Consider the following 144,179-nt stretch of genomic DNA (forward strand, 5'->3'; position numbering starts at 1 on the left):
AATGAACCTATAGTAATGGGCCTAAAATATTTTTAAAGTATATAATCATAATAATCTACCTAGGATAACAAAAAATGGCACAAAAATGTTAGAAAGCTGCAACTATGGAAAAAAGTTCAGAGCAGCGAGCAGTATATGGCATATATATACGTGACTGTGGCATGATTTGATTGAAAAAAATTCTAGGGAGTTGTTACGAGTAAGCAAACATAAAAGAGAGAGATTAGACCTTTGTATATTTGTCGCATACGGTAAACTTCTCCTCCTCAATTGAAACATACAAATTTTGGTTTGAGACAACGCGGCCGAGGAGCAGAATTTTTCTATTTATTTATTTATTTTTTTGTGAGAGTCGATGTGTTTCTGGCGCTATGAATCGACAGAAGAATTTTCGAAGAGAACTGTTATGGGCATTGGCGAAGGAAATTTAGAAGACCGAGGTTTTGATTTGAACCGGCGCCCTATTTTGCTGCGCCACGTCTTGGAAAAGGAACCTATTGCAATGCGCTTATTAGGGTAAACAAACGACTTTATTTATTTAATTTAAGTGTTGAAAACGGGGGAAAAAGGAAAAAAAAATCAGGAAAAAGATGAATATGAATGCTAATTAAAAAAAAGCACGGCGTCGGCGCTTTTTGCTCGCTTTATATATATATACATATATATATATGATTGTTTGAATGGACACGGACTTTAAAAAGGAAAGAAAGACTTTTGAAATTTGTGATCTAGGACAGGCCATAGATATTTGTGTGGTTGTAAAGCATTTCATTAAAGGTAAAAGAGAATTTTTAAATTAAATTATTTCTAAATATAGAAATGTATCATTCTTTTTGGAATAGACTAAAAAGAAAAGTGTGTCACATATATTGGGACAGAGGGAGTAGTAATTTTCTTAGATTCTATTGGACGGAAAAATGTCATGATAAATCCTATTTTTTCAACATATATTTTACATATCTACACGGGTATACAATGAGAACGTATAACGATCAGGGGCGGAGCTAGCCCTTGTCTGCGTTGGGTTGGAACCTAATAGCTTTTGGTCGAATCATATATTTGTATTAAATTTTTGTCAAATATGTACAAATTATTAATTTAGAACCTAGTAACTTTAAAAAATTATAACTCCAAACCCACAAGCGTCAAATCATGACTTCACCTCTGATAATGATATTGATGACTTGTAATTGTGGTCCAAGACACTGCGTAACTACAAAGTCTAAATTCATGAAATGTGTTGCATATCGGGAGTGGGTACGTACGGGTGCGATTCTTATGCAAAACCAAAAATCTACAGTATAATTTACTTGAGTGAGATGTTGCATGTTATTACATTGAATTACTCCACGTATAATAATGAGTTGTATGCTCTCGAGAGAACTTTAATATATTAACAACATTATTAACTTTGGCCTAAGTAGTTTATCATTAGAACATTTATGAAAGTCATAGGTTTTTTATGAGCCAAGATAAGTTGCATTATAGGCCGGCATGCTAAGTGAGAAGAGTACATATAAACATTTTGATATATTATCCGCTTCAAATAAGGGGGAAAAAATAACGTTGTTGTTGATGCTTTATTTAGGAAATATGCTTCGATCAGTATCTTAAGTGCTAAGATGGAAGGTTTTGGTCACATAAAGAATTGAATGCTAATGATCGTAATTTAGGCTAATCTAAAAGTGCTAGCTTCTCTGAGTCTAATGTTTTTGACCGATTCGATAGGCTTGATGGATTTTTGTTGGAAGCAGAAAAATGGTGATCCATGAGAGAATTGCTTGTTAGGGAAGCAAATGGTGGGGGAATGATGGGCACCCCACAGTGTGGCCTAATGATTAGTGAAGTCGGCGAAAACTATGAGGTTTCAATTTCAAATTTCAATAGAGGCAAAATACATTAGGTCATTTTTACATATGCCTACGTCTTGATAGACAGAGTTACTCAATCACTTGTCTTTGATAGAAGTAGCAGGTATCTCAAGAAATAATTAAGGTGTGCGCAAGCTGAACCTGACACCACAATCATAAAAATAAAAAAAAATCTTATGGAGGATGATGGCTTGGAATGCAATAAGACTTTAGACGCTTCGGTGAAAAGTTTTATTGACACACATGAGAAATGATGTCAAGAAAATATGCAACCAATGTTTGAAATGTAGACGAGCTAAACTCAAAAGTTTCACCCCAAGGGTTATATATACCCAGAATCAAGAAGGATCATGATTGTATCTTGGTTATTGAAGTTTTTAGGTTTTATATATGTCATCCACAAATAGAATCCTAAGTGATCTATGTGATATGAACCCAAGTTCTTGTATTTTACTTTTTTGTCGTCCACAAACAGAAAAGAAGTAGGATTCCCAATGAATGATTATTGTAATTTTGTTGATTCGATAGCTCAAAGAGACTGTTACAAAGGCTTGGAGGATCAAAAGACTGATTCTCGATCCCCGAAAATTAGGATATCCATCTCTCCTCTAGAAATTGCTCATGATAAAAGAGGAAATCGTAACTGAAGCAACGAGAGACCATCTCAACTCAACTCACATAAAAATGGTAAAAAAATTCATAGATCATGTTCATCCTTGTAGGGAGAAAAAAAAAATCAACATATACAATATGAATATAGGACCAAAAAATAATAATGTATATCAACCACAAAAAAGTTACATTATAAAAAATAAAAAATAAAATAAATAAAAAACTCCATCTTCATTCAAACTAGAAATTTGTTCATCTCAAACTGCTGATTTCTTGATCTTGTGTCTGTAAAACGCCTTCTTCTTCTTGCTAGAAGTATTCTTGATTGTCAGCACAACCTTTCCTGCTTCAGTGTTCTTGAATGTGTTGCGAATTGAAGAGCTCACCTTCTTGTCCTTCTGAATGATAATGGTGTAAGAAGTCTCATCCTCTGGCACAAATTCCTCCTTATAGCTCACTTCCCCGCCCATGATCATAACATCCCAGATAAATGTACTTTCCACCTGACAGAATTTTAACAGAAATATTCAGAATCAACACGTAATAATAAAAAGGGCAAGATCAAAATCTCAATATGTCCAAGGTTCTTACATCTACTGCAGGTATTTCGATGGTTTCAGTTGATCCAGCTTTAAGGAGAATTTCTGAAGCTTCACAGTCAGAGACTGAAAACTCAAAGTCATTCTCCCTCTTAAGTCCACCATACTGAATTGGGATTTCTTGGATTGGAATGTACCTGCTCAAGCCAAACAGTTAAGGATTAGCCCTCAATAGACAATTAGACATTAAAAGTTCAAGGACCAAAAATGCTGAATCAACTGAAATTTATGTTCGATAAAAGGGAAAAGAAACTTACTTGAGCAACGTCTCGGTGACCTTAGCAGGGCGAGCAAATACAAATTTGCTTTTGGTTCTTTGAGTTAGGAAAGGAGAGAGCAACGAATGGACGGCATAATACCAAAATGGTACATTGATGAATATCTGAAACACAAACAAGTAAATGGTCAGATCAACACAGAGAAAAAGTGAATACCAAAGTTGATTGCTTTTTCCAGAACAAGTATTGTACCATCTCTAGTCATGATAAATAAAGATTACAACATTGTATAAACCTCGAAGCATTTTAATGTCATGTAGAACTCCTCAAAGCAAGATCACAGTTATAAACAAGATTTATCTAGCCAAAGTAAGATCACAGTTATGCTAACACTTTATTATATCAAGATAAGGATGGCTCTGCCTAGTATCAATTTCCAAGAACCAACTGAAAGTAAAAACAAGAAAAACGAAATAGAAGTGCTCACATTTTTGGCAACAAATTCAGGATAGTTATCCTGAAGAAGGTCAACAGCTTGTTTTGTTGCAACCCTGACTTCTTTCTTGGATGGTCCAGGAGAGTTCTTCAGATCATTTATCTGAAGCAATGAACTAATACCTCCAGCCTTGAAATCAAGTTGTTGAATACCCTTCTCCATTAATTGGACTCTCCACCTCAAGAACTGGTTCCGTTTCTCCTCCGTCCCGAACGTCTTGTTATACAGCTCTTCATCATCCAAAACTCCAAAAATATTGTAACAAATAGGGTGTCCTTGGTTATCAATTCCACTCATGTAAGCAGCTGGAGCAAGATCTGAGCCCAAATCTTCCTCCAAGATTGATTGGATATTAAATTCCTTCCTCCATTCGAGTGTTTTCTTAAGCATTTCAAAAGATTCATTCACTTTGTAATCCCTTGCTCTCAAGAATTTCAAGAGAACCACATTAGTTTTCTCATCCCCTTTGCTAGGCAAAAGTGGTACTCCCCAAATGGATATCTCTTTATCCACTTCATCAACTTCCAATTCACCCTCCTCCTTCTCCTTCTCTTCTTTCTCCTCTATATTCCCACAATTCGCATCGGGATTTTCCTCATTCTTTCCCTCTTCCTCTTTTTTTTCTTCGCCTTCACTTTTCTCTGGAGATTTTTTGGTATTTGTCTCTTCTTTTTTTAAGAGAGTGTTTCCAAGAATGGCTTCCTCAACTTTAGATTTCAACTCATTCAAGGCCTTTTTCTCATTTTCTTTTAGATCAGTGAGAAAGTTGCTCTCTTCTCTATAAGAAGAACTCTTCTCAATTGTTTTTAGCTTAGCCTCATCTTTTTCTTCTTTTACTTTCTCATTTACCTCAACCTCCTCTACAACCTTCTTAGCAGCCTCTAATTCCTCTTGTGGCACAACTACTTCAGCCACTTGAGTTGCCTCAGATTGCACCTCAACAGTCATCTTGATTGATAGATAACACAACTACACAAGAATCACCTCCTTAAACAGCTGAAAAATTAAGTAAAACAGAATTTGAGACCCCAATTCAATGCCCTAATTAAATATCCAAGAAAAAAATGATTCTTTTATTTGCAATAAGTGAAACTAATTTGAGATTGAGGCGTAGTTCAAAACTGTGCGAAATACTCCTCCTAAAGACCCTAAAAAATCACCTTTTTTTGTTCATGATGATAAAATAATGGGATTTTCAGTGACAAGGTAGTTTAACCTCCTATATCCCCTACTAAAACCTCTACAATATAAAGAAAATGTCACAAATTTTCCTAGCACAAATTATTCTAAGAACCAATAAAAGAAGCTCTTATGATTCATTTTAGAAGCACAAAATTGAAACTTGGATAAAACCATTCAAAAAAAAAAAAACTAATTCAACAAAAAAAAATTGAAGAAACTTCACCTAGAAAACTCTTAAGCATAAAACAACAACAACAACGACAACAACATGTAACAGAATCCAGAAGAATGACGGAGCGTCTGTACACTAAACCTTACCCCTAGCCTAGGATCCTATGCTCTTAATCATAAAAATGAAACAAAACAAAAAAAAAATAGAAGAGTTGTTAGAAATTCACCTTTTGCACTTAAATGAGCTTGCTATGGCAACTGTCACAAATGACTTTGTTGTTTGAGATGAGAAATGAAGAGGGGGTACTTGTAACGGTTATATATTCTTTTTGAAAGTGTGTATAAGGGTGTGTGGGGCCCAAAACGGTCCATTTAATTTTTGGGTATGACACCGCACCGCAGTGCAGCATTGCATGTTAGAGAGCCGTTGGGGGATTCGTTTCCAAGGCTGGATTCCAGCTAACTTCCCTTGTCCTTTAATCATTTTTTTGTGGGGCCCACAAATAACATTTTATTCGTCAAGGGTTAATTATTTGATTTGGACCAAAATCCAAATCTCACTTTTTATAATTACACATGTTTTAAAGTTGTTCCCATTTAAATTCGAGCTTTTAGTTTAAATGGGAATTAGCAAATATTTAGACTGTATTTATGATACATAGCTATAGTTTTAAAAAATTACAACCATGTAGCTACATTTTGGGTTCAGTAGCAGATACATAATACACGCGCATAACAGTGTGTGTTGATATAGCTCTTTCCCCGCTATTTCAACTGATACAGTATGCGCTGATATAAGTGATACATGCTTGATACAGTTAATACCCGCCTGATACAGCTCTTCCTGATACAACAACTGTAGTTTCGTAATCACGCTCTAAACTATAGTTATTTATGAAATTTTCTCTAAATTTTTTACATGATTTTGGCAATTACGTCGGTGTCATAATTAGCTTTCGGGGTTGATATACGAGAATGTAAGGGGAAAGCTTGTAAAGAAAAGTCTTAGATACTTGAAATTTAAAGAGAAAATTGTAAACTTGATAAGGAACAACGTGAATTTAATATGTTTGGTGTTGTATGAATGAAGTCTAACCTATGTACAAAAGAGACTACCCATTTATAGCTAGGGGCCAGTCATCATGTGCCTAAACCGTTCTCTTGTCGTGCTTCAATTTTGTCTTTCAAAGCTGAGCACATCCAGTAAAATGCTCAAGTTGTTACTTGCTCATGCGGCATGTATTGTTTGGTTTGGCCCAACATACTTCACAAATTTGTTCTTTTGAGTTATAGAGTCCAAAAGCATATGCCATGCAAACTTGTGCTTTATGTAGGATTTACCTAACATATATCATGCTCACCCGTTGATTCAAAAGTTTGTTAGCTTAGAAATTTGATAGTCGTTTACCTTGACCCGTCCTCATCAGCCACCTTGGGGGCATCACAGCGGCAATCCCCCTCCATTTGATGCCTAAGGTATTTGGGCTTGTGTAGCCATTATGTAGTCCAATGTGCTCTAATCTTCTGAGGACAACCCATGCTACCCATTAATCTCCTAAGACCCAGTTACAAATTTTACTGTTAATAATCTTGAAATTGGTCAGTTTCATAGTTTCAGAAAACACACAAAGTCGATTGCTTTATAAAAAGGAGATATCAATGAAACGGAGCAAAAGAAATACTAATCTTTGTTTTCACAACGTACAAGGGAAACATCATTTTTGAGTTGGCATTATTACTTGATCTCCTTTAGCTTAAAGTTATAAGTTCACTTTTATCTTGTTCTTTATCAACATTTTTTTATTAACAAAATCTTCGTCCCAAAATTTCTTGAATCGTTTTATAGTAAAATCTCTAGATTATCATGTTACTATAACTTCATGTTTGTTTTTCACCTTAGAACTGGGTTATTTCATTGTCAAAAGGTAACTAAAAAGAACTTTGAGCTACTAAATTTTCTAAAACACCGCCTTTGAGTTGGCAAATTGTTTGACTAAATCTTTTCCCTTTATTATAAGCATCTCACTCTGTTTTTGCTATTTGTTTCTGTTTGGGTTTACGGTCATGTTAATTATCTCTCTCTTTTGTTGTCATGAATAGGGCTTTGGTGAACAACTGATATTCACATGGTGCTCGCCAGCACCTCCTTTAAACAAATAGTCCATAGTCAAAGACGTGATTTTTATTTATTTTACTTCTGTCTTTTTGCCCCCCTTTTTCAACAATTTTTATCTTTAGAATGGCCTCAAAATATGAGCCTGTTTTACTACTGACAAAAGTTCAACTTTATCAGAATATATTATTAGATTTATCTCTGGCTTTAGGTCAAGCTTTATTTTAACATGATAAAGATTGATTTGGCATAATTGAGGTAACGGTAAAGAGTTTATGCCAAATGAACCTTTATCCTGTTAAAATAATTCTGAATAGATACTCTGAAAAGATCAATAATTTATATGTGATCAACCCATTTGAGAATTTAACTTCTGTCAATATTAGGCCATAAAAACGGTTTATGTTTGAACAATCTTTTCTAAGAACATTTTTTAATGTCTAAAACCGAAATTACGGCGATTAGAATTATTTATATGAAATTACTATTGTTGAGTTTTATAAAATTTATTTAACAAAATATAAAAATGAAAATACATGATATTTGTCTCTCTCTTTAAATTTAATCAGTGAAAAAAAAAAAAATATAGTTAAATCAGAATAAATAATGGATTATATAATTACTATACCTTTTTCTATAATATATTATATTGCAAAAATCGAAAAACTATATATCGGTTTTTTCAATAATTTTTTTAAATATTTTTTTATGAAAAAAGCGTCGGTTATTTTTTTTGCAAAAATGCGCGAAAAATATTTTTTTCTAAAATAAACCGATGGAGTCCGTCTTTTTTTATTTTATTTTTTTTTTTTTTTTGCTTCTTTTAGAGCAAAAAAATATATATAAATTAAAAATTAAGTATCCTCCCAACAACTGTTCCTACTGTAAAGCCCTGCCAAAGAACATAGGGTTCGATTACAGTTCCTACATTTTTTTTTTTTTAAAAAAAAAAAATAAGCACTTCTGTTTTTTCAAATTTTTTTTTTTTTTTTACAAAAACCTCTTTTTAACTCTTCTTTTTCTTCATAAAAGTTGAGGTTAAAGAAGAAAAAAAAAAGAGAGAGAGAGAGAGAGAGAGAAAAATATTCTACTAAAAAAATATACATTGTTTTTTAAATAGACACGTGAAATTTTTTTTAATTAAAATAAAACCTAAATGATAGTTTTTTAGACCTACTCCCATAAATAAGGGACTATTTATGGCCTTTTCTCATTTAACTTCTATCAATATTAGGAAAACGGTTTATGTTTGAACAATCTTTTCTTAAGAACATTTTTAATGTCTAAAACCGAAATTACTTAGCGATTAGTATTATTTATATGAAATTACTATTGTGGAGTTCTAAAAGTTATTTAACAAAATATAAAAATGAAAATACATGATATATTTAAATTTAATCAGTATAAATATAGTTAAATCAGAATAAATACAGTTAAATCAGAATAAATAATGGATTATATAATTACTATACCTTTTTCTATAATATATTTATCGTACTATATAAAGGTTATTTTGTCATATTTCTTCCCTATTTTTTTTTTTCTGCTTCTACTTCCAAGAAAAAAATTAGAAAAATTGCTTCCTCCCAACAACTGTTCCTACTGACTACCTCTTCGATACAGCATCTTTTTTTTTTTTTAAAAGAAAAATAAAATAAGCACTTCTGATTCTCAAAAGCTTGGTTAAATAATACCTCTTTTTAACTCTTCCATATATATATATATATATATCTAAAGTATAGTACTCTAAAGCTGGTTCACATTTGGCTGTAACTTCTATAGGAGTTATGGACCAATATTACTTGTAACATAGAATAACTAAATGAATCAAACCAAAAAAAAAAATGAATATATAGACATACATTATAAAAAATTAATCTCCTAAACAGTTTTAAACCTGTACCTAAACAGATTTCGTTCCTCCATCGTTGGAAAGCCTCTGACTCTTATAACAAGGTACGTTGTATGGTGAATATGTTCCAAGAACCTGCATTCCAACTTCCAAGTAGAACATGAAACCTTTCATCTCCAAAACCTGGCACCTATTTAAGCAATTCAGTTTGACAAATCCAAATCAAAGAGTTAAAGGGAAATGCAGAACTTCTGAAAAGGGAAATTTAGGTGTTGACAAAATTGCTTCAAGCCCTCCTCCTGAGTGATGTTACTTACAGAAATAGTAGACTCACATAATGTCTCAGGGAGAGAGTCAAGTACTGTCGAAAATATCTGTGAATCCAAAGAACTTTGGTTGGTTGTTATCTTGATTATTTCAAAAACAAAACAAGAATAGAAAGAAGGAAAAAGAGCAGCAAAAATAATGAAAAGACTTCACGTTGTCGAATTTGGAATCTGTGACACATACCTTTAAGACTATAAGAACTCTGGATTAGTTCAAATTCTGCATTTCATATGGCACAGCACATTCAATCGCTTCTTTCAGGGGTTGTGATCCCAAATTTACAAGTACCTACAACAATTTATAGAAAGATTTAACGCATTAGCAAATGAATAGCAGAAGTCTTGACTTTTGGCAAAGAAGGGTCAAACAACCCTGCTGGTTTCAGTGGATTACCAAATACCATAGTCCATCACAGAAATTTGATAACGTACACCTCTTTCCGTGCAGACCTTTTGTAATTGTGGTTATGGAAACGGGGCGTCTACATGTTTTTGTTGCTCGAAGACATATTTCTTTATACTTGATCAAAAATAAAAATAAAAAATAAAAAAACCAATCTGCTTCTGTATGCTTAAGGTTAGAGAATTTATATACCAGATTCTCTCCCCATGATGGTACTCTAATAAATTATTTACTTATGGAAAAACATGTCAGGCCAGATTGACAACATTAAATGAGTCACAATCCCACAATCTATAAAATCTAAGCTCTTACAACATGCAGACAATTTATACACTAAATCTTCAAATCTTTCATATAGTGTCTTACTTAATGAGGTACATCATTCTTCTTGACCCTAGTTTAAATTTCCGGCAGCACCTCCATAAGCAAGGAAATATATAAATAAACTGGAAGAAATCCATCATTACTACAGAGAAAGAAAGAAATATGACGCCAACCACCTAAAAGAAAAAAAGCAAAAAGAACGAGCTTCACCTCATTTGCATCTTTATAACTGCTAAACTCATCCTTTTTAGGCCAACATACTTGCCAACACCTGCAGATCAAGCAAAGTCAACTTATTGTAATACTTTCTGACCCATAGGTGAAATATAAAGACTTTGGGCTGGATAATGGATTGAACAAATAAGAGTTACAAGTAGAAGCATATGTAAGTTGGAGCCAACTAAATAAATTCCATTTTATCGACAAAGAAAATTATATTAGTCCAAGCATACTGAAAGGCTGTGATTCTCATGCACAGGGAAAAAAAAAAAAAAGGAAAGGACTTTAAAAGACAGAACTCAGACTTTGCACAACATATTTTAACCAACCAGATAACATATAATTCCTTTGATCAGAGTACAAAACTAAAATGGCAGAAGGTTGTCCAATGATAGTACAGGGATAAATTTTCCACCTAAGGACATAGACAACATTTTGGACATAGATTAAAGGAACACATGTTAGTAAGGGGAACAAAACCTTTCTTTCCCCAGACGGCGGGCAAGCTCTTCAGCCAATGCGTGGCCTGGTAAATCACCATCAGTTGCCAGCACAATTCGGGACGCCTGAGCAGAAAAGTTAAAAAGTAGAAAAAACATGAACAAGAACATTAGGAACATATTGTTTGCTTAGCGTTCTCAGTTTAACGCAAGCATCAAGACTGCCAACCTTCTCCAAGCACTCTTTGCAGTTCCACAGGTATGAAAATCTGGTATCCTGTCTTCAGGTGCAAGAAGAAATATTAAGCTGGGAAATATAATCCTAAATGTCAAATAATTTAAGAATAAGTGGTAAACCACAGGAGTTACATTTATGTCAAAGCATTTATGTAACAACACAAACCTCTTCCTTTGGTAGCAGTTCTTTGGATGCGATGGTCTGTGGTGCGCCATTAGGAACACTGACACAGTTGAGAAATCCAGCTTCTTCCACTGAAAGCTTATCTATTTCACCTTCTACCTTTGGTTAGCAATATAGTATCACATCTAGTCAGTAGGCAGAAATACATATCTGAGAAAGAAAAAGTTTTGAAACTTACAATGATGATCTCGTCTGCTTCTCTTACATCATCCAGTCCATAAAGAAACTTATCTGTACCCTTCTCCTGGCAATTGAAAGTATATTAATAAAAGCACAAGAAAATAAGGAAAAGTACCCGCTTATATCCAATTTTCTTCAGATAAATCAATGGTAGTGAAAACAGCAGACTCTGATTGGAAGCATGAAATAACTCTCAACTTGACATCACAAAAAGAACTGTTCAGAAACGTTTGACCAGAGGGTAAGCTAAATTTATACAAAGAGTCCCAAACCAAAAGGAATTGACCAATTTTTGAAATTGTGAAGCATATTACTGCAAAACAATTGCAAAGTGTCATATATATTAGCATGACTAACAATCCCCTTCTTCTCTCAAGATACTACACTCCTTCGTCCGAGGCCTCAAATATCTTTTTTACTAAAAGGGATCTGATGCTAAAGAATTTGCACATCGAAAACTTTTGCAAGACTAACTTTAGCTTAAGAAAGGGAAGCATGCATTGCACATAGTTAATTAGTTATGGCACATTGTATTTTCACATACTTCCCCATTACTCCATCCAGGCAGTTAGGACTATAACTTAATGAACAAATGTACCTGCCAAAACCTTTTCTCAAGAGTCCGATACTTGCAGCCAATGAGCATACCATTCCGCCTATAAGTAAAGGCAATGATGATCTGCAATCACCCAAATATTGGCGCATAATTCATATCTCTACCCATGAGGTTAACGATCACATTCAGCACGTATTAGACAAGAATAGAATTATGGTGGCCTAGAAGTCAGTCATCTGATCTTCATATTTCTTGAGTCTTACTCCTTTCCAAGTTAGCGAACGATATGAACCTTATCATAATGTTTTTGTTCATTTGTTCCTTGACACAGATTTTAGTTATTATTAGCAGCACAGAGATTTGGTTTATCTTCTTTCTCTTCTATATTTTAAGTCAAAGCTTGATCAATCTGTTGCCTTGATATTCTCATGTCAATCTTCTCCTACAAATACATGTGTTTACCTTGAACTCTTAGATGGAAGGAGAATGTGCTAAAAGAGAAATTGAAGATTCTCAAAGTTGTAAAGCTAATGACTTCAGTGCAGTTTTTCAGAAGTTCCATTCTTAACCCATCACTGAGTTTTGTCCCATACAGTGTTGTCAAAGGCGCGCTTAAGCCCTGAAGCGAGGCTCAAAACATGTTGAGCGCTACGCCTCGCTTTATGTGTTCTTCTGTGTCATCATCAAGGCTCTAAGACATACTTTTCCTCTCTTGAAGACGTGACATTAGATAATTGATATTTCACTTTATAGTAACGTTTTTACAATTTCTTTGTCCATATATTTGTTATTCACACTTATTATTATTAGTCTTGGATATATATATATATATATATATATATATATATATATATATATATATGTATTTTTGCACCATTGCGCCTTTTTTCATTAAAGCCCACACTTTATTTGCGCTTTGCACTTAAAGCCCCAGGCAGACCTTAGAGCTTTTTTGCGCTTTTCGCTTTTGATAACACTGGTCCTATACATATTAAGCAACTTAAAAATCTAAAATATGAATTGATGTCATTAATGCCTAGAGGATTTGGACGCACAGAATAATTTTACTTCTTATTACTAATAATCAAGTCGTCTTACCTGATCAAAACAAATTCTTACTAATAATCAACAGCTCTACCAAATAGTAATGAAATAACATTGTCCATTGATATCAGGAGTGCCCGGAGCATTTGGATGCATTGACTTAATTCTAATTCTTATTAACAATCAAATGCTCTACCAAACCATAATGCAATAACATTGTCTGACCTGATCACCAGCCATTTGCATGACATTGTTTCTCTTCAGAGTATCCTTTGATATCATCCTCTTAGCAAAATATGCAGCCAGCTGTAACACACCCAAAAGACATAAGCAATAAACAAAAAAGGATGACTTGTATCATTTTATAGCTAAAGAATAAGTTTCTTTTATTAAAATCATTACAGATTTGATTTGATTGTTCTAATTAGGCCTATATGTAATTATGCCCATAATGATGAATTTATCAAATTGTAACATAAGAACTATAAATTCCGAATCAACTGTTTGAGAGAATCAAGAATTCTGAGATAACCAATGTGCATAACCTGGACAGAGTGGAAGGAACGAACCTAAATTCTGAGGGGGAAAACCGACACTCTTCATTCTATCAAACTTAGATGTTTGCGAAACTTAGCTTTGTGGTGTAATATGCAAAAACAAGGATATAACTGATTCATTATAGCTTATGTAGGAGCTTAGTCCCTTTTAGAAGGTTGTATTTTTGTTAATAAAGTTTACTTACTTTTATAAAAAAAATAAAAAAGGCATCTTGCTCCAAATCAAGCTTAGAGAATGCATTGTTGAAAATCTGTGGCCCAGTGCTAAATATTGCTAGACTATACAATGCTAACCACCAGATTTAGAGTATGCATGGAAAAAGAGAAAGTTTCCCTACCATATCACCTAATGGTTCTAACTTCAAGCTTTCCTCTGTAAGTACCCGAGGAGAATTCATTCTGCCAAGTTGATGGACCCCATCAGATGCCGTGTTGTCGTGTGCAAGGATCTGCTTTCATAATTAACATCCAATGAGGCGATTTAACTTCTAGCTCTTAGAAATTAATGTAATCAAATTTTTAAGACCAAATAAATTAAATTACCTGGCCTGCCCATCCACATTCAAAATTAAAACACCTCCATAATGCATAATTCCTTGATGACCACAAAATCAAGTTTGAAGTAACTCTAGTTGCTTGTAAAAGGGGATCATCACTGAACATGGGAACTATCATACCTTTTCCAGGACATATGAAATGATAAACTCTTCTCCATTTGCCGACCACCTTTGCACTATTTTAGAAAAGACAAATAAATACAAAGATATAGAGAAAGGTAAAAGAAAATGAATGGGGCTGATGCCTAGTTAACAAAACGAGACAAATATATCCAAGTGTTCATGATAAACCTCAACTTGTTTTTCTGTCACGGGAGTTAATTAGTAGAAAATTGAGGTTCCTTAGTAAGATTGGAAAACAAAGAAGCACATGTTAAATGTGTCTATCTCGTCTACAAAAACAGTTTAAGGAATTATGTTAGAATTGAAGCCTATATATTCGTTTTCCCCGTCTATGTTACAAATAGCCAAAAGTTTACGCATAGCTATAGCAACCTTGGAATCTCTATTTCAGTTCATTATTTCTTATTTTCATCTTGCATTTCCACGCCAAATTAGTAGCACAGATGCATGACCGTGAAATTTGCAAGTACTGAAGGAACAATTACCCTACTCTTAGTATTTTCTTTACTAGTCTGAGCTAGCAGGTACAGATTCCAACTAGTTGATGTCTCTACATATGGTTAATGGATAGCTACCACTTGACACTCATCAAAGAAAGAAATAAAAAGGCAAATAAACCAAGACAAACACCAAATAAAATGTCACATACCTTGGGACACATTAATCGTGTGTATTCTCCGGGGTTAATAGAATCGCAGCATATACCCAAATTTTCCACTTTCTCCTTTAGATCAGCAAAATCATCCGCCTCCTTATTTTCATCTCTCTTCAAACTAGCTACAACAGTCGGAGGAAATAAGAAGAATTTGAAAGAAAAAAAAAAGTTAAGAGAAAAAGTAGTAAAAAACAGAAAAAAGCCTAAGTAACAAGATGGATATTCAAGCATTTGAGTAGGAGCTCTATGGGATCGAATTTCTACATTACAGCAAGTTTCATTTGACCCTCTAATTTCAAATATTTGTAAAAAATTGTTTGAACAAAATATTGCCTCAAAATTTTATTCACGGTTTTGGCATTCCTCTTCATGAATTCTGCATCTATAATATACATACTGGTGTGCTTCCTCCCAATGATAATTCAGCAAAAGGAAAAAAGAAACACAGGTTTGAATGTGCAAGACTTCTTTTCATAGAGTTACTAGGCAATGTAGAATTTGAAACAACTCATATCCCTCTAGAATGTCTAAAGTTTTAAGCTTTTAGATACTGATTATTGCATCACTATTGACAGTAATGTTGAGCCTTAATGAATATTGAATGTTAGAGCCAACAAAAAGCATGGAGGAAAAAATAGGAGAACCTGAAGGGAGGAAGAGCCTAGTAGGAGTAATACAAGGAAACCCATTATTGTTTAAAGAAAATCCTGAGATGAATTTGGAGGAGAGAGAGAATTTTGCTCCTCTAGAGTTGCAGCAAAGGAGAGTTGGCGCCAAGAAGAAGATGTGCGAGCCAAGAAGCATTTCAAGATTTAGCAACTCTCCTACGCCAATGTTCGCCTCTTATCCCAAGCACTCTCATTCTATTTCTTCCTTCTTCTTTTTTAAAGTGACGAACGTACCCTTGCTTTTGTTTTTGGACAAGTTGAGCAAAAGAAAAGAAAAGAAAAAAGAGAGGGAAGAACTTAAATTTAGGTGGATTTTTGATTCACATACTAGCTATACATTTTGTTAATGGAAGGGGTGGTCATGCAATAATTAACATTGAAAAGATTGTGCTTAATGCATATGTCGCCGCCTAAATTTGTCCCTTTTTTTCATTTTAGATTTTTAACCAAGTGTTGCTCCTATCAACCCCCGAATTCGTCATCCCAAACGCGTACTATCAAACTCTCTAAATCTAATTTTTATTAGAAGCAAAAATTAAATTGTGGTAATGAAGGTGAAGTAACATTTTAGATGTGTGGTAAGTTATTCTTTAGGTCATGGATGTGTCGGTTTCTGCTAGTTCTGCTCCTCCACTGTCGGCTTAATTAAGAGCTTACTCTTTTCTTTCCCTCTCAATTACTGCTAATCTTAGTTAAAAGATGGCATAATTAAATTAGAATATATATTATTAGCATGTTGCTACATAAGATAGAATACTATGTAAGTCAGATTGTCTTTGATAGACACGCTTGAGGACGAGTTCATGGGTTCAATGGGAACAACACTTAGTTAAGGTGCCAAAATGAAAAAAGGAACAAGTTAAGGGGGCTGCATATGCATTAAGCCAAAAGATTGTTATACATTTTACTACATTAACTAAAAGGCTAATTTGACAAAATTATCATTATTTATTCTCTATTTCAATTTAATAGTACAATCAAACCTCTTTATAACGGCATCGTTTGTTCCAATAGTTTTTGGCCGCTGTAATGTTATAAAGAACATATAATGTAACATAACATGATAGATTCGCTACAGTCCTAACTGCACTCATATTTTCGCCTCATTTATTGAGTAAAAGTAAAGGTAAAAACTAATACTAAATTATATCTTGATTTTTTAAAATGACTATTTTGGACTTATTATTTTTAGTAAGCACGAGTGCACGACAACTAAAATGGACGGACGGAGTATTTTAGAAAGGGATTTTTATCTTTAAATAGTATAATGCGGAAGAAACTCGACACCTATGATTCTGGGGTCTCGACCTTGCCATTAGAGAAACAAATAGATCTAACGGAGCTGGAATATTGAAAAACAAGCATTACTACTCTCATTTTTTCATTGATCAGCAACCAAAATTGGTCGTAGTTAGAAAGTGATTAAATGCATTAACTACTCATCATGTTACAGGACTTCTCATCAACATTTCATGCTTCACTAACAGATGGCAGGACCTTCCCAAAATAATAAAGCCCAGCTCAGGTGTACCTAATCTAACCTGTAACTGTAAATCAGTTATACAATTAGACAGAAGCAAATATGTTCGCAAAATACTGACCATATTACTACACTACTGACAAAAACTCAAGTTTGCTATTTGAACAAGCAAGCAAAAAACTAGTGAAGGCCGGAATGGGATATCTTATGTAGTATACAATCTGAGGACACTACTTGCTAGGTTTCCACTTCAAAACTAGTTATAATAGTTCCCGGTTTCGGGATCTGTCAGACAATTGCATAGGCTGGATGGCTTCTTCAAAGTTTCTAACAAGGTTTACTTTTCTGTGCCAGTTGTAGCATCTCCATCCATGCTATGCTTCTTTTTCTTTCCATCACCATGTCTGGACCTTCTAGGTGCTTCATCCTCGCTCTCGCTTTCATCATTTCTAAAGCTGTTTCCAGTTTGTGGATAACGTGCTCCTTCCTCTGGTCCTCTAACTGAGCCTGCCATCTCTTGACCCCTACCTTGATCTGGCCCTGAACTGAATCTATCGTTCCTTTCATTAACCGGAGTTCTCTGGTCCCTTTTGACCCTAGGATTTTGAGAGGGCTGTGATGGGGGTGGAATAAATGATGGATGCATTCCCATTGGTCGACCACCTCTAGGTGGGCCAGTTGCTCCAGGACCCATTCCACCCATGAAAGGGGGCCTTCCTGGACCCATCATCATCCCAAATCCACCAGCAGCTGGAGGACGGCCGTGAAACATCATATCACCAGAGAATCGAGGGCCAAACGGTCCAAAAGGTCGGCCGCCCATTCCAAAAGGATCGGGCATAGGAAAACCATCAGGTGCCATTGATCCATAAGAAAATCCATCATTCATCATGCCTGGAGGGAAGCCCCGCATCCCAGGAAAAGGCCTGGCTCCACGACCAAAAGGAACTATAGGAGGCCATACGCCTCCCCTACCCCTTCCTCTGCCCAAAGCAGCTGGTCCAAAAGCTTGACTAAAGTTCTCATCCTCCTCCTCCTCCTCCTCACTTTCTTCCTCTTCCTCTTCTTCATTGTCTTCAAAAGGCACGATATCTGGGTTCTCATTCCCATTGTCAGGGTTCACTCCCTTTGCTCTTTCCTCCTCTCGCTTGGATTCTGCAGCAAGTGAGATTGCCTGAAATGCATTTATTGTCGCATTAGAATTCTGTAATAGAAAGTCCAACTACATTAGGAATCAATTTTTTATGTTGCCATAGCCACTATGTCCAGTGAATGTACACATATAGAACATACATACATACATATATAATGTATATGCACACAGTATATGTGTGTGTGTCCACCATGAACTTTCCTCTGTCAGCTGTCCAACTAATAGATGCACCATAAACTACCAAAGAGCATATTAAAGGCGAATGGACCAACTGCAGCCAAATCTTGGAATTTCAACGCAACATATTTGAATGCACATAAGCAGCAAAGCAGTAGAACTCATTCACAATCAAACCAAACTAAATAAGTAGTACTAGACTATATGCGTTTTTTTTTTTTTTCCTCTCTCAGAAAACAAGTACAGAAACCTATCATGAAAAAGAAAAAAAAATAAACAGGTACTTCTCCACGTAAGGATCTTTTTTCAACTACTGCAATAGACATTACAATCCAGAAAAGATTCTTAATTATAGAAATACGTGTCATACAACAATTTACGAATGTATGTATAGTTATAGCACTAGTTGAGACCATTTTGTGAAACCACATTTGGAGGAACAACATTTACACTATGAGTTTAAGAGGGAAAACCAGGTTAGATAGTTACACTGAAAATGGTGGAAAACCAGGTTCGGTAGTTGTACAACAGATCCATAAAAACAGGTTAGTAGCTGTACAACAGATCCATAACTGTGTGCAACGGGTGACTGAATAGCAAGGGATGACTCCTTACAGCCAAACTCAAAACATAAAAGTTCTTTTATATTTCTTTTAACCAACAATTAAGTAAGAGCTGAAGAAAGGTTTTGACATAAAAGATCAAGACCTTAAAACAACTGAACAATCCCAAAAAGATCTACTAATATACCACATCCACAATTGCCACAATTTTTCTTCTGGAAGACCTCAGTTTTCATAAAAAATAAAAAAAATAAAAAAGAATAATAAGCTGAAAACTTGTATCCTATCGGACCTCCCAGCCATAAGGAATTACTACAAGAAGCGAAATGAAACTTTTCAAGACAACTAAATGAGCAGAGATGTACAAAGGACTGATTACCCATTTTTAAGAAGGAAAAAAAACTTACATAGAAACTCAAAAGGCTATTTAAAAACCTATTGTAGAACTATCACAAAGCTAAATAATGACAGCTAACGTGGACTAATTCAAGACACAATGCAAATAATTTGCATGGATATGGAACTAGAAGCACTCTACCCATTCAGACACTACGACCAGATGCCACCATGGCCTACAGAAACTAGCTCATCAACAGATAGAGCAATATCAATAGTAATAAAGCATCTAGGATACAAGATAGAAGCCAATCCATGACAAACAACAGTGTTGTATTTTCTTTTCCCTAAATCTAATGCTGAGTTGAATTTAAGTTACTCAATCTCAACAAGTATTGTTAAAATCATATCTGAAGTTGAATGTACTATACCCAGACAAACACATCGCAGAAACAGAGCCTGAAAGCTCCAGAAATAGAAAATGGATGAATTACCATCTAGTGAATGAAAGCTAAATTAAACTTTGAAAGAAGGAAAAAATACCATAAGTTCACTGTCTGGTTCTAGGTAGAGCAAAGAAGCCAACTGCTCACCAACAGAGATCTCTAATTCTTGACAATCTCTGCTTATCTGCAACAACGGCAGTAAAAGGTGTTTGAAAGTAATGATAGCACGCAACAAAGTTTAACATTAACAAAACAAAACACGGGAAAAGATTTTGAATGTGAAAAGGAAAAGTCAATGTCTCTGGAATCATAAGCAACTTTGCTTGTAACACCAAAAGAGAATGTTCACTTATAAGCAGAGAATTATGTGAAATGATACTTAGCACAGTCACTCAACCAGAAATGCAACTAATATTCTAAGAGAGGCTATTTGGTTGGTTCCTGTTCTTCAGAAAGGTAATTTGTCAATATTAGTTTCAATAATATAATTTGAAAGTTTGTGCTGGCTGCTAAGAGGCTGTGGGTAGAAGGCAAAAGTATCTTACTTGAGATAAATTTTTCCTTTTTTCTTCAGTAAGAAAAGTACCATTGATGAGCATCAACTTTGATTGAAAAAATAAAAATTCTTTTTCACCCTGGAAACCCAAACCTCAAGGTACTAAGGTCTTCCTCATTATTGAAAAGACTGTTTGCAAGTCAAAGAAATTCTGGTGGAGTTGGATAGTCTTGCTGAAACGCAAAAAGTAAGGATGTCACTTGACAAAAGCAACTTGTGGGGATTCTAAATCAATGGTTCTGTCAGGCCCAATAAGGCTTTAAAGTCAAGTCTACAATGCATCTATGAATGAAGAATTTTGCAAGTTAAAACACTGTTCTAGCATAACAGAGAACTACATTCAAATACCTGCCCTGGTCTATAAATGTCCAGTATAAATCAATCTATGACCATCAGCATGCTCAAAGCAGCCATAGAGGAAACTAAAATTGTTGAAATATGTCAAATAATCAACGAGTAAAGGCTTAAATATACCTTCACAGGTAAGTTCTCATTGTATGGATTCCTCAAATGGCGAGTTTTCTGGAAGGACAGTTCACAAAGCTGCACTTCAAGTTTCAGTGTTAGTTCATGTATACAAGCAATTCTGTGATATAAAAATGGGGGGAAGTAAAACAAGAGAACCAAGTAATCATTGAACTTTAAGCCTCAGAGTCACTTCATGCATGCTAGCAATTCTGTGAGGAAATCTTAGAAAAGGGGGAAGAAAAAGAGGAGAAGTAAAGAGCCTCTGCCACTGATTGATATTAGGTAAGTGTTAGAGTAGGGAAAATGATTAAAAGTCCTCAAGTGAAACAGAAGGGGCAACGAAAAGAAAAAGGATTTCTCTCGTAAGATACTTATATGCATAGAGTTTATCAGTTAAAATTGCGCAACAAGGTTAGAGGCATGACCTCCAACTACAGCCGTGAGTTGAACAAAATCATTGATCAAGGTACCAATGTACTTATCAGATTCATCCTACAGTACTAACAGAAATTAGAATAGCAATTCATCCAGTTGATGGCTTGCATAGCTGGAACTGTTTATTGCATAAGTAGTGATGCTAATTAAAGATACATGAAATGGTTCAAGCTTAACCAAAACATCTCTTCCTGGACCAGAATCTAATAAATTATAACGAAATATTTCGCTGACAACCATGCAAGGCACCTGACCGTAAAGGCAAGAATATAGAGAAAGAAAGAAATGCTAATATAGGTGGGGCAGGTAAAGAAATCAAAAGTACCTTTAGCCATTTTACCGAAAAATTCCGCCCATAATGTGCAGTACCATGTTCATGCTTCCAATTTCCTCCTTTAGCAGCACCACCAACTCTAGATGTCATTTTTGCAACACCCTGATAAACATTATACACGTTAAATTATAGGGCAACTAGTCCTAATATGAAACATTCCTGTCATTTTTTCATAAAGATGACACATTCCTTTCATCACAAGTTACAATCAAATTATGCATTGTTAAATCATCAGACGAGTAAAACCTACACTATTCATTGGATAGGTGAAAAACAGACTACCTGAAAATGTCTAGTCCGATTGATTGAAAAAATTAGAATGACATTTTCCACAGAATCGAAAGCTTCATTTAGTTTAGCCTCATTGCTTCGTTGAGTTGCCCAAACTCCTTGTTGTACTGACAATTCAAGATTCTCACGGTTGCAGCTTTTAACTATAAAGTACCTAATCCCATGCAAGGACATTAGATAAGCATAAAGAGAAAAATAGAAATATGGAATATTAACTGTTCCTTCTTCATACATAAATGTCAAGAGGGGCATTGATACTATATGAACAAATTCATGAGTAAGGTAATGAAAATACGATGTTTAGTTCGCATGGCGCGCCCGAACCTGTGACCTAAATCACAAGGCCCTCAACCTTTGCCACTTGAACTAAGCCCTGGGGCCAAAAGTTAAAAGTTTTCACAGCAAATTTTATGTTCTCATTTGCTCAGAATAAATATGACACAGAAAAGACATTGGAAACACAAAAGTTAAAAAAGACAAGAAAGAATTTATCCCTTGTATCAAGCAAAGATACTGGAGTACCCAGGCATAATAATACTAACAATGAGTTTATCCTTTACGACACTGAAAAAGTAGGAGATACCAGGTTAGTAATGATCCTCTTCTATAGCTTTCAAATATTTTTAGTTTATTATTCCTTTTTTTCTTTTGGGTTGGGGGGTGGGAAAACCAGAAACCTGTAAAAGATATAGAGCATTCAGCATATGCGACAAGATCAACTGCTCCTTTTACTTCCTGATCAAGACTGAACTTTCATGTTTTTAAAAATTGTATAACAGAGCAGTTGTTGATTGTATTTGTCAAAAGTCAAGAGAATCATTACAACATAGTGCAACACATCCTTGATAATGGTCGAGGAAAAAATATTCAGGATGAGTATATCATTGTAGAGGACCGTTCTAGGATTTCACTGGGTCTAAGATGGTCTCAACTCCAACTCTCAAGAGTGCCTAACGGATTATACAGCCAGTTTTCACTAATTATATAATTACTAATAACTAAAAGAGACAAATATGTCAATGCACAGACTCTTAAAAGTTAAAACCAAACTATATACTTCTTCACTACGTCTCATCACCAGCTGGGAGGAAAGTATAGTAGGTGCATCACCTGACCCACGCAGAAGAATGATCCGATGTCCTTTAGTCTGGACCCAAGTTTTGGGTTTGGATAACTCTGATAAGATTTCCTTTTATAAGAGTTATTTTTTGGATCACTCTAATAAAGTTACAACAGCTAAATAACGACCATTGAATTAGCTTCGGACTATGAGACAGCTACACAGCAGGGATGAAAGGTTTGCAAAGTAGAATCAATGGCCAATGGTACTGTGACCATCAATTGCCAGTACAAGCAATGGAAAGAAGAAAAAGAAGCTCCCGTTATCACAATTAGGTCCTAAAATTCCTATAGATACACGAGTCAATGGACCAACTTTAGCAGAAAAGGAAACAAGTAAGTGAACACATAACCTATAGTCCCTTTCTCCTGTCGTCTTTTTGAGGGAGGGTGGTTAAAATTTCACCAACATTGTGCATCAGGGATGTAAATTACCAGCCAACAATATATATCCTTTATAGCAGAACTCTCATATAGAATGAGTTCACAATAGTTTGTATCAGTTCCTCAGGAGAATGAAGAATATGACAAAGGAATTTATAAACAACAATACAGAATACGTTACAGCTGACATGGAAAACCCCAAATTATTCACCTATTTTATGTAAACGAACTGACTACATGACCTAAGTAAAGACCTTGAAACTCTGAACACACCTAGATGTTCCTTGAGGCAGGGGTATTGCAGTTCTATCCGCCTGATTTTGCTGGCTGTTGGGAAGAGTTTGTGTTTGAGTTGGGGCACCCTGATGTTGAGGCTGTTGAACTTGCTGTTGATGTGGCTGGTGCTGTTGGCCAATGGGTGGCTCTGCTGCTGTAGATTTCACTGCTTGATTCATTACATTATGTACTTGCGGAGTTTGAGATTTGTCTGCCTGAGTTGAATAATTAGTATTCCGATTTTGGAAAAACCTGTTTGAGTAACCATAGGATGTCAAATTCTGAATTTTCTGAAGAACTTCTTCCACTGGAGGTGGGGGTCCAGGCAGCTTTGCATGCCGATATCGGCAATCAGGACCATTCGGACAAAATCCTAATTTATACCTGTCATTATAGAAATTACATTAAAAGGCAGGTGATAATGTGCTACAAAAAACAACAACAACATACCTAGTCTAATCCCACAAAGTGGGGTCTGGGGAGGGTAGAGTGTACGCAGACCTTACCCCTACCATGGGAGGTAGAGAGGCTGCTTCCGATAGACCCTCGGCTCAAAGAAAAGCAAATGTGCTACAAGAGAGGGGAAAAAAAAAAAAACGCATTTTCTCTAGGAAAAGAAGTGCCTTAAAAATGAGGAAAATGACTTCCCTCATGGAAGTTGGAAGTAGGGAAAACAGGTCATAAGTGACACTTCACATTGATTAGTCTCCACCCCCCACAGGTATCAGGGACCTCACCTCATCCCTATCATTAAGTCAAATTTGCCTAGATTATATAAAAATGTTTTGGTATAATATTTTGCACTTACTTACCAAACACAAGAAAATAAGTAAGAAATCCCCTTTTTTTCTAGAAAACATTCTCCGTGGAAAACATTTTCCTTCATACCAAACACACCCTATATGTCTGTGTTTTCTCTATTAGCATGCTAGCAATGCAACAACAACATACCCAATGCAATCCCACCAAGTGGGGTCTAGGAAGGGTAGAATACATGTCAAGACATATCAAACATTGAAGTACGAGAGAGGTTGTTTCCGATAGACCCTCGACTCGAGGGAAAACAGTTCAAAGCAGTGCGGAAAAGGAAGTAACGGAAATGAAGAAGCCATGGCAAAATACTACAGAAAGCATGACATAACATTTTGAACAGTAACTACAACAAAATAACACGCTAATCGAAGTACAAGAAGCAGCAGATACTAACAGAAATCGAAGGACAAGAAACTACAGGAGTAATGCTACAACAACTAGTATGGAAGGATAAGCAAAACAACACTCTACTATCTGCTAACCTTCTACTAGCATGCTACGAACTACTAGCATACTAGCAACGCAAGTACATAAATATACACCTTGCCCCCTTCCCAATTAACCCCACCCAACAACAACATACCCAGTGTAACCTAACCTCATCCCTGGGATAGTATTTGTACGGAGATTATATAAAATCGTGGAGGTAGAGATTAACCCCACCCAACACACACAAAAACAATTACTCCCTCTGTCCCAATTTAAATGACACACTTTCCTTTTTAGTCAGTCCCAAAAAGGACACATTTCCTTATTTTGGCAACAATTTAACTTTAAACTTTACCTTTTACACAAATATCTTTGGCTTGTTTTGGACCACAAGACTCAAAAGTCTTACATAAATTGGGACGGAGGGAGTAGCTAAAATAGCATGACTTAAAACATTGCAAACATACATAAATTACAAAAGAATAAAAACAAAAAACAGATCACAGGGTGAAATCTCACATGTTACATTCTTTAATATCCTCATTCGTATGCTTATAAACACAATCTTGCTCACGACACTCGCCGTAAAGGCGAAAAAACCTACAAACAGGCATCCTAGACTTATCATACTGATGAAGAAAACCACAAGCATCACCCTTCATACACAATGAACGCAACCAATGCCTACAAACAGTCTGCCTGAAACTTCTACGATTCCCAACAAATGAACCATCCCCTCCTTGATTAGGTACAGGGCCATTTGGGGTGGGGTTGTTGGTGTTGTTGTTGTGGTGGTCTTGGGGTTGTATTACTGGTACAGATGCAGTTGGATGTGTTGGTACTGTGTCTAAACCACCTTCAAAGTCAAAGCTTAATCCTCCTTCTCCACCATCATCCATTGTTGTATAAATGGAATTTCAAGAATGAGTAGTTCTTGTAGGTTTTTTTGATGTGTTGATTTTGATTGATGATTCGAAATTGGGGTTAATTGAAGTTTGTGGAGGTACCAGGGTTTTTCAAGTTTTAACCTCAAGGGATCTTGTTTTGGAATGGAGTTTTATATTGTTTCTAGTGCGAGCGAGGGTAATTGTTGTAGGGCTTTAGGGAAGGTACAACCATCGTAGCAAACATACACCACTTGCAAACAAATTAAATTAGCATACAGTAGGGGTTGCAATACCGATTTACTTGGTTTATCAATATCGGATTATTAGGTTAACATTTTGTGAACGGTTTTGTAATTGGTTATCTGTTCGGTTTTCGATTTTAAGGATTTAGTGAATGGTTAAACGGATAATCAAATAAACTTATATTAAAATTATCTTTTTATCCCCGATTATATATTAGTGCCTTTAAACGTTAATTTTTAAATACAAATCTATTTCTGAATTACTTACCGCAGGCGTGCTTATTATTTCATTTTTTTGCGGTACAGGGCCATTTGGTTTGGGGTTGTTGGTTTTGTTGTTTTGGTTAAAATTTGGGGTTGGACTACTGGTACAGATGCAGTTGGATGTGTTGGAATTTAAAAAAAAAATCAAAGTCAAGTTTAAATTTCTCCACCATCATCCATTGTTTTATAAATGGAATTTCAAGAATGAGTTAGTCGGACTTGAATACTTAGGTTTTTTTGATGTGTTGATTTTGATTGATGATTGGAAATTGGGGTTTATTGGAGGTACCAGGGTTTTGATAAGTTTTAACCCAAAGTTATCTTATCCTACGGATCTTGTTTTGGAAAGGAATTTTATATTGCTCTTGTGCGGGCGAGGGTAATTGGTATCGGGCTTTAGGAAGGTACAACTATCGTAGCAGTCGCGTACACCACTTGCTCGGCACAGATTAAATTAGCATACAGTAGGGGTTGCAAAACCGATTTACATTAAAAGTATGTTTATCGTAACTTGTATATGAAGGAATTATTAAGTTAACAGTTTGTGAACGATTTTGTAAAAAAAATTATTGGGTTATCGATTATAAAATTGTCGATTTTAAGGATTTAGTGAATGGTTAAGCGGATAAACCAAATTTAAGCTTATATTAAAATTATTTTTTTAAAATTATATATTAGTGCCTTTAAACGTTAATTTTTAAATATAAATCTGTTTCTATAATGAAATAACTCCCCAAAACACAATTATTTAAAAACAAAAGAAGGGCTTATTTTGCGAATAAGTCTCAATTCTCAAACTAAAGTCTCAGTTTTCATACAAAACTAGGGCTTGCAATGCCTCTCTGTCTCTACCTCTCTCCCGCGCTTCTCAAATAAACAAATGGGGTTGGCCTTTTTATGAAATGTGAACTGGCCTTATTTTGTTTTTGAAAGATTGCTACAATGCATTTTATAATTTTTTTTGTAATTTGTGTAGACTTTATGCATGAAGGTAGTATATAAATGAACATATGAAAATAAGAGAAAGCAAAATAAAACTAGCGTTGCATTTTCTTATTGGTTAAACCGAAAACCGAACCGTAAGGACCAAAAATCGATAAACCGAAAACCGATTACATATCTTATCAGTTTGGTTTTTATTTAGCATATTTACAAATCAAAAACCGATAAACCGAACAGCTAATTCACAAAACCAAATCGAACCGGACGATAAGCACCCCTACCTGCAGAGTACAGTATCACCATTCGGAGACGTGTGAGTCCTAAAAATAAATTGCAAAAAAGAAGAAAAAGAAGTCCTAAAAAGAAACAGAGACAAAAAGTTAATGAGTTATTACTCTATTGTTTTCAAGATTTTGACTTATTGAGTCCTTAATATTTTTAGTTTAGACAACTCGATTTGGTTAATATCATTTTTTTATGGTTTGCAACTTTGACTTTTAGATGTTGAAGAAAATGCCATTGAATTGATCGAAATAACTATGATGTTGCAATTCTAATAACTAAAATGAAAGGCGGTGCAGTAATAATGAATTTTGCTTATTTTCAATTTAAACAATTTTATCCAAACTAATAATTGTTTATATTAGTAATAAAATCAACTCCAGTATTTAAAGTGTGTTTCAGTAAGGAAGAGTGGAAGGCATTCTTTTTTAACTATCTTAACTTTTAACTGAACAATATTTGCTCCAACTAACAACTAAATGTTATTATCATTTAAGATTCAATTTTTTTTTAATCAAAGCCTCTCCAAATTGCTATTGTTATTAATCATTACTAAATGTACATTTCTGGAGAAAAAATCTTGCCTCAATCCAATGCCGGAAAACATTTTCAATGAAAAATGACTTCCTTCTTATAGAACACATTAAGATCTCATCTTATTTTGCTAACCCTAGGGTAAAGCATATACACTATTTTTGTTATGTTGATCATGCGCTACAAGTTTCATAACTAAAATTTGTTATTCACTCAAGAGCTTTTTTTTTTCTTTGTCAAGCCGTAGCATGCTTTAACTATTTATACATCATCTCTGAAAATATCACATCCCAGCACAAATTAGTAGGGAGAACACCAACATATAAGTTTAATATAATCCAACGCTCCGATGAGATGAACCTGAGACCTCCAGGTTTTATAACATGGCAAAAACTATTGGAATTGGTAAATAAGTTTGTCATTCTATATACTCGGTACATATTTTCGTTTTTTTTCCCTCAAATGATGAGGTCAACCTCAACCTGGAACCGGTTGCTGGCAGATACCCTCGACTCTAGAGCATTTCTTCATTTCCATGTTAGCTATTAAAGACAAGTTAGTTACAGCAAATATTTGGGACCAATGGCAAATGCTTCACATGATTATACATAACATAAATAGTATTTGAGGTGAATTACGATAAACGAATGGATGTTTTGTCATCCAGTTCACGGTCACCAGTCAATACCCAAATCTCTTGAGATGAAGAGTTTGTCAATGTACGTGATGACTGTATCACACGCGGCAACGTAATTTTGCATCTGCGTTCTTGCCGAGTCTTCTGAAATTAAGAGAAAAACAACAAACTCATCAGGAAAAAATGAAAAGAAAGTAACCACTGGAACAGATAGGCTGACCTAGTGGACTAGGGCATTAGATAGGATGTGAGCCCCAGACGAGGATGGTCATGAACTATCTATTAGTGTACCTAGAGATTCTGGCCAATAGAAAGGTAACAATCATCCAGGTTGAGATAGAATGAAATGAACTATTGAGAAGAGCTTGTCTGCATACAAGTACAATCACTATAAGACGCACAATTTGTTCCCTGGACCAAATAGTGCAAGTTCGGTTCTTCTTCTTTTTTCCTTATTAAAGAAGTGCAAATTCAGTTCTGACTCCCTTAGCCAACAATTAGGAAGCTAAACCCAAATAAGAACATAAAGAACAAGCAGGATATAAAATTCAGAGTTGTGTCATGAGGTCCTTCCCAAAGGTGATAGGAGAGGCATACTAAAAAAACTGATATTTGGAGTTTCGTGCCATAGTATAGGAGGAAGCTCCTACAATCAGGATGATGTCCTAGAATTTCAGTCCATAATCCATTTTTTAGCCCAAATCAAATTGTGTCATTAAGAATCTAAACAAATTACTCAATAGATTGGATAAGTCAAATGAAGTTCACTTCAGAACAAAAAAGTTTAGTGTATCAGAACAATGCATTAGCCTTAAAAGTTATATTTCAGGGTGCGGGAGTTTTCAATTGAGTCAGAGGTATAGGAAATAAGCTGAACTGCACACTCACCATCTTCATTAAGCTTGATCATCAGCTGTTGCCGGGTGGGAAGGGCATACATTCCCGCAGACACGGGTGGGAAGGGCATACATTCCCGCAGACACAGCTTTCCTGATTGCCCATGCATGATATGGAGCAAACACTTGTGTATATGCTTTTGATGCTGGATCCCTCAGGGAAGTCACCCTGCCAAAAGACAGTCACCAAATTTGAACATCAAATATAGATGTTAAAGCTAAGAACAAGATACCAGCTAGAAGACGTCTGATAAGACCAATAACTGATAAGATACAAATACTACAAATCTCCTAGTTCTACAATAACATTTCACAATATTTTGCTACTTCCGTGCACCTAAAAAGAATGAACAAGCAAACTAAGAGTTTGAGATTTATCCATCTCATGGGCGGAGCTACCCTTGCCCGAGGTAGCTTTTATACATAATTTTCCGCCGAACCCCACCTGGCTCCGCCCCTGTACGGGCACATTTTTTGCCATTTCTTTGGTGAAACTGATTGGCTTATCAAAAGAAAAATGACCCTCGACCTCTTGCACCCTGAGTTATACATGCTGTCAAATGTAATGCACTTTACAGCTTCCACAATCCAATTAAATATTCCCTGTTTTCTATAGAAACCTCTATTTATTACTACGATGACTTTAACCATTATGTCTATTGAAAATAACACTAGATGTCCAAACAATTTCAAGTAGAGATGGAATGGGTTGACTACATTATTCATTAAGCGATATATCATACTCTACAAGCATTGATTAGAGACTAAGGATATTTTGTACAGCATGGAACACAGAATATTTCCATGTTTTGGTCTAGGGCACCCAAAAAAGATCAAGTAAGGTAATGCACAAGACCATGAGTTGGGTCATGTCTAAAACTCTTGTGGAACAAATACCCAGATGTGTCGGCTCTCAAATTTTCACCTTCATTATGGGACAGAGGTACCAATCATCTGGACATAAACAAGACACCTTATTTTGTATTTTGTAATATCCAAACCTTTCTTTTTAACTCATTATTTTTAGGGTCCAAACACAGAAATTTCCCCATCTAAACACATATAGGACAAAATGTCTTCTGATTTCACTTCTGCCAACTCATTATCCAATGGCCGAAGCTTACTTTTCTGAAGTTATAGAGAAGAAGCCAAATTCCAGGAAGCCATAATGTAACAGCCCGAGACACACATACACTCATTGTTAAGTCCAAAAAGGCATTGCAAGTGTTGATTTCAACTCTTACTCTTGTAGTTGATGACCTTTCCCTTCCTTTCTAATGTGGGACTCTAGACGACCTGTGGGTTAGCCTCCAACAGCTCGCTAGTGAGAAACTTGTCAAACCCTTTGTTCCTGTCCTCTTTGCGCAACATCTCCATCAAGGAATATGTTAGTGATGTTCGAAAACCACTATATTTATGGCATATCTTTTCTGTATCTTTTCTTTAGTTACAAATAATTTTATTTTATTTTTTTTCAGTTTAGGCTATGGAGAAAAAAGAAATAATCTTATATCTGACACAACAATCTCCTCTTCTTTTTTTGTCCTCCTGATTTCAAAAGCTTATGTGTATAGCTCTATACTCCTTGGGAAATAAATGAAACTACCAAAAACTTTTAATTCTTTATTGGATTAGTTAATATTGGAACTTGTGGAGCTCTCACAATGAAATACTACTTACATTCTACTTATTTCTTGGGTCCTCCTTCCTTTTCATGACAAAAACATCAAAAGTTATAACTTTTTCTTCACTTTGTTACAACTGATCTGAGACCATACTTTCATGCTATTGGTACTCTTTGATTCGGTTCTGGTTAACTTCGACTTCCATAAGTATGAAAGCCTGAAGTACAGGGTAAAGCTTACTACATCAGGCAGTAATGTCGACAAAAAGATAGAGACACTGAAGTTGCAGGAACTTGCAACTGAATGATCAAATCCATTACATGTGTGTAAAGGTCAGTGTTATTAAAATCCATCGCTACAAAGCAATGCAGGAGGGATTATCCCATGAAGCAATGAGCTTCACAGAAATGTACGCTTCAAACAATGACGCGCAACGCTATCCTAAAGAGAAGAGTTAATTATATGAATCTATCTTATGAAGAGTTGGATCTATAGCAGCATTTCCGCGCCCCACTTCTGGGATCACCTTTGGGTATGTTGTTGTTGATTTATATCAGCATTACTGCAAAATGGATGCAACAAATTGGTTATATTAATTGTAACTTGATTATTATAGCACTAAATTCATATATGTTTATCATTTTAAATCTTCTGCAACTTGTACTCTTCAGTCTTCAGTCTCACTTTTCGCCTCAAGTCCCATGGAGTTTTCTTGCATTTTTGCTTTTACACACTGGTAAAGATAAGGTTGTGTATCTAACTGATTTCAGAGTTCTACATTTCAAAACAGTTCGTAACAGGAATGTTAATAATAGAGGAAAAAGATAATAGGCATACTCTGTGGCTATAATCTGCTCGAATAAAACCTTAACCATATCCAGCCCTCGCTTAACTCTTAACAAGTTCCTTGTATGACTACCGGCCCTTCTCACACAGTTTGCTTGAACATCTTGCTCCATCATCGTGTGCAACGTTGTAATAGACTTTGATGCCTCTGCTAGATCATCCACCTGCAGTCACCATTAACAATTGTTTAGTTACTCAATCAATCATATTTTTTGTAAAAATTTGCATACACCTACACACATATATTCAAATGCAATATATGCTACCAAAAGAATGCATGATCAAAGTAAAACCTACTATCAGTGGATGCCAAAGGCCCAAGCTTTTTGCTGTAAGAAAAATCCACAATCGGAAAAGCATTGCATATAAGAGGATCAACATACTACTGTATGGTTACCCAAAAATATAGCCAAGATTACCAACAAAGGCACATGAAACAAGTCACCAAATTAATACTAAATTTTATAAGATCACTACATTCGGGATAAGTTAAATTTTTTAATAACTTAATTCAAATATATCAAACATGAACTCTAAAAAACAACACAAAATGTAGGATCCACTTTAATCTTCGAAAAGTGGAAAATGACTAACATTATGGTACAAATGGAGTAGGAGTAATATTTACCAGCTTCCATATAATTATTCCACAGTCAATGTGATCACAACTCAACTTCAATGAAAACCGAATTGGATTGTGAATTATACTGTTGAAAATCAATGAGTTTTATATGATCACTACAATTCCGTTAGTCCTTCCCATAATATCTGTCCCTTATCACTTTTATCGCACATAAGCTTAATCCAAAAAAAAAAAAATTTGAATACTGAACAGCAACACAAAATGTAGGATCCACTTTAATCTTCGAAAAGTGGAAAATGACGAATATTACGGTAGAAATGGAGTAAGAGCAATATTTAACAATTACTGCACAGTCAATGTGATGAAAAAGCGAATTGGAATGTGAAATTATTAAACCTTAGCAACGTAATCGATCTCGGCAAACTTGAAGGCGAAGCCTAGGCATCGAAAGAGAGGGGAAACCAAAGTGCAAGCGCGAGAGAAAGGGGCAACTTCCAGATGAGCAGATTCATTTAGGGTTTGACAATTTAAAGTGTTGGCTAGCTCTTTAAAGGCTTCCGCCATTTTCCTAAGCGGCTTTTCCTCGTTCGCCATTGATGCTTTTCACGGTCCGCCTCCAAATGTATTACTACTACTTATGTATTGCGTGAAGACGTGGGAACGAATTAGATCCTGTTTGGACAAGCAAGAAAATTACGGTATTTCTTTTTAATATAAAAAAAATATTCCTATCATAAATTTATCATTTATCTTTTAAAATAAAAAATACTTTTGCACTGTCTTTTCTTCTTTCTCTTTGAAATAGTTCGTTAATTTATAAATACGAGTTGCTTTTTCCTTTTTTTACTACTGTTCTTTTCCCGTGTTTCTCCTCTCTCTTGGTCGAATAATAAAGTATCGCCAGAAAAAATACGAATTAATATTTTTTAACATAATTTTAAAGGCTTCCATAATAAATTATTCAATTGATTCTCTGTATAAATTGTTCTAACTGTGAAACGTGTCATGATACTTGTCCCTTTTTTCGTAATTTAACACTCGAAAGCGCTTTTTAAAATGATTGGTCAAACACACTTTACTTATCGGTTAACGAAAAAAATACTTCACGAACGAACTAGCCAAACACAAATTGCTTTTCTTCCAATGGCTTATCCAACCATGCCCTTTAATTCCGGGCCTTTGTTATTCTTGAAAATCCCTCTTTCAAGTGGACACCAGAATTTTGATCTGTCTTCTTTTGGAAAGTGTGCAAATAGTCATTTGAAGGATCGTTATTTAAGATATAATGAAAATATATAAATTATTTGAAATTTTAATCATTTCTAAATTAGACTTGAGACCTCGAGTCTGACGGAAATTGGGGCTCACCAAGCAGCTGATACGAAGGAGATCCTAACGAACCTATCCGTCGTCCTGAAAATTAGTACTTGCAACGTGAAATGCAGGCCCCGATAAAAAGGGACATAGTACATTTGAATTATACTTATATGTAAAACCAACTAGAACAAATAAGTAGCTGTGGGGTGCAAATTTACCCCTAATACTTTAAACTTTTCACCCCTACCCCTACCGTTATCAAACTTTGCAAAAATATCCCAAATACTAACGGCATCTTGTAGTAATTTGCGTAGGTGACTTGCCATGTCGACCACGAGCGACGATCGGCATCTTGCCATGTGGAAAATAATTTTTTTAAATAAAAAAATAATTAAAAAAAAAACTGATTTTTTTTTAAAGAAATGAAAAAAAAAAGCATTTTGTATAATTCCTTTTTAAAAAGTATGTTTTGTATAAGGACCTATCATTATGTTTTGTATAAGGACCTATCATCATTTTGTGAGGTACTCACAATCCTTAGCCCAAGGGACCTATCATCATTTTGTCTTCTCTATACCATGATTTTTCTGTACAAATTTAATATGTTTTCTTTATTTTTATAGCAGAATGAATTAAAATGTAGGGAAAAAAAATTAATGCCCAATAACTAAATATTTGATAAATAATTGAATTCCCTATGAGGAGATATTGAATTTTCGGAAGGATAAAGTACGTATATATACATACTAAGGAGAAATATTTACGAAACGTAACGATAGTTTTCTATTTACAAAACATAACATTACAAATTCTATAAAAAACATACTTTTTTAAAAAGAATTATACAAATACTTTTTTTTATTTTTTTATTTCTTTTAAAAAAATAATTTTTTATTTTTTTAAAAAAAAAAATTTGATTTAAAAAATATATTTTTTCCACGTGGCATCTTGTGACGCGCAGGAGTGGGCGACATGGTAAATCACTTAGGCGGCCGATCGACATGTCGTTCGGGTTAGGGCTATTTTTGTAAGTTTGATAACGGTAGGAATAGGAGTGAAAAGTATAAAGTATTAGGGGTAAATTTGCCCCTTAGTTCAAAGTACGGGGTTAAATTTGACCCTTTTTCCTTCTTTTTAAGATAAAAAAAATATTCCTATCGTAAATTTATATTTATCAGAGTATGTATCCCTCTTAATTTAATGCGTATATCTTTTAATTCAATACAAAATAACTTTTTTTAATACTTTTACAATGTTTTTTCTTCTTGTTTTTCTTTTTTTGTCTCTTTTTTTCTTTTTTCTCTTTGAAATAGTTCGTTAATTTATAAATACGAGTTGCTTCTTCCTTTTACTACTGTTCTGTTCCTCTGTTTCCCTCTCTCTTGGTGGAATAATAAAGTATCGCTAGAAAAAATACGAATTAATATTTTTTAACATAATTTTAAAGGCTTCCATAATAAATTATTCAATTGATTCTCTATATAAATTATTCTAACTGTGAAACGTGCCATGATACTTGTCCCTTTTTTCATAATTTAACACTCAAAAACGCTTTTTAAAATATTGGCCAAACACACTCTACTTATCGGTTAACGAAAAAAAATACTTCACGAACGAACTAGCCAAACACAAATTGCTTTTCTTCCAATGGCTTACCCAACAATGCCCTTTAATTCCGGGCCTTAGTTATTCTTGAAAATCCCTCTTTCAAGTGGACACCAGAATTTTAATCTGTCTTATTTTGGAAAGTGTGCAAATAGTTATTTGAAGGATCGTTATTTAAGATATAATGAAAATATATAAATTATTTGATATTTTAATCATTTCTAAATTAGACTTAAGACCTTGAGTCTGACGGAAATTGGGGCTCACCAAGCAGCTAATACGAAGGAGATCCTAACGAACTGATCCGTCGTCTTGAAAATTAGTACCTGCATCGTGAAATGCAAGCCCCTGGCAAAAGCGACGTAAGTACATTTGAATTATACTTGTATGTAAATCCAACTAGAACAAATAAGTAGTTGTGAGGTGCTCGGGGGATTGGACAACCCAAATCAATAACATAATACATAGCTGAATACTGAAAACTGAAACATAAGGATGACTTAACTGAGCATAAGAATCATAATCATAAGTACATAGTGGCCTCGGGCCCATATGTAAGTGCACAATTTTGTGGCCTCGGTCCCAAATACATGTGTTCATTATTTAACAATTTATATCATTGATCTGAGAAACATACTGTTACACCTCAAAAAATTTCGCGTCATTTGCATTGTAAGTAAAGTAACGTAATCCGGAGAGGTCATGTAGCTCTTATAAGGTTAAGCAAGACCTTTAACAAATGTTAAGAGAGTATGTAAGGGTTCCGGGATCAAGCGAAATGAAGGAATTAAGTTTGTCGAAATTTTGAGAAAACTTGGCGGAATTCCGGACAGAATTTTTGGTCCAACTTAAGGGAGGTGTATATCCTAGAATATGAGGAGTTATGGAATGTATAACCTATGTAAATTAAAGTTCATTGAGTCTAGATTCCAATGCAACAAATCGTTCGTCGATACGACATCGAAGTAGAAAGTTACGGGCGTTTCAAGATAGGCTGCCAGAGGCTTCTCCGTCCAAGGCCTCGGGAATGCAAAGGGCAATTATTGAGTCTATGGAAACCAACCTTCTACCCTATAAATACCAACCCCCACTCATTTTTACCTCATTCTTACAGCCAAAAAGGTCTAGAAACATCTAGCACACCTCTCCTAATTTTCTCTATCATTAAAACCAAGAAATCATAAGGAGTTTTCTCTAGCACGTTTAGGTCTCGCTAAACACCTAAGGGGTGTCGGAGTCGGCCTAGTGTGAAATATGTACCCTAATGAGTAATTGGCTCTCTTGGAAGAAAGAGATTGAAAGTAACAAAATGGCTTGAGAAAAGCAAGGACGGGGCTGAAAGGCGGCGGTGACCTTACAAGCGGAGAGAATGAGCAATGTATGTTTAACGAACCGGATTTCACCCCGATAGATCACAAGGAAGTTAGGACAGTGCGAAAAAGGTTAGGAAACCATAAAGCGGAAAGTAAAAGGATGCATAGGTGTGAACGACAGGACTGCGATAAAGGAGAATGGAAGAGAAACAAGAGTTGGGCAATGTGTACTCAAGGTGCTAAGGCCATAAAGGTAAGGATAGTTTAGCACTAATAAGCAAGGTAAAGGAAACCCAAGGTCGATAGTAGACTAAGAAAGACGTAGCTATGAACGAGGAGTTGTGCATGTGTCAAAAAAAAAAAAAGTAAAAGACATCATAAGTGGAGATGAGAACGTACAATGAAGGAGACGTTATGATGATGATACTATATATATATATACACACACACACACACACACTTGCATATGATTTTCAAACTGATGCATTGCATATTGCACGCCCTTAGAGGGTTCTTTTATATGTATGTCTTACTTATGATGTTGTTTCCTGCCTTACATACTCAGTACTTTTATCCGTACTAACGTCCCATCCTACGGGGCCACATTTCGTCTTTGCGGGTCTGACGAGACGGGCGAGAGAACCTCTTGATAGGATTATCGGCTTCGGCGGATGGTCGACAAGTGCCTTACTCGGTTGCTATCTTTCGGTATATTTATATTATCATGATATATGTTCATATGTACACTCTTAGAGGCTCATAGACACAGTGGGGTATGCAGACATTATGTGTGGCCTTATCGGTCATGCTTTGATTTTGGTATTCTCCTGATAGCCTTCTCGGCTTTATGACACTTATTATGTTGTAGCGGCCTTGTCGGCTCACTTATGTGTGTGTGTATGTATATATATATGTTGAATTATTGCATATTTTTGTATTTAGGCCTTTTCTGCGTGCAGGTGTCCTTCGAGTCATGTTTGAGTCATATTATATGATAATCATGGTAATTGTTATGCCAGGTGGTATCCGGCCTATAGGTGGGTGCCCGTCATGTTCCTCGTCGGGGTGTGACACATACCGTAATATTGATATGAGATCTTTGAAACATGAATTCATAATGAGGTTCTGATATGGAACACTGATTACCTTTATACTGAATTGAGACATGGATTCATAAACTATTCATAGAAATTAAAGTAGTACTTATACATAAGCATTTCGTGGTCTGTGTCTGAGACTCATGGGATGTTAAACATGAGTTTATACTAATTACGTACTGAGTTCACAATATTCAAAATGATAATCATGAACAACTACGAAACTATATTCTCAAAGGGTAGAAGTTCTAAACTTTTCATGAACTAGGGCATAATCTTTGTTTCTGATGTAATTCGTAGTAATCATGACGAAAGAGGCGTAGGGAAGATCAATAACATTCCCACACGCATAGAGTTATCCTTAGATAACTTATTAGATTCAAAACCTAAAGAAAGATCCAATTTTTTTATGAATAACTTCAATTCTTTCACTTGAACCTTTCAGAATGATTTTCTTGAAAACCCTAGGTCAGTAACACAGGATTCGCTTAGAATTCATGTATAATCGCTAGAATTACTTAGAAATACATGGAAGAACCTTACCTTGATGTGGGAGGATGAGGATGAGGAGAGAAGAGAAAATTTGTGGTAGGGTTTGAAGAAGTGAAGAATAGAATGAAAAATTAGGAAAACAACGTACTTAAAAAGGTAGCGAGGATCGCACGCCATGAAGGACGCGTTGCGTGCCCAGCGGCTTGCGCTGCCTTTCCTGTGCATGCATGCGCTCGCGCGCAATGGGCCTCACTTCGCTGCCTGGACGCGCGTGACATGGCTCTGGGATGCCAGTCTGCTCGTATAGCGAGCCCGTAGATGAGCACCATTGATCCTTATATCAATGGAAAGGTCTTCAAAGGGCTACAACTTTCATCAAGGAAGCTTTCCCAAATTAGTAACTAATAAGGGGATTATAGTCGCTTGAAGTAAGTCCTTCTGCAAATTCACTTGAAAACATGGTCCGTAGTATAGCTTCCAACTCTAATTTTGCCCAACTACTCTTCTTATACCTTTTATAGGTTTCAAAACACTTCCTTCACCTTCAACATTGGTTTATTATATCCTCATCTTACGAGTCAAATCATAACCCGAAGGCACGAGGTGCTGCATAAGGTTTGAAGTTAGAATGTCATTTTGAACTTCTGACCCAAAAATCTAAAGTTCAATCTATTATAATAAAATTATTTTTTGTGCAAAGTTGAATCTCTTGCAATTACATCAATTTCTCTATAATTTTTGTGGGCCAACTTTTGCTTACTGAGGGCATAACCCTTGATAGGAGGGTGTGGAGATCGGGTATTAGGGTAGAGGGTTAGTAGGTTGCTGCACAATTTATTTTTCTGTACTAGGAGTAGCAGAGGGTGTTTGAATTGGCTAATTTTAAGTGATTTTTGGCTTGTAAGCTTTTTTTCTACTTATTGTGTGTTTGAGAAAGCCAAAAAATGTTTTTACGCACTTACTTTTGGGTTTAAGCTAAAAGCAAAAGTTAGGCATTCCAACTTATGGCTTTTAGCTTTTAGCTTACAAGTTATTTTAAAAAAGTCAATCCAAACACCCTAGTATATTTGTTACGCTTGCTTATCCCCAGTACTACGTGATTGTTTCTTTCACTCTGTTATCTTATTATCTTGTTGGTACTACTGCTTATTTTACTGCTTGTTTTTTCTCTCTCTTGTGCCAGGCCAGGTCTATTGGATACAACCTCTCTACCCGTCACAAACTAGGAGTAATGTGTGCCTACATTCTACCCTTCTCATATCTTACGTGATGACATTATCTTTGAGTATGTTGTCATTGTTGTTGAACATAGAACAACTCCAACACGGGATACCGAAGTTCGAAACTTGGATAAGTGAACTCCAACTCATTTAAAAAAGATATGGAGTTTCAAAAGTGCATTTCAATGTAATAACCCAATTTTTTTAATAAGGGTTTAATTGGTAATTTTAGCTAAAAGGAATTTAAAAGAAAAGAAATTCGTAATTAGTATTAAAAAAAATAGAAAATAAGGAATTTGGTGGGCCAAGCCCAAATAGGAAAAGGAAAAAAAAAACAATTTAAAAAGGAAGGGCTTCCAATTTGAAAGAAAAGAGAAGAATGTTTTTAAAAAGGAAAAGCCGGCCATCGTAACAAGAGCGTAAAAACGCGAGAAGAAAAAAAAAAAAAAAACGCAGTAGAAGAAAGGGAGAAAAAGAAAGGAAGGGAGAGGAGAAAAATAAAGATTTTTCACCCAACTCATCAAGGTAATGACTCTAAACTTTTATTTAAGTTTGTTACATAATTATTAGGTGAATCTTTATGGTGAAAACATGGGAATATTTTGAAGAATGGAGAAAGTTTAGCTCAGGGTTCTCAATCAAAATCATTGATTTGAAAGGGCAAATAGTGTCGGATTTTAGACTTCTATATATCGTTGGAATCCTCTCGTTAAGGCCTTCCCGAAAACATATGTCTTGTCGGGTTTTGAACGCATTGACCAGAGGGCGTTTTCATCTTTTAAAATTTGACTTTCTTAGTTTAAGCCTCCTAAAAATATAAGTGGTTTTACCTAAGGGTTTTGACCATTCTAAATTCATTTTTGTGTAGTTTGAGGCAATACGGAGACTCGAGAAGCCGCAGATTTTGATTTATTGGAAAGTGTGCTTGAATTGTGAATTTGAGGTAAGTGAGACTTTAAGCTTTGGGTACTTGCTTTTCAAAACCCGTTTTAAAAATATATTTTTTCTGCCTGGTTCATGTGTTGGGACGAGCGTGTGCTTAGCAGAATCGGTGGTCCTTCAGGCCAGCCGCATATACCTTATTTTCAAATAATCCAAAACTCTCTTTATAAATTATTTTGTGATGTGATATAGGCATGAGCCGTGATATTGGGGCATTGTGTATACGCTTCCTTAGCATTGTGTACCTTCGATTATAATGGGGCATTGTGTATGCTTCCTTAGCATTGTGTATGTCGATGATATTGGGGCATTGTGTATGCTTAGCATTGTGTACGTTTCTGACATATTTGGCACATTGTGTATGTTGCGGCTGTGATTCATAGTTGTTGACTAATTCTTTAAGCGGCCACTTATGACGGTTCGTAGTGTAAATTGTGTTGAGATATATAATATATTTGATAAACGGTTTGGACCTTGGTTGCTATTATATAATGATATATTCGTGTGCGTAAAATATTTGTGCTTGTTGTGTGTTTGTATTTTTTAACACTTGTTCCAGGGTATTTGAAGTGGCGGGTCGGATCTTCTGGTTATATTTATGTATAACTCACTCCGCACCGCATGTCCACGTAGGCATGCGTCGTTGAGAACGAAATTTTGGTAATTGAAGACTTCGTGAGTGGATTCGGTAGTCGAGGGTGAGCCACCGCATTGTTCGTGCGAGCTGACCATTTTGCTTTATCAGCTGTTATTTAGTTATTTCTTTTATTTTACATGCCGTACACTCAAACTCACGAATAACTGTTAGATGCTCCATGGTCTTAACGTGGGATGTGGGGCGTAGATTCTTTTATCTTAGCGTTGGTTGGTTTTCATAAATCGATTATGGATTTGGTTGGCGACTATTTCACATTTTTATCATTAATAACGTTCACGGGGACCGCACTTATTTTCTTTTAGTGCTTTGTAAATGATTAAGAGTATGATATATGGTTCGCCCGATGGTGGTGTTTGCTGGGTGCCAATCACGTCTAGGGGGTATTTTGGGACGTGACATTCAAGCTCCCAGATTTCAAGTCCAAGAAGAACTTCTAGAGTTTGAACCAGTAATGTTTAAACTCTAATAAAAAAAATTCTGTGTTTTTTTGCTTTTTTAAACTAGAAGTATTTTTGTTCTAATTTCTTTTTGCCTAAAAATAATTAAACATTAAATAATTTTATAACAACCGTTAATTATTAATTAGCCATCCAAAAAAGTCGAATATCTTGAATTTTGGTGACCAAAGTGATTTGACCTTTGTCGTTTTCATACCTCCATTTCACTCTCAATTATTAAGCAAAAAAAACAAGACCAATAAAAGCATGCAGGACAATCCAATAATCATGTGGAGATATGCTAACCCGCAATAATTTCGATACCGCCAATAATTAAACACAATTTATACCACGTAGGTACAAAATTCTCTAACAATAAATTATCATGTGTACTCTACCAAGAATTAATTATTGTACATTGATTTAATAACGGATAAAGTTCAGGTAAGCATGTCAGAGAAATTATAAATTTGGGACATGAAGTTCATCCCTAAAAGTCGAATAGACAAAGTAAAATAAAATGCATTACTAGTACTCTGTCTCATTATAAAAACAATTACTTTGCATAACGAGCTGTGTATTACTTTATCAAAATGGACAAATGCCTTGCCAAAAGGACAAAAAAGGCTGTGTGTGTAATGTTACCAGCCTCCAATCAAAATTTATTATATTCTTTTCGAAAGAAAATATTTCTCTCGTGTTGTACTTAAGACAACTTAAAATTCTTTATTTGAACTTAGCCATTATGATCTATAAGTAGTACTATTATTTACGGCCTTTTAATATCTACAGTGTGCTGAGTTGGCATAAATCTGTTGTTTTTTGTTAAAAATACTTTTTATTTTATTATTCATAATAAATTATACGTGGGACACGTCCTGTGCCACTATTTCTAGTAGGCCATGATAATGTAAAATCCAAAAGTCACAATAAGTTTATAAAAAGTCGGAGTAGTGTGTATGTATAGTGGGTCCTCTTTACCAATGTTTAGATTTTACTCCCAAAAGTGTCAAATTTGAAAAATACTAGTAGTGCTGCTCTCTGAATGAGATAGATAATCTCCATGGCTTAAAGGTCAATGAGCAAAATGAGACAACTTTCATTCAAATTTTCAAAAAAATCCAACTACCACTAAACTATTATGTGAAGCAAACTTTAGGCAAAAACCATGGTATTATAAAAAAATCAATCCGGTCCCAGAATACTTTGAAGCATATCTATAGAGTGGCTAGTAAAATTGCGAGTTAATTTTTTTTATCAAGAATTAAGTTTTTTTGCTTCATCAAATATATAAAAAATTGTATGAAAATTATGTATCCTAGAAAGTCAAGGCACAAATTGTATGAAAATTGCCTTCAGGCATAAGGCAAAATTTTACCTTAAGGTGATGGGGGTTTGGATTAAGGCATTTTTTTTCTAATCAGTTAGAATTTTGCAAAACTCTGCCATAAGGCCTAACTTTTGCTACAAAATTCTGCCTTGCCTTTTTTTATTTTATTTTTACTGAGCCGGAGTTCGAACCCTAAACCTCATGATATTAGGCGAAAGACAAAATTAAAGATCAGCAATTTGAGGGCAAAAATTAAAGACCAGTGCCTTTGAAGGGCAATCCAAAAAATAAAATAAAATAAAAAAATAAAGGAAAAAAGAATAGAGGGAAAATTGAAAATATGAACAAAGTTCTTTTCGCATTTGGTTAGAACCGCCCCTCGTTGGTGGTGGAAAGAAGATCTATGTGCTTATATATAGAAACACATCTTCTAGTTCATAAAGTGTTGGATGAGAACAACCCCTCATTGGTGGTGGAAAGAAGATTTGTATGCTTATTTGTGAAACACATTTTGTAGCTCATAACGAGTTGAGAACAGAGTATTCCTCACGCTGTCGTGCTTCAGATTCAATTCCAAATTTTCAATATCACCATTCAAATGTTCTATTTCACGTATCCCATGTTAAATTCGCAAGTGTTTTATTTCATGTATCCCATGTTAAATTCGAAATAAGTAATATCAAAATTACAATATAAAATTATATCAGTATTATTTATACCAAAATAATATCGAGTCTTGTACAAGATATTTCCTAATATCGGTAACCAACCAACCCCTTGAAAAAGATTAATCAGATTTTACTCCAAAACTTATTATTATAGTTATTAATAAACCAATTCCTTCATGAAAAATTTGAATGTTTCCCCGGGCACAACACACTTCAGCCGCGTGCAGACAACGGTTGCGAATTTCAGGAAGAAAACAATAATAATGTTTATGTCTTTTTCCCTTTTCCCATATACTTCTCACCTGTCACCATTCTCATTGGCTTCACCAAATAATACTACTAATATCTCTCTATCCAGTTACATTTACTCTCTCACTCTCTCTCCCACTTTTACCCACGCTTCGAAAACTCCCATATGGATTCTCTACTACTATAGTGTTACTTCTACTACTACTTTTTCATTTTCTTGCACTAAAACCCTAAAGAAAAAAAGAGCAAATATGGTCTAAGTGTTTGTTCAACTGCCTTTTTTCTACTCTTCTTCACCAGATCTAGGCAAGTACGAAAACCCAACTGCTTTCTTGTTTTTTTTTTTCTTTCTTTCTTGATGTTTAGTTGGGTTGTGTTGGAATGTAGTAAAAAAGGGTCTTTTTTTTGTTCTAAAGAAGCTGCATTCTTGACTTTCTTGTTCATTTTTGAGTGGTGGTTTTTACTTGGGTTTGTTTGGGAGTATGGGAAAAGGTGCTACAGTTTTAGTTAAAAGAAGCTGCATTATTGCCTTCCTTTTTTGGGGTTGTTTGGAAATTTAGCTACATAGAAGCTGCTTTAATGCTATTTTGTTCATTTTGAGTGGTTGGTTTTTGCCGGATTGTTTTTGGCAATTGGAAAAGAAGTGCTTGAGTTTTAGGCAGAAAAGCTGCATTCTTGACTTTTCTTTCTTTATTCTGAGTGGTGATTTACTGTAGGGTTCTGAGGGAATGTGACAAAAAGTTCTTCAATTCCAGCTAAAGAAGCTGCATTTTTGTGTTAGATTTGAGACTGAGACCTTTTGGTACTATAATTTCCCACCGTGCTCTCATTGAATGTCGGTGCTGCTCTGTATTGTGCTTTGCCAGTGCTTCTCTTTTCTACAAAGATGATGTCTTTTGTGCTAATTTAGCTTGCTTTGTTTTGGTTTTGACAATTTTAATTGGTTCACAGATAATTGTTCTTGAAGAAGTGGTTGCAAATGGATGAGCCAGTTTTAAAACCCAATGAAGACTCAGTCGAAGATAGCCACAGTCCAGAGATAATAGAGAAGCAACCTCTGCCGCAGGATTTTGTTGAACAGCCACAAAGTTCAGAGTCACCAAAACAATTATCAGCAGAGAGTGTGAAAAAATCAAGGACAGTGAGACCAACTCAAAATGGGGCAACAAAGGCTGGGACAGTGAAGAGACGAACTGGAATAACTAATGGCACTGATTCTAGCCCGAGAGGTGTCAAACCATCTCTGACAAAATCAACTGTTAGTGGCACTTCACGACTTTCAGGAACAGCTCCAGTCACAAGAAGGAGTAGCACTGGTGGTTTGCCTGAAAAGCAGCCAATAACGGTAACTAAACGACCTAGTGGTAGTGTTGGTTCAGGTACAGCTAAAAAGACTAGTTCTTTGGCTACAGATCCTATGAGGCGATCTCTCCCAGAAATGAGGAAAAGCACATTGCCTTCGACCAACGGTAGAATAACAACTCGATCAAGTATTTCAGAGACTAGAAGATCAGTTCCCATTTCGCCCCTTGCGAAGACTCCAAGATCATCGATTAGTTCTGATGCAAGCAAGCAAGAATCAGTTAAGAAGACCTCAGCTAAATTATCATCACCATCACTTTCCTCTTCAAGGAGGAGTGCCTCTACATCGTTGGACAGTACTGCTAGTAGTGTCTCAACTCGGAAGTTAACTGCGAAGTTGTCTTCTCCAGCTGCACGGTCACCTTCTGTTTCCACCGGATCAAAGGGTGGTTCATTGTCAAAAGTGCTGGACAGAAGTGCTACTTCATCCAGTAGGAAGAAAGGGGGGACTACTGAAAGTCGTGATTCACGCCTTATTATGCTTCCTCAGGTGGAGATCAAAGCTGGCGATGATGTGGTAATAACTTGGCCCGTTATTCTTCATTTTGCCAATATTAATTTTAGTTGGCGTTACATTGAAGATGAATGAAAACATCCGTTCATTTTACCTCTACTGAAGGTGGATAAATTACCTTTTTATATCAACTGCTCCACTAGTACCCTTTTTCTTCTAAGGGTTCTCTTTAAGAACAATGCGTATAGGTTTAAGAATTAAGGTAAGGGTTATGACATGCACAAAACAATATAATAGGAAGGGCTAAAAGGAGAGCTACTCGGTTCTCAAGCATCGTTGTGTTTAGTGCTGATGGTGAGACATACATCTGTATTCCGTTTTTAGATCCTTGTTCAATGGTTGAACTTATCCCCTCCCCCTGGCAACACCCCCCCCCCCCCCCCAAAAAAAAAAAAAAAAAAAGAATCCTTTGTGCAGTGGCTTCCCATGCATTTAGCTAATCCTCATGTTGCATGCTATATCTAAAGAGTTCCATAAAACCCCATTAGTATAGACAAATCTATACTATAGATGTCACATGTTGGAGTTGGTTTGTGATGCAGAATTCATGTTACAGCTTATCGAAGCATTTGTATAGACAATGAGGGTATTTCTGTTCTTTTCTTTATTCTCTTTCTCTTTTTCTGGATGTATTGACGACACTTTCTTTGTGCTAATTTTGACATCTCTGTCACTTACCTCTCTTAAAAAGAAAGGAATTCCATAAAAGCAATTAGTTTGTCCCGTTTTTAATGTTAGAAACCTCCATCTAATTTTAGCTATTGCAATCACTATGTTACAAATTCTCTGTTTCAAAAAAAAAAAAAAAAAAACTATGTTACAAATTCTACTTATCTATAGTGATTGGTTCTTTTCTGAGAATGAGAACCAATCACTATAGATAAGAGGAATTTGTGTGACAAAGTGTTTGCAATAGCTAAAATTAGATGGAGGTTCTTCTACCTATCAGAATAAAAAGAACATAGCTTTGTCATGTTAATTATGCTTTTGAATTATACTTTTTAACTGAAAAGTTTTTCAAGTATACACTATTTTCAATTGTTTTATTTGGAGTATACATTAAATTTCTTTTGCTTTCAAGTATACCACTTCAACTAAAAGCTTCTAAAATATACATTAAACCAATACCATTTATTTTTTAGAGGAGAGAGGGTTTTCTTTGATTGTCTTCTGTTGGTTATTATGATTGTGGGGCTCTGTTCTTGTGACAAGCAGTGCTTGATCTACTTTTCTTTAATCATCTGTAAACTTTGACTAGAACTTAAGTCAGATGCTCTTCTAATGTGTAGTTAGATGCCCTCAAATGTGATGTATCTCATCTTGTGGATAAACAAATGCTGCTCAGGTTATCTATTGATGGCATTTTTCGGCCTATCATTATACCTAGCAATGCAAAGTCAACATTACTGTCACAGTGTAGGAAGTAAACAATATATTCATGCAAGAACATAGACTGTAATTACGGAAAACAACGTTTGTGTAAGAGCACTTAATACGCGCAAAGCGAGATTGTTTGGGTATTTGGTTGGTATTTTATGTTTGTTTCGAACTATCTATCCCTGTGAGATTTTTAAGTTGGTAAGTGTTCTTAATAATACACGAGCATATTTTGCAGATTTACTAACTTCAGTAGTTCAATGCTAATCTCTTACAGCTGTTTTGTGATTTGTCCTGCCTGATGCCTTAATGGTTCTCCATTTTGCTTATAATTTTTTTCTTCTCCATTTTGCTTCAGTTAAAACTCCTTTGTTTTGGTCATATGATATATTCCCTATATGCATTAGAAAAACACGTTCTTTTGTAATCTTACTAACTATTGAACCTTCCTCCCTTCATTTTTCATCAAGCGCTTGGATCTGAGGGGCCACAGAATACGTAGTCTCAACAGCGGTGGGCTGAACTTGTCGCCAAATTTAGAGGTAACTAGCAGTGATCCCACTTTATCTTACTTTTATGAGGTTTCCTTGTTCACAACATGTTTCTTTGCTGACGTGGGAGGAGCGCAAGGATTCTGTTGGACTTGTTACCATTTTGTTTAGCAGATAACATTTTCTGAAAGCATTCTTTACATTCATCTTTGTGGTGAAAATTTCAGGATGTACATGACATTTACAGAATAATAGATTTCATTAGCACTCTACAGGAATAGGACCTACTGAACAGTATAATCCCCTTCTTTTGTTTTTCTAGTGTAGGGGATATCTCACTTTTGTACAGTCCAATCACCTTCTTGGGGTTTGGCTTTATTCCATTTATAATAATATCTTTTTTTTACTGATAAAAAAAACTAAGAATGTACACTCTTGTGCTCCCCAAAAAGGTGCATTAATGCGTTACCATTTCAAAAAAAAAAAAAAGAAGAAGGTGCATTAATGTATATAGATTGCTTTATATTACAAGTTTGAAGCTGTTATTTTATGTATGGTGGAGACTCTAGTATCTGTTGGTACTTGATAGTATGATATTTTAAAACATTTGTATCCCATTCCTTCCTGATCTAGGAAGCTGCAGTTATTATCTCAAGTACTCTGAACAAAGTTACTATATTACCAATTTATTTCGTTTTGCAGTTTGTTTACCTCAGGGACAATCTCTTATCAGTGTTGGATGGTATTGAAATACTGACTAGGGTGAAGGTCAGTTTTCTTTGTATCAATCTCTACATTTAAAAAGTAAACCTCGTCATATTTTGTGCTTTGATGCTACTTCCGAAGATGATGTAATTCTCTAGTTATTTTCACTCATAAAAATCCTGTATGATATTTATCTCTTTAGGTTCTTGATTTGAGCTTCAATGATTTCAAAGGTCCTGGATTTGAACCACTTGAGAATTGCAAAGCCCTTCAGGTGAGACTGCTCTTGATATCTTTTTTATTTCAAAAACTTACATGCCTGATGACGGTTACTCTTTCAGTGGTAAGGCTCTGAAATAATTTGTCATCCTTGTTCAACTTTTTGACCTTTTAGCAACTCTATCTTGCTGGAAATCAAATTACATCACTCATAAGCCTTCCAGAGCTTCCCAATTTAGAAGTAAGTATTTAAACATCTGCCCCTCTGCTTTTTCATACTCACAGCAGTTTTCATGATCCATATTCAATGCCTAATCTAGGTTATTGTTTTTTTGCTTAACTATCAAAGAGAAAACAAACACCAGCTTATTGTTTTTGCCTATGGCTGTTAAATTTCAGTTCCTATCTGTTGCTCAGAATAAGTTAAAATCTCTTTCAATGGCCAGTCAGCCTCGGTTACAGGTTAATCTCTGACTTTCATCTTTTGTTACTTGCTACTTATATGGTTAGAACCTACATCACATTTTTTTTCCCGCAGGTCTTAGCTGCTAGCAAGAACAAGATCTCTACATTGAAAGGATTCCCTTACTTACCTTCTCTTGAGGTTAGTAATTAACATCTAATCAACTTCTGATTGTTGGTAGATGTCTTATGTGTTTGTAAATGATGGACACTGTGTTTCTATTTGGTAAAGGAGTGGATATTTATTGTTGTTTGTAGTAGACAGACTATTCGACTGAGTTACAACATTAGAAAGTTTTAAAGGGTCATGACTGGGTAATCCAATAAAGTCAGTTTAACAGGTCAATTGAGCAGCACATTCATGAAAAGAAACAGAAGGCAACCTGATACACTCTGTCTCCGCTCTTCTCAAATAAATCATGGAGGAGCTTAGTCAATGAGTTTCATTTTGTTTTGTCTATTGTTGCTCTTTTCTCGTAGAATCATGAAACTGCAAGGGTTTTCAGCACAATTTGGTATATTACCAACAGTGTCTTTTGTCCATATGAATTAGTGGTATCCCTCTCCGTTTCCAATTAATTTACTTTAGTGTCTGCGTCTCTTGATGCCTCAAATATTTCTGAAAATAAGCTATCTAGTGTTATGGGCTCTAGATGTTATGACACTACAAGTATGGATAATGTTTGCTTAATTCATTCGTGTAAGACTTGTGATTGGTCGTACGATAAATAAAGATAGATCCTGATAGCTATAATATGCACCAGATCTAGACAAAAGTGTTAAACTAAGCTTATAGTAACATTAACCTTTTAAAAAATTACTCATAAAGAAAAAACCTTAATAAAAAATGCTTGCAGTAGCATCACTTGTTTATTACATGGAATAGCCGAATAGGGATTTTTTTACTTGTCATCTTATAAAGAAAGCTTTTTAGGAATCTTGTTGATTCAGTAAATTTCTGATAATTCTTAAAATGATAAAAGACACTGCACGCTCTCTCTAATTGAGTGCACCTTTGAATTAAAAGTTTTCTATGTTAATGTACATATAAAGTTTTCTATATTAATGTGCATATACTTTCCTATATTAGACTTTTTTTTATGTCGAATGCTGTATTAATAGTATGCTCTAGGATGTTTATTGAGTTGCCTGATTTTTTTTCCCACGACGAGCTGCAGCATTTACGTGTGGAGGAGAATCCTATCCTTAAGATGCCTCACCTAGAGGCAGCCTCTATTTTGCTTGTGGGTCCTACTTTAAAGAAGTTCAATGATAGAGGTACAATACTTTGGTCAATCCTTGCTTTTCTTCCGGTAGCTGCATCCTTTGATTTTCGTTGGATATGATTTCTCATTTCGTAGTATTGCTTGTTGTTTCCTTCCAAAGGGAAGTATATGGGGATTTATAATCTGATTCTGCAGATTCCACTCATATAACTTGTTACCTTCTGATGCAAAATCTGCTTTCAGATCTCTCCCGTGAGGAGGTAGCACTAGCTAAACGTTATCCTTCTCACACTCCTGTGTGCATCAGAGGTGGTTGGGAATTTTGTCGTCCAGAACAAGCTGTCGGTGAGTTTTCAAGGAACTGCTGTTAATGGCTGATTCAGTGATAATCTCTCTATGCATATTTTTTCACTTACAAAAAGTCCCTAACATCCTTAAATAGTGTTAGTCGAAGGGATACAAGATGTGTAAGATTTATTTGTTGAACTGGGTGATATGCTGTATTGTATATTAGATAGGTTGGTACATATCCATGCTTGAGTTATTTGACTAATCTATTGAGATTGGATTAGCATCTGCTGGTAAGAGGCAAGATTAAGGTGTAGAATAGTCTCGAGAGGCGATATAGACAAAACTTAGAGGCTATAGGAGAGAGAATTCAACTTTTCTCTTCAGCAGTAACTTGGAGAGATCTCTGGTGACATTGGAAGATTTTACCATAATGCTGTAAGAAAATCCAGCTGTCAGATTTTTTTGATCAGTAATATAGCTGTAAGATTTTACCATAATGCTATGCTGTAAACTGGATTCACTTGACTGCTTCCATGGAGTTGTTTGTGCCATTTAGATTTTTTTATGCTCCTAATGTTTTGACTTTTGAGGCATTTCCACAATTTTATACCCACTTTTCGATGCTTGCTGCGCCGCCTCCTCTGTCCCAGAATGGTACTTCCTAGCTATCTGCATTATCCAGAAAAAAGTTGTTCTTTTGTGTGTGTTTTATCTCTGTGGATAGCTGCATGGAGCTTGAAGAGAATATATATTGGTGCTGCTGCACTTAGCTTGATGGGTATTAGTTCAATGACACAATTATAGTATTTGATTTCTGTAAAGCAGGGGAATGTTCAGGAACAAGACAAGCAAAACTAGAGCTAGAGGGCAACCTCACGTGATGTCTTCTAGATAATTTTTTTCGTATAACAGAATAGAAGAGCGCTTGAAGGAATTCAATGACACATATCAAGAACGCAGTGTTAAATTTGTATACTCTTGGAGCATAATGCCAATCACTTGTTGCATAGATGATTGGATGGGATTCCGCAGATGTGACCTTTATGTTTTGTGCTCTTGCGATCTAGTTCTTGTATACTGGGGATTTTCCGCTTTTTGTTTATGTATGATAAAATCTAAGTACAAATAAAAAAGTGAAGCATACTTGATGTTTGTTTGGTTTCAAACATACTTCTTTGTTGCATTTCATCTGTGTGCAATTGAGAGTGCGCTATACCTTATGAGGTTATCATCTTATAATTTTGTATAATGGAGCTTAAATTGGTGTCTTCTCTCAGATATAACACAATATATATGCCTGCTGATTTTCTTTCTTTCAGTTTTAGTTTTTCATCTTTGTAATACTTTTTCCTTTTTTGAATAACCATGGTGTCCGGGCCAGATTGCGTGCGCCTCAAATAATTCATCTCTCTAATACTTCTAACTTCCACAGATTCAACTTTTCGCTTTCTGCTTGAGCAATGGAAGGAACAACTTCCGCAAGGATTCCTGCTCAAAGAAGCTGTTATAGACCAGCCATTTGAGGAAGATGCTTGCTATTGCCACTTCAATTTTGTTAAGAATGAAGCTGAGAGTACTGGTTCAGACATAAACTTGAAATACCAATGGTTTATAGGAGAGAGAACTCCATCAAACTTCAGAGAAATACATGGTGCAACGAGGGAGGTAATAGTTTTCTGCTGCTCTATTTAAGGTTCTGTGTTTCTCTATAATGAGACATCATTATATGATTTTAGCTTCTTATGATCAGTTCTATTGGCCAAAGCATGAAGACATCGGTAGAATTTTGAAAGTAGAGTGTACCCCGAAGCTGGGAGAGACAGAATACTCCACTATTTTTGCAATATCTTCTCCAGTTTCACCTGGTATGCTATTTTTTTTTTTGTATATATGAAATAGCAAAATAATAATGAAGTGACTTATCAGAAAAGTAGTTAATGTTGAAATGACACTATAATCATTTTGGAAAGGAAATGGTTTTATCTTTGGGTCTGAGACTGGGAATACTTGAAATGCAAATATATGTTTGAGGAATTTTATTTCAGTTTCTAAATTTGCAAACATATTCGCTTGCTAATTTATGCTATGTCCAATCTGACCTGGGAAGATTGTTGCTTGGGTAATGTTAGTGAGAATCAAACAGGGATTACTGAAAATCCTGCTAGACCACATGCTTTTTATCTACTCTGGTCCAACTAACACGACTAGGGGCTGCTAAGGTGCTACATTTTGCATGTGTCTTTGTAGTTAAACTTAAACCCCAGAAAAGGACGACAAGAGAAGAAACCAAAAACATCCGATTTGATAGATTTTGAAGCACTTGTCAACTGCAACTACTTGTCAGAAGAAAATGTGCGTTTTTCATATCATTAATAACCAAGTCAAGCCTCTCAATGCAAAGGGATAAAGTTCTGAATTCTTTTTGATAATTATAACTAACAGTTCAGAAATAAAGCTGAAATTTTAAAATAGCTAGGGAAAATATATCCAATCCTGTGCTGATGTATTAAGAAAGATGCATGATCTGTTGCCTCTATCATCTTCAATGGCTGGTTTTGTGCTGAAGTCCTTTTACTTGCGTGTTTTACTGTTAGTTAACTGTCCCTTGCTTTTCTATGGGCTGTCAGTTATATCATCTTTTGTTCTCTTTCTTGTTCCTTTTTTCATTTTCTATTTTTTGGTAAAGGAACTGGACATCCGAAAGTATTGAAGATTGAAGTATGTGGGGATTTATTAGAAGGAAATATAATCCGAGGCCACACAGAAATTGCATGGTGCGGTGGAACCCCAGGGAAAAGCATTTCTAGGTGAGATGATCATCGTAAATTGCAGTTATAGCACCTCGTCAGATTTTTAAGCTTCTAAGTTTAACCAAAACTTGTCCACCATTGACATGAAGGAGTAACTATCTGGCTTAACCATTTTCAGTTGGTTAAGGAAAAGATGGAACAGCAGTCCAGTGGTCATTGCTGGTGCTGAAGAAGAGGAATATCAGTTGACCCTTGATGATGTTGATTCCTGTTTGGTATTTATGTATACCCCTATGACAGAGGAAGGTGCCAAAGGAGAACCTCAATATGCTATAACAGATTATGTGAAAGCAGGTATAGAGTTGCAATTCGTTTGTTATTGGGTCATTAGACTCCAAAAAGGCTGCAATATGACTGACAATTGTTTAATATGGACGAACATGCCCATTCCTCGATAAGAAAAAGTTGAAGTTCAGCCATAAAATATAGAATATGCTTTACTTTTATGTCATTGATATTTGAGCTTCTCAATGACATTCTACATAGAGGTTTATGCATGTTAAGATGGTAGCTTGATGGGCGAAATAACTTCCTCTTAATATGGAGATATATCATTATAGCGCAGCTTCTAAATTAAGAGGAAAAAGATGCAGCAGCTTCAGAATTTGACATCACCTATTTTTTTGAGCTCATTTTGAGCCATCTTCCAAAGCAGTCTATCTTGAACTAGTTTCATTGGTAACTACCTGATGGTTGGATGATCACTAAGTTATACTTTTCTGTTAACAGCTCCCCCATCAGTGAGTGATGTACAAATTTCAGGAGATGTCGTGGAAGGCAATACCATAAAAGGAGTTGGGAAATATTTTGGAGGAAGAGAAGGACCCAGCAAGTTCGACTGGTTGCGTGAAGATAAGGATACTGGGTAAGTTGTCTTGTTCTCTTCTCAGATCGTCGAGTGTATCAATTGGTTAAAAATTAGTTTTAGCAAATTTTAGTTCTTCGGAAATAGATTATTGCATTTTGGAACTTTTTGGATTGTTAACGCCTCTTGTCTATTAGGTGGAAATAACTATCTTGCTTTCTTTCTTCTGGGATATGAACACACTAAGATTATTGATTTATATTGGTCATTCCTTGGTATCAATCAAACTTAGCTAAAGATAGGACATTAAGGAAGAAAAATAAGTGATATCTACTCGTTGGGGATAGGTTTAAGACTTGTTAGAGGACTCATGGTATCAAACCAAACTTTATTAGTCCTATTCCCACACAAGTAAGTTCACATTAATCAAACCACAAATCAGGTTTATGCGTGCAGGGTGGTTGAGTTATATATGTCCCGCTCCCGCATAAGTTTTATAGGCGCTTCCAAAGGGGTTTATATAAAAGTTCTTGTGTCACCCAACCATTTCCTTATGGTTTGAGTTAGATGCTCAACATATTTCACAAAGATTAATAGTATTTACTAGCATACCTGCCAGATAATCTTCTAATGAGTCCACAACCTATAATTAAACAACATCCATTTAACTGTGACACACTTGCATGTACCAAGCTTTTAAATTGCTCTAGCCTGCCCAATTGTGAATAGTTAATGGAAGTGATTACAGCCTCTCGGCGACTCACATTGAAGAAGCAATTGCAACGATTCATTCTTTTGAAGCCAAGTAGGCATTACCCTAACTCCCTAAGGTGGTTTGTATATTTTCGGATGTGGCTAGAATGAACAGATCACCAATCTTGACTCAACCTTAAAAACTTTCTGGCTTGTTTTTCGATGTAGTATACTTTCTTTATGATGAATTATTTTTGTCAGAATCTCACATGACTTAAGTGTATGCGCTATAGTCTCCATATCCCGTCTTGGACATCTTACCATTTGAGCTAGCTTTTGGGGTGAGTTAGGCTTAATATCCGTTTTCTTAACATGGTGTCAAAGCAAGCAGAGGTTCAGGGTTCAATTCTCACTGCCAACCTTGATCTTTTCCCTTTAGAAGGCTTTTCGATGCGTTTGACCCATGATCAAGAATCAAGCCTACACATGATGGAGTTTGTTGAAGTCATTAATTAGGAAACAGAAGTCTGTTTGTATCTAGTAGTTTAAGCTTTTAGACGAGGTAATCATACACATACCAAAATACTGCCCATGTGGGTTGATGTCCGCTTTGTTTCCTGACTGATCTTGTTTGACAAGTCTTTTAACTTGCCTTACACCCTTTTCTTTGGCTTGGGGTGTGGAGACAGGGAATTCGTGCTGGTATCATCTGGTACAAATGAATATATGTTGACAAAAGAGGATGTTGGCTGTTGCTTGGCTTTTGCTTATGTACCCGTGAATTTTGAAGGTCTGATATTTTGTAATTTAGTACCTCACTTTTACAGTCCATGAGTGTTGTAACATATGACTGTGCTTTGCAGGACAGGAAGGGAAATCTGTATCGATTGTGTCGCAGAAAGTCAAGCAAGGTTTGTTATTCCAATGTTTCATAAGTTAGCACCCTGAGGTTGTTTCATGGAGTGAATCTTCTGTTATGGGAAGAGATCACATTGAGATAGGATGAGTTGGTGAATTGCTCAATGCTTAATGGGATGTTTAGGTGTATCAGTCATAGTTTTCTTATAAGGTTAATGATTGTATTGTTTAATAATGGAAAAATCTCCTGTATAAGAGAAGTATACCCAAAGTAAGAATATAATAAAGCATGATATGGAGATTTTAAATTATACCTCAGACAACTGACATAAGTTGTGTGAGATAAACTTATTTTCTTGACAAGTGGCCCTTTGTGGGTCCACCTTAAAAGATAACTCTCACTCTCTTTCTACTCTCCTCATCCTGCTGCTCGTGCTACCTCTATTGTCTTGTTCAGGTCTTTCCAGCTCCTACCTCCTCCCACAGCGCCATATGCTGCATAAGTTTGCTGAAGCCTAATAATACAAGTCATACATAATAGAACAAATTGACAAATTGCACATACATGTTATGGCCTGTATTTTTATGTGACTTCTCAAATTGTGATATAATTTCGGCTATAAGTTATCAGTATTCTGCATAGTGAAACAATCTCGGTTTGTGGATCTTATTGCTTTTTTAATCTAAATTTCCCAGCTCCTCCTAAAGTGACAAATGTAAAGATAATTGGTGAACTAAAGGAGGGCAGTAAAATAACGGTAACTGGTATCGTTACCGGAGGAACTGAAGGAGCCAGCAGAGTTCAATGGTTTAAAACAAGTTCATCAACATTCGAGAGTGAGAGCTGTCTTGATGCATTAAGTACATCCAAAATTGCAAAGGTAATAGATGTTTAAGTTAAGCTTTTAAATATCAGTTCCTCCGTGTGATGCATCAAATCAAGAACCATTATTTAATCATAAAAAAGGATGCAAGAAATCAGTAAATGTCTGTTTTCTTCAGGCATTCCGCATACCTTTAGGAGCTGTTGGCTACTATATTGTTGCAAAATTTACTCCAATGACTCCAGATGGCGAAACTGGTGAACCAGTCTATGCCATTGCTGAAAGAGCTGCAGAGAGTAATTATAATGCATTAAAATTTCATTTGTTACTTGAGTTCTTAATTTTGAATAGTCAATGAACATAGATGTTTTTTTGCAGCTCTTCCACCCAGCCTTAACTTTTTATCTCTGACTGGTGATTACACCGAAGGTGGAATGATGACCGCATCTTATGGTTATATTGGGGGTCATGAGGGAAAAAGTATTTACAATTGGTATCTTCACGAGGTAGAGCGCTGTCTTCTTGTCTTCAGCATTACTGTAGGCTGTATTCTCTAGATTCCTTTTCAGAGTTATAGCCAGACTGCAAGAGAAAATAACAGATCATGTTTATACCTACTCACTCGGATTGGTATGTTATAAGGCACCAAATGATGGATGGTGCTGAAATGAGAAGTGAGAATAAGTGAGAATATTCTCAGGAGCAGAGTATCCTGTACTCAGTTCAAATGAACTCCGAATATAGGAGCTTCAGGATTTCATCAAATTCAAGTATCAAATGAGAAAGTAAAATTTGGATGTTTATCTATTACAGTTATCGATTCGCTTTGTCTAAACATGCTATGATTCTCAACTTCCATAAGGAAACAGAATGAAAAGCAAAAAAGAAAAACAACAAACAGAACTACAGAAGGGAAGAAACATTTGCACTAACTTACCATATGAGGGATGCAGAGTGCTGAGAATATAAAGTAAAAGCAAAATGAATTCTATTGTTGCTTTCGTACGCTACTGATACAAAGTCTATTTGAATCATATTCTATGAAAGCATATACTTCATAATTTATGTTGCTGTAATGAAAATATACTTCTTAATGTTTCAACAAAGTGACTATAATGAAGAAAAGATCATTTTTGTTTTCTCTCTTCTTGAAGAACTCTTAATACATAATTTCTTTGTGTGGGTCATCATTAAATTTTAGTTACTGAGTTTGTACGTGTGTCATGGACTAGTTCGTTGGTTTTACACAAATTCAAAGCTGGAGGAAAGAGATTGTCTTTGTGAATACCGGGAGCTCATCCATGCTTATGATAGTTTCTCAGTTTTAAGGTAGTTATGGGGATAACATTGTAACTGGCTAGCTAGCAGTTCCTAGATTGCATGATAGTTTTTATTTTAACATTTTCTTTGAAAACTTAATATGACATTCTTTAAGTGTTGTTTTTAGCTATCAATGATGGGTTCCTTTGCTGCAGGTTGAAAATGACTCAGGTGCTATTATACCCGAGTTTTCAGGTCTTCTTCAATATCGTATTACCAAAGATGCAATTGGTAAATTCATATCTTTCAAATGCACCCCAGTTCGTGATGATGGGACAGTGGGTGAGCCAAGAACTTGTATGGGACAGGAACGTGTTCGCCCAGGTAACGATACATTTTCACATGTTGGGATCGATTTGAAGAATTGTTAAAATTTGTAGACTTCTGTGGATATTCTGGCAGCATACATTATTCTTAGTGCTTACAGATGGTCTCGGAGCTTGCTGCAGACCTGGATTTTAATATATTTTCTTTTTAACAAAATTCCTCGAGTAAGCATAAGCCTAGCTATGTTCCCTATATTTTTTAATCGTTTAGAACTAATGCACATTACTTCCTGGGTGCAAGAAATTTTAATTTACTGTGTTTATCACAAAAAACATACTAGTTTTATAGGTTTTAAGTAAAACAATTTCAGATTGTGATGAAGGGTACTTCTAACCTTCTTGGAAAAGAGGGACCTGAGTTTCTCTTAAAACATGCTAATGAACATGTCCATCTGTCATGCTCGTGGGGTTTATTAATCATTTGTTACTTAACTGGTATCTGATGAAACTCAGGTTCCCCTGTTATCAACTGGTTTCAGGAAGAGGGCTAGAAAGCTTCTGTTGCAAATGCATAGCAAAGTCTGTATCCCCCTTTTTTTTTTTTTTGATGAAGAGCAAAGTCTGTATCCCCTTTTCAAAGCCTTATTGCATTTTTTCATTTCCAACAAGCACGACAAACATTTAATTACTCTGACACTGTTCAAGGTTCACAAGAGCTATATTGTTGCATAAATCTTATGGTGCTTTTTGATGGACTTTGATTTCATTTATTAGTTGTCACCTAATATTTTCTTATTGTGTTGCTCAAAAAAATTTCTTATTGTGTTCTTGCATGGTCTAGGAACCCCAAGATTGCTTTCTCTACGAATTGCCGGAACTGCAGTTGAAGGCACCACACTAAGCGTTGAGAAGAAATACTGGGGTGGTGAAGAGGGAGATTCAGTTTACCGCTGGTTCCGGGTACTTCAATGTGTCTTTAAATGTTTAATTCTCTTTACAAGCAAATAAGCTGAGATCTCTATGCTTCCTCTAAGGCCCAAAAGTGTCCCAAATATTACTTCTGTTGTCTGATAAAGTGATGGATTGAAATTTTGAATTTTTCTTTGCTAACTAGTATGAATATTACTGTACAGACTAGTTCAAATGGAACAAACATAGAAGTCAATGATGCAATGACTCCCTCATACAAGCTCTCCATTGATGATATTGGATTTTTTATATCAGTGTCCTGTGAACCTGTTCGAAATGATTGGGCTCGTGGTCCTATTGTTCTCTCGGAACAAGTTGGACCTATTGTTCCAGGTATTACCAAATGAATCTCTGCATATGAATAGGTTGACGTGAATTATTATTAGTTTCTCAACTTCTGATTTGGTTGATCAAAACTTAATAAGATCACTTTTTTTTCTGTATAACAAGATTATTTTCAGTTTGGGAGTTATCTAGGACAGACACGCTACCATGCTTATTACCTTTTGTTAAGTTCAAAATGATATATGATTTATATCTAAAAACCTTTACTGCAGGGCCACCGACTTGCCATTCACTTGAATTTCAAGGATCTTTGGTTGAAGGAGAACGTGTGAGCTTCATTGCGTCTTATAGTGGAGGGTACAGTTACATATTAAAATTATCCATCTAGAACTTGAGTTTCTAAATTCATTGTAGTTTGGTCTGTAGTTGAACGTGTTCATGTGCAGGGAAAAGGGAGAATGCCTACATGAATGGTTTAGAGTAGATCGTGATGGTCTCAAAGACAAAATAAGCTGTGATGGTAGGACATATATTGTCATATTTTATTATAAGGGTGCAAAAACTTGTCAGAGTAACTCAGTTTTATTGACAGAGTTTCTGGATTTGACTCTTGAGGATGTCGGTAAATGCGTAGAGCTTATTTATACACCTATCCGCAAAGATGCATTAAAAGGAAGCTGTAGGAGCATATTATCTTGCCCAATAGCTCCTGGTATGTTGTTTGCTAATCTTTTGGCAGAAAAGGCACTTTCTGTGCCAATCATGTTTGTATCATAATGAGAAATTGATTAATAGTATCACATTTTTCTATACAACACTTGGGTATGGAAGTGCGTGGAAAAATAATCAAAGACATCAGTCTTGGTGCTAACAAAATGGAAAAGTGTACTCCGTTGTTCAGGTTTTGATGCATGTCTTTGTTCTACTATTTAGATCACAGGTCTACTTCCATGGCCGTTCTGCCACTAAGGACTTAACAATAATTTTAGTCAAGTTCTTTAGACATTTGAATTGTGCTTCTTTTTGTTCTCTGCAACCAATCACATGAATTCTCTTCTGGTAAAGCCCGAGCAGGGTCTTTCTGACCAAATAACATATCCTTGATTAGTCATGATCCCGGAATGATATTAGCAGATTGGCTAGAATATAACCTTTAACTGCCTTTTATTTTCACGAAGTTTTAACAGCTGACCAGACGTTTTTTTGCTGTGTCTTCCATGCGGTTAACCTCCATAAATACAATGTTTGACTTTGCGCCTTTTCTTCTGCTGTTAAATTCATTCATATGAAGTCCTTGTACCTGATATTGACCTTGCATTGAGATAGGGGACCCAATTGGTATTGAACTGTCAATTCCTGAATGCTGCGAGGGCGAGACAATAGTTCCCAAGCAGAGATATTTTGGAGGACAAGAAGGTGATGGTGAATATGTTTGGTATAGAAGTAAGAATAAGCTTCATGAATCTGCTCTGCTGAACTTGCCTAGCGCTATAGAGGATGTACATATTTGTGGAAGGACTTTGTAAGTCTTCTTAAGAGTAATAATTAATAACTTTCCCTACTTGTTGAAAGAAACTGAAAAGGACACATCTCAAGTTTGGTTATCGTGCTAGTAATCCTTTTTGAATATGTATTTACCAGAACATATAAGCCATCACTTGAAGATGTGGGAGCATATTTGTCATTATATTGGCTGCCAATTCGCATTGATGGCAAAACTGGGAACCCTGTAGCATCAGTTTACGAGTCTCCAGTCTCCCCAGGTAGACCTTGGTTTATATGAATGGTATATTGTAGGCTTGACTCCTCATAAGATGTGTCAAGTTCTGAATTAATAACATTTTCCCTTTCTGGAAGGATTGTGCTTGCTATTGGTTTAATGGTGCTTGATACTCTCTCCATTTCATTTAATATGCCTATGGTTTACTAGTCTCGAAATTTAAGAAAGAAAGACTTTTCTGCCACATACCAAAAGTACTCATAGAACTTGTAGTCCTAAACCTACCATTACATTTCTATGCTATAAAAGCATGTCAATAAGGGTAATATATAAGGTGTCATTCTTTTCTAAACAAACTAAAAAGGAAAGAGTGCCATATAAAATGAAACATAGGGAGTATTTGCTTATTTTAAAGTTTTACTGAACATGTCTTGTGAAATATGTGGCAGCTTTTCCATTAGTTTCTAATGTTCGTGCAAAGGAGCTCTCATCCAGTATTTACCTTGGGGAAGGAGAGTATTTCGGTGGTCATGAAGGATCAAGCTTGTTTAGCTGGTACAGAGAAACTGATGAGGGAACAATCACTATCATCAGTGGAGCATGCTCTAAAACTTATGAAGTTGTAGATGAAGATTACAATTGTCGTTTGCTTTTCGGGTAACAACTTCTCTAACTTTTTTTGGCTGGCTTTTGAAGTGTTTTGTTGTGAGATACAAGAGCATAGTAGTTGATGCTTATATACGCATATAATTCCTTGTCATATGCCGGGGTGTTTCTTCTGTTGTTTCTTGAATAATCTTGTTAAAGAAAAAATAAAAATAAATAAATGACAAATGGAAAAACTTTAAAGAAGAGGTGCGTAGTCTTTTTTTTCTTTTTCTTTCTAAAGCATGTTACCGAAATTTGCAGATATATGCCAGTTCGTTCAGATTCAGTCATTGGAGAACTTAGGTTGTCCGAGCCAACTCATTTGATTTTCCCAGGTATTTGTCTGATCATAGCATCTGATATAACGTAGTCGTCTGTTGTGTGCCATCATGCGAAGGTCCTTATGAACGGGTTGGTTTTGTACTTAGATCTTCCTTTTGTCCTTTTCTTCATCCATGGCTGATTCTTTGTCTTTGTTTACTTTTCCTTTCTTTTATTTTTTTTTCCAATTCCTTTTTTCCCCTTCTTTCACTACAGAGTGATGAAACCTGAATTTCCTTTTTCTTTTTCCTTTTTACAAGCACAAAGACACTAGCCACCAAGGGAGGATGTCTAAAGGCTAGAGCCGTAGAGCAAAAAATCCATTTAACTTGCAAAGTCTAGCTGTGCACAAGTTAGTCATATTTGTTGTTTTGGGGAAAATATAAAAAACTCTTCGAAGATAACTGTGAATAGTATGAGGTAACAATTGGCAAGACCATATAAGGAGACACCAATCATTCCCTCAACCAACGTGGGACAATTTAACAGAAAAAACGAGTTTCTCAATCTTCTACTACAATTCCAACAGTCCCAACGTTCTATATCAGTCAAATGATCAGCTCAGCAAAATATCCCTCGGTGGTTCTGCTTCTCTGGAGAGCATGCTTCATTTAGAATGTTTCCATGCACTATATAGACTACTGTCTTTCCAATGCTTGTGAAAGATTTCAAGGTAATCTTCTGACCGTAACACTACATCCACAGATATTCCAAGAATTGAGACGCTGGCTCTTACTGGGAAGGCTGTTGAAGGAGACATACTAACTGCTATTGAAGTCATTCCAAAGAGTGAAATTCAAGAGCGTGTATGGACAAAGTATAAGAAGGACATCAAATATACTTGGTACTTCTCTGTTCTCATCATCTGGATATGCTGGGGTCAACTGTTTTTCGTTAATAGCTGATTATTCTTTACTAGACATTATTTTGTGTCAAGTTAGATCAACAAAGCTAATATGGAGATGATTTCTGTTACCACACTTGCTACTTTTTCTATTTTCAAAACAAAGAAACGAAAAGCTGCTCATATTTCGTGACTGATATTGGTTCAATATCTGGATCTCAGGAAATAGTTTTTGGGCAAGTTGTTAAATATCTTGCTTTAAAACTGAGATATACGGAAGCCCAGATAGTTGGTGTTATCTTGATATGATTTACTTGACACTCTATGTATAATTTACTGCATCCAAGATTGCAAACTGCTATTTCATCTAGCATAATCCAAAAATGCAGTGCTTCTGAAGGTTCTATTGTAGAGTATATTGAGAAACTTCTGATATTTTATTGGCTGCTGCAGGTTCATTTCGACTGAAACAGGAAATAATAAGTCCTTTGAGCCATTACCATCACAACGTTCTTGCTCATACAGGTTACGATTTGAGGACATAGGTCGCTCTCTCAGATGTGAATGCATTGTGTCTGATGTTTTTGGAAGGTCAAGTGATCCAGTGTATGCCGAAACTCCTTCAGTTTCACCAGGTCTTCTTGCTTTAAATTCTAATTTAGTTTCCTCTTGTAGATACTTAAAGACAACCATAAATGTTGGATGGGTAAAACATACTTGATTAATGCCGTGTGTGGAGTGATCCTGTACTGACATACCTCTCTTGACATGAATTTTTAGCAGATTGTATTTTGGTTGTCTGTGTTTGGAACTTCTTCCTTTCTTTCTTTCTTTCTTTTATTCTTAATTTTGGTTGTGGTCGGTGTTTTTATCAGCTGTATGCTCAAAAAAGTTAGGTCACTCATTGTCACAATGTATTGGGTCACTCATTGTCGCAATGTATTGTCTTTGGTTAGTTTTGAGAAGAGGAAAAGTGGGCAAGTAAAAGTGGAAGGTCACCCTTTCAGCCCCCAGTGATTTAGACAGAAAGGAGGAAGTATATGTTCTTCTTTAACTTCCTTCCCGCTCCAAAAAAACAAAAGAAAATGATCTATGCTTTATCCAACAGATGCAAGGAAATCAACTAGTTGCTCTATTTTTTTACCCTTCACCTCCCTTTCTTCTTTCCAGCATTCCATTTGCTACAAGGCTTGAGTGCTTCTCACAGTTAGTTCAATATGCTTGTGAAGATCTTCCTAAAAGATCAGTAATTTATGACTGATCTCTTATTTGTTTAACTCTCTTAGTGGAAATTTGTTAATGCATATGGCAGAGCCTAAAATTGACCTGCCATTTTAGTGATTCTTCTGCAGATTTCTTGTATGCCATTATTAATAATATCATTAGTGCTGACCTCTGCTGGAGTCTATTTAATTATTGTCAGACAGATACTTCAATGACGTTGCACATTGATTTTCTTTAATTCCTTTTGCTGATGTATTCCTGGATAAGTAACAATTAGCCTAATTGGGCCAACATTAAACTTTGCTGTTGTCCTTAGCTTGATGGCGGCCCCCCCCTTCCCTCTCTTCACGTGAAGGATGTTCTTCCTTGTTGACGTCTTAGCTTTAATATATCATGAAATTATTCTAATTTTTACTTTTGACAAATGAATAATCTAGCTTGTTCCCTGGCATCTTAATCATGTGTGTTCTTGGGTGATTTTTAAAGTTTCATATATTTCCATTTTTAATAGTTGATTTATGAATCTGCTTCATTTCAGGTATCCCTAGGATGGATAAGCTGGAAATTGAAGGTAGAGGTTTTCACACCAATCTGTATGCTGTTTGTGGTGTTTATAGTGGAGGAAAGGAGGGTAAAAGTAAAATTCAGTGGCTTAGATCTATGGTTGGAAGTCCTGACCTCATTTCTATTCCTGGTATGCTATATTGTTCCATCTGATTTTGGTTTCTTAACTCTGTTTGTTGAATTAAGAGTTGCTCGACTTAAATATTCAAAGTGATTAGTCACTGAACTATCTGATTCTGATTAAGTTTCTATCTATTTTCCTCACCGACCTATTTGATAAATTTTTCCTCTCAACAGTGATTTCCTCTTGTATCATTGTCTTCCATTTTCTGATTTTGTGGTAACTATATTCTCATGATAGATAGAGTGAGCTTTTCGTTGGTTCAGAATGTTTTACAACATGTCTTCCTTCCACCCAGTTGTGTCCAAACATAAATAATTAAAAAAAAAAATGTTTTACTGTCTTAACAGTAAAGGAAGAAGCAACTTCTTAAGATGCAAATATTTTACTCTTCGACAGCAAGGTTCCTCTGATCCTTACTATGTCTGAAGTGTTAAGGGAACTAAAATTTTAGACCTTCCCAATGTTATACGTCTTGCTGAGCTCTGTAAATTTGAGCTTTTTATAACTCCTAAGGTAGTCTATGGAGATTTATCTTTTGTATCTGTTTGTTTTTAAGTCTAAATCCACATTAATCACCCAATAAGAACAAGAAAAGCATAAAGAAGGGGGTTGATAACAGATTAAATTAAATTTAGTACTTTGCTGTATCATTTACGAGGTCCACTGCATCTGTTTTACTTGCGTCAGAGTTTACTGAGAAAGTAAGCATCAGAAGAGGGAAACAAGCAAATGGCTAATATCTATTAGACAAGATTTAAAGATTCAAATGATCAATCTATTAGACTATTACCTTGTCTCCTTTCAAGTGATTAAACCTTTGGAGTATGAAACCGTTGTTCCAAAACTAAATAATGGGGGAACCAGTTTTTGAACATTTTTATATTTGGTCCTTCACATTTGGAAATCTCATCTATGCATAGCACCGTGAGAAATGATCGGAACTTTCTGAAAGAAGATGGGTTTGTTGCAGGGGAGACAGGAAGAATGTATGAAGCTAATGTTGATGACGTGGGGTATAGGCTGGTTGTGATATATACACCAGTAAGAGAAGATGGAGTTGAGGGGCATCCTGTTTCTGCTTCTACAGATCCAATTGCAGTTGGTAAATCTTCGTGAAAAAGCTACATGCAGTAATTTTATAAGGAATTATTATTTTTAATTGTTAATTTATTAAGAATTCTTTTACTAGTTGACTTCATTTTCTTTGCCTTTTACGAGTGTAGTAATCAGTCCTGTATCTTTCCATCTATCTCTGTTTCTTGAATACAATTCTAATTAGCATAAGTTGTTGATGATGGGTGATAGCTGTAGATACTTGACTTTTTCAATCACATAAGTAACTTTGTTCTTGCTGAACCTGTGCAAGCTTGTTAATGAAATACTCTTTTCCCATTGAAGTACATGAGATCTGGCAGATTCTCTTTGTTCTGTCTGCGCATTCAGTTTAGTATAAGTGTAAGAAACCTTGTTGGTAAAACAGGTCGGATTACATGGTAAACAAGCAATTTTGACTCTATAAGGATCCACTTAGTTCTCCAAGAAGTGAAAATAAATCATCTAAAGTTTATTTGGTATTGGTGCTGCAGTCCTTCTGGATAAGTGAATCATCAGAACCTTTGGAGTATTAGCATGTAAACCACTATACTGACTCTTCCTTTCACCTTTTGCTACATAGAAGTCATCTTGATATTAAGCAGTCCATCATTCGTTCTTGTAATTTAAGTTTCTAAAATAGGCAGTATTCTGGTAAAACCTTGATCATTCTCCTGAAGTTTGACTCTAGTGTTTGGGTGGATCACTACCTATAGAAAAATGGAGGGAAGAAAATATTTCAATGGCAAATGTATTCATTTCTTTGCTCTTATCGTCATTATCTTTATGATTTTGGGCTTCCTCAACATGCGTATGTAAGGTAGATGGCTAACGGGAGTAAAGTTTGACACTAAGATACTTTTTCCTTCACGCTATTTTTCTTTGTTCTTATTCAACTGATCATTCTTGGGGTTTTCTCTTTTTCTTTTCCTCATTGCAGAGCCTGATGTTCTTAAAGAAGTAAAGCAGAAGCTTGAGACTGGATCCGTGAAGTTTGAGGTAAATATTCGCCCGCGAAGACTTTTTTATTGCAAAATTGAGGACAATACAGTAAAGACAAAATGAGGATTTGGTATAATAAAACAATTTTTTTAAATAAAATTTAGAGATATATCTGTTGAAATGATTTCCCAGACCTTGTTGTGTGTGAGGACTCTTTTTTCGCCTTTTGAACTTCCTGCAACACCTTGTTTTGACATAAATCAATAGACATGTTTGAAAGTTTGGGATTTAATTAAATTAAAGTTGTTTGTGGTTCACTAGTTATCACACTATAGTTAAAGTCTTGAAAGAGGCGTTAATCATTCTATAAACTAATAGAAGTAAATGAATGTCTCCTTGCGAATAACTTCAGCCTTTATCCTGTTTACATCTTCTCCGAGCCCTAGCATGACATTATTTCCCTGTGTGGAGTGTGCTGTTATTTTCAGTGTGTTAACATAAATTGCTTGATGTTATTAATGCAGGCCTTGTGTGACAAGGATCAATCTGCAAAGAAAGTTAGTTTCTTTTAATTCATTGTTCTATTTCAGTTTCCAAATCATATTGTAAGACAGATGAGGGATAAACTTTTTATGGTTTCAACTTTGCAGGTTCCAGGAATGGGGAATCTTGAAAGAAGAATTCTGGAAGTCAACAGAAAGAGGGTAAAGGTGGTGAAGCCCGGTTCTAAGACTTCTTTTCCCGCAACTGAGGTTCGGGGAACATATGCCCCTCCATTCCATGTAAGTAAATCTATCTCTGAGACTTCCGATTTCTGTTCTAAATATAGGTTTTGGGCATATACCTCCGCAACCCTTTTTTCCTACCATTTTGTCATGATCGTACATTCGTTTGAGCACCACATACGTTACCTAGCCCAATTATCCTCTTTATAGATGCTAGGTTCAGGCTTAACCCGAAATGTGGCTTGATCATAAGCATGTTATTATTATGTGAAGAAGGCAATGAAGCTGGTAGAGAAGATTTTGGTGTGTGGGAAAACCATTTTGTGTTGATATATGTTCCCATACAATGTTGGAGTGACAAGACACGACAAACTAACTAGACCACACTAGGGTGCTCTCTTGGACACTGTACCTTCACTATTGCTCACGCTAACTTGTCATTACTTGGGTCATGGGCATGGGGTAGTACCCTCTTTATTATGTCCTAAAGTCCATTCTAGAGTGCCAAAATCAGTCAGCCTGTAAGTCGGCGGGCAGTGGAATTTTTTTGGGCAGATCTAGAATGTTCAAGGTGCCTCTGGGTGGTTCCTGGGTGTTCCTCTGAAAAGCCTAGTTGATTGAGAACAAATGCATTTGTAAAAGTTTTTTTCTTTCACTATAGAGAATTACTCTTTCAGATGCTATCCATAGCATTTTATGAGAATCTTATGTATGTAACAAATGTTGCGTTCTACAAAATTTCACAGAAAGCGTAGCCTGGATTTTCTAAGTGGACACTAACATTACTGTTGAGGAGGTTCATGGTTTTCTGTTTTCCCTCAGGATAGATTAGAAAGATGAACAGAGGCTTGTGGCTTGTCCACATTCCTGGATTAAAAGACCTAAGATATATCTTGTTTTCATAAGAATGACTACATCTATAAGAGATTCAGAGGTAAAGTTTCAGACAGCACTCAAGGGTGTGACCTAGCGGTCAATGAAGTGTGCGGGAACATTAGAGAGTAGGGCTCAAATCCCAGCAGAGACGAAAAATACTAGGTTATTTCTTCTCATCTGCCTAACCTTGTTAGGCGGAGTTACCGGTACCTGTGTTGGTGGGCTAGTGGGAGGTAGCCAGCGCTCGTTGGAATAATTCAGGTGTACAAAAGTGGGTAGCAAGTACCTGGTCGAATGATTCAGGTGTACAAAAGCTGGCGCTAAGACCCCAATAATACCAAAAAAAAAAAAAAAAAGAAAAGAGTAAAGGTCTATATACTAGAACATTACAGTAAAGTTAATTTGCAATCTAGAATGTGCTTAATTAGGATGTTGTGTGAAATGTATGACATTATGGTAGATGCTTAAGATTAACTCTTAAAGGTCTATATACTAGAACATTACAGTAAAGTTAATTTGCAATCGAGAATGTGCTTAATTAGGATGTTGTGTGAAATGTATGACATTATGGTAGATGCTTAAGATTAACTCTAGATCCATGCCATTCTACAGGTAGAGCTATTCCGAAATGATCAACACCGGCTAAGGATTGTGGTGGACAGTGATAATGAAGTGGATTTGCTGGTACAGACGCGGCACCTCCGTGATATTGTAGTCCTTGTCGTCCGAGGTCTTGCACAGAGGTTTAACAGTACATCACTCAATTCCCTTCTCAAGATAGAGACCTAGCATCATACCATGTTCTTTTTTGTACATTAATTGGTCTTTTGTGTTCTCTAGCTCCATTATTTTGGTGTTGGTTTTTGTTATTCTTTTTCTATTTTCTGTTTTTTGGTGAGGTTCGAGTTTCTTTTGCTTTGCCTTTTTGCGTCTTCCATTTGTTTCTTTATCATTGTTCTTATGTAGTTAGGACGGTATTGCATGTCTACGTAAATACGACATACCCTTGTGCATGAAAATACAATGAAAACCTCGGTTTGTGTATGTATGATATTTAAATTTTTTATTGTAATTTATTTATATCACGGATTCTACTTCAGCAGTACTAGTAAGATCTGTCTTGTGTGCAAAGTAACTGTAGGGGGTCAAGTCGCATAAGCTTAATCAGCAATTATGGGAAAACTTTTCGAACTGTGGTGAATCAAACAATTTAATCATAAAAGTCACAAATAGAAGTGAAAATACATAGCGTTTAACCATGATTAAGCTATAGAAGTTTATATATGAATTAGACATGTCTTGCACTAACCAAGTCAACTATTTTCACATGAATGATCATGCGACCCCATATTCTTACGAGTACATTTCTTGTGCCCTCTTCATAAGCTTTTTTAATAATTTTTTGGAAAAAAAATAAGAGAACAGATTAGTTAACTTTAACATATTAAACTTTCGATTAAGGTTTCACACTTCTAAAAATTTGCAGGTTTATTCTTCATGTTACTATAACGATGTAAAGGTTAAATTCCAGTAAGATTTTAGGATACAGAAGTAAGCGCATCAATTTCTGCTTTAAAGCTACAGTCTGAATAGTTTGCACTCCAAGCAAGTTACTCCTGTTTGATCTTGACTATTACTTATAATACTTAATTGACCCAAGAGGATTTAAAATAATAAAGAAAAAACATACATATCCTTGAACGAGTCATATTTTCTGAAGGAATAATATTAGACCAAGTCTAATGGAGGTCAAAGTTGTTCAATTTCAGTTAGTAAAAGAATAAAGTCGACCATTTTTCGTTAAGAATGATAATTGTGAGGGTAGTTAAAATGAAACCAAAAACCCCACAACCCTGATGATGCGGAACAAAGGTAAACTCAACCAATTATTAATATTCCTTTTTTGGTAACAAACTTTTATTTTACTGAATCTTAGTGCAATAATTAAGATAATAACAAATTTTCCATAAAAAATGCTTAGTAGATTCGGCAAAATCCCTAACTAATTAACTCTGATTAGGATAAACATGCAAGTCTGATAGCTTCATCCTTTTGTGCCAATTCTATTATTCTAACTTTAATTCCTTAACAGAAAGGGTTTTAACACTAGCTGTTTTCATGAATTGAATCAAGATGAATGTAGTTCAAGCATATAATAAAGTGACAAGCTTCTGCTTGCGGAATATCAGAGGAACACCACATTTCAGATTTCACTATCTATTTTCAAAGATTTAACCAGGTTTTGTTGGTTGTCTCTTCTTCATAAATTCTTCTTGTTTGAATGTATTAATTAGTTTAATAGGATGTACAACATAAGAAGAGATTTTCGCCTTCAAAAGAGTGCATTTTCAAAAAATAAAAATAAAATCTTAGGGCTTGATATACTAAACAATATGTTGTCATTGGCCCTCCGTGATTTCTCGTTTATCAAAAGGAAGGGAAAAGAGGAGGAAAAGTCCGCTCTATGTCTATTTTGGACTATATTTAAGCCAGGTAGCAACATACTTTGAGTTTGTTACCCGATTTAGCTCATATTTGTGTATAAACACCTTTTATACACTTTATACAAGGTTGATACATTATGTATAATGCTCCCTCCCGGTATAATGTGGTATAATATTGTATATTGAGATGCATGGCGTAATAATTTTCAAAAGCTGTATATTTACATTCTTCTTGATTCAATTCATGAAAAAAAAAAAAAAACTGGCAATATGTTGCATTTACTCGAATGAATTTAGGGGACCTTTTAGTTCTAGGGATTATGTGGGTTATCCCAGTATAAATTTTGAGATTAAATTTATTCTGTGTTTGATTGGAGGTATTAGCTAAATCCAGTATTATTTTAGACTGAAATCTTGGTATAGCGTTATCTCATATAAAAAGTGGGATTCATTTTCCAGGTTATATTCCTTAAATATCCTCATTTTGGACCAAACAGACACCTTAGCGTATATTGATGAGCATGTCTTATATATTGTCAATGACAGAATGTAAAAAAATTACTCCTATGAGGTTAATTTTTTCTTTCTTTTAGAAGGGTATCAACAGATGGTTTTCTGAATTTTGGGCATGTAACTGGAATCACTAACTACACATCCAATATAAATGTCATGTAATTACAAAGCAAATAGATAAGGGAATATTAAACATCTATGATGTTACTTTTCCAAGTCACTACATATTTTCTACATCTATATGATCACTCAATAAGTTTCCCTGAAGATTTTATTTTTTGACACAACTTTGAAGGTAAATTAAGTTTGATATCAAATTTGAGGGAAATATTGGTACTTAATATATTAAGTGGTCAGATAACAAGACCTATAAGTCAACCTAATTTTAACTCACGTTATTCTATTCATAATTTGCAGGACGAAATGATTAATAGCAATAATGAAAATGCTGATCAAAGGCATAGTACACTGAAGAAGAGGGGCTGTGGATGCAGCAAAAATGATTTTTTGCCAGAGGAATCATTTACGAGCTGGGGAAGTTATGCACAGGCATTACGTGAGACGAAAACAAGGCTTAAAGACCGCGTATTGTCTCGCTCTACAGACCAATTAGAGCTCCATGAAGTGCGCGATCGCAGCCAGCATCAGATGAAGAAATCGTTGAACTGGTTTGATTTGTTTTGGTTTGGTATCGGTGCAGTAATGGGTGCTGGAGTTTTTGTTCTCACTGGTGAAGCTACTAAAAACTTAGCTGGCCCTGCTGTTTTACTGTCCTATATTATATCAGGCTTTTCTGCTTTGCTTTCAGTCTTGTGCTATACTGAATTCTCAGTTGAACTCCCTGTTGCTGGTGGATCATTTGCATATCTGAGAGTGGAACTCGGCGATTTCATCGCGTTCATTGCTGCAGGGAACATTTTATTCGAGTACGTTGTGAGTGGTGCTAGTGTGGCGCGATCTTGGACTTCATATTTTGCTACTCTGTGCAATCACAAGCCTGACGATTTCCGGATCAATGTCTCGAGTCTTGCTGAGGGTTACAACCACTTAGATCCCATAGCAATTGTTGTGTCAATGGTCATTTGTGTAGGTGCATCGTTCAGCATGAAAGGGTCCTCGCGATTCAACTCTGTTATGACCATACTACATGTTATTGTCATGGTTTTTGTACTTGTTGTTGGCCTAACTCAGGCGAATTTGGCTAACTATTCAACCTTTGCGCCTTATGGTGCTCGCGGCGTCCTGAAAGCAGCAGCTATGCTCTTCTTTGCTTATGTTGGATTTGATGGCGTCGCTACTCTTGGGGAAGAAGTCAAGAATCCAGGTAGGTAGGGGCGGAACTACTGAAAGTTATATAATGTGTGTATAGGTTAAATATTACTTTCGATATATATATATATATATATATTAAATCTTGAAGACCCTTGACAAAATATCTGGCTTCGCCACTGCAGGTAGGGATATTCCTGTGGGACTAATAGGTTCTATGGTGGTGACTATCATAATATATTGCCTCCTAGCGACGACGTTGTGCCTTATGCAACCTTTCAATCAAGTGGATGTTAATGCGCCTTTTACCATTGCCTTCCAAGCTGTAGGGATGAATTGGGCAAAGTACATAGTTGCATTTGGGGCATTGAAAGGGATGACAACAGTTTTGCTGGCCAATATTATTAGCCAAGCTAGGTACTTCACTCACATTGCAAGAACTCATATGGCCCCTCCATTTCTTGCTGCAATTAATGAAAAGACAGGGACCCCTATCGCTGCTACAGTAGTAATGACCATCGCGAATTGCATAATGGCCTTCTTCACAAGTCTTGACATATTGGCAAACCTTGTTTCAATCGCCACATTGTTCGTGTTCTCACTAGTTCCCCTAGCACTTTTAGTGAGACGTTACTACGTGTCAGGAGAGACATCGGACAAAGATAGGAAACAACTCATCCTGTTCTTGGTTTTGATCACACTGTCCTCAATCGGATCAGGTGTTTTCTGGGCAATCAGCGAGAACACTTGGATCGGGTGCATAATTAGCGTTGGAGTTTGGTTTTTAGCGACATTAGGGCTAAATTTAACGCTAAAGGAAGCGCGGAAGCCTAAGACGTGGGGATTACCATTGATGCCGTGGATTCCATCTGCTAGTATAGCTATTAATGTGTTCATCATGAGCTCTATCGATGGTGCATCGTTCATGAGATTTTCAGTTTGGACCGTGATTTTGCTTGTGTACTACTTGCTTGTAGGATTGCATGCTACCTATGATGCAGCCAGGGAAAGTGAGAGCAAAGGTACAAATGCTACTGATATTGAAGCCATTGCAGCAAGGACCAGTGCATTGGAGTAGCTTTAATAGGCACATAATTAGGACTGGAAGATAGTAGTAGTAGTTTATTTTGCAAGTATGATTCTGCCTGAAATGTTTAAGTAACACAGCTTTCTATCCTTTTAGCTTATTGTTAAATTTATCAAGCTTGTACAAGGATGTATTGATAATCAGCTCTGCTTGGTTTAAGGTAAGTGATATGAAATCCCAGATTTTGGAGTTACAAGTGAACATATACAGCTTTACCCGCAAGGGTGGCTCAGTTGGTTGAGCATGGGGCTTTCATAATGAAGGTTTGAGGTTCGAAACCTCCTGCCTACGACAGCAGGGGATTTGCCTTTTGGGTTGAGCTTGTTGCACGGGGCTTGCCTAGTGCGGGTTATCTCTCCTGTGTGGTTTGCGAGCTATTGCACATGAGCTGGTTTTACCTGTGCATACTCGAAGGGTAGCGGCTGCGGGTTCCCATGTCATAAAAAAAAATGCAACTTTTGATGGATGTAATTTATATACACTTTAATTTAATCTACTATAGTAGGTTACGTACCATTTATTCAAAGTACCAATAAATGTTTAATTATGTAGAGTTATACTTACATGCAATAACTTTTTAATTGACTTGATTGTGTAAATATTTCTTATACCTTCAATACGTAAAGTTTAAGCATAGTGAGATGAATTCTTGAATTATAATTGCCTTTAAAATGGCGGCGTTCCCTCTGACTTCTGCATTATTGACCTTTCATTGTCTTCGTCTAACCATATTCTTCATTTAATTTCATCTTAGACTAATAAACTCAAAAACATTTTGTAACAAAAAGAAGTACAATGCATGCTGCTTTTAGACTCTTAGCGTTATTGTACACAGTGCCGGAACCAACATTTTATTGTATGGGAAATTTTATTTAATATATATATATATATATATATATTGTTGAATCTCCTAGACATAAGACAGAACTTTTTAACATCTCCTTCATGTGTGGATCTCTCATCATCAACAGTTATCATATCGAACACGAAACGAAATGTTAAAATCGCCAATATTTTACCATATATGTTTCATTTCACGGACTCATCAATGTCCAATCTTAACATATTTGTTTTGGTCCGAAATCCAATCTTAACAGTGTTGCGTGTGAAACATACAAAGTCATCATATCAAACTTGACACAGTATATTGTAACTTACAAAGTTACACGGTCTCATTATCAGGGAACTCTGTTAGATGTTGGAATAAATTTTCACATGGTAACTAAAAGGGGGCAATTCGCAGAATTGCCTTCTTTTGGGGTGGTCTTTAAATTTTGCCCTTCATATTTGAAATGTTTAAATTTTGCCCTTAATTTGCTACCCATAGGTTCAGGTTTCGAACCCACGCGCGATCAAAATTTTAAAAAAAAAATTCGCAAGGCAGTTTAAATTTCGCTATGCCGCCAACGAGCATACACTTGTTAAGGAATTACACATTTTATGCGGACCGCATACTCATGCCTTATGGGCGGACTTGGCATAAGTATGCGGGTCGCATAACATTGATAATTCCTTCACAAAGTTATGCCGGTGGGGCATACTTTTAATGGGCAAACTTTTATGCCGGACCGCATAACTTTGTGAAGGAATTATCAAAATTATGACCGGACCTGCCCGTAAGGCATAAGTATGCGGGTCGCACTTAACTTTGATAATTCCTTCACAAAGAAAGTTATGCGGTGGGGCATGCTTTAATGGGCAAACTTTTATCGGGACCGGCATAACTTTGTGAAGGAATTATCAAAGTTATGCGGACCCGACATACTTATGTAAATCTGCCCATAAAAGGCATAAGTATCTTGGTCGGCATAACTTTGGTAATTCCTTAACAAAAGTATGTCGAGGTCGGCATGAAATTTAAACTTGCCTTGCGAATTTTTTTTAAAATTTTATTTGCGCGTGGGTTCGAACCTGGAACCTATGGGTGTTAGCCGAAGGGCAAATTTTAAAGATTTCAAATATGAGGGGCAAAATTTAAAGACCACCCCAAACGAAGGGCACTCCGCGCAAAAAAATGACTAAAAGGAAAAAGAAGGGATATTCTTAACGATGTAAGGCTTTTTTGGGAAAAATTGTGCGAATTGGCCTAAAGCAGAGTATTTCATACTATATTAAGAGTGTCTTTGGCTACTGTAGCCCAAAAACAAGCTACCTTTACTGGTAGAATGAAGACACCTACACAAAAAAGACCAGTGGGCTTGGTGACTATAAATACTCGGATGATGTGCGTGGCACACAATTAATCTACAGATAAGCTCATAAGTTGATGGGTCATGTAGAACTACTTAGTTCGTGATGAGTCTTGTGTGGAACTTAGTCAAGAGAGAGATTGTCAGGTGTGCGAACAAACTCCCACATAAATATTTAATATTTGAAAAGAAAAAGAGAGGCGATATATAAGGTAGTATATTCTTAATGGTATAAGGCCTTTGGGAAAAATCGTACGGACATTGACTCAATACGAACAATATCACATCTTTTTTTGCACGGATGGGCCTTCATTTGGGGTGCTCTTTAATTTTCCCCCTTCAAATTGGTGGTCTTTAATTTTTGCCCTTCGCCTAATACCTCGAGGTTCTAGGTTTGAACCCAGCTCAGTAAAAAAAAAAAAAAAAAAAAAAGAAGAAGGAATTTTCGCAAGGCAGACGTTTGGATTCTCAAGGCAGAATTTTGTAAAATTCTGCCCATGAGTTTTGAAGGCAAGGTAGAGTTTTGCATGGGCAGAATTTTGTGTACAAAATTAGCATGATAAATAATGACATTAAATCAAGGGCATGAAATAGAGAAGCAATATGCATGTATGTACCTGGAAGACAGACCAAAAGTTTCCTGCAAACTATGCCTTATCAGGTAAAGTTTGCTAAGGCATAGTTTACATGAAACTCTACCTTAAGCCATAGTTTGCGGGCAAACTGCGCCTTTTCATCGAGGCATAATTTTAGACTATGCCCGATGGGGCAGAGTTTGTAGGCAACCTTTGCCTAGCGAATTTTTTTTTTAACTTTTGCCTGAGCAGGGGTTCGAACCCGGAACCCTGAGGGGCGAAAGGCAAAAGTTAATTATTTTCATTTTGATGGGCAAAAATTAAAGACCACCCCAAAATAAGGGCATAACTGCGAATGGCCCCATATTACATCATATTAAAAATATTTTTTTGGGTTGTTTTAACCCAACAATCTCTTTGTGGGGGTGGCAGTAGAATATCTTGGGCTGCTTCTATTATATACTAGCCATATATGCACGTGCGATGCACGGGCCAAACATGTTTATTCATTTTAATTAGCCGGTCTTTAAGATTTGTATTTTGTAAATAACTTTTAAAAATTTGTCATAGTCATGACAATGAAAGTTGTTCATCAATGAGAAAAAGAAAATTAGTAAGAAGGTGAGGGAAAATTAATATTTTGATTCTAGATTTTTTTCTTTTAAATTGTTTAATATCTTATATGTATACCGACAAGTTGATATCCATCTCAATCAATTAACTGTTCAGAACCAAACATAAGAACCATTGTTGTATATATTGAAATTTTTAAAAGTAAAACTCATAAAATATTTTTATTAAATTAATTAAAAAATATGTTAATAAGGGGTAAATTAGTTATATTATAATTTTTTATATTAACAATTATAGATAAAAAGAATTGTTACAAAGAAATCAAAATTAGAAAGATATATGTTAAATCGTAAATCACCAAATTTTAATTCCAAAATGAAAATATAAAGTAATACATTTTATAAATGTAAAGGAACAATAATCAGATAATGCAAAGGAGAGTAATACAAGTAAAATATTGACAAAGAAGGAAAACGGGGATAAAATTAATTTTCTAAGTTAACATATCAAGAGAAAGGAATTTTCGTCTTATTTTACTCTTTACATTAATTACTTATTTTTAAATCATTTTCTAAGGCTATTGAGACTATACACCAATAAATATGAATATTATGATAAAATATATACTTCATTTATTAATTCTTAAAGAACGTGATAAGAGGGAGTGACTTTTATCCCCATTTTCCTTCTTTCTCAATACTTTAAAAGTGAAAAGAGAACGAACAATAGCAATGCAAATTTGTACAAAAAGTTATGTATATATGCGTGAGAAGAGAATAAATATTCAGCAAAAACATGAAAAGTCAAAAGTGAACAAGTAAAAAAGTGCACGGAGGAAATAAATATGTGTCGGAGAATTAAAATTGAAATGCATACGTGTATACATAAGAAGAGAATAATAAATATTCAGTAAAAGTGCACGAAGAAAATAAACATGTCGGTTAATTAAAATTTAAGTGCATACGTCTATACATGAGAAGAGAATAAATATTAAGTAATATGACATATGTCTACGCGGGATATAAAAATAGTTGGATAAAGTGTACAAGTTATATAGCTTAGGATACAAGCATTCATTACGTGTACAAATTGTGAAGCTCATGGTACAGCTATTGGAAGCTGTGTTCGTACCCCCCATGGTACTCCCTCATTTATTAATTCTTAAATAACATGAAAAGTCAAAAGTGCACAAGTAAAAATACACGGAGGAAATAAATATGTGTCGAAAAATTAAAATTGGAGTGCATCATGTGTACATGAGAAGAGAATAAATATTCAGCAAGAACGTGAAAAGTCAAAAGTGAACAAGTAAAAGTGCACGGAGAAAATAAATGTGTGTACGAGAATTAAAATTGAACTGCATACGTCTAAGTAAAAGTGCACGAAGAAAATAAATGTGTTAGAGAATTAAAATTTAAGTGCATACGTCTATACATGAGAAGGGAATAAATATTAAGTACTATGACATATGTTTACGCGGGATATAAAAATAGTTGGATAAAGTGTACAAGTTATTTAGCTTAGGATACAAGCATTCATTGCGTGTACAAATTGTGAAGCTCATGGTACAGCTATTGAAATAGCTGTGTTCGTACCCCCCATGGCACTTATATATATTGTAAATGTTTGGTGTATTAAGCACGTAGGACGCCAGATTCTTTGGACATCGATTATTTGATTAGGGCAAAGGTGAAAATATACCCCTCAACTTTGCGATTTAGAGCAGATATACCTTTCGTTACGAAAGTGGTGTATGTATACCTCTGTCGTTATAAAATGGTGCAAATATACCCCTGCCGTAACAAAATGGTGCAAATATACCCTTTTCGCTAACGGAATTTTTTTTAAAAAAAATTATTTAGATTATTTTTTAATTAAAAAAAATGTCACATGACTTTAAAAAAAAAATCTAACCATTTTTTTTGAAGTAGACATACTTTTCTAAAGCCACAGAGTAATTTTTTTCTGATGGGTCGGGTCTGATTCGTTTTTAAAAATGAATAGACTTATATTTTAAAAGTCACGGAGATATTTTCCTAAAACGAATCAGACCCGACCCAGAGATATATAAGATTGTGATTTTTGTTGTCTGTTTATGTAGTGGTCCATCCATTATTGGTTTAAGATTTTGTCCTTTTTGTTGTGTGTTATCTCTTATTTGTAGGCTCTCTTCCAGGAGTGGTCCATACCCTATCACTTTTGCTCTCTGCTGTGTAAAATGCGTGAGATACACCTATTATGTGACAAAAGTTGTATGAGGCTCCTCTCATTCTTTGACAAGTAGATTTTGCGGGTCCCACTTCCAGAAAATTGGCCAAAAGTCCCAACACTGCCTTCTCTCTCTCTCTCCTTTTCCAATTTTCATTTCTTTTTATTTTGATTCAACTGCTTTTCCAAATTTTGTTGTTTTCTCACCTTAATATTTTAGATTCAGTGGAACGCAATATTTCTATCATAATTCTAACACTATACATTTTCGTCCTCCAAATCTTGCTTTAAAAATCAAACTCTCCCCTCAACTTTAAACAATAATCATTCTTCCCCTTTTATCTAATGCAATGACTATTTCATCCTTATTTTTTCAATCCTCTATGTAATACATTTTTATATTATAGAATATTTATATTTTCAATCTAGATATTTATAAATTCTTATTTAAGTTCATTAACATTATAAGTAGAATAATACTTTTACGAGTTCATTAACATTATAAGTAGAATAATACTTTTACGAATTTGTGATAAAATCTAATGCTATTTTTATTCAATATTAAATGCATAAGTAGCATAAGTATGTGCGTAAAAACATATGGGTGAAAATGATTTTCACCCCCCCCCCCCCAATTTTGCTTTAAAAATCAAACTACCTCCTCAACTTTGAACAATAGTCATTCTCCCCCTTTATCCTAATTGACTTTTTAAAAGTCCTATTTTACCCTTACATTATGAAATTATCTTTTTGACTTTTTATCTCTTTAATCTATGTAACAAATTTCCTATAAAAAATAAATATTACTTTCGAGACGGAAAAAGAAAAGTGAGAAATACTAATTGAGTATATAAATTAATGTCGTTCTGTAATGAAATAAATGAGAAGAAAAAAGTTTTCTTTTTATTAATAATAATCAAAACTCTGATATCTATTTATACAAGTAAATATAACCGGTAATAATAACTTTATAAATATCTTTCAATGCCGGTAATACAAAATAATTAATAAAAATAGAGGTATATTCTATAACAAATTCCTAAAAGATTATCTATTTATATTATAAATGAATTTTAAATTATAATTTAAAATATTTCATTAATGACAATCAAAATTCATTTATATATTGACAATAGAGAATGAGAGATAAGTGAAACTTAAATATACATATACATATATATGTAAAAATAACAGGTAATATGTGAGTGTGTGTATTAAAATATCAATCATAAAAAATAACATTAGATTTTGCGATAAATTCATAAAGGATTATTCTACTTATAATATGAAATTAAATAAGAATCTATAAATACCTAGGTTAAAAAAATAAATTTTATATAATATAAAAAAGGTATTACATAGATGGAGGATTGAAAATGTCAAGGGTAAAATAGATATTGCATAGGATAAAGGGGGGAAAATGTCTATTGTTCATAGTTGAGGGGAGAGTTTGATTTTTAAAGCAAAGTTGGGGGTAAAATATATATATATATATATATATATATATATATATATATATATATATATATATATACATGCATGTGTGTATATTTAAGTCTCTTATTATCTATTGTTTATATAAATAAACAAGTGGTTTTCACTAATGGAATATTTCTTAAATTATAATAAAATTCATTTACAGTATAAATAAATTATTTTTAAAAATTTGCCTCTATTTTTAAATTATTTTCGCATTACATGCATAGAAATATATTTATAAAGTTATTATGACCTCTAATTTTTCAATTGTATAAATAAATATTAAAGTTTTGGTTATTTTTAATAAAATAATTTTTTGTTTATTCTGTTAATTTAGTTTATTATAGAACATCATTAACTTATATACTCAATTAGTATTTCTCACTTTTTGCTTCGCCCAGAAGATAATATTTATTTTTTATAAGAAATTTGTTACATGAATTAAGAAAATAAAAAATACCATGATTTTAAAGAAGTTAAAAAGAAGATAAAAATTGATAATGTAAGGGTAAAATAGGCATTTAAAAAATTCAATTAGGATAAAGGGGGGAGAATGTCTATTGTTCAAAGTTAAGAGGGGAGTTTGATTTTTAAAGCATAGTTGGAGAGGGGCGGGGTGTAAATGATTTTCTCTCGTATATATATATATATATATATATATATATAGATATATATATATGAATCCTTTGTGTCAGTTCCGCTCTGTTTTTCTAAGTATTTAGAAGATTCAGCATGATTGAGTCTTATGTTGATTGTTTTATCTGTGTTTGGAACCGACTATCTTTAGCAAGGTTCATATTAGTGGTCTAAAATAGCCAAAAGTTAAATAATATTTTAATAAGAGTACTGAAAAGTTAAATATTACTACGATAATATTTTAAATGAATTAATGAATTAGCTTGAATCGTGCTAGACACTATTCTAAGAAACTATTTTGGCAATGTAAAATATTTCCTTACAATTACACGAGCCTACCTCTAATTATAGAGGATACAAGAATCAGAAAAATATTAAATTACAACCCCCTCTCAATTAATATGAAAAAGAAAGTAAGGGAAAGTGAGCAACTAATATATTATCAGGAAGTATTAAAAAGAGGAAGAGGACGTGTGTTGGTTATCTCAAGGCAAAGGAGAGCCTCTATTATAGGCAAAATGAATGGCTTAATCATGAACAAGTGTCTATCTCTATGTCCAAACCTTGCTTTGTAAATGGACATTCATCCATTTATTTTCATGAGTAATTGACAACGTTGCATACATGACACATGGACTAATAATTTGCCAATCAACATTTTAAAATACTACTGCATATGAATCCTTTGTGTTGGTTTTGTTCTATTTTTTCGGAGTATTTAGAGAATTCAGCGTGATTTGAGAATTATGTTGGTTGTCAATCTATCACAAGTTTGCAACTTTGCATTTTTATCTTAGTATGGAACCGATAATGTTTAGCAAAACTCATATGATTAGTCTAAAACAACCTAAAGATCTTTCTTGACATGATGTGATATCGTCTGTTTTAGGCAAAACCTATACTTTATCAGCTTTCATTATTTTTCAACTACAGATATCGTATTTTGTTCGCACATCCAACACATATATTATAAATCTCCAATTAAACATCTACCAACTTCCAACCTAATATGTTGGTGTAGAAGCAATAAATGGAAGGAAGAAACAATATTATTGAAAGGCTAAAAACATGCTAGTAAACGCGGCTAGGGCAATTTTCGCATGGAAAATATGTCTTGGATCATGAAAAGTACACCGACCCACTGGACCTTGGATACCATCTTTTTTAGTGGTAGATAGAATACTAAGGTTATTCTCGAACATTACATAGTCAATTAGCATAACTTATGGTCGTTGTTTAGTCAAATGTTGTTTTCATGCATATTTCACCATTCGTTTCCAAATCCAGGATAATATCAACCTCTACAGGGTTCGATATCTTGCTCACTATATATATATATATCATTTTCACCCCCCCCCCCCCCTTTAATTGAAAAATCAAACTTCCCCTTCAACTTTGAACAATAGACATTCTCCCCCTTTTATCCTATGAAATGACTATTTCACCCTTGCTTTTTTCAATCCTCCATTTATGTAATACATTTTTATATTATATATGATATTTATTTTCTTAATCTAGGTATTTATAAATTCCTAATTAAGTTCATTAACATTATAAGTAGAATAATACTGCTACGAATTTGTAACAAAATCTAATGCTATTTTTTATGATTATTATTTCAATATCATATGCGGTAAGTTTGTATATATGTATGTACATTCATGTGTGTATTTTTAAGTTTCATTTCTCTCTTATTCTCTATTGTCCATACAAAAAAACAAGTTTTGGTTGTCACTAATGGAATATTTCTTAAATTATAATAAAATTCGTTTACAGTATAAATAACTAATATTTAAAATTTGCCTCTATTTTTCACTGGTATAAATAAATATTAAAGTTTTGATTATTTTTAATAAAATTAATTTTTTGTTTATTCTGATAATTTATTTTATTAAGAACATCATTAACTTATATATTCAGTTAGTATTTCTCACTTTTTTCTTCGCCTAGAAGATAATATTTATTTTTTATAAGAAATTTGTTACATAAATTAAGAAAATGAAAAATATTATTTTAAAGAAGTAAAAAAATAAGACAATTTGCAGGATTGCCCTTCGCTGGGGGTGGTCTTTAACTTTTGTCCTTCAGACAGAATTTCGCTACAAGGCAGAATTTGGGCCTTTAAGGTAGAATTTGCATACATGGATAGATTTGCAAAATTCTGCATTGCGGTTTTTTTTTACTAAGCTGGGGTTCGAAACCACAACCTCGGGGTATAGGGCGAAGGGCAAAACTTAAAGACCACCAATTTGAAGGGCAAAAATTAAAGACCACCCCAAATGAAGGGCAATCCACGCAAAAAAAAAAAGTATTAAGCACGTAGGACGCCTGATTCTTTGGACAGCGATTATTTTGATTAGGGAAAAGGTGCAAATATACCTCGTTAAAAAAAGCGTATATATCTTTCAAATATACCCTTTTTTGATTTAATTTAAAAAAAAAAATCATTTAGGTTATTTTTTAATTAAAAAAAATGCCACGTGACTTTTAGAAAAAAGTCTAACCATTTTTTTTAGTAGACATACTTTTCTAAAGCTACGTAGTAATTTTTTTTCTGGTGGATTAGGTCTAGTTCGTTTTAAAAAATGGGTAGACTTATTTTTTTAAAGTCACGGAGATATTTTTTTAAAACGAACCATACCCGACCCGGAAATATATAAGATTGTGATTTTTGTTGTCTGTTTATGTCGTGGTCCATCCATTATTGATTTAAGATTTTGTCATTTTTGTTGTGTGTTACTCCCTCCGTCCCATAATAAGTGTCACCTTAGCTAAATTTTTTTATCCCACAATAAGTGTCACCTTAGGATACCAATGCATATATTGACTAGTTTTTTTTCATTTTTGTCCTTGGACAAAAAATGGCAAATGATGATGGTTGGATTCTCAATGCCAAAAGATGAACTACTTGTGCATGCTCTAATTATCAAGAAGATTTTTTTTTTTCACATAAAGATAATTTGGTAAACTTTATACTTCATCATTGGTTTCTTAATATGCGTATTTTTGACTAAAATGACACTTATTATAGGACGGAGGGAGTATCTCTTTTTTGTGGCTCTCTTTCTTCCACTAGGTTGAGTAGATGGGATGAGATATTTTTTCTCAACTTTAGAGAACTGTGGTCAGGAATTAGACTCACATACCCCATCAGTTGTGCTCTGTGCCTGCGTCTTCTTTTGTTTAGAAGTAGATTGAGATCAAGTACAATCTGGCCTTTTTGTCCTCTTTCTTTACGAGTTTAAGTCATATAGTACATATTATAGAGCGGAAAAGTTTGGATTGGCTGAAAAATAGTTTTTTATAAATGCTTCATTTTCGAGCTTTTTTGAGTGTTTGGTGTCAATTATCATTCACCTCATTCGCACTTAAAGCTCATTTTGTGCTTAAAATAATTTTTCTTCATTAAAAAATACTCAATCCTCAAATTTTTTTCACAAAAATAATACGGACCCATTATTTTTATATTTTTTTTGGAAAAATTATTTTTATATTTTTTTTGAAAAAAAAAAATCGGATTGAGTTATTTTGTGAGTCAAAAAAATTGAGCGTAAAAAATAAGTTGGACTACCAACTTATTTTTTTAACTTATAGCGTATATATGAAATTTTTTAAAGATAAGCCTATAAAGCTATTTTTCAAAATCAAGGGGGGGCATAAAAGTATTTACATAACCAGATTACTTAAAAACTAACTGTATGTAACCTTATTCAATAAGCATCGATTTGTAACACACACGCACGCACCTATATAAACTAGTATTATTTGGCCCGAGTTCACTACATTAAAATTTATATTTACAACCTATTTTGTGTGTACTCTTGCTTTTTGTTTTGTTTTGTTTTGTTTTTGTAACACTACATTGTTGTAAAGGTAGTTCGACAATTTCTCAATCTTTCTAAAATCATATGAAAGTTTTTGTAAGTTAGAAAAGAACATTTTTCTTAGAATATATTTAGACTTCTTTTTTATTTTCAAACAAATGCATGCACCAAAGTTCTTCTCCTTTTTATTATACTGAAATTTTTGGAGTTAAAGTTTTTAATGATTCAATTTGACTTTTACCTTATGTTGGATTAACTTATTTATGTTTTTCTCAATTAAACTTATATTGGCTAACCCATTTTTGGGAAAAAATAAAATATTTACGGTATTCAAGTAATATAAAAAATATTTGATGCTATAAATTGTTGTATGATGACGTCAATAAAGTTAACTTATAAATAAAAATAGTATTTAAAATTAAATAAATAAAATTATTGATATGACGAAATACTTTTTTAGATGTTTCTTCAAATTAAATCATACAAAAGGAACTGAAAATTTAATGAAATTATTTGTTTTGCTTTCTTTAATCTTTCCTTTTCCTTAAAAAAATTGTTAAGAAATGATGTATTTTTTATTTTTTTCTTAATTTAATTTCTTTTTAAAGAAATTTTTACTGTAATTCCATAAACGTGTATGTAATTTTTTTCAAATATTTTTAGCTATATATAAAAATAATTTTTAATTTAATGATTAAGCATGTATTAAGGTAGAAAGAGAATGTCACAATAATTTTTTTTACTTGTCTATAAAATATTTTAGAGGATAAAATAAATTTGAAACAAGTTTAATAATCATTGCCATATAAAAGAAAGACAACAAACTTTATGAACAATTTTGAATTTGGTTGAATAACTAGATTTTTTTGTAGGGTCACTATCATCACTCCTTGTTGCATTAGAAAAACCCATATAGTTATTCATATTTATCAAAAAACTTGCAAGGTAATTAAAGCTTCAATTATGTGAAATGGATTAAAAAAATAGAGTTTTGTAGTGTCACTATCACCTTTTACACATCATCACTCTTTGTAGTATTAAAAAGCCCATATAGTTATTCATATTTACCAAAAGAGGTGATAACTTTTAAGGTAATTAAAGCTTCAATTGAGGGTAAAATGGACAAAAAAATCATGTGAGGACTACAAAAGTTAGGAATACTCCCTTGTATATAGTAGTAATGCAAGTAACCCTGCTATAATATCTTAGAGAAGCTAATGAATGATTTAATTGGTGTAAGTGTGTAACGGTATTGAAATTAATTATATCCTTTCTTTATTGCTTGCAATGTTAGAGAAACTTAAGAAAAGTTAACCAGCTGGTGAATCTACTTACTTGAATATACAATGATGAATATCATAAAGAAATCAAGAAAAAGAAGGAAAATTGAAGGAGGAACATTCTTCTAACACTTGCTTCACCTATTAATACTACTACAAACAAGACATACAATCAGCTTTGCAATGGAGTAACAAGGCACGTAGTGCGACCAGAAATGCATGATAACCAGAATTGTGAGGACTTGAAGTATATGATTTTTAAATTTGTAGTCAAATTCATAGCTTGTTTTAGTTATTGAATTTGCAGTTAAATAGTTTTACATATTTAATTGATTTCATGATACATATACATGATCTAAGCAAAAGTTATTGAATTCGGCCATCACCGTCCACTCTTGTGGCCAATAATGATCATGTAGAAGGAAATTCAGAATTTACATTATATAGGTTTAACTTTTATATTTTTATCATTTGTTAAGACAATGGATTTTGGATCTAATACAACTCAAAAGATTAGCTCATGAGCCGAGGACTGCTCAAAACCATATAAAAAAACAAATTTTCCTCATCTTCACCAATGTGAGACTCAACTATTGAATCTATTATACTTTTGAAATTAAGAACTATTTTTGAAATTTTAGTGATTCACCCACACACATATATTCACACTTTATATCGAAATTGCTGAGTCCGTCAAAACCCGATATTACATGCTATAGCCCCCACTAATCATGGACACGTTTCTTGTTGCAGTTGGCACTAGCTATATATTCCAATCCAAATGCTTATCCATGAATATACATACTTCTATTATTAAGAATATATTACTACACTCGTATGTTACTCTTGTCTTTTTAATTACTATGGCAATTCCACGACCTTTAGAGATCCCAATGAGGAGGCACAAGCCAGAATTGGTAGTTCCAGCAACAACAACACCTCGTGAGAGAAAACATCTATCTGATATAGATGATCAAGGGAGTATTCGTTTCCAACTTCCTTTATTAATGTTTTACAAATATAATCCTTCATTAATGGAAGGGATTAAAGATCCTGCAAAGGTCATTAAAGAAGGATTGTCCAAAACACTAGTGTTTTATTATCCATTAGCTGGCAGGCTTTCTGAGTTAGGGAATAACAAGAAGCTTGTTGTGGATTGCACTGGTGAAGGGATATTGTTTGTAGAAGCTGATGCAGATGTGGAGCTTGACAAGTTAGGAGAGTCCATTAAACCACCATGTCCATACTTCGATCAATTGCTATATAATGTACCTGGTTCTGATGGGATCATTGGCTGCCCTCTTTTGTTAGTTCAGGTAACTACCAATATATTCTAGCTCCTTTATGTTTGGTAATTGATGAAAATACTATTTTCTAGCATCTGGTGTGGCCTGATTGTCAATGAAGTGAGTGAACGCAAACCTTCGATACTTCAAATTCCAACAGAGACAAAAAAAAAAAAATACTAATAGATGGTTTCTTCTCATGTGTCTACAATTTGATAAGCAAAGTAATTTGATGTCTATGCTAGTGGAAAATATAGATACCCGGTGAAATAGTGATCAGGTGCATACGAGCTTGGCCAATTACCACTTTTATCAATGCCAATTTTTTCTTAATTTGATTCTCTTTTCAATTTCACATTTTCCTTAATTTGCTTAAAGTCTCTTTTCAAATTCTTTTATGTTTAAACAATTTAAAGTTACATAAAGATAAGGGTCAAAAATACACCCTAGCTATCACTTTTTTTTGAGTTTCATACCTAAACTATCATAAATTGAGAAAACTACCTAAACTATCACTATCTGGCTTTTTTGTAAAACACACCGAACTAAATAGAACTCATTCTCCAAAAGACAAGTGAGCTAATATTTTCACATAAAAATTGTTCACATGACATAAGTAATGCTATGGTGGTACCTACATGGAAATTAAAAAATAATATTTTTTATAAAAAAATTGTATATTTTTTTTTTTAAAAAAAAAAACTGCATTATTTTTTTTTAAAAAAAATCAGTATTTTTTTAAAAACAAATCTGGATTTTAAAAAAAATCTGAAAAAAATAATTTTTGTAAAAAAATTTAAAAAATCAAAAAAAAAAAAGATTGATTTTTTTAAAAAAAAAAAAATGTGAAAACTAAATAATCAGTTAATTTTCCATTTTTTAAACTATTTTTTTATTTTCTATAGTTTTTTATATTTTTTTACGAAAATTATTATTTTTCAGTTTGTTATTTAAAACAAATAGTTTTTTTTTTTTTTTTTTAATTTCCATGTAGGTGCCATAGTGACATTATTTATCCACGTGGACAACAATTGACAACATTTTTATATAAAATGGAGAGTGTAGATCACATGCCATTTAAGAATAATTTGAAGTGTGTTTTGCAAACTAGATAGTGATAGTTTAGGTAGTTTTCTCAACCTTCTGATAGTTTAGGTATGAAACTCAAAAAATAGTGATAGTTGGGGTGTGTTTTTGACCCTTATCTCTTACATAAACTGATAAGTTAAACAATAAATGTTTCAACTATATATATATATATATATATGGATGGCCAATTACCACTTTTATCAATGCCAATTTTTTCTTAATTTGATTCTCTTTTCAATTTCTCATTTTGCTTAATTTGCTTAAAGTCTCTTTTCAAATTCTTTTTACGTTTAAACAATTTGAAGTTACATAAACTGATAAGTTAAACAATAAACGTTTTAACTATATATATATTAAGAACTTTTTATAAATCTTTAAAAAAGTTTAGTATGCATAACTGAGTGATGGAAAGCGAAAAATGACCATAATATTAGACGAATCCATTAACTTACAATATGACTTAATTGATATACCAAATATATTCGTTTCTTCTTTTTCTATTTATAATATGATTGATGTGTGCTGAGAGTTTGTTGCCATGATTTTGCTTCCCATAATCATAACCTCTTTATGTATTCATAGGTGACGCGTTTTAGTTGTGGTGGATTTGCGGTTGGATTCAGATTTAATCACACTATGACGGATGCATATGGCATGAAATTGTTTTTTAATGCGTTAACTGAAATTATTAAAGGGGCTTCAACACCTACTATATTACCAGTATGGCAAAGGGATATCCTAAGTGCTAGATCATCACCATGCATTACATTTACACACCATGAGTTTGAAGATAATGAGCAAGTGAAATGCTCAAGCAATATTAATGCATGGGACAATTATAAGTTGATACAACACTCATTCTTCTTTGGGAATAAAGAGATAGAAGCCATTCGAGATCAAGTTGCTCCGAATACTCGTGCAATTAGTACAAAATTCGAGTTATTAGTAGCGTTTTTATGGAAGTGTCGTACAATTGCTCTTGGTCTAGACCCCGAAGAGGCAGTTCATTTGACTTACCTTGTTAACGCACGTGGAAAATCACTAAAATACGAAGTCCCCTTAGGATATTATGGGAATGCATGGGTTTCTCCAGCAACAGTATCAAAAGCAGGATTGCTTTGTTCGAGTCCATTAACATATGCAGTTGAATTGGTTAAAAGAGTTAAACATTATATGAATGAAGAGTATATTAGATCGGTGGCGGACTTCATAGCAATTAAAGGGCGACCCGAATTGATTAAATCCTGGAATTTTATTATTTCAGATAATAGATCTGCCGGATTTGATGAAGTTGATTTTGGATGGGGCAAGCCCATTTTCGGAGGAGTTCCAAAAGCTATATCCAATATTAGCTTTCTTGTGCCTACCAAAAATAACATGGGAGAAAAAGGTGTTTTGGTAGCTATAAGTTTGCCCCCACTGGCCATGGAAAAATTTCAAGTTGTCTATAAGATGACTGTCAAAAATGTGGAATAAGGGTCCACGTAGATTCAAGGTTTTTCTTTTCTTTTTTAATTTCTACCTCAATAATAAATGTTTTTATATGTAATATGCTTTCTTCATATATACTAGGATAAGGTATATTAAGATTATGTTAACTTTATCATCACGTATAATGGGAGAAAATAGGTTTAGCTTTCCACACAAGAAGGCTTAATATATTATACTATTGTTATAATCCTACTGTTAAAGTGGATGACTGTGTGTGAGTAGTATGGAGTATCTTTTTTCTCCAAATATTGCTAAGTTTAATTTGTGTTTGGCTAGCCTGTAATTATTCGTTACTTCATCATACTTCATAATAATAATCTGGCTTTGCAAACTTCCACATTGATTGCTTGTTTTTGTAGTAGTAATTATTAGCCTCAATACTCTTCATCCCGCTAGTTGGCATGATCGTATACTCTTGTTAATTACTTTCCTGAAAAAGGAGTTGGAATAACATCCTTCCTTTATTATGGCATTGGCTTTATTCAATCAAACAAGATATTATACTTCTAATTACTGTGGATTTACAGATATGAAAATATTCACAAAAAGAAAATCAAGTTTGAACAGACATGGGGAGTGTCGACTACAAAGATTGACTCGAGTCTAATGTTTGTTCATATATAGCTTAATTTTATAAACAAAATATTAGACTGTCGTCAAACATTTGCCATTAGTTACAAAATTTTAGATCATGGTCTTAACATTTTCTCATAAGATTTTTAATTTGCTCAAAAGTAATCTTTAATCCATGATCTAAAAGGTTCATAAGTTGTTAGAGAAATAAAAAGAGGGTCAAAGTGCGGGAAGGGAATAAATCCATCGCAAGTAAGGGAGCCTCCCAGGTGTTTGATTAACGTACAATGCAGCAATTTTCACTTGTTTACTTTAGAAACAGAGTCTGTACAACGGACTAATTAACATCATATGCATGTATCAAGAGAAATAAATAGGAGCATAACGTAACATTTAGACAAAATTCAATTACCAGTAACAACAGGAGTAATAGGAGCTTCTTTGCTATCAACACCTTTAGAAGTACCATTTCCTTCTTCAATATTACTATTCTTCCACCCTTTGCTCTTTTCGAACTCCTTTGCCGTGTCATAAGAAGCATGCAGCCCGAAAAAGAAGTAATACGCCAAAAGAAAACCTGTCCAGCCAGCAAATCTTATGAATGAATCTTTATCAATTGAGCCTAGTAGGAAAATGTTAATTGCTATTGATGCTGATGGCAACCAAGGCACAAGAGGCACACCCCAAAGCTTTGGATTACGAGCCTGAGGAACAAATATACATATTCCTGCAGTTGCTGCAAACCAAATAGGCAGAGTAATGCAGTATGCAATCCATCCGTTTTCACTAAGTCCCCAATAAGCAGCCGTGGCGATTGACGACCCGAGGATGAGCAATAGGCATACAATTAGCTTGTTGCGGTTTGCGTTAGTGGTAACGCCACTCGCGTAGTAACGACGAACGAGGAGGGCCAGGGCCACGAGCATGAATATGAAAAGTGTGGAGATGGAGAGGAGATTAGAAAGAATGTCGAGCTTTGTGAAAAAGGCGATGATTGCGGTAGCACTCATCATGACGGCCGTGGCATTGACGGGCGTCCCAGTTTTTTCATCAACATAGGAAAACCACGGAGGCATCATGTGTGTTCGCGCTATGTGAGTGAGATAACGAGCCTGACCAACCGCGCCTACAAGCAACACAGATGTCATTCCTTTCAACGCACCTGCAACCAGTGGCAAAATCAGGATTCGTTAAAAGTATTCAAAATTTAATATATATGTATAAAAAGTAAGTACACAGTAAAATTGTAGCTTTGTCCCTACCTGCAGCCACAACATATTGCGCCCAACTCCATCCCACAGCTTTGAACGCCACAGAAAACGGAGCGTTAGGATCAATTTGCTGATAAGGCTGCATTAGACAGAGTGTTATAGCCAATAAACAGTATACAGTGGTTGTAATCACCATAGAACCAACTAGTCCAATGGGGATATCTCGAGCAGGATTCTTAGTCTCCTCAGCCATAGTTGAAACAGCATCAAAACCAACATAAGCAAAGAACAACACCGCAGAAGCTTTGAAAATACCACGAGCACCAAATGGCGTAAAGGGGGTGTAATTCTTGGTATCTGACTTGAGTAGGCCACAGATGATGATGAAAAGGATCACGACGATGTGAATGATTGAGGCAACGTAGTTGAGACGAGAAGAGCCCTTTGTGCTGCGAATTGCAATGATGCAGATGATGAAGCAGACCCCAACCGCAATTGGATCAAGTTGGTTGTAGCCATCAGCTAAACCATGAGCCTTAATGAGGAATCTGTCAGGCTTGAAGTTCAATAGGGTTGCAAAGTATGAGGTCCATGAACGAGCCACTGCAGCACAACTAATAACATATTCAAGAAGAATGTTGCCTGCTGCAATGAAGGCCACGAAATCACCAAGCTCCACCCTCAAGTAGGCAAATGAACCACCTAATTAAAAGGATCATTTCAAAACTTAGTACTAAGTATTTATTCCTTAATAGAAACTCCATGAACATTGTTTGAAGACATGATTAAAGGTGTAGTATTTTCAATTTAGTATATAGTTTAAACTTTTCGATGAGAGGTCACACATACACTTCAACAAACTGCATTAATTTGATTAGACCTATTGCAAACTCAAGTGTTAAGTAAACTTAAAACTTATCGCGGATATTCATCAATGAGTTTATCTGATCAAGGCCCATTTCATCTGATGACATTAATCAACACGTTATCACCATGTAAACAAAAGAAAACGACGACAGAGTAGATGAGATTTTATATAATACTAGTAATAAGTATTAGTGAATGATTGTCCAGTGATAAAATATCGATATGATTGTCCACTGATAAAATATCGAAGGCTTTTATACAAGGGATGAATTTGTTGATCAAAATGCAATTAAATCAATTTATAATTAGTTCAAAATAATTCAGATGATAGCAGACGTTACAAATTAGGGATTAAACTGTATTTTTTAGAAAAGCAAAAGCAAAAATGATAATCGAATGGGCGTAATGCATTCAATTGGTTAGGTGGATATGAATGTCTTGACGGGTAAACGAATTCTAACTCACATCCATGAATAAAATTATCTTCTTTTTATTATTAAAATAAATCCAGATCAGTAATGGACCCGAATCTCTATCCTTCTACACGTAAATATCAAACTTTTTGTATAGGAAAAACTCGAATATAATGTGCAACTCACACGTGACAATCATGTAATGCGGTCTACATGAAAATCCAATCTCATGCTTCACAAAGTAAGCAAAAATAAATAAATTTCCCTTTATGTCACCCACCACCAAAAAACTAAATTATCCTTTAGTGGGCCCCAAAAAAAAAAAATCCAACGGAAAGACCCTAAAAGTCAAATAGTGCAGCAGGAAATGAGAATTGGAAGTGAGCGTCAATTTTGACCCTAATTAAAGCATAAGTTGACCTCGAAAAACAAAAACAAAATGTGAAAGAGGACGTAGTGACGTTGAGGCTTTGTGTTTCCAAATTCCAACCTGGAATGTTGACTCTTCAACACCTCAAATACACAACCCACACGTCTTTCATGTATGTCTTAATTACTGTTAGTATCTTTATTGGAGGTTCCCTCGTGATTGATTTAGTGTATTGTGGAACAGTATCAATATACTTCCTCCGTTTACTTTTACTTATTCACTATATTAAAAATAAATTTACACTTTTACTTATCCACTTTAACATATCAAGAAACATTTTTTTATCTTGTTTACCCTTAACATTAATTAGTCATTTTCAAATTATTTTTCAAGTCTATTGATGAGGGTATACACTAAGGGCTCATTTGGTATGATGGATAAACAAAAATAATCCTGGAATAAAATTTAGTGCGGCTTTATCCCACGTTTGATTGGAACAAAAACTCGAGATAACTAATCCTGGGATTATAGTGTTTTTTTATCCCACCTTGAGGGTGGAATAACTAATCCCGGGATAAGTTGTTTCCAACCAAACGAGCCCTAAGTAACATGAATATTATTGTAAAATATATATCTCATTTATTAATTTTTAAGGGGCGTATAAAGTCAATAGCGGACAAATTATAGTGAACGGAGGGAGTGTATGACAACTATATGCATCTAGCAAGATATTTTATCCAAACAATAGATTCGTGACAGCATACCCCTAATAAGTAATTAATGGCTTTGAAACAATTCAATAAATACCAGCGACAAGATTGCAGGCAGACACTGTGGGTTATTTAACAGATGTAGACTTTTAATTAATTAATTAATTATTCCTATATTTTAGGATCCATTGTTTCAACTCCACTAATAATAAAAGGTTCCGTAAACTTCAAATAAAAATTAAATATGTAGTGCAAATCATTGGGCAAATGCATGTGTACGCTAGCTGTTGATAATAGTATTATTTTCATTTATAGAACAGCGAAAGACTGGTAATACAGACAAAAAGGACAAGAAAAAATAATTCATGCTATAGAAGTATAATCCCCTTAATGGCGTAATCCTCAAATAATTGTCACTATCTGTTAAGTCCCGCTAGTCCAACGGAGTACTTTGGCTAATATTTTTAAAATACATACCATCATCATATCATATTAATATAGGAAAGGTTCAATTCATAAACTCATTGTATAACTTTTTAAAGAAAAATTAACTTTATCTTGACAGTAATTTACCTGTGTCTAATTTAACATAGGGAAGTGATTTTAAGAAAAGTGTTTAATATATATGTACACGTTAAAAAACGTATACTATCAGGTCATTTTAACCTTTTGACGTAGGCAGTCTGCCTTATTTTTCAAATTGTTACTATCCCTACTACCTTCATGGATGAATACATAATCTTGTCTTTTAGGTAACTCGATAATATATATTTTTAAAAAATATCAGTGTATATAGTTAAATAGACACTTAAACAAAAAGAACACCACCAAAGTAGTGATGAAATGGATAGTATCTCTTTACCCTTGCCTAGATATTTCAGGTTCAAGACTTAAGAATAAAAAATTAACTTTATCGTATCAATATCCATTTGTCCCAATGTATGTGATACAGTTCGAATTTCGAGAGTCAAACTTCTTTACTTTGACCGTGAATTCGGACATATAATCTTTAAGTTTTTTCTTAAAAACAATTTACATATTTAGAAACTACATAAAAAGTACTATAATTAAAATAATTAACAATTTAAAATATCTAAAGGACCTATATACGAATAAAGACCGCAGATTTTTCTTGTTTAATTCTCGAAAAACGAAAAGTATCACATAAATTGGGACAGAGGGAGTTCTTCGGATTCGAACTTCTGAAATGGAATAAAAACCACTATAAGACTTTCCGCGGTGCGAAATCGAATTAATCCGAGTCCCAAAATAGGTAATGGAACCAAAAAAGGAAGCAAAATAAATATAAGATGACACAATATAATGTAGTAATCGATGATTTACCTGCAACAGGGATCTCAACAGCAAACTCTGTGTAACAGAAGACTGAAAGCAAGGCTGAGAAACCGGAAACAGCATATGACAGAACAACAGCAGGACCAGCATCCTGGCTAGCTTCAAGCCCTGTCAATACGAAAATCCCGGCACCAATCACTGCTCCCATCCCGAACCATATTAAGTCCCACCATGTCAGTGTCTTCTTCATTTGATGCTGACTGCGTGACTTTGCCTCTAGCTCAGTCGCATCATCTGATCGCGTTAGCACCCTTTCTATAAACCTCGTTGGCGTTTGACACAGCGCGTTCGCGTAATTTCCCCAGCTCTTGAATGATTCTTCAGGTAGAAAATCGTCTTTTGTGCATAAACAGTTTCTTCGCCTGATTCCGCCTCCTGATTCTGTTACTTCACTTTCTGTTCCCATGTTTCAGTTTCTGTATATTGATAATATAACAAAAATTTATTAGTGCATAAAAACCTGAATATATGACAAGCCGTGGCGAATTCAGAATTTTGAGTCTATGAGTCTAGCTTTTAGGAAAAAACTGCTTATAACAGAATTCTGTCTAACCTGTAGCTAGAATTGGAACATAATGTATAGTACAATGAAAAGAAGAAAACTTCAATAGTATGTGCTAGTAAGATTAAATTATGTTTGTTTTGTGAGAAAATTGGAAGGGGATTGAAAAAAAAAAAATTGTGTTGAATGAGCTGATTTCAGGGGATCATATTTGTTCTCATTGATAGAGAAAAATAAAGATGTTTTCACTAGAAAATTAGTTCGAATAAGGAGGACTTTATGGAAAAGGAACGTTGACTCCTGGTAATATTTTAACTCATCATAACTCATAAATGAAAGAATACACATTAAAAGAAAATCTCAGATCCCAATATATTGAACTAAGAAGGCAAACAAAAAGACCCAATTACTTTCTCTGAATAATTGGAGAAAAGAAAATAGAAGAAAGAAAATAGAAGATACATGAAATAAAAACCTGAAAGAATTTATTTCTGACAATAAAAAGTACTATAAAACACATTAAAAAGAAAAAAGAAAAAGGCGAAGTAAAACCATACATACCTAGTATTAAAAGCGGATTTTTGTTCAAACCACCAAGAGAATTCACCGGCAAACAATAATATGCATGTACATATATAGAGGTACACTATATATATAAAGAGCTGTGTGTGTGTGAACCAGATCTTCTTGATTCTTCGTATGACAGAAGGATCCTAAAGAGCAGCCAATGGTATTTGGACTTTTATAGGACTATATTCATACTCCTATAATGTTGGGGAGATTAACATAATTTACTGTTTACAAAATAAATAAATAAACAAATAAATACATAATTGATACAGTATAAAAAACAGGGAAAAACAAAGACAATTATCCTACAGTTAACTCTGGAATCCCTGAAATAAATACATAATTGATACAGTATAAAAAACAGGGAAAAACAAAGACAATTATCCTACAGTTAACTCTGGAATCCCTGAAATAAATACATAATTGATACAGTATAACATCTATCTTCTTTTTTTATCCCTATAATAATTAACCATTTTTATAGAAAAGGAATCTCTAAGATTACTAATCATGAGTCTAGAGATCTTGACCAGATATTTTGACACTTTAATACACTATTTATGACAAATAATATTATATATTTTCATTGTTAAAAGATTTTTCTTTTTTGTACAAAGTGTGATTAAGCTTGAATTTGACATCTTTATTGTTTATAACAGCCAAATAGTATTATTCAAATATCAAATGATATTATAGGTGCATAACAGTCAATTGCCATAAGAGATAAAAAAAAAAAAAAACTTCAGAACCAAACATACTGTTATAGAGAGGTTTAACCGTATAAAAAATCCAAAGAGCAACTATAATTGAGAAACCTATGCTTCCGTAATTGATAACAGCATTGACTTACTTGCGTTTGTTTCATTCAGACGCAAACTGCTAGTCATTTCCTATTATTTTAGGATATATATTTAAAGGAGATATAATTACCTTATCAACTCAACTGTGTTGACCATTTAGTTTTCCTTTTCCTACCAATATTAAAATATGTAACTAACTAAATTAATAAATATTTAAATCAAATGACTACATGCTGTATAAAAGGAACAAATCCATCCTTGTAGCATTTGACCTTGAAGTCAAGCAAGTAGCAGAGATTTCCCATATCTTTCGACGCAAATTTGGACTTCAGCTTGTTGATAAGATCATTGACGATGGAATAGTGGCTGCTGTAAGTAATACTCCATCAAAGAGATTGAAATTTTAAAAGTATCATAGTATTGAGATATTATTATGTCTAACCAAATATGGGAAGGGTAAATAGGGTGATGAGCTCAGAGTTATCATCGTATTCCTCAGGGTAAGAGCTAATCAAGTGCTATCATCGAATTATAATAATTATTCCGACGACAGCACAAACTGGCAGCTAATCTACTTGAGATTTCATCGATAACAGACTTTGGTCCGGATTCCTATCAAAAGAAAAAATTATACAATGATATAGTATACCCCTATAGGTTGTGGAGGGGGCGGTAAAAAAATGTTAAAGCAAATGAATTGGGAGTTTTTAGCTAAAGCAGCAAAATTACAAATATATGAACAAGAACTACGTGAATAAAGTGACAACATCTTTATGATATCCACGAACGATCAAGAGCCTTGGTATATTTTCAACCAGCAGGTCCATGTATTCCATGTAGAAGGTTGCAGGATGATTGAGAGGTGGAGGAGGTAGGCTTACGAGCACAACTGCAGCCATTCTCGAGTATTTCTGTACCATTAGGTTCAGCTTTAGAGTAGTGTAAAGGAATTTCTCTACTTGTTGCTCTTCAACAAACACAGGCTTTCCATCAGCCATCAAAGGGGTCCCCTCTCTCTGCGCTTGCTGTTTCATTACTTCCAAGTAACTAGCAACTCTCTGCTGTGCACCACTGAAAGCTTCAACAGATTCTTGCTGCTCCCCTTCAGCTTCCCATGACTTCATCGTAATGACAATAACTTCAGCTTGCATCCGAAGGTCATAAAGAAATTTCTTTACATCAGCCTTTAATCCCTCAGCATCAGAATCTTCCTCTGCAATACAGAACACCTGTATCTTACAACCCTCGAAGCTATCTTTTGTAAGAAGGAGCTGAGACAGTAGAAGCATAAGACCGCCATCTCTCACAATCCAGTATAAATCGATGGTACCATACTGTCTTTGATACTCATTTGGCCATTCATCTAGACCCTTGACAATGACAACAGCCTTGTTTGCAACAATGCAGTCATTTATTATTCCTACAAAGGTAGCAGGAATATCGGTCAAATTTTCACGACGCCAAATCTCAGGGTACCGCATAACAATTATATTTGGCTTGAGATTTCCGAGACCCATAGTCTGAACAATGCCTCTAAAGCCTTCTGACATGTTGGGGGCAACAACAATCTCGGCTACACCTTCACATTGCTTGTAGTCAATATAGGTACTAAGTTGTTTGCAAGCTTCCTTAGCATCCTCAGCACGTTCATGGTAGTCTCCATCTATAATAGAGACAAAGATGGACATTCCCCTTCCTTTTTTCTTCATGCAGTTGGCGAAGTCGGCAAGCTTTGGATGGCATGGCACATTTTCTGGCAGCTTGCCCCATGGACGACAAAATATAAGTGGGATAGGATACCAGTTTTTCGGATGTACCTGGTTTGCTGCATATACAATTGAAATTAAATTGCAGGCATCACATCTAGAGGGACTAAATAAGATGATACAAATATAAAATCTTACATAATTAAACATATTGAACCAAGAAAAGAAATTCCTAAATGATTAAGTTGCAAAGTCTTCAATTTCTGTTTTGTACAATTACTAACTAATGCATTACAAACACTCGGGTAAAGCATGTGCATTTCTAGTGATGCAGTTCATTCCAATAACCATACAAACAGTGAGTAAAAAGAAGGTTTGCCATTTAAAGTTTATATCCAATATATTCTTTTACTTTTTAATCGAGTAATAGCCAATATATTCTTACACATGCCTTCCATTTTATGACTATTACACTGCACAGAGTTTAAATTGTTAAACCCAACTTATATGCTAAATTATTGATATTAGAGGAACGTACTAGTAATGATTGAAAAGTTAGATTGAATATAGAAAACATCACATCAAATCAAAGGTTAAATTTAGTCTAATGAATTTAAATTCTTGAAAGTTTGAGGTTTGTAACTAAAATGGATCATGTCAACCATTTTTCTATGTCCCAAATGAGAAGATTCAAGTAAATTGAGAAGAAGCAGTATTAAGTAGGAGTAGCAATTAGCTAGAGTTATACAATTTGATGCCTATAAAGAAATTGGAGAAAAATATTATGTAGGTAGTTTCTCTTTGTTTTACGAATTTTCTTGCTTTACTAAAACTTATATTATAATTCTTAGAAGTTCAATTTATGCCCTACATAGCAGTAGGAACGACCATGCAGTGTCTACGTGGAGAACAGAAATTGCTAAAAAATAGCTCAAATTGATCCACTTAAATCTTTTAAAGAATGTGTCAATTCATTAATTTCATAGGAAAGAAATCGTGTGCTGCCAAAAACCATGACTCGAGATTCCACAGGTAGTAACCAACACATAAACCATGCTTGTACCTAAAACATGAAAATCATCCTATCTGCACTCTGCTAGTTAGCTAATTAGAATTTATACAATTGCTCAATGAACAAGAATTAGAGCAGAAACAAATAGGTAAAAAAATGGTCACCATCTCGAAAGAAGATATATCATTGGCGTATAATAGAATAAGTGGTCCCAGTCTCCCAGAGCCAGAATTATGATTCACAAATTTAGCCCTCCAACTCTTCTGTACCTTTTTCTTTATTTTACTTTCCATTTTCAAGAAACTTAAAGCATTTTAAATATGTGAATTCAATGTATAATTGATTTGATAGTGGTAGACCAGCTGACATGGATATATTGTTGGGTAAACTACATGTACTTTCTACTTTAGCAACATTAAATACAATAATACCTCTTCTTGCTCTAACATGCATACATGGGACCTCCCTTTCTTACTTAACAGCCAAAACTATACGAAAAAAGGATAGCTATGTTCTTGACTAATCACTATAGCTTCCTATTCTTTTTCCTGTTGTTTGGCATCACTCATTTTCTTGTTCAAATTATGAGCTGAATTATATCTGAAACCTCTCAAAGTTTTTCTTATTAGAAGGCACACTTTTTCTAGTATTTTGCTTTTGGGTGAAAGGTTATTATAACCACATAAAGAGATTATTATTTTTTTGAGACTGGTAGAGTATTGTAAATAAAAATAAAGAGATGTTAAATGTAGTTTTCACTTATTTGAAAAATACAATTTCCACAATTTAAAATGTTATTCTTTTGATTTTGAGGTGGTGACAAAGGGGATATTTTATTTTTATTTCTTTTTTCTAAGCTTCTGTATCTCCACATAATAGGTAACGATTCAAGTTAATCATAATATGAACTGGGGAAATTGGGATTTTACTTTTATTTTATATTTTTAGATAGAGAGGGATCACCACTCCAAAGCAAGCGAGCCAAGATCTCACAGTTTCACTAATGCATCTTAAGACAAAAAGGGGTATAGATGTAACTTCTAAAGATGGAGGGAGGTCTATACCGATGGTTTACCTAAATGGAGGTAGCAAGAAGTTCCTTAAAAGTTACTAATAAGGAAAAAGATTTAAAAAAAAAAAAAAAAGACCCTTCAAATAATTATTCCCTCTATTTCTTTTTTGTGTCGGGGTCTGACCCGTTGCGGAGTTTAAAAAACAAGAGAGATTTTTGACACATAAACTAAGTATATGCAAAGTACCATAATTGCCTACTGTACCCAACAATTAAATGAGAGGTGCTGAGAAATTCACATGTCCTTTCATATTTTTCTCCTGGTAAAAAAGAACTATGTCAAATGGAACCAAAAAAGCAACACAAACATCTGGAATCAAAACAAAATGCAGTTTGACATAAAGAATATATTAGGGAAACAACCTATCACAATGAATACATTATGGTTCCTTTAGTGAAAATATAAACTTATGTAATTCCCTCACTCAATCTTACACAAAGATAGAAAACACAACAGAGAGGAGGAAACAGTGAGTTCTGAGAAAACAAGAAAAGGGCAGTACAAAAGAATCTGAGCTGTGAAAGTAATACAAAAGTAGTAATACATACCTCCCAAAGATCGTAAACTGCGAAGAGCAAGCTGAAAATACGCACTCTTAAAACCGTCACCCCAGTCTCCTGCTTTCCCCTTGATACTTACGTAATAATATATGAGGCTTGCTAGGGCTAGTGATACAACAGTGAATGCCCAGGAAATCAAAAACATGATCACTGCAAACGAACAGTAGAAAGAAAACATAAACAACCCTTGAGCAGGAGGAAGAGATCAGATGAGTTAAAACATTAATTTCGAGGTAAGGTGACTACGTCTGTAGTTTGTTCCATAGCCTACTCTAGCCAACTACATCACAAGATGTGCAAATATAGGATAAATTATAGAAAATCAAACTAGAGCATCTTTAATAGTTGAACTAATCTTTAGACTAGGTAGCAGTGGTGGAAACTCAAGTTTAGCAAAGGAAGGTCACAAAGATGAAGAAGATTGATAATCTGGGAAGCGCAACTCAAGGAAATGAAGTTTTTTCTACAGGCTGATTCAACCGATGTTAGCTTATGAAAGAATCTAAGTAATTTATTTAGTCTTTCCCGATGTACCAAAAAAAAGAGGTGGGAAGTCAAGACTGGCACACTGGAATCATCTAAGCGGGAGTCCTCGAGGGCTAAGATGACATGAGGATATTGGCTCCATCAAGGAAGCTCAAATCTTAATCCTATTCAGGCATAGAAGAGTCCATCCTTCACAATGATATCTTACTTTTATAAACCAAGATCTTTAGATAAACTAAAGTTACTCTTTGATACCAGAAAAATGTCGATGATCTAGAGAGAAGAGAACAAGCTTCCCCAAGTTCACTGCATGTTCAATTATTCTACAAATTCCAATCATGACCTGTCCCACTATAAATCGGAACTGCAAAAGTTGTCAAGTAAAGATGGCATAGATTACCCAAGCAAGAAAAAAGTATCAACCCATAATAAATTCTGCGGGTTGAAGCCAGCCTACATGCTACAGTATATAAGGCAGAAAGGGAGACAGCTACGCCATTTCACGTCACGAGGTTCTCAAACAAAAAGGATGAGCAGGAATCTGGAAGTATCACGCACACGCCAAATAGAAGACAAAAGGATTGAATAAACCATACCAACAAAAGAAAAAGTAAAGGAAGAGCTATAAGGATATAAATAAGATCCCTGTCTAATTTGTTTAGATCATCAAACTGAAATGACCAACTTGTGGAGGAAAAGAAGTATGGGAAGTGACAGCAGGAAGAGATATAAGGATATAAATAAGATCCCTGTCTAATTTGTTTAGATCATCAAACTGAAATGACCAACTTGTAGAGGAAAAAAAGTATGGGAAGTGGCAGCGACCATAGGACATTTGATTTTGGACAAGTATCCAAAAAAAAAAAAAATGGGGATAAGAAAAACATTTCAGATCAAGTGATATGCTAAGACTTAAAATTAAATATCCAAGAAAAATGTTTAAATGGTCTAAAGAAAAAATTTGTTCAAAACTTATAAATTGAGAGACTCCTTAATTTTCAACCAGTAAAATAACTTAGAAAACAAACTACTTCATAATATATCAATCAAAGAAAAACTATAAAGAAACGTGTAACCCCTTCGGAAGCTCTTCCCAACCCCTTACACAACCTATGTAGGTCAAATTTATCGTTCAACACCTTACCACATGTATAACCTGATTTTGGGTTCACGCGCGAACTTTGACGCGGACTTACCAGTTTGAAGAATAGATTTCAACCGTGATACAATGTGAAAGAATCCAAGTTTCCTAATTACTAAGGTTTTTTCTTTTATTTCTTGTTTTTAAATAGCAAATAGATGTAAAAAGTTGGCAAGGAGTGGGTGAAAAGAGAATGAGTAAAGCAAGCCAAGACCTTTATAAACTCTTTCGGAAGCCCTTACACAGTCCATGTGGAACAGTTATATCACTCAATGAAAAGGAAAAATCCAATTAGGACAAATGATTTAGTTGTTTCCATCTACATTATCCATAATTAGGAAAATATAATTGTCCAACAGCTGTAGCAATGAAGATACCTATACAAAGTAATGCCCCAACAAGAGAGAGGCTCCAGTGGTGAAATTTCCACCGAGGTCGCCAGCTGGGAGCATCTAACAGATCCAGAAGGAAGCAGGATAAGTTCACGCCAGCATAACATACGAGGTAAAACATTGTTGAAGTAGGTGAGACAAGATCCAGATTCCCGATTACAACACATGCAATGCAGATGAAGACAGTGAAAAGAGTAGCCGCATGAGGCTCATGTCCATCTGCCACTTTAAAATAGTTAAGAACAGGTAGAATGTCATCATTTGCAATTGCTGCAAGGAGACGTGGAGCACCAGTCAAGCTTTGAAGAGCTGCCCCCAAGGTTGAGAGTATTATACCAACATAAACAATAGCTGGAAATGGCCAGGCGACTGTAGCAGTCAACAACCTGCACAAATACTTATAGTAATGCAGTGAATACCAATTTAAGTTTTCTTGATCAGTGAACCAAATATCGTTAAGCATCACGAAATAATCTCTTCCAAACAAAATGAAGAGTTAGAGGCAGTTTCAGGTAAAATGCCATCATTTGCAATTGCTGAGTAATTTCCTCTTTTTGTGATAGCTCCCAGGGAAGGATGAAGCTGTAGAAACCCTAAGAAGACCATCATCAAGGTCTCAAGCCAAGCCAAGGTTGTTGGATTTCAATGGGAAATCAAGAAGATGTTTATCGCGGAAGAAGAGCCCAAGAATTGTGGTGAAGAGTGGTCTGAGTGTTACACGTACTGTATGGTCCAGTCCAAGTCCAAGAGGAAGATTGGGGCCCACATGGAGCCCAAGAGTAGCTGAAAATCATATGCACAAAAAGGGCTGAAATTCACACCCAAAAGAGCTGAATTAGGGGTGTTTGGTTCAAAAATTGGACACGTCTTTCCTTATTTTGTTAGGTAGTTTTGGGAAGAAGTGTGGCATTAATTTTACATGCTTTCCTAGTTTAAAGTTTCCTAGTTACGTTTACTACTTATTATTTCCATAAAAATAGGATTCGAATCCCATGGTTTGGAGAGGGGTACACGATTTTTGCCCTATAACTAGGGGTATTATTTTGCTTTTTGGAGACACGTTATTAATATTATTGAGAGTTTTTTTTTTCTTTACACCTTTGTGTATTAGCTACTTGGACAAAGAGGATTCATATGGCCAATCCCAATTTGCTTGGCATTGAGGTAGAGTTGTTGTTGTTGCTGCTATATCTTTCTCCGCCAAACATAATCAAAATTCATTCTAAGAAAGCGAAACACTCAAAACTGCCATGAACAGATAGGAACAAGGAAAGCACCACGAAGTATAATGTATCATAAAGTCACTTCATACTACCTGTCAGTCAAAAGCTTATCCCTAGTTGCAACAGCTCCGAATAGTAGCACGGAAACCAGATATAAACCAGTAGTAGTCAAAGTTGCAGCTAAGGTCCCAACAGGAATTGAACGTTGAGTGTCCTTTAGCGATGCCGAACGGTTTGAACCTGCCATGATCCCTGTCACAGCAGGGAAGAAGAGACCTACCAATGCACTAACATGGAGAAGGAAAGAAATGTTAGACCTAGTTCCAAATGCTTTCAGTAACACATAGAAGTAAACAGCAGAAAAAAGAACGACTAACTAATTCTAGCAAAATGATAGCGTAAAATGAAGGAACAAACAAAAATAATTGCATGCCTTACTTAAAATCCCAGTATATCTTGCCATTGGGATCTGGAATTCCAGCATTATTAGTCATCTGATAAGTAGATCCCCAGTTATTTTTGAAAGATTCCAAACTCAGGCCTGTGATCCCAACTGTACCATGCATAGCACAGAGTAACAAGGTGGTGTCAGTGTCACATATACATGTATAGAGACACGAAAATCATGATTATTAGAACTTCAGGGAGAACAGAGCTTATGTCACTAATATGATAATCAATTCAATCAATTAAACCTCAATCCCAAATTAATTGGGATTCGCTATATGAATCTTCTATATCCATCACTAGAGTGATAATTCAGTATAATTAAGTCATATTAACTTTACACCAGTCCTCAAAATATCGTGAAACAGGAATCCACCCCACTAAAGAAAAGAAGAAATAAGTGAATCAACATTCTTCCGTTTCAGAAAGCTCATTCCTCCATTACCTTTTAATGTTATAATTTAACAAATGAATCATACGTAGAGGAGCACACAAATGCTTTCTCATAAAATGCAAATGATGCAGGAATTGAGGGAGCAAATAAAGTACTGTTTGCAAAAGCACTGTGCAAAGTTTACTAGTGTAGCAAAGCTGTTACTGTAGTCAAAGGCCTTTGACTACAGTACTACTGTAGATGGATTTAGCATTACTGTTTGCACATGGTGGAGAATTGTTTGGTTGATGAAGATTACAACATATATTGGATAATATTGATTGGTATTGTTGTTGCTTTATGAAACAGGATATTTTGGGATAGTCCAAAAACAAGGGAAACTCTGCCCGATTTTCTATAGATTCCCGTAAGGCTTGCTTTGGGATCTTACCCCCTTAGCGCCGGTCATGGCCCTAAATTGGGTCGTGACAGTTACTGTAGTCCAGTTTGCTTGGAGTTATAGTTCTTAAGAGTCTTTATTCTTATTAACAAAAAACCAGTAATTAATTTTATTCTACAGCCTTTTATTATCAATAATATGTAGCCCTTGACTTCCATCACCGGCTTCAAAGATGCAATCTATAAGAAAAGAAACACAATGTTCGACATTACTATACTCCAAGATGGCCCTCAAACTAATAAAATGAACTAGATCGACGTATGAACCACTGAAGGGTCATCATTAAAGCAACATAAAATGGTGAAAGTTCCCGAGTTGAGATATCAAATTGAGATCAAGAATTAAAGACCATTTCAATAATATCAGTGAACATAGACTCCACTAACAGGGCGAAAGTTGATGAATGTGGTCAAGACGGGTCTACTAAAACCAGTAGCAAAGAAGACCTTTTACCATCACTGTCAAGCATGCTCTTCTATAATTCAATCCTCTCTCAGTTTCATTTCACATAATGGTGTTTGCTAGGCATGAAATTTAAGAAAGAAGAAACGACTTTTGTCATATACCAAAGTACTTGAGAACTTGTGGTCTTATACATGCCATGACATTTTGTGACTATAAGAGCATGCCATTAAAGGTAAAATGAAAAGTTTAAAGTTAAAAGAGTTTCCAACTATAGAAAGTTGTCATTTTTTGGAGCAAATTAAAAAGGAGAGAGTGTCATATAAAATGGAATAGAGGGAGTATAAAGGGAAAGTGCATAGCACACAAGAATTACACACAAAGATTTCGAAAATCTCTCAAGGAAGACAGGAAAACTGGAAAAGAGTAAGAATGAAGGCATAGACAACATAAACCTGCTGGACGATCATGCCTCGCAGCAAAGATGCCGACAAATATGCAAAGCAATGAGAATATAACGGGTACAAGAAATGCAGGTGCAACACGATTGATCATTTTTACTCCACCAAAAACGACGAAGCAGAGAAGAATCGACACGACAATCCCATATATTTGCAGGTCATGCAAACTTGGACTTGTAATGGGCTCTGCAATGTCTGTGCCATTAACTCGTGTGATGGTTTCTGCATTGATGATAAAATAAGTTCAGATATAAAAATGAATTTGAAAACAATACTGTATTATCCATTAAAAATCAACAATAAGTTACTTATATCAAAGTTATTGTCAAAAAAAAAGTTATTTATATCAAAGTTATGATAAGCCAGGGAGGACATTAGATGTTTTTATGGTGTAAGTACAGACAACAGCGAAACCACTTTTCTAAATCATAGCAGCACAAATAGCAAAAGTCAAGTTGAATTACCAATTTGTAACTCATCAAGTGAAACAAACTCACTTAATCCCTTATTTTCTTTTGGTGCACCCATGTAGTTCCCATTTGTATAGAGGATCGGGTGGAGTTTGGAGAGAGCCATATTTTGTAGTTTTCTCCTTTTTTTGGTATACCCCTTGTATACGGCCAAGTTGGCCTTGTTATTAACTTATTATCAATGAAAACTTTTACTTGATATAAAAAAATAAAAAAAAAAGGAATACCTCTAAAGATGCCAGCGCTTGGTACAGCATTTAGAAAAGTCTCGACAGCTCCCAGTACATATCTAATCAGCAGGCACAAGTAATAGCACACATCAACACTCGTTTTGTAGATAGTTTGAAATGATGAAAGCAACTTAACCCACTTTGGCACCTTCCACAAATTAGTAGCTCCCTCATACAAATATAACATCAGATGTATACTCACATTGCTCCAGAAATTGCATTCCCAAGGAAAAAACAAAGGCCAATGCTCACACCAACTTCTGGACCCAATGCACGACCAATGAGATAGTAAGGCCCACCACCCTAGATTAGAGAAAACAAATCTAGGATATCATTAACCTAATAAGCTACAAGGAGATTGTTGAAGACATAGTTAAGTAATTAAAAGGGTGCTCTCTCTAACAACTTAAGCTTTTGATGAGATGGTCACACACTTCAACATAGTATCAAAGCTGACTCATCCATATCTTGTTTAACTAATGTTGGGAAACAGAGATATACATATCAGTGAAAGATTGTTATACTGGGAACTGACATTGAAAATCTATCCTTTTAATTTGCATAGAAGTTGTATCTGATTAACAACTTTTTTTACCCACCTTCATGGCACCGTTGGTTGCAATAGCACTTAATGATACTGTGGTCAGGAAAGTACATGATCCACAGCATGCAACCAGCAACAATGACTCACCAATGCCAGCCATACCAACAATCCTGTAGTATCCACAGAACAAACCAAAGCAAATAGAGTGGTTATTTCATGTTAGAGCGAAAAAGAATATCATGAAGCTAATACAAGTAGATCAAAGTAGTGGGAACATTTGCTCTTTGTTCCCTTTCTGTTCCTTTTCACTTCCTCATCTTACCCGAAGATCTCTTTTCTCCCCTTCTACCTCTACTCACAATAATTAATTTCTATAGGAGGAGATTGTCAAATGTGGAGGCATGATCAGATCAGTTTGAGTATATCATAATATCAATACAACCACACCTTTCTAGAGTAATGAGAAGAGCTGATTGATACTATAGTAAACATAAACTAACTTGCTTCAAACATCACCCAACCAAACTCCCATATAGTGAGAGAAACCAGGAAGACGCGAGCATTACATGCAAAATGCAGAGTATTGAAACTGAAAAGGAGGTTCACCGTAGTCCTTGGAGTGCGAGTTTTAGGAACACAGAACTGGTCCACTTTTACTAAGGCATGCTAAAATTTAACCCAAAAAAAAAAAAAAAAAAAGTTTTTGACAGAGATGACATGATAACCAATAGTATGCAACTCACCACGTAAATCTAATGTAGTAGATGATCCCCAAAATATTTTGCAAGCATGGCATGAACACTCCCATCAACGTGCCAGACTTATCAGCAGTTGGCTTCAAAAATATTTCACATATAGAGACGTTAAAAATCCACTCAAAAGCTTTATTAAGCAACTTATCACTACAAAATTAACTGTCCAGGTATGTGCAACCTTAATCAAAGTCTTACTTTTACATGTTGAAGCACAAGATATAGAAAACAACATGTGAAGGTTTATATAAGACAAATTGACAGAACAGCAGATAACAAGGTGAAAACTAAATGAAGATTGAACAGGTAAGTATTCAGCAGGAAAAAGTAACTCCACAAGTAAACCTCAGTAAAAGAAGCTGGAACGGGAGGGGCAACACGCAAGGCAGAGTGTATATAACCTACAACAATGCTCATCTTTTGTGTTTCACTATGGTAGGATGCACAGATTTCAATATTTCGGATGGTGCTTGGGTGTGGGGAACTTTTGGGGAAACCATATCAAACAATTTTTCAAAAAAAATCTTATCAAGGTTTATCCCAAAATTTGTTGTCAGAAAACTTTTGAAGAACTTTATGGGCAGAGAAAAGTGCCTTAAGACACGTTTGAACCAAAAAAATCTTCTATGGAATAGAGATGCACACCTAGCCATCATACAGCAGGTGCTTGGATGTGGGAAATTTTTCAGAAATATAAACAAATTCTTAAAACTTGTAATTAAAGTTTTTGTCAAAATCTGTTTCAGGAAATTTTTTGAAAAACTCAGCTGAGAGAAGTGCCTTGAGACACTTTTTTTAACCCAAAAAATATCTTCTTCCACTCACAAACATCAAAAAATTGCATAAACCCTTTTATCTTTTTCAAAAAACTTAAAATTTCTTGGAAAGGGTTCTTAAATTTTAACAATTAATCATGTAGCTAATTAACTAAGTATCCTGTGTCACATATAGTATATCCAGAGCAAGCTGATAAAAACAAAAAAAGAAGCTAGAATTTGCTAAATAGTTAAGTGTAAATATAAGTTATAATTAGTACTGAGTGTGAGTCACATTTACTTTTATAACTTGACCATGACTGATCACCAACTACTTGCCTTCCTAGTTCTTACCAACTCTGTCACTCATAAACAGTTGAGGCTTCCCAGTTATCTAAATTTCAGAAAATAGTGCCCAGTTTGTCTCACCCGGCTAACTTAGAATGTGAAATCATGTAAAATTGCCAAGCATATAAATTGGATAAAGATTTGTTTTCAATAATATCATCAGCCTTTAATAAATTTTATCTAATCTAATACTCCCTCCGGATCAAAAAAAAAAAAAAAAAGTCCACTTAGCCATTTGCACACCCCTTAAGAAACTACTCACTCCAAGAAAAAAAAAATATGTAAATTGACTAAACTACCCCTAATTAAATAGGCATTGGGATTTGATCACATAACACTTAATAGGGGCAAATCTGGAAAGATAAGGTTAATTGTTTCTTGGTTTAATAAGTGGACACTTTTTTTTACCCAAGAAAAAAAGGCTAAGTGGACACTTTTTTTGATCCGGAGGAAGTATTATTTTCTTCTCAATGCTTAAAAATATCAATCAATCAACTAGATTGAAATCTCGAGCTAGTTGAGTCAGCAAAGTGAATCTTCCATACATTGTACAATATTTGGGCTTGTTTCACTCCAGTACTGATAAGATATCAGTGATTAAAACTACTGTGCAAGATTACAATTAAATATAGTTTATCATCATCAAATATTTTTCCTTCCTTATTTCTTTCTTTTCTTCTTTCTCTCTCTCTTTTTTTTTTTTTTTTTTTTTTTGAGAAAGATAACAGCATTATCAAAGCTTTATTACATCACATAAAGAAAAGATTTAAGAGAAAAGTTAAAATGAGTTAGAAAAGTTAAAATGAGTTATACTAACATATGAGTAAATAAATATATGTAGAATTACTACTTTTTTACACAGCTTTATTTCAAACAGTTATAATTTTGAATACAATACTACAATTACTTATAAAAACAAAGGAGAGAGATAATAAGAGATAGTTAACTAAATCGAACATGGTTTTAGGGGCCTCGTTGTCATTAAAGTGATATATGATAACACTTATATTGTTACTCCACATTGAATTCGGCAAAAATATTCCAGTTATTAGGTAAGTATTATCCAGTTCATGAACAAAAATGGTAACTAAACACCCGTATAATAAAGCAGGGTTTTATACAGATTACTCTCTTATAACTCAACCAAAAAGCCCTCACTAAGTATGAGGGCATCTCTTTCATGTTTTCTCCTTTATGAATGTTCTATTATTCTCTTATGTTTACTAACAACTACATCGTTGCAATAAAATCTGAAACCTCGGCTCTTATCAAGGGAAAACAGCATCAACAGAAAGCATGGCAACAACAATGATTGTCAATGGAAACATGAATGCATCAACAAATTCCGCGGCTATATTTTCTCTGTGGAAACAAACATGTGGTAGTACTCTCGTTTTCTTTGCAAGAGAATGAGAAGTGCAACCAAGCAATTAGCTGCATATCTAAAGCTCATCAAGAAGTTCCACATCTATCCTCTCTTATAGGAAACAAACATAACATGTGGGCCACTCTTCCTCATTCGTTACAAGATAAAGAATATTGCAGCAACATAGTTAGCTACACATCTAGAGCTAGAATAGTCTTTAGGAAATTAGTGCGAGCCAACAATGCGGATTGACAGATGGAGGACAAGAGGAGGACAAGAAGAACCAAGCAGTAGCTCACATATTAAGATCTAGAATGGTTTTTAGGAAATTCAACTTGACCCAACAATGGCTGATGGAGGATAAGAGGGGAATCACCAAGCATCAGCAATAAAGCACCAATGCAGTAAAGCAGTAAGCCAAATAAGCTAGAATTACCTAGAATAACCTCCTCAGGCAAGGTCGCATAAAGCACCAAAGAGGCAATAAAATATTCTGCGGAAACCATTGGAGATCAAAATAAAGTTCCCCATACAAAATTAAACACCAGATGCATAGTTTTTAATGAGCTGACTAAAATCCTTTCCCAATGAGGATATAACCGTTATTACAACTGAACTCCTAAGACAAATAGGACTATGGAAAACCCCGGGAAACAAGAGATAACTTAGCTTAGATAGATTATCCAAAGAATTGTAGCAAAAATGAAGAATTAGCAAACTACTGCTCACCTTTGCCACTTAACAATTAATCTAAACCTAGGAGCTACTAAACCAAAAATTAAACACATGGTTTTATACTTCAAAGATTCACCCATTTAAAACAAAGGATATGATGTTCCTTTTCTCCACTTGCCATGTCACTGGAAAAGATCCTTGCTGCCTATCATACAGAACCACCTTTTAAAGTTTAATTTACCTCCAATATGTTCATATATCGATAAAAAGGAAATTCTCTCATCTAAAAGATGGGAACAATTGTATGCTAACACTTATTTTGGTAAAAGAATGAATATTGAATGGCGTGATTTAAAGCTGACAATTCTACAGTGACATTCTAAGTAGAAAACCTAAGTACTAAACACCTTTTTTTTTTTTTTTTTTTTTTTTTTTAAATCAAGTAAACATATTTTCATTCATAAACATGGCCAAAAAACTGTCCGTATACAACGGGTATACCTACTCTTCTTGTCTTATTATAACCTTCATTTCACAGCCATATTATAGCCTACTGTCCATTACTTTTATTCAGAGAAGGAAAGTCACCCACTTTTTACCCCTAGTAGAGGCATAGAAGATGAAAATGAAGGCCACAGGAGTCAAGACTGAAAGTGAATTCCACATCAGAACTTTCACGAACATGATACGGTCTTTATTGTCCATGAACAAAAACTTCAGGGAAATCAAAACGATGGTCAACAAATCATTTCAAGTACCTTAGGTTGCTCAAGTGTGAGAGTTACATCCTCACCATCTCTTGGACTAGACGGTGCCTGAATTTGATCCCCTGTCATACTGGAACAATAATATTGATAAGAACTCATCCATTATTTCACCAACAAACTGACAGAAACTGAGGTTAGAAGGTAGTTGTTAAACACATTTTTGTTTTTTGATAAGCAAGCAATTCTATTTCATATAAATAGCAAAAAAGAGGTGAAGAATATTTATGGTACAAAATCCCAGTCTCCCATATAACAAAAGCAGAGCTTTGGAAACCAAGAAGTATGTCTAAATCATATACATCCAGAATGTCGAATCAAAAACAACCAAAAAAACATTTGTATCAAACTTTATCTATTGATTCTGCTTTTTCTTTAAAGCTTCTTTGATTACTTTCTGTCCAAATTACCTAAAGCAAGCAAGCTCCTATAGTCCTATTGTAAATCACAGTCTGCTGTCTTTTTTGTTAATTTTCCTTAAAGTAGGCTGAATGGCATGTTCTTAACTAAGGTGCGATGAGACACTATTCTTGACTTGGATAACTATCTAGAATATTTGATCTCATCATCCTAATCAACAGAAAATAAAAGCCTGCTAATTCATGAAGCCATTCCCTACTTCCCCTTTGAAACATCTGGCATTCATTCCCTTCCGTAATACCCAACAACCACAAGCAGGCACTGTATTACAGCCCTTCCTCGATGATATTCTAATTCCCTCAACACCCAGAAGCTGAAGATGAAGTGTTTAGTCCTTTTTTGCTGTAAACTAGAGCACATAGAAGATCTTGAGTCTATTTTTGATGTTTTACATTCCTTGTGAGAAGACAGAAGATTGGAAGATCTCCGTGTACTCCACATTGTAATTATGGGCAACTGCATAGCTTTTTGTGTAGTTAATTTTACATATATACAAAATGTTTTCCTTCTCAAGAAAATAAAAAATAAAAAATAGTGAAGGTATTTGATCACTGTTGTACATGAAACACCTACTGCATATCAACAATCCTCTTCTCTAAAGGTTGCATTGAGTGACACATGAATCGTGTGTAACCAGCCACATAAGCAAACCAGCCAAGTTTGAGAATTGAGTTGTTAGGGTGTATTTGACACAGATTAGCAAGCATTGGTTGAGTCTTGACACCATGGCAGCACTTTTGAGCTCTGTACTTGGAGTAAGTGGAGACCTTACCCCCCCGCCCCCAAAACCCAAAAGCTCGTTTTGAATACACTAGCATATCGTTTTCTTTAATCAGGTAAAAGATTTAATTAATATTAACACTATAAACTAACCCGCAAGGGTGGCTCAGTTGGTTGAGCATGGGGCTTTCATAATAGAGGTCTCAGGTTCGAAACCCCCTGCGCACGATAGCAGGGGATTTGCCTTCTGGGTCGAACTCGTCGCACGGGGCTTGCCTAGTGCGGGTTACCTCTCCTGTGTGGTGTGCGAGCTATTACACAGGAGTTGGGTTTACCCTGTGTGCACCCAAAGGGTAGCGGCTGCGGGTTCCATGTCATCAAAAAAAAAAAAATAACACTATAAACTAGCAAATTGTATGACATGAAAATAGCATGAATCCCCTGAAAACCCATGTATATGTCAAGACAAGCATATACCTCGTTTGGAAGTACCCCTGTTGAGCTCTGAGTTAGTTATATACACTCGATATGCTTTGATAAATTGTTGTATTGCATGTTACAACTTCAGGTGTATTTAAATAAATGTGTTTATGCATTGATTGCATTATTTCAACATGAACGTGAAAATTGTACAGTTATGTTGCATGAGTATTTGATGCATTATGGAAGATGTAGGAATGGACACTGAGTGGATGTTCACTTCGATTAGTAAGGGGCTTCATCCCAAAACCACATGTGAAGATGTGGTTGTATGGCCCTTAATGTGGGCCAGGTTTCATGTCTCTGAGTGTGGATCAGTTATGCCTTCGAGCGCGGACCGGTATCTCTATCCTCCCTTCAGTGAGCCAACGCCCCAGGTGGAAGAAAATTCTATATGCTCCTGAATTTGAGCCAGTTATGCCCCCGAGTGTTGGCCAAATCAATAATTGCTAGCACATGACCTCATATACAATATTCTGCTCAAGTGCGAGACTATCTCGTGGTCTAATCTTGATGTGTGTTAGTGTCCTGAAGGAACCCTCGTCAGTATCAAGTTCATGATTGCATTAGTCAGGCACCAAAAGGGAACAGTTTCAGCTTCAGTATTAACTTTAAACACAGAGTTAGTCCAATTCAATACAGTTCAGTCAGTATACAGTTGCATATTGATCATGCATGCATAGTTTTCTGTTTAAAAAAATGGTCCAAGCTTTTAAGGATAGGTTGAGGATGCTTACTAGGACTAGATAACACACTCCCTTACTTTGTGTATACATATTGAGGCAGATACTGCAGCGAACATTTGAGTCTCCGCATATTCTGTCCAGCAGCAGTGATGAGCTATCCACCTTCTTTCCCTGGAGGCTATGTCTGTTTTTTTTACTTTATATTCACTATAGGGTTATGTCCCATCACAGTTAACTCTCTTGTTCAGATGCTCCATGTATGTTGTGGTCTATGCGTATGGGATATATTGACTAGTACGATTTTGACTGTTATATTTCTGTGATGGTACGATTACCATATTATGGCTATTTCTGTTATATGAGATGCATACTAATTTGCTTAACTTGTCCACAGTGGTTCATGATTCACTTAGTGGTAGTTGCTCGTTGAGTGCCAGTCATGGCCCATCTGGTTGGTCATGAAACTTATAAAGAATTTCTTCAACTGTACTTCTGAAGCACATGTAATCAAAAAGTGGCCAGGTTCTCCTCTATCTTCCACAAAACAGACCCTTGCTCCGTGAGGCAGATTTCAGTGCGTTGTGAAACCCACGCAATTTTTGCGTTCTAAATTGATTTTACTAACAAAGTTTCTTCTTTCAAACAAATTGAATCTACATGCATTGCCTTCTAAAAGCTCACATGATTTCACCCGGGAAAAGAACATTCTCGCTCACATGATTTCACCCGGGAAAAGAACATTCTCCTCTCCATCTTGCTAGTATAATGAATAAAAGGAAATATGAGTACGAACACGAAATATTTGCCCCATCAAAAAATGTAAGAATGTGATATAAAACTAAAGATTTACATTTCTCGTCACGTTGTTGCGCAAGTTACTTTGTATATCAAATATTTAACCTTCAAACGAGGAGACCCAAAATATAACTTCAAAAGAAAGATCTGCGGATAAAGTTCTGAGAGCCAATACAACTAAGAAAAGTAAAAGATAGACAAGCTTTGGAGGAAAGTATCTGAGAAGGAAGGATGATGGAATAACAAAGATCCTAGCAGGAAACTCTCTTTTTTCTTTTTTTGATAACCGAATGTTAGCCGGAAGTTCTAATTAGTAGATTCTAGATAGATGGAAGAGCTTCTCTCTCTAGACTTTCATTTGCATCACCCACCAGAAAACTTAAATTCTACTCTACTGGTGTCAAAATGCAACTACCTCTATAAAGTTATTAAGCAAAAAGAGAACGCAGGAGAGCAAAAGAATTTCCTGAATTATGTTAATAGCAAATAAGAGTTTGTGCACTAGAAAGAAAATAAAACAAAAAAGACAGAGAATTTTGTACCTCTTACCTCTTGAGACCTAGAATATTTACTAGAGAATCAAAGCCAAATAATTCCAGTTTGGATTCTCTTTGAGGACCATTGGTGCTATGATTGGGTAGTGACTCTTCTCTTTCATCAGAGGCCATATTTGGATGAACACCCACATTAACTTTCCTGAAAAATGGTGTAATCAGAATAATGCTTGAAATGGTTTTCAAGAAAAAAGAACAGGACAAAACAAAATTCGTGCCAAATCTCTGCAAACCCTTAAACTCATATTGAAAACACTGGTGGGCATAGATGTATCCAATTTTGGCATAATAACTATTCAGAGTGTTGGAGCATGTGAGAAAGCAGTTGAGCAGCAGCGCGGATGTATAGTATTAGCTATGGGTTAAGCAAACCTTGTGTATGTGTTAAGAAATCTACTAAATATGTACAAATATTAGATTTCAAACCTAATAACTCAAATGGTCAGCAGGTACAGTGGCATCTCGAACCCATAAAATTCAAATCCTAGATCACAACTATTGAGCACATAATATATCTATATTCTTTTTGCTTTTTTGGGTCAAGGAGCAGAGAAACTTGTAAGCTGCAGTCGACAGCTTTTTCTCTTATTATTATCAGTAACTCACTTGCAAGAGTAAAGAAAGCTACTATTAAACATCCAAGAGTATATCCACAAGCAAGCTTTGGGATATTCTTAACTCTAAGTGATAAAGTTCGAGCGATCAAAAAAATAAGCATCTGGATTAAAAGATTATCAGAGAATTAAAATGTGATCTATATGGAAGCTAATGGGTCTAGTTTAAGTTGTGTTTAAATTCCTAGAGAACACCAGCATCTGGCTGTACGATTCACAAATGGAGCAAATCTGAACGAGTATAGAGAGTTGATAAAAACTTGATACATGAGTGTCACTTACTTCAATTAAGCCGACTCTTTGTACATACTTTAGAGTTTAGATACCGACTTGGTATGTACTAAAGATATTTTGACAAGTATACTAATGCTTCAACATATCCACCATTTTTAATCAAAAGAAAGAGAGGGACTTAATATTATTCAAGTTGATCAAAGTTTATTTGGAGAATTGACTCAAGCTACGTCAAATAATTGATCGTTTATGCACATGAAGTTTCAAAACATAAGTTAGAGGATGGATGAGAAAATAGTTCCACAACATCTGAAGTATTTGGACTATATGAAAGCACAATGGCAGATTTAAGTATTTCCAATGACCCATTTAGCTGTAGTATTATGTTCAAATCTAGGCAGACCAAACTATATACATTGACTCAATTTTTTGCACAAAAAATGGAGGAAATGTTGACTCAAACCCTCATCTAGAAGTAAGCCCAGCTCTAAATTTAACAGGTATTCCTAAGTTTGTGTTTATCAGTCCTTACGGTCCCTATAATTGCTATTAAGTTAATAAATGGTTAAACAAACAAAAATGAAGTGGAGATTTCATAATATTCAGTGCCAACTAAGAGCAAGAGGTTCTCATCAAATCCCACAAAGAGTTATTACTCCCCTGTGTCCCAATGTATGTGATATTTTTTGCTTTCTGAGATTCAAACGGCATTAACTTTGACTAACATTTTAAAATGTACTTTCTCATTATAGTTTTCAAATATATATAAATTTAACCTAATCCAATTTAGCTTCAAAGTTCATACAGTTTTAATCTCGGGAAGTAAAAAGTATCACATAATAGAGTAGTATATTAGTAAGTACTAGTCAACACGAGATATTACTTGAGATGGTGATTAGATGAAGATCCAGGAGGAACGGAAGTCATCTCAACAACAGCACTATCATTATGATTATCGTGAGCCACCACTGGACTGTACTTTCGTCCCATAACTGATGACGGGAACTCATTTTCATCAACAATCTCAATCTCCTCTTGTCCGCCTTCCATTGCCTCCCTATTTTGATTATTCGAATGCATCCCAAATTCGAAGCTGTCAAGTCTCAACTACGCAAAATAAAAAAAGTGAGGGTTCTTCAGATCCGATTCAGCGCAGAAATTGAAAAGGATGAAAGAGATTTAACAATTCATTTGATATTATTATATTATTTTATATATATATGTAGAGAGAGAGAGAGAGAGAGAGAGAGAGAACTTGGAACAGAGGGAGAGAAATGAAACGGGGGGAAAATATGAGGGGTTTTCTTAACGGAGTCGTAACTATTTGGACCAAAGCTTACTTACTGTCCCTATATTTGGGGGTTTTTTAGTAAGGTACGAGGATTTAGTGGGGCGTTGAAAGAGAAAACTTTGTACTCGTTGAGAATTTCTTTTGACCGCGGTTTTTATTGAATGATCGTAATTTTAATTGTTTGGCAAATGAAATAATATATTGTTAGAAAAAGAAAAAAAAACAGCATAATCACCATAGTTCTAAATTCTAATCTACATTTGATTTACTCTATGGATAATTGGAGCAGACCAAACTGATAAATCAATTTCTTTCTCACCCTAAAAATAAGGGCCAATGTTTGAAGTACCTCTACTAAAATCCCAAATAATTAGAAGATACCAAATCAAAATCTAGTGAAATCCGGGATTATTCTCAAATTTTGTTAAACATGGACAAAAGTATAGAACACGTTTAATTTAAAATATATGTAATAAGCTTATAATAATTACATCTGATATCATATAATTAACTACGAAAACAAATTTCTTTAGCATGTTAAAATCTCTTACAATGTCAATTATGCAAAGCGAAAATAACTTTTCTAATTTTAGGATTCTAAAACTATAGTGAAACATATGAATCGTATGTAAATAGTTGTTGATGTTAAAGAATTGCCACTCAGTTTCTTCGTTAGTATAATTTTAAAAAATAAACATAAAATATTATATGAATGTTCTTTTTAGATACTTTTAATTTTTACAGACAACAAAGAGAGTGAGATCACTCTCATGACGTTGGCATTGCGTGGTATTTTGAATAGACAATGTTATAGTTGAGGGATAATACAACATTCAATTGAAGTATTAAATTAGCAAAAAATGTAAATAATTTAAAGTGGTATTAAGATTAGTAAATAAAGTAATATAGTAATCATAAGTCCTATACAAATTTAGCATCTTTTTCCTTTGTACAATGAAAAAGACTAGACATGTTTATATTCTTTCAAAAGTAATGTCGCTTAAGTCTGTCAGAAGTATGTAGAAACACCATATTATTGACCATATTTCCCCATATTATCATATCTTCATCGTGCTCGTGCCATTCATTAACTAGAAAATCAGCACTTTAATCCCGCCTCTCTCCGAATGTGCTTAATAGAGACCATGGTGACATTCAACAATATCAGCGACCTTCAATAAAAGCTATAAGAGGAAGATGTTTTATGTCCTTATCTTGAATAAGTTTTACTGCAAGTAGCGACCGTTTCCACCTCTAGTTGTTGGTAGTCCACTATTTTAGCTATATGCTTAGCTTTTTTGTGGCTTTTGAGGTATGTCTCATCTTACCTGAGTATCCCATGAACCATTTTCTTATATCATTTCTAAAGATCCCTCCAAAAGTGACGTTTTCTCGCTTTGTCTTGACACTCCCATCAACTGCTTACAAATTTTTACTTTCTTGCACAATGGGGAAACCAAACAATTAGTTTGGCTTGTTTAGAAGTATTATACGGACTTGAAACTAGTTCAACAATTTCCCTAGCATAATTATTATTAATATGTATGCACATAACATCAATAAATAAACATTTTTGTTTGATCAAATTTCTATTACGATCTTTTCATATATGCCACATAATTGAAAATAGAAGATTGACACTACAAGAAGGCTGCCATGTATTATTTATAACATCATCAAGCTAATCAATAATTGGCTTAGCAGTCATAGCCTCAATGGCACTTGGTGAGATAAACTTGCTCCATATAAATTTAGGTTCTAGCCATTCTCTGATAATATATGACAAAAGTCCTCCGCATTAGGTTATATCGTTCACATTTTGGTAACTCGATAAATTTTTTTCGATTGAATCTAATCGATGTGACACAAATTTATCATTTCTCACAAGTCACATAAAAGGTTTTCTCTTTTTAGAAATGTGATTTTTCCATATATTAGTCCATTTATTGTCATTCGGGGTGGTATTAGCATCACATGAATATTGTATGCCAATTTGGTGCTAAATTTTTCATTAGTTGTTCCACTCTAAGTAATTTTATCTGCAAACACAACATTATTAGATAGTATTTATCTATAAAATTTCACGAGTGATATTGCACATTTTATTACACGTTCTTGTTTTCCTTTATTATTCAAAACTAAACTAATAGAAAACTTAAAAGTACAATGATATTCATATTTTTTAACGATAATACAGAAAAATGATAAAAATGATCCCTTATCTTTGATAGTGGGTTTAAAATAGTCTGATAAGTATTAATTGATCAGTTTTGGCTCCTTAAATTTGCCAATTTTGGTGTCCGCCAAATATTTACCAAACGCTGATTGTTAAATTTAACAATCCCGATTAAATTTAGCAATCAAAGTCTGATAAATATCTCGATAAAGACCAAAAGTGTTCACTTTAGAAAACTTAAAGGACCATAGCTACTCAATAGATAATAGATTATTTTAAATCTACCACCAAAGAAAAGTGACCATTTTTGTCATTTTTCTCTTATCTCTATTCTCTAATACGAGATTGTTTAAACAAAGTATACACAACAGCATCTCATATAAAAAATAAAAAATAAAACAGATTGAGAAAAACAAAACCTTTTCTTGAATTTTCAACGAGCTGATGGCGGACCCTTTAGCTATTACTTTACAAGAACAATTTTTTCGAGTTGGTAATGAAAAATTCAAGTGATTGAGCCAAGAACTTGAAGAAAAAATTGATTTTTGAGTGATGGGGGCTGATAAAAATAACTTTTGATTGATAATTGAGGCATTGAAACAAGTTCCAAGTTCCATTGTTAAAGCTTTAGTGAGGAGTTGAAAGTGGTGGAAATAAAGTGAAATACAAGAATGGCGTTGGGTTTTAGCCTTTGGTCTTAAACCACCAAAAAAAAAAAAAAAAAAAGAATTTTTAAATAGCTTATTTCTTTTTTCCTTTATCAAAAACTTAAGTTTTACGGCTGTTGCTCTTTTTTTTTTTTTTCTTCCATCCGTGTCCAAGAATAAAGATTGGGCTCTCGATTAAATCCGAATTCGTGTCGGATAGTTACACACATTTGGGAGCAAAGACTTTTAACAATGTATTTAATTCAATATCCAAGAGGCTCGAACTTAGACATCTCTTAAATAAAGAATCGAGAAGACACCACTAGCCAACTAAAGTTGCTTGTTTTTTCTCTCGCTTCTTGTTACATATGGTACTTATATTTTCGATTTCAATCTATAAAAAAAAAACTACACAGCACAAACACATTATAAATTACTTGCACATTTTTACCTTATGTTATGTATCGTTTACTACTCTTCCGTCTCAATTTATGTGAACTTATTTCTTTATTAGTCCGTATCAAAAGAATGATCTTTTTCTATATTTGAAAACAATTTTACTTTTATGCAATGATTCATAGCCACATAAAATATATGTGACTTATTTAACACCACAAATTTAAAAGTTATCTCTTCTTCCTCAAACTATGTCCCCAGTCAAATGAATTCACATAAATTGAAATAGAGGGAATATAATATTTGGAGATTATGTGAACCTATTTAAGTGGGTACGGAGTTTAAGAAAGAAGGGAAAGACTTTTAAACTTGTGGTGTTAAATAAATTACATATATTTTGTGTGGCTATGAATCATTACATAAAGATAAATTGTTTTTCAAATATAGAAAAAGGTCATTCTTTTTTGCACGGATTAATAAAAAAATAGATTCACATAAAGTGAAACCGAGGAAATAGCTTGAATTAATCAGCTGAAGTCACTTTATTTACTAAGGTATGATAAAATTGCCCCCTAAATCTTTTCTAATCTTTGCTTCATATCGTATGCGTCGCGTTTGTCCGTTCTAGACTTTTCAATCTATGGTCTTAAATGTCACACCTCGACCTTACTAGGTGTGACGGGCACCCGACCCTCCTCGCAGTCGAGCGAACCCTTAAACGTTCACGTCGTTACTAAAACCCGCCATTTCGAAAAATTTTAAGAAACATGAAACTTTTCAAAATAGAGATCACCGTTTTTATACGTATTATGAAACCCGTAACCAATCACATAACTTTACCTATCCGACAATATCTCGAAAGTACACACCCCTTTAACATCTATAACCGATTTCCAGTATTCCTCGACACCTGTCCACGTGATACCGTCTCGCAAAGTCTCTGTGGATATAACCAATTACCACGACATAAGTACTGACTCCGCAACACTCCGAACTAAACGGAGTCGCCAATCCCATGAACAACTTCTAGCAAAGTCTTCTTCATTCGGTGTATTCGGCGTGGCATGAAACGCAATTTCTCGAAGAGGTCACAAAATATCATATCGAGTACCGTGTAAAGCGATAACAAACAATAACCATAGCTTAATTTAGAAGAGAAGAAACCACAATCAAGCTCATTACCCGTAACTACCGGAGGAAACATAAATGTACACACGGGGTCTTAGAACAATCCCTTAAGTAAATAATACGAGTGAACACACATTCTTCAAGCATACTTCCGTATGAATACGTGAACACACCACAAGCCTGCATGTACGCCTAAATATGGTATCACAATGTATCTTCTTGACAAACCTTCGCTTAATAATAAAAATAATAGTAATGATAATGATAATAATCCCCTTCGGTGTGCCGGTCCCGACATACGTCATCCTCGGTTCCTTCGGCATGCCGGTCCCGAAATAAAATGATGGCCCCTTCGGGCATGCCGGTCCAATATACGTCTATCCGGTCCTTCGACACGCCGGGCCCCGACATAATATTCCTAGCCCCTTCGGGCATGCCACTCGTGACATACGGCTACCTGCCGGTTCTTCGGCATGCCACTCGTGACATAATACTAATCCAGTTCCTTCGGGCATAATAATAATAATAATAATAATAATAATAATAATAACGTTGTGGAATGTAGACATAAGTCGTAGGTGGAATGAAATAGTAAAATCTCGCACCTCTTCGTGAGTGGCTCAAAGAGTCTTATATAATAAGATATCGCACTCTTCGGAGTGGGTTTGAAAAGTTTAAATAATAAAATTGCATTTCTTCGTGAGTGGTTTAGAAAAGTTAACTTTATATTTTCTTTAATACAAAACAATCTTCCTTAAAATCATTTGTAAACCGCAAACACGTTTCAAGTAAATCGAGTTAGCATAAAAAGGTTAACAACCTATTTATTACGCACATGCAGAAAGGGTGAGAAATTAAATGCTTTTCAAGTATCGTTATGACATCATTCATTATAAAACATCTACGACCATTTCCAAGCAATTCGAGACCGTTTATGGAAGTTAGGGACATTGTGGGCCCACCTCGGCCAAGCCGAATTGGCGTACACAAATTACGAACATTAGGCCTGCGTGGGGAAGTCGTCTACGAAAGTTTCAAGGCAATCCGGTTCCAATTGTGAAAGTTACGATGTTTAGGCCATTTTTCCAACTACTTAGAGCATATATAATTTAATTCTACCGAATGAAAAAGGCAACTTTAGATGCGCATTCCTAGGAGTAGAGTCATCCCTGGATTCGTATTCAAACCTATCACACCTAAGACATGCCAAAAGAAAGAAGTGGTAAGGCTTTACATACCTTCCTTGCCTTTACGATCGCCCACCTTTAAATCTCGTTTCGTCAAAAACCGCAAATGGTCATGTTTACCAATTGTGAGTCAGAATTTTCAAGAGTTCAACTTAAATTTATGTTTGTCTACCGAAATTTTCACAAAGATTTATACATATATAGCATCCCCGAGATCAAATTTCGCCCAATATATCAACAACAACAACCAACAACACAAACAATGCTAAGAATAGCAATAATCGTCACAAAACACACTATAACATAACTAGTCTTCTTTTCTGCATAAGGCAACAAATTTCATTCCAACTTCACAATACCCAACTAATATCATTATTCTCATATCCACTTGCTAACCCGAGGTTATTCAAACATATTTCAATGACTTTCGAACAATATTCACGAATTCGAGTATTTCCTACCAATTCCATATTCTATCCAAAATTTCCACAATTGCCACAACATTAACAACTAGCATCGTTTCCTTCCAAATTGCGTTCACAACAACATAGTTTGCATTCTAACAAGTCCATTCCCATAATTACATAAATTTCCCATAACATTACTAAACTTCCTACAACAACTTAACAACGATTTTCATGCAAGTTTTGGCTCATATTCTTCCACTTACACCACAAAACTACATCAACACCGTTACCATACTAAATGAAATAAATTCATGCCCTCTCCAACCATAATACCACACGGCCACATATACATAAAACACATCCACCCGGCCATGCACACACATACACACCATAATTTCATGATTTCTATGCACTTTATACATACTACATCATATAAGTAATTCTTCCAACATAAAAGAATAAAAGTCTTACCTTTTTCTAATTTCTCCACTCCACCAAAGTCCCTTGCTTGCCAAGATAATTATACCACCTTGAAGAGGATCTTGAGCTTGATAAGAATACAAGAGAATTACAATTTTTGGACCAAGATTGAAGGCTAGGAATTTTTTTTCTCCCTTTTTCTCTTCTCTTTCTCTCTTGGCTTTTCTCTCTTTTTTCTTTTTTTTGCTCTTATTTCTTGATTTTTCATGAAGTTTTATGGATACACATATATATATATATATATATAATGAGCCCTCTTAATAATTGTCACATGGAAAATTAATTAAAAAACCATGGGGGGCCAACCCCATGGCCGGCCACTCCATGGGCCTTTTTTTTTTTTTTGTTTCTAAGCCCAATTATTTCATGTCCATTTCTTGTAAATCATGAGACTATTTTTCAAATTTCCAATTTTGCCCTTAGCCTCCTCGGCATTTTTCTGCACCAATATTTCTCTTGAACAACTTATATACCAAACAAGATCAAAATATAGCCTCGTCCTTATCTTGTCACAATTGTTCCAAATTTTTCGAAAGTGCAAAATACGGGACATAACATTAAACACGCACATGAAAATTAAAATTCAAGAGCTGTCAAAAAATGAAGAAAACGTTTTGTTTTCAAAACAAATTAAAAAGAAAAGTAAGACAAACAAATTAAAGAAGATACAAGTATTAAATTTCAAACTTTCATAGAGAAATCATACGACATGTTATGAACTATTGTTGTCGGGAGTATATCTTACTTAATTATACCTAATTTATTACTATATGAAATCTCAATTGTAATGTTAGAAATATGAATTCAAGAACATAATTGATCAAAACTTGAAACACGTTAGAAGTGCTTCTTTGAAAATATTTGTTCCTATCTCTTTTATGAGATTGCTATCAAGGGCTAGGCTAAAATATAACTTGCTGTGCTTGACCAAATTCATATAATATTAAATATATAAATATTTGAGTACGATTCTTGTAGATAGATAATTTTAAGAAAAGGCTATTTCTATAGTAAATGTTATTTTCAAATTCCTTGTATTTTTTATAAAATTGGTGAATATTTTTTTCTTCAAACTCTACATCTATATAACAACCACCGTCTATAACGGTAACATTTTGTAATAATATTTAAAAAATTAAAATTAATTCTTTATATTATATTTTACTTTCTATACAATGTATTTCTCTATTTATCACCAATTTTTCTTTAAACCAAAAAAAAAAAAAAAGAAACCGATTCTTTATATTACTAGTTAGGAGTCTGCATGTTCTCGGCCCAAACTCAAGATATAAAAGTAGATATTTTAACTAAATAAATATAATTTGTGTTAGTACAAGTGTACAACAACAACAACAACAACCATATACCCATTGTAGTCCCATACAATGGGTAGCTATATGAAAGCAAAATTTTCATTCCACTTTAATATTTTAACTTCCATTTTGATGAAATTATTTAATTCAAATCAAATTTGGAACCAGAATTTGACATTATAACTTATATATCATAATTTTCTCAAGTTATTTAGTTCTTAAATAAATAATCTATACATAGTTAATGAACTTTTAAGACAAATACATAATTTAACTTGTGCAAGATGAGTCAAGCCTCTCTTAATCGTGATTGGGGTTCAATATGATATGGAAAAAAAATCTTTGGAGGAAGCGCCCCCCGAATAGGCGCGATGCAAAAGGCACATAATTATCCGGATTAATTGGGCTCAAATGCGGATATCCAAAGACCAATCGAAAATCAAAGAACGTGAAAAATGAGGTAGGAGGTTCGAGCAGTTTTTGAAAAGTAGACTTTAAAAACAAAAACAAAAAAAAATGACTTAAATAAATAAGATTAGGACCTAAAAGTAATTAATTAAAAAGTTTTTAAAAAATTTGAAAATTATTGTGAGGACTACAAAAGTCCCTGTGTTCGATAGCTTTTTGAAAAGTAGACTTTAAAACAAAAAAAAAAAATGACTTAAATAAATAAGATTAGGACATAAAAAGTAATTAATTAAAAAGTTTAAAAAAATTGGGAAATTATTGTGAGGACTACAAAAGTCCTCACATTTGCTCTTATATAATTACACATTTTAGAATGTCTTAATAAGTAATTCCTTCGGTTCAAAAAGAGCGTCCAGTTAGCTTCATTCAAAAAGAGTGTCCACTTATCAAATTAAGAAAAAAATTAATCTTAATTTTCATATGACCTTATTAAGTGTCAAATGATCAAATCTCAATATATATTTAATTAAGGATAATTTAGTTAAATTACTCAGGCGTTACCGTAGAAAAAAAAATCACTTTTTTGAAATTTTGAAGTTAAAGTTGTGTTTGGCCATAGTTTTTGTAAATAATATTCTGGAGTTGAAATGCATTTTTTTAATATGATTTATACCCTCAATTTCTAAAACAAGTAATACCACCCCAACAATTAATAAACATAACCAGTGCGTAAACACCGGCCCATCGACCCCACCTTGCACTTGTACTCCATAACCCAACAAGAACTAAACCAAGTAGCTGTAAACACTACCAATACTAGAAAAAGATTCAACAAGAATGACCTGCTAATAAAAGACATGTTTCTTTCGCCTTTCAAAGTTGATTCTTCAGTATAAAACTAAAATGACCCAGTGCACTTTTTTTTTTTTTTGGCCTACGATCTATTCCCTCCAGATAAAAAAGAGTGTTCATTTAGTCATTTGCACACCCTTTAAAATAATATCGACTTAGAAAAAAAAATATGTAATTTGGACTAAACTCGCCTAATTAAATAGGTATGAGATTTGATCACATAGTACTTAATGGGGGGAAAATCTAAAAAAATCAAAGTTAATTCTTTCTTGATTTGATAAGTAGACACTCTTTTTGACGTAAGTAAAAAAGGCCATGACACTTTTTTATCCTGGAGGGAGTACTATGTTATTACAATTTGTCAATTTTAAATATATTATTACAAAGATCCATTAGTGTCTAAAAATCAACAACACTAGTAATAGCTATTCTTTAATATAATTCTCCCATATTTTGTTGAGAGGTTGAGGAATTTTATGGTGTAAAGTGAGCAGCTACGCCAGTTGGGTATATTTACTCTAATTGTTAGCTACTATAAATGAGGGTCCTTTTTATAAAAATAAAAAAAATTTAGGGTAAAAATCGTGTTTAAAAAACAAAAGTTTTAGATATATGTAATAAACTTATAATAATTACATCTGATATTATATACTTAACTACGAAAACAAATTTCTTTAGCATGTTAAAATTTCTTACAATATCAATTATAAAGTTTAAAATAACTTTTCGATTTTAGGATTCTAAAACTATAGTGAAACATATGAATCATGTCGAAATAGTTGTTGATGCGTTAAAGAATTGCCCGAGTTTATCGTTAGTATAATTTTAAAAATAAACATAAAATATTATATGAATGTTCTTTTTAGCATACTTTTTAATTTTTACAGACAACAAAGAGAGTGAGATCACTCTCATGACGTTGGCATTGCGTGGTATTTTGAATAGACAATGTTATAGTTGAGGGATAATACAACACTCAATTGAAGTATTAAATTAGCAAAAAATATAAATAATTTAAAGTGGTATTAAGATTAGTAAATAAAGTAATATAGTAATCTTAAGTCCTATACAAATTTAGCATCTTTTTCCTTTGTACAATGAAAAAGACTAGATATGTTTATATTCTTTCAAAAGTAATGTCGCTTAAGTCCGCTCGTAAGTATGAAACATATATTATTGACCATATTTCCCGTATTATCATATCTTCATCAAGCTCGTGCCATTCATTAGCTAGAAAATTGGCACTTTAATCCCGCCTCTCTCCGACGGCTTAATAAAGACCATGGTGACATTCAACAATATCAAATACGTTCAATAAAAGTCAGAAGAGGGAAGATGTTTTATGTCCTTATTTTGTAACAACCCCAATTTTAATGAGGGGTTAATTTGTAATTTACCAAAAGAGGAAAAAAGGGGGGGGGGGGTGAAGCCCAAATTTGAAAGGAAAGAAAAGAACGATTTAAAAAGGCAAAGAAAGCTAACGTTCTTAAGTCATAATGCATAAAACGCAGAAAGAAAAAAGAAAAGCGGAGGGAGAAAAGAGAGGAAAAGAAAAGAGAAAATAGGGATTTTCAACCCTAATCATCAAGGTAATGCCTTAATCTTTTATTGAAGTTTATTACATAATCATGGGTGAATCTTTATGGTGAAAACATGGGATATTTTGAGGAATTGAGAAAGTCTTTAGCCCTAGAGCTCTTCAACCTAAATCATTGATTTGAAGGGGCAAATAGTGCTTCGGATTTTAGACTTCTCATATATCGTTGAATCCTCTCAAGGCCTTCCCCGAAAACATATGTCGTATTAGGTTTTGAACACATTGACCGAGGGTGTTTTCGTACTTTAAAATTTGATTTAAACCGTTTAAGTCTCTAAAATATAGAAGTTGGTTTACCCTAAGGGTTTTGACCATTCTAAATCCGTTTTTGTGTAGTTTGAGGTAACCGGAGACTCCGAGAACGCAGTTTTGATTTATTGGGAAGTGTGCTTGAATTGTGAATTTGAGGTAAGTGAGACTTAAGCTTTGGGTACTTGCTTTTCAAACCCGTTTTTAAAAATATGTTTTGTCCTGCCTGGTCCATGTGTTGGGACGAGCGTGTGCTTGTAATCGGTGGTCCTCGAGGCTAAAACCATATATACTTTATTTTCAAATACTCTAAAACTCTTTATAAATTGTTTGTGGATGTGATACTACCGCGAGCTACGAGATCGGGGGCATCGTGTATGCTTTCCTTTGGCATTGTGTATGCTTCTTGATTTTACCGCATCAGGTATGCTCCCTTAGCTTTGTGTATGCTTCTTGATTTTATCGAGGCATTGGTATGTTTCTCGAGCATAGTATGCTTCTTGATATAGTTGACACATTGTGTATGTTGTCAGGATTCGTGGTGTTGATAAATTCTTTAACTGCTTATTATGACAGTCCTTGTGTAAATTGTGTTGAGATATATCCTCTTCGATAAACCATTGTTGGACCTTGGCGGATATTATATTACGATATAATCCTTGTGCATAATATTTTTGTGTGTTTGTTGTGTGTTTGTATTTTCTAACACTTGTTCCAGGAATATTTAGAGCATGGGTCGAGGATCTTATCGGGTTATATTTACATATAGCTCACCCTTACTCCGCATGTCTATGCAGACATCATGGGTGACGACGAAGCTAGTAGCTCACGAGTTTGCTAGAGTTAGTCTATTGGTTGAGGTGAGCCACCGCTTTGTTCGTGGAGGCTACCAAAAGTGTCTTTATCATTTATTTATTAATGCTTTTTTTTCTTTTGGGATTTACAAACCCGAGTCTTTTGTAATTCTCTTAGATGCTTCGTGGTCTAGTGTGGGATTTGGGCAAGAGTATTTGGTTAATATTTTGAGACACTAATTATCCGTAATTAATTATTATATTATTTGAGTGCTTATTTAATTTGGTTAATGCTGCAAAATTATGGTTAAGATATGAAAATATGGTTCGCCTATGTGGTGTGTCTGGTGCCAATCACGTCAGTGGGTATTTTGGGACGTGACAAAGTTGGTAGAGAGCATAGGCTTTAAGTCCTGTGTCATGGAGCAATGTTTAGCAGTAGTCTTGTTCATGGGCATGTAGCGCCCATACTTATGACCTTGAGGCTACTGAACATCTAGGATGGTTTGCCTTCTTTTATTCCTTATTCGTGCGTTGAGTTGAATCTAGTCTAAATGTTGTAATACTTATTCCGCAGACGGCTAGGACATGTGTATCCTCCTCTGCTAGATGTCACGGGGCTGATTCGAAAGTTTTTTTTAACGTTATATGTGCAACTAAGAGTGATATTGAATACATGGAATGTTGTGTGCATTTGATCAGTAGGAGATCGGACCGACCGTACACTTTGGGATAGTTTTATTTACAAAGAAAATTCAGCCAAATATTTTTTTTGGAAGTTCAGCGAAAGTTTTGAACGTTAAGAAATCGTTGAATGGAAGTGCAGTACTGCGGGTTCCCTAGTCATAAAAAAAAAAAAAAAGAGTGGTCAAATGATATATATATATATATATATATATATATATATATATTTTTTGTGTAAGAGCGACTATTCAAATATGGGGTTGTTGGTATAACTCTATATTACGAGTCTTATTAGGTAAAGAGAAAGAGTGTAGCCGGGAAAGTATGAAGTTTAATGGCATACCCACGCCTTGTGGTGTTGGCCTTTACTTTGAAAGATATTTTGAGCAAAGTGTTTGTATGGTTCTAGATTAATGTCTCTTAAAGTGATTTTCTAGTATTGGTAATGTCGTAATGGTGATGTCATAAGTGTGATTATGGTGTAAGAATGATTAGTTTAAGTGTATTAAGTATGAGCACGATAATGGCACTACGAGATGCACAACTTGTTCGTGGAGTAAGTCCCTGGATGAATTCCAAGTTGTGATTGAGAATAAGACTTTATAAGAATTTATGAAACAACATAGTAAGACGTTTAGCAAGGAAAACTCAATGTATAGTGACTTGATTAGTTGTCGAAGGGCAAGACATGGAATATTAAGACTATCACGATCGAAAATAAATGAACCATAAAAGAAATTTGAGTAACAAAAAACGTCATGACTATCAGTGAGAAAAGTAATCATCTTACACAATTTTGTTAACATGCGTTGTTTTCGGTAAAGCACAAGCTTGAGGTATATGAAAAAACACGCTAATGTGGTGATAGTGTAAAAGGATGATACCGAGAGAACTCGAGTATTTATGAACCATTTGTGATTCGATCCAAGTGGGGAGTCTAATATTATTGATCGATCTATCGAACATGTAGGTAATCGTTCGCAGTTATGATACGGTTACGTACTGTATAAAAAAAAATAACTTGGCGTAATTGACCTTAAGGTTATCTTTGGTTTTGATTGAATGACTTCATCTTGCCTTACGCTTGATTGCCATAAAAAGATCGTTCCATTTTCCATTTCAAAGGAGCCTAATAAGTTGAGTTTAAAGGATTCATTTGGTATGTCCATGACAAAGCAACCTCGTCGATAAAGTTCTTTATATAATAAGTGGAGGATACGGGGTCGTATTTAACTATAACTCGGGGCACCGTAGTTGAATAACTAACTATCAAGTTAGTGTGAGTGGTTAATAAGTTCATGAATATGCTTTCTGGAGAACCTACTAATTATACCATATGACGGGGAGTTCGACTAAAACTGGGTATTGATATGCTCTCATTAACTGGGTATATTTTTATTTTTAATTATAGAATAACTCTGCAAAGTCAAAGAAAGTAAAATAATAAGTTACAAGATTCGTGATTGAGAGGTCCCTATATCAAGTATAGAGCCTGGAGGTGCTTAATTTCTGTCTGTTGAGGAGAACGTTGAATCTATGCAGATTTTTATCACTAAGAGAAAAATGACTTAATTTTTATCATATGATGGGAAAGTATCTTTTTCTCTTTCCTAAATTACATGAGATGTGCCTTCAAGCATGGGTGTTATATGCTATTCTAAGGTAGACTTGTATAGGGATACGATGAGTAGGTGAGAAAGGGTTGGATAATCAAGATACGTACCAAGACTTATTTTGGTTAGTGTGAATTTCTGGTGATAACTTTTGGATAGAGAAGGCATTAGTGATTGTCATACACTAGAGGATTCGGGTATTCAAAAACTTTCCTTAGCGCTCTATTTGTTATGTTCATTAATCACATATACGAATATCTTCTCAGTCGATAGAAGCATATGCAGTGGTTGAAAAAGATGTCGAGATAATATTGATTAAACAACTGAGGTTAAAAGTGTGACATTTAATTTTTACATCATGGTGTTATGAGCCTCGTGGTATCTAGTAAAAGGATGGCAAGTGGAGTGTAATACACACACTAAGGCTCTATCATGTGTTATGTTACAGTTGTTTTATTTGAATATGCACAGTTGATCGATACGAGAGTCTTGACCTTATTGGGGATTAGTGCTAGTCTCTAAAGATAAGACTACTTGATAGTGGTAAAAAAAAAAACATTCTAATTAAAGAGTCCAATGTGTGTACAGCTATGGTGGTTGACTTAAGGAAATTTGTACTAAAAAAGATACAACATTTATTATATTTATTACTTTTTAGATTCACAAATATGCACTGGGGCCGCAGGAAGAGAGTTAAAATTGACAAAAGTTATTTGGGGTACTTAAATGTTGTTCTTGTGTTTAAATCGTTAATATATTAAATATAGGTGTAAGAAGCCTCGAAATTTCCGTACAGATGGTTATCTCCGATAAAAAGTAAAAATTGATCAATGTAGACTTTGTAGGTTCATTCGTAAAATCGTGATCATAGTCATGATACGATTGACTTAGGCGAGATTATGTACCGATTTGCTTCTAACTATTTTTATATATCATACTAGCTTATATGGCGTTATGTGTAGAGATAGTGCAATGGCATGAAATGTCCGTATTGTCATGTGTGACAAGAATAACAAAGGTATGGAACGTTTATGTAGGAGCGTGACGTGTTCTAAAGATCGCTATACGTGAAAGTGTTATGAGAGTGTCCGGATGTGTTCCAAACACCACTGTGACACGCGAGTGGTTACGTAGAAGCATAAGGACGTGTTTCTAACATTGTTGTATGTGAGAGCATTATGTAGGAAGGTTTAGAGGTGTTTCTGCCGCTACCGTTTGTAAGATTGGTGGATGTGTTTCACCATAGGATCGTGGTCATGGCGCTTGGATTATGCCATCCTTAGGTGTCCGGCCTTAACACTAGCTCTGATGGATATTACCTTATGAGTGGTTAATGATCGCCTTGCTTTTGACCAAGTTCGTGTATGATAGTAGTTTGCTAACTCGATGAAAATCTTGTCATTTTAGGTTTTATATGAATGCCGAAGTCTTACTCTATCTAGTTGGTTGAATTCTCTAAATCCGAGTAGTCAAGTCAGACTTTGATTAGCAAGCCTCGAAGAAGGTTGCATTGAATGCAGGAACTATTTTGGATAGCATAGAGTAGACAAATGTCTTATAGTGATAAAAAAGATTGTGATTTGGAGCTTAGGAAAGGGAGTAGTTTGAAAGTTTTCAATATGAAATGAAAATGCGCAGATTCGCCGAATAACGGTAAGCGTAGTTTTAGGTATATTGTTTTGGGATTTGGATTGAATCAAAGTTGGTGCACGTGAACTTGCTTTAGCCCCGTGATTGTCCGTTGTTCATATCTCATGCCTCACGTGTCCATGCTTAGATCATATGTTCGTAATGATAGCCACGATTCGGGTCCGAAAAAGTGGAGCTAGATGAAAATTTGACTTATGCGAGAAGGTTCAATATCTATCAGAAAGACAAGTGCGATGATCGAGTCACATAAGTTGCTCAATTGGAAGTATGGTGTGCAAATCATGTTTTTTTAAGGCTTTATAAGGACATCGATATCGTCTCTAGTCGGGTAGTTTGAGCTCAGTAAGGCAATGCTATTTTATTAAGAAAATAAGTGTGATAGGCCCCGATAAGGGGTTGGACCAAAATACAGCTGTATGAGCATGTGTCCCTTTTTTTCGGACAAGAAAAATTCATGACTTAAATTTATAGTGAAGGATCGCTTTTAGTGGTTTCTTTTACCTGCTAAAGGGTGTTATGTGAGATATTGAAAGAAGGATAAGTTGTGTGCAAGCGTATTACGATAAGATTATGGGCAATAGGTCGTGGTGGCAGCTAAGAGACTTGCTATGCTACAAGAGGTACATGTTATATTATACGAATACATTCCGAGAGTGCATTTATGATTTGATCCATGTTATTCGAGACCGAAATAGTGCCGGTAAATGACAATTGCGTCTTTTTAGGAAGTTGTTATTCCGTATTTGAACACATGACTTTGTTAATTATGGATAAAGAAGTATTTTGCGGTCAAAGTATTATAGTAGGACTATCTATGTGAAAAGATCACTTGAGAGTACGAGTGAGACACGCGTACTAAGTATTCATATCCCGACAATTCCGAAGAGCTTTGAACACGTTCGAGGACGAACGTTATTTTAAGTGGGAGAGAATGTAACAACCCCAATTTTAATGAGGGGTTAATTTGTAATTTACCATAAGAGGAAAAAAAAAAAAGGGGGGGGGGAGGCTGAAGCCCAAATTTGAAAGGAAAGAAAAGAACGATTTAAAAAGGCAAAGAAAGCCAACGTTCTTAAGTCATAACAACATAAAACGCAGAAAGAAAAGAAAAATGAGGGGAGAAAAGAGAGAAAAAGAAAGAGAAAATAGGGATTTTCAACCCTAATCATCAAGGTAATGCCTCTAATCTTTTATTAAAGTTTATTACATAATCATGGGTGAATCTTTATGGTGAAAACATGGGGATATTTTTTAAGAATTGGGAAAGTTTAGCCCAGAGCTCTTCAACCTAAATCATTGATTTGAAGGGCAAATAGTGTCGGATTTTAGACTTCATATATCGTTGGAATCCTCTCGTTAAGGCCTTCTCGAAAACATATGTCTTATCGGGTTTTGAACAAATTGATCAGAGGGCGTTTTCGCATTTTAAAATTTGATTTTAACCGTTTAAGCTTTCTAAAATATAGAAGTGGTTTACCCTAAGGGTTTTGACCATTCTAAATTCGCTTTTTGTGTAGTTTGAGGCAATCCACACTCGAGAACGCAGCTTTGATTTATTAAAGTGTGTGTCAATTGTAAATTGAGGTAAGTGAGACTTTAAGCTTTGGTACTTGCTTTTCAAAACTCGTTTTAAAAATATGTTTTGTCCGCACGGTCCATCTCGTTGGGACGAGCGTGTGCTGCGTAATCGACGGTCCCGATATGTACCGCATATACGTTATTTTCAAATACTCTAAAACTCTTTTTATAAATCGTTTCGTGATGTGACACGGTGCAGCCATGAGATTAGTGGTATTGTATGCTTTCCTTGGCATTGTGTATGCTTCTTGATTTTACCCCGGCATCAGGTATTCCTTCTTAGCATTGTGTATGCTTCTTGATTTTATCGAGGCATTTGCATGCTTCTATATCAGTACTGTGTATGCTTCTTGATATAGTTGACACACGTGTACGTTGTTGTGGATTCGTGGTGTTGATAAATTCTTTAATCCGTCGTTATGACAGTCCTTAGTGTAAATTGTGCCGAGATATATCCTCTTCGATAAACCATTGGTTGACCTCGTCGGATATTATATTACGATATAATCCTTGTGCATAATATTTTTGCGCATGTTGTGTGTTTGTATTTTCTAACACTTGTTCTAGTGGATATTTAGTGGCGGGTCGCAGGATCTATCGGGTTATATTTACATATATAGCTCACCCTTACCGCATGTCTACGCGTATATCGTTGGTGACGACGAAGCTAGTAGCTCACGAGTTTGCTAGAGTTAATCTATCGGCCGAGTAGCCACCGCCTCCGTTCGTGGAGGCTACCAAAAGTGTCTTTATCATTTATTTATTAATGCTTTTTTTCTTTCTTTTTGGGATTTACAAACCCGAGTCTTTTGTAATTTCTTCAGATGCTCCATGGTCTAGTGTGGGATTTGGGCAAGAGTATTTGGTTAATATTTTGAGACACTAATTATCCATAATTAATTATTATATTATTTGAGTGCTTATTTAATTTGGTTAATGCTGCAAAATTATGGTTAAGATATGAAAATATGGCTCGCCTGGCCGGTGGTGTGTGCTGGGTGCCAATCACGTCTAGGGGGTATTTTGGGACATGACAATCTTGAATAAGTTTTACTGCAAGTAAGCAGTCTGTTCCACCTCTAGTTGTTGGTAGTCCACTATTTTAGCTATATGCTTAGCTTATTTGTGGGTTTGAGGTATGTCTCTTCTTACAACTATTTTAGCTATACGCTTAGCTTTTTTGTGTGGCTCGAGGTATGTCTCATCTTACCTGAGTATCCCATCAACCATTTTCTTATATCATTTCTAAAGATCCCTCCAAAAGCGACGTTCTCGCTTTGTCTCGACACTCCCATCATCGTTCAACTTTACCTTTTCGATAACGGGAAACCAAACAATTAGTTTGGCTTGTTTAGAAGTATGATACGACTTAAATGTTGACTGAAACTAGTTCAACAATTTCCCTAGCATAATTATTATTAATATGTATGCACATAACATCAATAAATAAACATTTTTGTTTGATCAAATTTCTATTACGATCTTTTCATATATGCCACATAATTGAAAATAGAAGATTGACACTACAAGAAGGCTGCCATGTATTATTTATAACATCATCAAGCTAATCAATAATTGGCTTAGCAGTCATAGCCTCAATGGCACTTGGTGAGATAAACTTGCTCCATATAAATTTAGGTTCTAGCCATTCTCTGATAATATATGACAAAAGTTCTCCGCATTAGGGTTATATCGTTCACATTTTGGTGACTCGATAAATTTTTCGGTGAATCTAATCTGATGTGACACAAATTTATCATTTCTCACAAGTCACATAAAAGGTTTTCTCTTTTTAGAAATGTGATTTTCCATATATTAGTCCATTTATTGTCATTCGGGGTGGTATTAGCATCACATGAATATTGTATGCCAATTTGGTGCTAAATTTTTCATTAGTTGTTCCAGTCCAAGTAATTTTATCTACAAACACAACATTATTAGATAGTATTTATCTATAAAACTAGTTATGTGAGGCCCGGGCTTACTCAAGATATAAAAGCAGATATTTTAACTAAAGAAATATAATTTGTGTTAGTACAAGTGTACAACAACAACAACAACAACCATATACCCATTGTAGTCCCACAAGTGGGTAGTTATATAAAAGCAAAATTTTCATTCCACTCCTTTAATATTTTAACTTCCATTTTGATGAAATTATAACTTATGTATCCTAATTTTTCTCAAGTTATTTAGTTCTAAATAAATAATCTATACATAGTTAATGAACTTTTAAGACAAATACATAATTTAACTTGTGCACAGATGAGCTCCTCTCTTAATTAGGGATTAGTGTTCGAACATGGATATGGAAAAAAATCTTGGAGGAAGCGCTCCTCCCGAATAAGGGAAAAGGCGTAATTATTCGGATTAATTGGCTCAAATGCGGATATCGAGCACCAATCGTAAAAATCAAAGAACGTGAAAACGAGGCAAGAGGTTTGATAGCTTTTGAAAAGTAGACTTTAAAAACAAAAACAAAAAAATTGACATAAATAAATAAGATTAGGACCTAAAAGTAATTAATTAAAAAAAGTTTTAAAAAAAATTTGAAAATTATTGTAAGGACTACAAAAGTCCTCGTGCTCGATAGCTTTTGAAAAGTAGACTTTAAAAACAAAAAAAAAAAATTGACTTAAATAAATAAAATTAGGACATAAAAGTAATTAATGAAAAAGTTTTTAAAAATTTGGGAAATTATTGTGAGGACTACAAAAGTCCTCACATTCCCTCTTATATATAATAGTAATTTCACGAGTGATATTGCACATTTTATTACACGTTCTTGTTCTGTTACATCCGGCATTTTTGCGTATTCGAAAGTTCGGAAGTAACCTTGACTTACAAGGAATAAGGTTATGTCCGGATTTTTCTTGATGTTGGTATGCCGTTATGGAAGTTTGAATGCGGAATCAATGGAGAAGGCCTAAGGGCAAAATTGGAATTTTGGAAATTTATTTCGGAATTACAAAATAAGAATTATGAATGATTGGGTCAAAAAAAAAAAAAGAGAAAAACAAGGCCCAAAAGAGAGGGTGGTAGCCATATGGCCTTGGTTCAACCCCAAATAATTAATCATGTGATTAATTATATAAGGGACCTTATCATCTAGAAAATTCAAGAAAAACAAAGGAAAATCAAGAACAAGAACAAGGAGAAAAAAACGGCCAAGAAAAGAAAGAAAAAGAAAGGAAGAAAAAAAATTTTTGGAGCTCAAATCTTTGGTTCAAAAATCCATCTCTCTTGGAATTACTACTAAGCTTAAGCTCCTCTCCAACATGGTATAATTTTCAAGTCAAGGGAGTGCTTGTTTTGGCAAGAAGGATTTATCGAGAGGTAAGAATTTCATGTTTTTCTCTCATGTTGGAAGGTTTATGGATATTAGAATAAGTGGAATGGTATGGAAATCATGGAATTGTGTTTGTGGATGAAGTAGCCGTGTGTGTGTGTGTGTATATGTAGCCGTGTATGTGTATGGTTATGCATGGAAGATGTGTTGAATTTTAAGTTGTATCCTAGTTGTAGTTATGGTGGAATTTGTATTAGAAATGAAAGTTGAATGAATTATTTTTGTTTGATACGTTAGTTGTATTGTGACGATTCTTATAACATAAATAAAGGTTTAATGGGTGGAGTTAGTATTGATTTGAAAGTATGAAGTTAGAACTCAACTTATTGTGTTATGTGGAAAAATGGCTAATTGTGCCATATTGCGTATTTTGTGATACTTGTTGTTGTTGTTGGATTGTCGGGTTGTTGTTGCTGATATATTGCTTTGTAATACGCCTCGGGGTGTTGATTCTGGGAAGTGTCGCCACAAATTTTTGTAGCCAAGTATAGACCAAAGTTGAAATGTTAGCCTTCATGAATAGTAACCGGCAAGAATGACCATCGGCAGCTTTTGGACGAACCGAACTGAGATCGACGCGCGTAAGGCGAAATCTCGTGCATGTAAAGCCTTGCCCCTTCTTCTTTGGCATGTTCCGAGTCCGACAGTGCTTGATGCCAGCCTCGATGACACTTCGCTTTGTCACAATTCGAGATTGAAATTAGCGCAAAAAATCTTTTAGCAGATTGAACCAATTTCTTCTAAGTTGACCTTCCATGTGCTTTAACTTTCATAAATGGAGTCGAAACACTCTAAAAGGATTATGACGACTCCCTAAGGTTCATTATCTATAATTTACGTACTTTATTATGATTGGGTCCGAGGTGGGCCCACAATACCCCGAAACTCCCGGTAAGGTCCAAATCGATCCGCTTCGTCCGTTTTTCATGTAACTTTTAATTATGTTCGTCCGCTAACTAACGAGCATTATGACCTATTTTCCGAGTCCGAATATTATTCTCGAATCCTCCGGAACGATTCTCGACACTGCATCGATATGATCCCATTTCCCCTATCCGACTTGGTCTTCCGAACTACCGCCTTGATTACGTTCGTACGTTCGGTCCGTATGTATATGGTTTTCGGATCTGTTTCGCGGATGTCTCAATGCTTCCTTCACCGCGCCCGGCCCCGTGATTCGTGCACTTCACCGCATTGTTCACCGCGTCCCTCGACGCGCGGGTCGGGACCGTCCGTATCCGATTCGCATCCGATTATGATTATGATCCGATTATGCGATATTACGGGGACGGCGCCAGATGGCATTTGATCCGATTCTCGTTCGTCCACCGCGTCCCATACTACGAGTGGTTTCGGAAATTCCGCGTCCCTTATTAAAGGGCCGGATCCGTCCGTACGTGGATCGGGGATCCGATTTTCGATATGTCCGTCCGCATATGATTATGACTCGCATGCCGATTCGTCACATAGCTTCGTATGTCCGATTTGAATATGACTCCGTCTTCTGTCACACTCTCGGGAAATCGATTTGGACTCGATTCCCTGTCACATGCCCTTCGTACGTCCGACCCGTATTCGATTCTTTCTCGCTATACATTTGAGATCCGGCTCGTCCGAGAATCGTCCGTACGCCGGTAAGTCTGATTCTGCTTATGATTCTGTCTGGACATTCCGTAAGTCTGACTCCGTTACGAATCCGATTCTGTTCGCTCTATTTCTGTATTTCCGACTGTTACGATTTTACATATCTGACTCTGGGTATTTTAATTATGTATGTTATGTTTCCGCTTTACATACGGCACACATTCGCACCGACCCCCGGTTTCGGGGCCGTGTTACATGCCCACGTGCCGTACGCGCGCACGGTACGCCGCCGCCCGTAGGGTATTAGTCGTCGTTCGGAGAGCTCCCTTGATTCGTGAGTCGATATTTTGGTATATATCTTCTCGTTGTACACATGTTCTCGTATAAATGACTATTTGGGCACGGCGGGGCCCCGTCCCGTCTTCTCGATTCTCGTTCTCGTGTGCGCGCAGGCCCGAGACACGTTTCGCGGGAGACGGGGTTGTCACCGTTCGGTAAAGATAAAGTAGTTCGCGACTTTGTCCGATATAACAGCCCCACCCGCTCTCGTGCGTGTTTCGCATGTATATACGTACGTGTATGCTCGAGCGACGCACCTGTATCCGTATGGATTTAATTATGTTAAACGCATTAGCTATTGGGCATATTGGATCCGTTGGGCAGTACGTACGGGTGTCCAACAGACACTCAGCCACGGCCCACTGGCCGGGTCGTGACATGTTCTCCTTTATTTTTCAAAACTAAACTAATAGAAAACTTAAAAGTCCAATGATATTCACATTTTTTAACGATAATACAGAAAAATGATAAAAATGATCCCTTATCTTTGATAGTAGGTTTAAAGTAGTCTCATAAGTATTAATTGACCAGTTTTGGCTCCTTAAATTTGCCAATTTTGGTGTCCGTCAAATATTTACCAAACGCTGATTGTTAAATTTAAGAATCCCGATTAAATTTAGCAATCAAAGTCTGATAAATATCTGACAAAGACCAAAAGTGTTCACTTTAGTAAACTTAAAGGACCATAGTTACTCAATAGATAATAGATTATTTTAAATCTACCACCAAAGAAAAGTGACCATTTTTGTCATTTTTCTCTTATCTCTAATATTACACATTTTAGAATGTCTTAATAAGTAATTCCTTCGGTTAAAAAAGAGCGTCCAAGCTTCATTCAAAAAGAGTATCCACTTATCAAATTAAGAAAAAAATTAATCTTAATTTTCATATGACTTTATTAAGTGTCAAATGATCAAATCTCAATATATATTTAATTAAGGATAGTTTAGTTAAATTACCTAGGCGTTTGGCCGTAGAAAAAAAATCACTTTTTTTGAAATTTTTGAAGTTGGAGCTGTGTTTGGCCATAGTTTTTGTAAATAATATTTGGTAGTTGAAATGCATTTTTTTAATATGATTTATACCCTCAATTTCTAAAACTAGCAATACCACCCAACAATTAATAAACATAACTAGTGCGTAAACACCGGCCCATCGACCCCGCCTTCCACTTGTACTCCATAACCCAACAAAAACTAAACCAAGTAGTTGTAAACACTACCAATACTAGAAAAAGATTCGAACAAGAATGACTCAGAATAAAAGACATGTTTCTTTCGCCTTTCGAAGTTGATTCTTCAGTACAAAACTAAAATGACCCAGTGCACTTTTTTTTTTTTTTTTTTGCCTACGATCTATTCCCTCCGGATAAAAAAGAGTGTCCATTTAGTCATTTGCACACCCTTTAAGAAAATACTGACTCTTAGAAAAAAATATGTAATTTGACTAAACTGCCCCTAATTAAATAGGTATTGAGATTTGATCACATAGTACTTAATAGGGGAAAATCTAAAAATCAAAGTTAATTTTTTCTTGATTTGATAAGTAGACACTCTTTTTGACGTAAGAGAAAAAAGGCTAAGTGGACACTCTTTTTTATCCGGAGGGGATACTATGTTATTACAATTTGTCAATTCTAAATATATTATTACAAAGATCCATTAATGTCTAAAAACCAACAACACTAATAATAGCTATTCTTTAATATAATCCTCCCACATTTTATTAAGAGGTTGAGGAATTTTATGGTGTAAAGTGGGCAGCTACGCCTGTCGGGTATATTTACTCTAATTGCTAGCTACTATAAATGAGGGTCCTTTTTATAAAAATAAAAAAAATTTAGCGTAAAAATCGGAAACAGAAAAAACAAAAGTAAGGTCCAAAATAGAAAATGGAAAAGATGAAAAAAGTGAAAAATAAGGTTTTGATTGTTTTTTAAATTCAATTGAATTTTTCATGCCAAACACTAACTTTTAAAAAAAGTGTTAGAAACAAATTTCCCAAAAAAAGTGAAACAAATTTCCGGAAAAAAGTGAATAATTGATTGGCCAAACGGGTCATAAATATGAGAGTGCGCACGCACCACACTGATCAAAAAATAAAGACTTGTTTTTGGCGCCCTATCACTATTATCTCCCGACTTACCTCGGTGAGCGTGTTTCTTCAGAAAACAAACAGGAATTGCAAGTTCCTTTTCAAAATGGGTCGGAGCATTAGCAGTAGCAGGGATGACTACAAGTTCCTTAAAATAGTAGATGCTAGAGCTGCCCTCAACCAGAAAGTTAATCTTATAGGCGTCGTCATCGAAACCGGTCTCCCTAAACAGTCCAAAGGCACTGGTAACTTTTTCCTCTTACGTTTTATACCTGTTTGGATAGGTGAATAATTCTTTATTTCACTATGATTTATTAATAATGGTCAACAAAACACATCAGGTATAACTATCAATTGTTCCCTTTTCCTACTTGAACTATCACCATTAATGTATTAAAACAGACCTAGTTGAGTAGATGGTGACAGTTTAGCTGA

At 34.8% G+C, this 144,179-nt stretch overlaps 10 protein-coding genes across 16 annotated transcripts in view; 4 read left to right on the forward strand and 6 right to left on the reverse strand.

Annotated features, from left to right (window-relative positions):
• Window positions 1–2,550: 2,550 nt before the first annotated feature.
• LOC132042208 (patellin-4) lies at window positions 2,551–5,534 on the reverse strand. The gene is made up of 5 exons (XM_059432820.1): window positions 5,377–5,534; window positions 3,788–4,792; window positions 3,340–3,464; window positions 3,075–3,219; window positions 2,551–2,986 (listed from the first exon to the last, which is right to left on the reverse strand). The coding sequence occupies exons 2-5, from the start codon at window positions 4,742–4,744 to the stop codon at window positions 2,741–2,743; spliced, it is 1,473 nt and encodes a 490-aa protein (XP_059288803.1). The 5' UTR covers window positions 4,745–4,792; window positions 5,377–5,534; the 3' UTR covers window positions 2,551–2,740.
• Window positions 5,535–9,118: 3,584 nt separating this feature from the next.
• LOC132047685 (primase homolog protein) lies at window positions 9,119–15,723 on the reverse strand. The gene is made up of 14 exons (XM_059438693.1): window positions 15,564–15,723; window positions 14,914–15,041; window positions 14,262–14,317; window positions 14,128–14,179; window positions 13,923–14,033; window positions 13,253–13,333; window positions 12,026–12,106; window positions 11,426–11,491; window positions 11,230–11,346; window positions 11,056–11,103; window positions 10,867–10,952; window positions 10,378–10,438; window positions 9,625–9,729; window positions 9,119–9,488 (listed from the first exon to the last, which is right to left on the reverse strand). Exons 1-13 carry the CDS (start codon window positions 15,721–15,723, stop codon window positions 9,649–9,651), a joined length of 1,128 nt encoding a protein of 375 aa, XP_059294676.1. The 3' UTR covers window positions 9,119–9,488; window positions 9,625–9,648.
• A 1,320-nt stretch (window positions 15,724–17,043) lies between these two features.
• Window positions 17,044–25,808, reverse strand: LOC132042216 (30-kDa cleavage and polyadenylation specificity factor 30). The gene is made up of 7 exons (XM_059432826.1): window positions 25,367–25,808; window positions 23,603–23,989; window positions 21,818–21,980; window positions 21,527–21,637; window positions 20,773–20,841; window positions 19,840–19,926; window positions 17,044–18,241 (listed from the first exon to the last, which is right to left on the reverse strand). The coding sequence occupies exons 1-7, from the start codon at window positions 25,744–25,746 to the stop codon at window positions 17,405–17,407; spliced, it is 2,034 nt and encodes a 677-aa protein (XP_059288809.1). The 5' UTR covers window positions 25,747–25,808; the 3' UTR covers window positions 17,044–17,404.
• Window positions 25,809–28,348: 2,540 nt separating this feature from the next.
• On the reverse strand, window positions 28,349–33,282 carry LOC132042226 (accelerated cell death 11). Of its 3 annotated transcripts, none has more exons than XM_059432839.1 (5): window positions 32,982–33,282; window positions 31,994–32,166; window positions 29,621–29,700; window positions 29,524–29,589; window positions 28,349–28,776 (listed from the first exon to the last, which is right to left on the reverse strand). In XM_059432839.1, exons 1-5 carry the CDS (start codon window positions 33,177–33,179, stop codon window positions 28,673–28,675), a joined length of 621 nt encoding a protein of 206 aa, XP_059288822.1. In that variant the 5' UTR covers window positions 33,180–33,282; the 3' UTR covers window positions 28,349–28,672. The 3 variants fall into 3 exon arrangements, with proteins under 3 accessions (XP_059288822.1, XP_059288816.1, XP_059288828.1); XM_059432833.1 differs by having other exon boundaries at window positions 28,349–28,779; window positions 32,982–33,281; XM_059432845.1 differs by having other exon boundaries at window positions 28,349–28,804; window positions 29,586–29,700; window positions 32,982–33,281.
• Window positions 33,283–44,892: 11,610 nt separating this feature from the next.
• Window positions 44,893–69,555, forward strand: LOC132042249 (187-kDa microtubule-associated protein AIR9). Its single transcript, XM_059432852.1, has 37 exons — window positions 44,893–45,792; window positions 47,637–47,708; window positions 48,360–48,425; window positions 48,565–48,636; window positions 48,757–48,822; window positions 48,981–49,043; window positions 49,120–49,185; window positions 50,222–50,321; window positions 50,513–50,614; window positions 51,993–52,225; window positions 52,311–52,425; window positions 53,247–53,367; window positions 53,489–53,664; window positions 54,100–54,235; window positions 55,558–55,658; window positions 55,732–55,779; window positions 56,423–56,607; window positions 56,729–56,846; window positions 56,929–57,056; window positions 58,026–58,194; window positions 58,978–59,096; window positions 59,270–59,438; window positions 59,663–59,747; window positions 59,837–59,910; window positions 59,983–60,102; window positions 60,717–60,912; window positions 61,032–61,153; window positions 61,560–61,767; window positions 62,020–62,093; window positions 62,785–62,923; window positions 63,377–63,558; window positions 64,686–64,841; window positions 65,806–65,937; window positions 66,868–66,926; window positions 67,394–67,426; window positions 67,520–67,651; window positions 69,083–69,555. The coding sequence occupies exons 1-37, from the start codon at window positions 44,893–44,895 to the stop codon at window positions 69,257–69,259; spliced, it is 5,214 nt and encodes a 1,737-aa protein (XP_059288835.1). The 3' UTR covers window positions 69,260–69,555.
• Window positions 69,556–71,850: 2,295 nt separating this feature from the next.
• On the forward strand, window positions 71,851–73,976 carry LOC132048150 (cationic amino acid transporter 1-like). The gene is made up of 2 exons (XM_059439069.1): window positions 71,851–72,751; window positions 72,882–73,976. Exons 1-2 carry the CDS (start codon window positions 71,851–71,853, stop codon window positions 73,772–73,774), a joined length of 1,794 nt encoding a protein of 597 aa, XP_059295052.1. The 3' UTR covers window positions 73,775–73,976.
• A 13,202-nt stretch (window positions 73,977–87,178) lies between these two features.
• On the forward strand, window positions 87,179–90,600 carry LOC132042273 (methanol O-anthraniloyltransferase-like). The gene is made up of 2 exons (XM_059432867.1): window positions 87,179–87,863; window positions 89,505–90,600. Exons 1-2 carry the CDS (start codon window positions 87,279–87,281, stop codon window positions 90,396–90,398), a joined length of 1,479 nt encoding a protein of 492 aa, XP_059288850.1. The 5' UTR covers window positions 87,179–87,278; the 3' UTR covers window positions 90,399–90,600.
• Window positions 90,601–91,237: 637 nt separating this feature from the next.
• On the reverse strand, window positions 91,238–97,184 carry LOC132042258 (cationic amino acid transporter 1-like). 2 transcript variants are annotated; one of them, XM_059432858.1, is made up of 4 exons: window positions 96,977–97,184; window positions 95,902–96,329; window positions 92,249–92,899; window positions 91,238–92,148 (listed from the first exon to the last, which is right to left on the reverse strand). In XM_059432858.1, exons 2-4 carry the CDS (start codon window positions 96,317–96,319, stop codon window positions 91,391–91,393), a joined length of 1,827 nt encoding a protein of 608 aa, XP_059288841.1. In that variant the 5' UTR covers window positions 96,320–96,329; window positions 96,977–97,184; the 3' UTR covers window positions 91,238–91,390. The 2 variants fall into 2 exon arrangements, with proteins under 2 accessions (XP_059288841.1, XP_059288845.1); XM_059432862.1 differs by lacking the exon at window positions 96,977–97,184 and adding an exon at window positions 96,467–96,846.
• A 1,067-nt stretch (window positions 97,185–98,251) lies between these two features.
• On the reverse strand, window positions 98,252–119,160 carry LOC132042278 (cation-chloride cotransporter 1-like). Of its 4 annotated transcripts, XM_059432874.1 has the most exons (13): window positions 118,812–119,160; window positions 117,076–117,222; window positions 113,420–113,498; window positions 109,509–109,600; window positions 108,821–108,935; window positions 108,424–108,524; window positions 108,219–108,280; window positions 107,516–107,743; window positions 105,817–105,931; window positions 105,471–105,665; window positions 104,141–104,541; window positions 102,125–102,286; window positions 98,252–99,610 (listed from the first exon to the last, which is right to left on the reverse strand). In XM_059432874.1, exons 1-13 carry the CDS (start codon window positions 119,006–119,008, stop codon window positions 98,532–98,534), a joined length of 2,973 nt encoding a protein of 990 aa, XP_059288857.1. In that variant the 5' UTR covers window positions 119,009–119,160; the 3' UTR covers window positions 98,252–98,531. The 4 variants fall into 4 exon arrangements, with proteins under 4 accessions (XP_059288857.1, XP_059288862.1, XP_059288870.1 ...); XM_059432879.1 differs by lacking the exon at window positions 118,812–119,160 and having other exon boundaries at window positions 117,069–117,209; XM_059432887.1 differs by lacking the exons at window positions 117,076–117,222; window positions 118,812–119,160 and adding an exon at window positions 112,423–112,479 and having other exon boundaries at window positions 113,420–113,476.
• A 24,581-nt stretch (window positions 119,161–143,741) lies between these two features.
• The window catches only part of LOC132042303 (protection of telomeres protein 1b-like), an 11,381-nt gene continuing 10,943 nt past the window's right edge, over window positions 143,742–144,179 (forward strand). Inside the window, exon 1 of the mRNA XM_059432896.1 lies at window positions 143,742–143,989. Within this exon, the coding sequence (XP_059288879.1) occupies window positions 143,851–143,989 (139 nt within the window). The 5' untranslated portion in view covers window positions 143,742–143,850. The remainder of the gene's footprint in view (window positions 143,990–144,179) is intronic.

Source organism: Lycium ferocissimum, chromosome 2 (genome assembly GCF_029784015.1).
Source record: "Lycium ferocissimum isolate CSIRO_LF1 chromosome 2, AGI_CSIRO_Lferr_CH_V1, whole genome shotgun sequence".
NCBI classification, from domain to species: Eukaryota; Viridiplantae; Streptophyta; class Magnoliopsida; order Solanales; family Solanaceae; genus Lycium; species Lycium ferocissimum.

Coding starts and splice junctions, on each gene's coding strand:
- LOC132048150 (XM_059439069.1), top strand. CDS start 71,851: ATGATTAATAGCAATAATGAAAATGCTGATCAAAGGCATAGTACACTG. Junction 72,752..72,881: donor GGAAGAAGTCAAGAATCCAG/GTAGGTAGGGGC, acceptor TCGCCACTGCAG/GTAGGGATATTCCTGTGGGA.
- LOC132042273 (XM_059432867.1), top strand. CDS start 87,279: ATGGACACGTTTCTTGTTGCAGTTGGCACTAGCTATATATTCCAATCC. Junction 87,864..89,504: donor GCCCTCTTTTGTTAGTTCAG/GTAACTACCAAT, acceptor ATGTATTCATAG/GTGACGCGTTTTAGTTGTGG.
- LOC132042249 (XM_059432852.1), top strand. CDS start 44,893: ATGGATGAGCCAGTTTTAAAACCCAATGAAGACTCAGTCGAAGATAGC. Junction 56,847..56,928: donor TGCTGAAAGAGCTGCAGAGA/GTAATTATAATG, acceptor GTTTTTTTGCAG/CTCTTCCACCCAGCCTTAAC. Junction 59,911..59,982: donor AGACAAAATAAGCTGTGATG/GTAGGACATATA, acceptor TTTTATTGACAG/AGTTTCTGGATTTGACTCTT.
- LOC132047685 (XM_059438693.1), bottom strand. CDS start 15,723: ATGCTTCTTGGCTCGCACATCTTCTTCTTGGCGCCAACTCTCCTTTGC. Junction 15,042..15,563: donor TAGGCTCTTCCTCCCTTCAG/GTTCTCCTATTT, acceptor CGACTGTTGTAG/CTAGTTTGAAGAGAGATGAA. Junction 9,730..10,377: donor GTTATAAAGATGCAAATGAG/GTGAAGCTCGTT, acceptor AAATTGTTGTAG/GTACTTGTAAATTTGGGATC.
- LOC132042216 (XM_059432826.1), bottom strand. CDS start 25,746: ATGGATGATGGTGGAGAAGGAGGATTAAGCTTTGACTTTGAAGGTGGT. Junction 20,842..21,526: donor TTTCGGTAAAATGGCTAAAG/GTACTTTTGATT, acceptor CTTGAAGTGCAG/CTTTGTGAACTGTCCTTCCA. Junction 19,927..20,772: donor ATGAGAACTTACCTGTGAAG/GTATATTTAAGC, acceptor CCGTTGTTGCAG/ATAAGCAGAGATTGTCAAGA.
- LOC132042278 (XM_059432874.1), bottom strand. CDS start 119,008: ATGCATTCGAATAATCAAAATAGGGAGGCAATGGAAGGCGGACAAGAG. Junction 109,601..113,419: donor TCACACTTGAGCAACCTAAG/GTACTTGAAATG, acceptor ATATTTTTGAAG/CCAACTGCTGATAAGTCTGG. Junction 105,932..107,515: donor GAGGCATGATCGTCCAGCAG/GTTTATGTTGTC, acceptor TGCATGGTACAG/TTGGGATCACAGGCCTGAGT.
- LOC132042226 (XM_059432833.1), bottom strand. CDS start 33,179: ATGGCGAACGAGGAAAAGCCGCTTAGGAAAATGGCGGAAGCCTTTAAA. Junction 29,590..29,620: donor TGCATGGGCAATCAGGAAAG/CTGTGTCTGCGG, acceptor TGCCCTTCCCAC/CCGTGTCTGCGGGAATGTAT. Junction 28,780..29,523: donor GATCAAGCTTAATGAAGATG/GTGAGTGTGCAG, acceptor TCTTAATTTCAG/AAGACTCGGCAAGAACGCAG.
- LOC132042208 (XM_059432820.1), bottom strand. CDS start 4,744: ATGACTGTTGAGGTGCAATCTGAGGCAACTCAAGTGGCTGAAGTAGTT. Junction 3,465..3,787: donor CTGAATTTGTTGCCAAAAAT/GTGAGCACTTCT, acceptor TTTGTGTTTCAG/ATATTCATCAATGTACCATT. Junction 2,987..3,074: donor TCGAAATACCTGCAGTAGAT/GTAAGAACCTTG, acceptor AAATTCTGTCAG/GTGGAAAGTACATTTATCTG.
- LOC132042258 (XM_059432858.1), bottom strand. CDS start 96,319: ATGGGAACAGAAAGTGAAGTAACAGAATCAGGAGGCGGAATCAGGCGA. Junction 92,900..95,901: donor TGTTGAGATCCCTGTTGCAG/GTAAATCATCGA, acceptor CCTTTTAATTAG/GTGGTTCATTTGCCTACTTG. Junction 92,149..92,248: donor GCAATATGTTGTGGCTGCAG/GTAGGGACAAAG, acceptor CACTGGTTGCAG/GTGCGTTGAAAGGAATGACA.